General features: G+C 42.6%; 1 protein-coding gene and 1 long non-coding RNA gene across 3 annotated transcripts; one reads left to right on the top strand and one right to left on the bottom strand.

Moving 5' to 3' along the window:
* Positions 1 to 43,169: 43,169 nt before the first annotated feature.
* On the top strand, positions 43,170 to 117,626 carry LOC147350351 (chondroitin sulfate proteoglycan 4-like). Its single transcript, XM_086362585.1, has 10 exons — positions 43,170 to 43,398; positions 54,282 to 54,445; positions 54,773 to 58,342; positions 59,956 to 60,426; positions 65,144 to 65,320; positions 78,848 to 79,046; positions 82,638 to 82,769; positions 94,990 to 95,162; positions 111,026 to 111,209; positions 111,848 to 117,626. Exons 1-10 carry the CDS (start codon positions 43,320 to 43,322, stop codon positions 113,893 to 113,895), a joined length of 7,197 nt encoding a protein of 2,398 aa, XP_086218711.1. The 5' UTR covers positions 43,170 to 43,319; the 3' UTR covers positions 113,896 to 117,626.
* Positions 68,841 to 77,627, bottom strand: LOC147350352 (uncharacterized). Of its 2 annotated transcripts, XR_015149257.1 has the most exons (4): positions 77,448 to 77,627; positions 72,069 to 72,237; positions 71,583 to 71,631; positions 68,841 to 69,012 (listed from the first exon to the last, which is right to left on the bottom strand). It is a non-coding gene; the product is annotated as an uncharacterized LOC147350352 (long non-coding RNA). The 2 variants fall into 2 exon arrangements; XR_015149258.1 differs by lacking the exon at positions 72,069 to 72,237 and having other exon boundaries at positions 68,898 to 69,012; positions 77,448 to 77,576.
* Positions 117,627 to 144,179: the final 26,553 nt, after the last annotated feature.

Here is a 144,179-nt window from a genome sequence, read left to right as displayed (position 1 = left end):
GCATTAGGTCTATAAAATTATTTCTCTAATACAGACTATTAGGCTGTACATTAGAATCATCTGGACCACGTGAAAAATATTAAGGCCAAGGCTCCATCTCCAGTGATTTAGATTTAGGAAGTCTAAAGTGGAGGCAGTATGCTGGAATTTTTATACAAAGCTGCCAGATGATTCTACTGTTCATCTAAGGATTAGAACCCCATTGTTAAAGGACTACCTCCTTTGTATGTTCTCTTGCTGTTTGCACTCAGGAAACATTCTTTGGATCAATAAATATGAAAGGGTCCTTTCACTGTTGCCAGGGCAGGAAAAAGCACAGTCTGACCTCTTTGGTCTTTGATGCTGCATTTGATTTTTGTCTCCATCTGAACAAGGTTCATCCTCTGGGAGTGGATAGTGGACGCCTGGGAAGCACAGCCTCCTCTGTGTCTCAGTTTCTATTCAGATGCAGCCAAGAATGACTCCCTCAGCCACAGCTCCTTCCAACAAGATTTCTGGCACTTGTGATGAGGTGTGGAGCGATGTACAGTGTACAGCAGCGATGATGTCTCAGGATCAGGGAGTGATGCACAGAAAAGACCCCTCTCCCCACTGGGCCTGTGTAGTTCTTGAAAGAAAGAGGCAATTACTCCTTGTAAATCCCTGCTGGCCCTGCTTCTAGTGACTATATCATAGTAGAAAGTCTCATTGGTGCCAACTGTGCTCGAATCTGGGCTCAGCCACTCATTTTAATAGTAACAGCTCCCCCTCCCTGTCTACTAGGCACTAGGCTATTTCACATAATGATGATCACATGTAATCATCTCAACAACCTCGGGAAAAGACTGCCATCATGATCAATTTTACACTGATACATTTTAGATTTTACAGATGCTAAAGCTGAAGTCTAGAGAGGTTTGAGGAAATTAACCCATGGAAACACAACTTGAAAATGATGAAACCAGATGTTGGGTCTAAGCTTGTGTGATCCAAAGGCCAAGCTCTCACAAAATTGGAGGAGACAGTTAGGCGTGGCGCTTGAGTGATCCTGGACCAAGCCGCTGTCCCTTTGGAACCCAGTTTCCTCCTGTCAATGTGGGAGGCTTGTGAAATACTCAACATCATGCTCCAAGTTTTCTCCAGTTTGGACCTCCTGCAAATACATGCACCACATGTTCAACCTCTTCTCTGTGGCCAGATGCAGGGATAGGAGAAAATATTCACCTCCTCCCAGGCAACATTTACAGGAGCACAGTCTCAGGCATCCTTTCTGCTCAGAGAAAGGTTCCCGGAGTCCCTGTCTTTGTCTGGAAATGCAATTCCCAAGGAAGTTGGGAAGCTGGTTTGTTGGCTGCATCTTTGAAATATATCTGTATCTGATCACTTCTTATCACCCCCATTGCTCCCCCCACCCTCATCTCCTGTCTGGCTTGTTGTAATAGTCTTTTAACTGGTATCCTTGCTTCTCCTGAGCCCCACAGTCTTCTCAACATGGCAGACATAGATCAGATGACAGAATTACCCTGTTCAAAACCTTCTAAAGACTCTCCTTTTCTCACTGAAGAAAAGCCAAGGCTTTCAACATGGTCTATAAGATTCTATCATCTGCCCCTTGCCTTCACCCCATTATTCCTCTAATAGCAGGATAAATTCCCTACTTAAAATTTCAGCCTGTTCCCTCTCAGCAGTCCTATTCCTTTTTCCTTAGTTCTTATGACTTTCTAATAAGCAATGAAAGTGAAAGTTGCTCAGTCTTGTCTGACTCTTTTTGATCCCATGGACTATACAGTCCATGGAATTCTCCAGGCCAGAATACTGGAGTGGGTAGACTTTTCCTTCTCCAGGGGATCTTCCCAATCCAGGGATCGAACCCAGGTCTCCTGCATTGCAGGTGGGTTCTTTACCAGCTAAGCCACAAGGGAAGCCCAAGGGAATCCTAACAAGCAATATAGGCTATTTATGTTTATTGGTTGCTATCTATATCCTCCTGATAGAATGTAAGCTCCAAAATGGAAGGGCTTTTGTTTATTTTGTGCATGGATATATCACAAGAACTGAGAATAGTGCCTGACACCACATAGGGGATATTCAATAAGTATTTGCTAAAATCAATATTAATTGTTATATAGAAACACATCTGTACATATATAATTTAGAGTTTGTATTATAAGAAGTAGATTTAAATATTTATAAGTGTGTGTGTTAGTCGCTCAGTTGTGCCTGACTCTTTGAAACCCCATGGAATGTATAGCCCACCAGGCTCCTCTGTCCATGAGATTCTCCAGGCAAGAACAGTGGAGTGGGTTGCTATTTCCTGGGAGTGGTTGCCATTTCTTTCTCCAGGGGATCTTCCTGACCCAGGGATTGAACCCAGGTTTCCCACATGCCGGGCAGATTCTTTACCATCTGCGCCACCAGGGAATCCCAGGGAATCACCAGGGAATCCATATTATAGAAATATTTTTATAATATAGTATAAAGTATATTCGGAGAAGGCAATGGCACCCCACTCCAGTACTCTTGCCTGGAAAATCCCATGGATGGAGGAGCCTGGTAGGCTGCAGTCCATGGGGTCGATAAGGGTTGGACACGACTGAGCAACTTCACTTTCACTTTCACTTTCATGCATTGGAGAAGGAAATGGCAACTCACTCCAGTGTTCTTGCCTGGAGAATCTCAGGGACGGGGGAGCCTGGTGGGCTGCCATCTATGGGGTCACACAGAGTCGGACACGACTGAAGTGACTTAGCAGCAGCATAAAGTATATTTATTTATGCCTACCCCTACCTCTTGGGCTTCCCTGGTGGCTCAGTGGTAAAGAATTCACCTGCTACCTCAGGTGACATGGGTTCAATCTCTGGGTTGGGAAGATCTCCTGGAGAAGGAAATAGTAACTCACTCCAGTATTCTTGCCTTGAGAATCCCATTGACAGAAGAGCCTGGCAGGCTATAGTCTACTGGGTCACAAAAGAGTGCAACACGACTTAGCGGCTAAACAACAACCCCTACTTATACTGAATTAAAGAGGGAGAAGGAGAATAGCAGGAGGGGAGAAGAAAGTATGCAGAGGGAGAGAGTAAGAGAGTGAGCAAGAAGGGGAGATGGAGAGAAGGAACAACTCTCTTAAAGTTGTTACCTAAGGAACGTCACACTCTAACAGCACACGCCTTTCAAACCATAGCTTTCAACCCCTTAACTACTAACCCCAGTCTCCTGCCCTTGAATATTTTGGACTTTCATATCTCCATTTGGTTGTTTCAGATCCTCCAATATTGGACCCAACTGGTCTCTATGGCTCCCTGGATATGAATCTTATGAGTAGGAGGCATGATTTCAGATGCTGTAAAATGTGCATGCTGAGCTCTCACAGACAGTACTGAGTCTTCAGCGCTCTACCATCCTCTGAATTCTCTCAACCTCTGCCTGATCTCTTAACACAGTTACAGATTTCTACTGGGTCTTGTCATCATTTGGGCATATATCCTCTCTCCCTGGGAAGGAAGGAATTGAAGCAGCTGGCCTGTGATGCATTTTCTCTCTCTGTTACTGGCAGATGCTCCCAAGGGAAGGAAGGAAGGCAGGTGACCTGGTTGAATCTCCTTGTCAGCAAAGTAACTGGATCTTTGGGAAATAGACTAATGGTATTTCCTAGAAGGAGCATCTTTTCCCTATAGATTTCACTTAGCAGAATGTCTTTGTTTTGCCTAGGGAAACATATCTGGGATCTATAGGTTTATGAAGCATGATTCCCTGGAAAATGTCTTATCAGCTATACAATTTTCTTGGGTATACAAAGAAGATATATCATAATCCCATGCTCCCTGCTATGTAAGGCAACCCACAGCTCTTGCTTAGTAGATTTATTGGTGCTGGGCCTGAAAGCACATATCTTGAGAGCCCAGACCTCTCTCTATTTGGTCTCTGCTTTCTGAAATTTGTATTCTTGAATTATTAATAAAGCTTGATTTTGGGTAAGATCTCTGATTCATGTAAGTTTGATTGAAAATCTAATCCTTTGTACTAGCTCAATTTCCTATTAGACCATAGTGTCGTGGAAGGTCAGAACTATATCCAACTCATCTCTGTGGGCCTGGCATGGTGTTTTTTTTATATGCCAGCTGTTCGGTGTATAAATATAACATTTTGTATATGTTATATGTATATGTATATGTATATGTATAAATATAGCATTCTAAAGGATTGAAAAACTGATGTAAAATGTAGGAATATAAATTTACACAAAGGGAAATGAAACATTTGCTAACACTCTGATCATTAGTGTCTCTTTCTCCCTGCATTGGGTATAATACATTTTAAATGTAAATGCAATTTATTTCTTTATTAAATTCAAGAGTTCTTTACATTGATGTCATGAAAATTGTAAGATGGTTAGGGCATTTGAAAGTTTTTCCATTTAAGTTAAATTATAGGGATTGTAAGCATATTTTGAATGCTGCTTTACCATTCTGGTTCATAGGAGGTCATCAATCAATGGTTGTATTTAGTAGTGCCAATTTTGACTTTCCTCAGCCTTTACCACATTTGTAGTTCAAATTGATCCCCATGGAAAGAGGTAATTTATATCTTTAATGAACAATACAGCTTGTTTATGCATGGAACCTCAATTTGTTTCATTGTGGTTGTGGATCTAAGTATGGAAATTCTCATCTTCATATGGGGCAAAACCTCATAAGTAAGTATGGGTTTATGTGTTGTGTTTGGGGGTATTTATAGGTGCCATATACTTCAAAGTATCTCCTTTATGCTCTATAATTGTGTCCCAAATCACCAACTCAACTGTCACTCCTTTATAAAATTAAGAAATTATTCTTTTTTTTTTCCTCCAGAGAAGGCACCTGTAAGCACTCAAGTGTAATCTAAAGAGTGCAGCCTAAAATCACAATGACCTGTTGACAGAGTATGTAATTTCTCTTTTAGGTTTTCCCCCAAGGCAGAGCCTTAGAAAAGGACTCTGATGAAGGCAGTTTACGGGGTGTGATTCCAGGAAGGTAGAAGGAGATAGAGGAGCAAGTCAGACAGTGAAGGGGGAAAAGTCAATGAAAATCATGTTAGAGAATTACTGCTACTGGTAACCTGGGCTCCTTCTAGCTGAAGATTGTCTAAGAAACTGTGAGAAATGCACATCAGGATTAAGTGAAAACCAAGGACTTCCTCTGACATCCATCCTTCGGTTGTGAGGGTTGCCCCGGGGGGTGTTTGATCTCTGGACAACCCAGGACACCAAGTGCAAAGGCTGAGCAAACACAGGACAAGGTCCCAGGCAGAGAATAGCAGGGAGGGAGTCCCTGAAGTGGGCACGGCGGATGGGGCGACCACTGCCCGTGCAGATGCGAGACCCTGGGCATCACCAGTGTCTGCACTGGTTGGTTTATCTTGTGATCTAGAATCAAAGTATGAAAGGACAGAGCAGAGATCAAGTGAGTTGTTTGGGAGAGAGAGGATAGGATGAAGAAGAGCAAAGTGAAAAAGCATTGAGATGACAATTCCTTGAAGACAGGAAATCGAGGTGCATTTCAGTGTGGGGAGCTCTGGGTCTGAGAATCCTGGGAGAAGGAACTAAAGATCATGCTTCACAGCTGACTGGAACCTGCCTTGACTCTTTGGGTACTTCTGAACTTCATCAACTTTGTCAACAGAACAAGAGAATAGGGTTATGCAGAAGGTAAGAGTTTTATGAAATCTCTCTCCCAGCTCCACCACTACTGATTTCTCACTTAGAGGGATCATGCTTCATCATTAGCTTGCTTGGTTCCTTAGTGCTCTTTTCCATGGGCTCTTTGGTACACTTGTGTGGGGACAGGGTCAAGTGAGTGAAACCTGCCTTTCCACACCATGGCTGGGCAGGGGGCACAGCTCCAAAACTTGTTAACAATTCACATCCAACTTGTTTTTGTCATTTAGTGCTTAAACTTTCAGGGTGACTTGGATCTTATGTAGGTTTTTCCCCAAAAGGAGTGTAGTGTTTTATTTGTACTGATGCATCTGCACGTTCTTGAGCCTTGTGCTAACTTGCTATTGAATGTCTGTTTGAAACTTCTACCCAAATCCTGCACAAGATTTCTTACCTGAAATTCAGCTGTAGACTTAAAAGTGGTTTACTTGCCCTCCACTCTCCTTCCCTGAAACTTTTCCTACGTATTCTCTACTCTGTCTCTAGATTAGTCTTTTTCTAGCAGAACTCTTTGGAGAAGGAAATGGCAAGCCACTCCAGTATTCTTGCCTGGAGAATCCTGTGGACAGAGGAGCCTGGTGGGTTACAGTCCATGGGGTCACAAAGAGTCAGTCATGACTAACTGAGTGACTGAACAACAAACAACAAGCTGAATTCATATCACTCCACTTTTCTGCTCAGAAATATTCAGTGGTTTTCCAGTGTACATCAATTTAAGCACACATTTCCAAGCCTAGAAATCCACATTTTTCCCCCCGTAATAAGGCTCTAATCCAAGCTTATTTAAATGTTTCCCACTATGTCCCACTGTCACATAACACTAGAGACTATAACCCACCTCTCGGCTGTTCATTCCTAATCTGTAGACTTTGTTCAGTCAGCATACTACTTTTCTTGAATTATTAATTTGTTGTTCACTTTTAAATTGTCCTCATAATTTTGTCTTTTCCAGAATGTTATATAGTTGGAATTATATAGCAGGTAACCTTTTCAGATTGGCTTCCTTCACTTTGTAATAAAGCATTTACAGTTTCTTCAAGTCTATTCATGGCTGGATAACTCATTTCGTTTTAATGCTGAATAGTATTTTCTTGTCTGGGTTTAACACAGTTTATTTATCCATTCACCTATTGAAGGACATCATGGTTGTTTCCAAGTTTTTGCAATTACGAATGAAGTTGCTATAAGCATCTGTGCACAGGTTTTTCTGTGGGCATAATTTCCAATTCCTTTGGTTAAATACCAGGGAATTTGCTTGCTGGATAGTATTGTAAGAATTCAGTAGTCTTCTCTTATCTGTGGGGGAGGTGTTCCCAGACTCCCAGTGTATGCCTGAAACCTTGGATAATACAGAACCCTGTGAATACTGTTTTTCCTACACATGCATACCTAAGATAAAGTTTAATTTATAAATTAGGCACAGTAAGAGATTAATGACAACTAATAATAAGCTAGGACAATTATAACAATATACTATAATAAAAGTTTTGTGAATGTATCTTTCTTTCTCTCAAAATATCTTAAAACTTAATGCCTTTTCCATCCTACCTAAGCACTTATCAAGCACTGCAGCCATAACCTGTAGTTTGAGTTCAACAGCAAACCCAGCACGAATGTCTTTTTCCTTCACAGCTTCACTGATGGAAGATTCACTTTTACCATATAGCAACCTCAGTGCATAATATTTTCTCTTTTCTTAAGTTGAGCGTTTACACCTTTTCACTTAAAAATCACTTTACATTTTCACGTAAAAGGAAGCACTTTATGGCATCTCTTGAGCATATTATTCAAATTGCCAGCATCACTACCCCTGTTCTTTGGGGCCATTATTAAGTAAAATAATACAATCACAGTGATAGAGCAGCTGAGATAATTGAGAAGACTTATTTTTGTTTAGTTACTCATTTGTGTCCAACTCTTTTTTGACTCTATGGACTATAGCCCACCAGACTTCTCTGTCTATGGAATTTCTCAGGCAAGAGTGGGTTGCAATTTTCTTCTCCAAGTGATCTTCCTGACCAAAGGATTAAACCCACATCTCCTCCATTGGCAGGCAGATTCTTTACCCCTGAGACACCAGGAAAGCCCCAGCTGAGAAGGCTACTAAATGACTAATGTACAGGATATGCTCGGAGAATATGCTGGACAAAGGGATGATTCATGTTCTGGGTGGGACCGAGCTTTAATCACACTACTCAAAATGACCTGAAATTTTAAATATTAGGAATTGTTTATTTCTGGAACTTTCCATGTAATATTTTCAGACCATGGTTGAACATGTGTAACTGAAACAACAGAAAGAGAAACCCCAGATAGGGAGGACTACGGTAGTTTAGTTTTGTGAGAAACCTCTAAAGACAAAACTACTACGTCTTTCAAAGCGGCTGCATGTTTTTCCATTCCCACCAGCAATGTATTAATATTGAGAGTTGCTCATATTAATATTGGAGAAGGCAATGGCACCCCACTCCAGTACTCTTGCCTGGAAAATCCCATGGGCAGAGGAGCCTGGTAGGCTGCAGTCCATGGGGTCACGAAGAGTCGGACACGACTGAGCGACTTCACTTTCATTTTCACTTTCTACTTTCTTGCATTGGAGAAGGAAATGGCAACCCACTCCAGTATTCTTGCCTGGAGAATCCCAGGGATGGGGGAGCTTGGTGGGCTGCCATCTATGGGGCACAGAGTCGGACACGACTGAAGCGACTTAGCAGCAGCAGCATATTAATATTGCTCTACCTCCTGTTGCTCTCCCTTCTCACCAGCATTGGGTATTGTCAGTGTTCTGGATATGATCAGTCTAATGAATGTATGTGTTCATCGTGTCTGACTCTTTTTGATCCCGTGGACTGTAGCCTGCCAGGCTTCTCTGTCCATGAAATTATCCAGGCGAGAATACTGGGGTGGGTAACCATTCTCTTCGCCAGGGAATATTCCTGACCCAGGGATCAAACCCAGGTCTCTGGCATAGTAGGTAGATTCTTTACCAACTGAGCCACCAGGGAAGCCTAATAGTATATAGTGGTATCTCACTGTTTCACTTTGCATTACCCCATGACACAGGATGTGGAGTATCTTTTCATACACTTATTTGCCGTGTGGACATTTTCTTTGGTTAGGTATCAAGATTTTTGTCCCACTTTTTTAAGGTGTCCATATATTTTATTTAAAAGTACATAGAGTACTCATTTAAATTCACCTATACTCATTGTATAGGTGTATATGCATAATGAGTTAAATTCAAGAATGATCCCCACTACATTAATGATGGTTATCTTCAGGTGATCGTCAATTTCTCCTTGTACTATTATGTTTCAATTTTTCTAATAAAATTATATTCTTTTAACCAGTCATTTAAAATCTATTTTAATTATAAGGGAGAAAATTTCAGTGTTATTACTAGCTATTTCTATTTTCTCTTTTATTAAAGCTTCCCTCGTGGCTCAGATGGTAAAGAATCTGCTTGCAATGCAGAAGAAGCAGGAGAACTGGGTTCGATCCCTGGGTCAGGAAGATCCTGTGGAGAAGGGAATGGCAACCTACTCCAGTATTCGTGCCTGGAGAATCCCACGGACAGAGGAGCCTGGCAGGCTGCAGTCCATGGGCTTGCAAAGAGTCAGACACAACAGAGGGACTAAGACTTTCACTTTCACATGTCTTTTGCTGTTTTTCTAATAGTATGACAATCATTCTTATTGACATATTTCTCCTTTCAATAAAAAATATTTTTAGTATTAAGATCACTATAAACAAAATTGAAAGGCTACTATTGACCCATTTTTAAATCAGATTATTTGTTTTCTTATCGTTGAGTTTTTAGTTTTTTGTTTATTTTGGATAATAGTTCTTTATCAGATGTCTTTTGCAAATATTTTCTCCCAGTTTGTGTCTTGTGTTTAATTCTTTTGATGGTATTTTTCAGAAAGCAGTTAAATTTTAACAAAGTCCAGCTTGTCAGTTATTTCTTTCATGGACTGTGTCTTTTGCATTGTATCTAAAAAGCATCAATATACGCAAAGTCATTTAAGTTTTCTTCTACATTATTTCTAGGAGTTTTATAGTTCATCTTTTACATTTAGGTCTATGACCCATTTTGAGTTAATTTTTGTAAAGGATGTAAAGTCTGGGTCTAGAGCCATCTTTTCTGTTTGTGGATGTCCAGTTGTTCTAGCACCATTTACTGAAGTCTTTGGTCCACTGTATTGCCGTTGCTCCTTTGTCAAAGGTCAATTGACTATGTTTATGTCAGTTGATAGGTCTATTTCTGGATTCTCTACTTCATCCCATTGATCTGTTTGTCTGTTATTTTGCCAATATACCACTGTCTTGGTAACTTGATAGTAAGTCTTATAATTAGGTAGCCTCTCTCCTTCAATTTTGTTCTCATTTAGTAACATGTTGGCTATTCTGAGTCTTTTGCCTCTTTATCTAAACTTAGAATCAGCTTGTTGATATCTATAAAATAACTTGCTGGAATTTGGGGTAAAATCAACTTTCTCAGAAATCTAGAAATTAACTGAAAGCTTACAGAAACCTGTGGATCATTTAGTAGATAAAAATGACTGAATCTCAGTAAGAAAAGTGATGTTTGTGGCATTTAATGTGCCCTATTTTCATCCCATGCTCTCTAGTTTGGTGGTAGCCTTGAAAAATCACAGTCTGCATGCCTGGTACTAGAGACAGCAGAATGGAGCTTGAGCTCTTTCAAAACCTCATTCCCAAAGAACTGTTATGACTTGCTTTGCTTTATGGTTCCCTGGAAGACCCTAATCAGAAGACTTTTATTTGACTTGAGCTCACCAAAGGGTCGGAGAAGGCAATGGCACCCCACTCCAGTACTCTTGCCTGGAAAATCCCATGGACGGAGGAGCCTGGTAGGCTGCAGTCCATGGGGTCGCTAGAGTCGGACCCGACTGAGCGACTTCCCTTTCACTTTTCACTTTCATGCATTGGAGAAGGAAATGGCAACCCACTCCAGTGTTCTTGCCTGGAGAATCCCAGGGACGGGGGAGCCTGGTGGGCTGCCATCTATGGGTTTGCACAGAGTCGGACACCACTGAAGCGACTTAGCAGCAGCAGCACCCAAGGCTAAAACCCTTTCTCTGGGTCATTTGTTGAAAACGTTTAGAAACAAATACAGGTACTTCACAGGTGCCTCAGGTGATGGATAACAAGACAAACAATAGATTAAACACAAGCTTAAATGAATTACATGAACAGAATTCTTATTTGCGTTCTTCATTGAAGAATGAATTATCCGTAGGTGCTTTGAAAAGCTCTAACACATCCTGAAAAATCTAGACAGCCATGTGCATATGTGGGGCCATGTACACACTTATGAATGATGCTGGAAGATCCTGTGCCCTCACCTCTGTTTGACCTTGAGGCTCTGTATAAGTAAGGAGTAAAGGCTAAGGCGGAGTCACACGCTGCCTGGTTGAATGTGGAAGACAAACTTCAACCTGCACACAGAAGCCCTCGGCAAAGATTGGAGATTCATTTAAGACTTTAAGAAATTCTCCATTCAGTCATTAGTTGATTATGAAGCTGAGTAGAGACCTCAGTCAGACACGATTGAAGTGACTTAGCAGCAGCAGCAGCAGCAGCAGCAGAGACCTCAGTGGTAATCCTTGACAAAGAATACATATTTTATAGACTTAGTTCAGAAAAGTCACAAGACAAATTCAACAAGCAGCAACAACAAACCCTGGTGGAGGGGAGTAGGGATCTGATTTCCAGAGCTGCCACATTATATTATTGGAAATGTCCAGATTTCAACAAAATGTATGAGACATACAGAGAAACAAGAAAGTCTGACCTATACACAGGAAAAAAGCAATTAATCGAAACGCTGCTTCTGAGAGAGGGAGAAAAGCCTTGACTCTCTTGTTATGTACAATCCTTTGAATGGAAACCAATTGTCTTAGGAAGTAAAGGGGAGAGTCCCTACCCTAGACTGCAAGCCTCCTGGAGAGACAAATTTAGTTACCCTAGAAATGGGAGCTAACAGTTTTCAGTCTAACACTCTTTAGCTTCCAAAGTTTGCTTTTTAACCCAAATTTTAGTTTCCTTTGCTTGGAAAGCCCTAACTGTGTAGAAAAGGAAAAATATTTTCTCTACTGCCCTGGAGTCATCTGACTGGCTAAGATGACGGCCAGCCCAAGGAATGCCTACAAAGATGTAACAAATTGGATGATGCTACAGTTTGGTTTGTCCAGGATGGTCCCATTTCATACATGTTGTAGCTCAGTTAATGCTTATTGATGATTTTAGTGCCTTCTTTCATTTTAAAAAATCTCCCAGTGTAATAATTAGTTATGCCAACCCCCCACAAAACATTAATGGTGCCTGTTTAACTGTAGGAGCATGAAGGAAAGCAGGAGGCGAGGGGATGGGGCCTGGGTACCAACTAATTTGTCAACCGGAGTGAGTCACACATTCATAGATCTGAAGTTTCATTTTATATGGCAGTATTCAAACTTGATCCCATATTTCTAAAGCAATTGAATAAGTGACCTGGGAAGGGAAATCTAAGCTTCAAAAAATTATAGGAAGTCGATAAGATTCAGCTAAAGAGAATAACAACGGAAATTATACAAAATAGTGAAGAAATGAATCAGCGCTGAGTCACAGGTAATAAGAAAAAAAAAAAAATAGCCCTGGTCCATTTTGGAAATGTGAATCAGAAGAGGAAGAAAAGAAAAGGAAACAATCCAGAGGAGTTTGGCTTTCAGGGAAGCCCAGGAGTCAGTGAGTATTGATTCTTACCTGTATTTATCCTCAGGAAACACTTGGATATTAATGATGCATCCAAGGAGTATTATCCGAACTAAGCTCCAGTGTTGTTGAATCTAAGCCTTTTGCTGTTCAGTATGGGGTGGTGAGATGTTGAGGAGCTTACCCAGGGCTTTCTTATCCAGAGATTTCCTTCAAAGATCCATGAAAGGGCTTATTGGTGGCAACATCTCTGAGAGGCACTCATTAATCTCATTTGCCTCTTGGTTTCTCAAGCATTTTACCCAGATGTCTACTGCAGATTTATCACATTAAGTTGTTTCTATCAAGCATCTTCCTGATGCTCTTACAGGGCAGGGCTGAGTCTTATTCACCATGGTAATGAGTATCTCAAGATTTGGAGACTGTCATACTGAGTGAAGTAAGTCAGACAGAGAAAGAGAAATACCATATGACATCCATTATACACGGACTCTAAAAAGAAATGATACAGATGAATTTATTTACAAAACAGTAACAGACTCACAGACTTTGAGAACAAACTTATAATTACCAGGGGGCAAGGATGTGGGGAGGGGATAGTTTGGGAGTTTGGGATTGACATGTGTACACTGCTATATTTAAAACAGATAACCAACAAGGACCTACTGTATAGCACGGGGAATTCTGCTCAATGTTATGTGGCAGCCTGGATGAGAGGGGAGTTTCAGAGAGAAAGGGTACATGTATATGTATGGCTGAGCCACTCTGCTGTGTATCTGAAACTATCACAATATTGTTAATCTGCTCCTCAGGTCACTTGATGTTTTCTTTCAGCACAGTCCCCTGGACTCTGCTTCTAGGGATCCTATGATGAGTCTTTTTTTTTGTCCGGGCACTTAAATGTTTCTCATTCCCCTGAGCTCAGTCTCCTTTCTGAATTAGCACACATGAACTCATTCTCATTCTCTTTCTGTTGCATTCTCATTCTGCTCACCTCTCTCTCTCTCTCTCTCTTACACACTGTATCTTTCCAAGTTAAGACTTCAAGGGTTTGCTCTTTTCAAATCTTTGAAAAGATTACGGCTTTCTGAGATTTTATTTTCTCCGTCAGTCATCAAATACGCACTCTACCACTTATCCAAAATTATAAATCCATGAGTCACATACCTTATTTGAAGTCGTTTCACTATTTATAAAGTGAGGAAAACAACACCTGCCCCCTCAAAGAGTTATTGTGAGGAATAAATTGACTTATATTCATGAAAATAGTATTCAAATAATTATGTTATTACTCCTTTTGGTCAGGGAATCCAAAGTAGCCTGTGTCTGATAAAAACATGAATCGTGTTATTGAAAAGGTTAAAAAACAATTGCAACAAAACATATCAGCCAGGTGGAAGTTGGTCCCTGTGAAAGGCAGCTTTGGCTTCAGGCAACAATCATAGATTATTTAGTGAACATCTAAAGGCTGGGGCCATTGGACAATGTTTGGTGGGTGGTCAGAACAGCACTATACAGATGGTGGGAATGTAATGAATACATTCTGCCTCTGTGGATATTGATGATGGTGGTGGTCGTGATGATCACATCAAAGGTCATTGCATTTATGAAGGTTGGCGCGTAGAAGTGGTATTGATGTTTGCAAACATGTAGCCATTTTTCTAATGATGCTCTCTGGAGTTCTTCTCATGTCTAGATTCACTGATGAATGGGCAATTATTTTCCACTGATCTGGTTCTACTCTTTGGCTTTCCAATTTCCTGCCTCACTGCAGAGCTAATCAGAGGATACTTGCAGTGGAATTTTGCTGGTTGGCTGAGCACCGAGCCTGACAGCTGTGTCTGGAGGGTCACAGGCAATTAACTACACAGCTCTCTTTCAATGAACCAGTTTTTCAGGGATTCAATGATGGACTGACATCTTATGAAATAATCATGTGGGTTTGGCCAGGGAACAATGGGTTACCTTTCATGACTCAAGACACATGACCACCTTGACAATACAGTCAAATTTCCAGGGAAATAACCAGATGAGTTTTAGAAGAAAGCCAAGGGAAACAGGATAGTCACCACATCATCAAGCAATACTAATCCGCAGTCTTTTAGACATCTCTGGTGGCAATTAAAGTTCCTGGAGAAAGTACATTGGGCTTCTCATGATGCCAGGGTACAATTTAGTAAGTTACTAACATGTTTCAATAAATTAACTAAAGTTTGGGTGACAGTTACCATCTGGGCACTAGTTTTATTCCTGCCTTATTTTAAAGTAAATGTTGTTTCTCCTGGGGGTACAACAAGGCTATACTGGTAATAAAATAATCCTTGGTTCAGCCTCCACAAGCAAAATCAGTGGATCCTTAGTGGTGCCTATTGCCACAAACTGAAAAATAATCCTCTATTTTTTTTTTCACAGGCATCTGGGACCTGAAATGTGATCACCAGGGCTCTCTTCTTCTACTTCTGTCAATCTTACTGGGGCTCCAAATCTCTGGGAGGCAAGGCTGTTTGGTGTCTTGGCCAAAGACTGGTCCAGGAGTCAGTGGATGGGCATATGTCCCAGTTCAGCTGCATAGCTCTGGGTGAAACTCTGTGCCCAAGGTTGGTTCTCAAACCTCTTCTCCTTTCTTAACTTCTTGCCCTTGGCAATCTCATGGCTCCAACTAATAGTATGCACAGGTTCAATAACTCAGTGTTTGTTCAACCAATATTTACTACCTGCTCACTATGTACTAGGTACTGTTCTTAATGCTTGCTGAAACACACACACAGACACTTTCTGGTGGTAAGAGATAAACAATGAACAATTTAATAAACAATTAAAGAAAATATGTAAAATGAAGATGATAAGCACTGGGGAGAAAACTAAAGCAGGGAAAGGAGAACCAATGAAGGGTGGGGTTAACTGTCATTTGCAAGAGAGGCTGGAGGAAGTCTTAACGTGGAGATGGCATTGGAGCAAAGTCCTAAAGGAGGGAAGAGCGTGAACCATGAGGATCATTGGAGGGAAAGCACTCCAAGCAGAGGAAATGGCCAGGGGAAATTTCCTGGGGTAGGAGTAAGCCCGGTGGGACTTGTGGTCCAGCCATAAGGCTGATGTTGCTGGAGCTGAAGGACGAGGGAAGACAGCAGAGGAAGACGAGTTCTGAGAATTAAGAGTACCCGTCAGGTGGGGTCATGCAAGCCTTTGTGAAGACTTTGGCTTTTACTCGTTGCAGGGTTCTAGTTGAAGGTGATCCGAATTATGTTTCAGAAGGACCACCTTGCCTGTTGTAAGAATAGATGGGAGGGATGGGGTGTCGCAAAAACAAACAGCCAAACCAGTTGTTTTACTGCAAGTTTTATTTTTGTTTTAGGTTTGAAGGATTCGTTAACAAAATAAACTACTCAACATACACAGAATAAACAATTTCAATATTTAATAGAGGATTATTTAACTTAAGTATACAATCATTAAAAGAAAAGGAAAATAGAAACAATAGAAAACAGTAACAGCACAGATATCACAAAATTAGGTCGACCAACATCGAGATGAATAGCGCTGGGAAGTCCCTCATTAATAGCAATCTGCAGTCCCCACTGGGAAAAGGTCCTGAGCAGTGTGTCTACTCCATGGGTGAGTCTTCAGATTGCAGTTCTGGGGCTCCTGCTTATAATCCCATCATCAGTTTTCAGGCAAAAATGCAGCTTTGGTTTTACTTTAACCTTTTTACAGTGCTGTTTGTTTCACCTTGTGAGTCATAGGATTTCGTTAGACCCTGAGGGGTTGACCAGACTTCCAAGGGCTCAAGACTTCTAAGGGCCACTCACTTTGACTTGTGCTTGCAGGCAGGCATGGAGTCTGGGCAATGTTCAGGCAGGTCAGAAGCAGGCCAAAGGCCTGAACAAGAAGAACACTTGGTAAGACACATCTGTAAAAAATCAGGGTGGCTTGGACCAGGGTAACAGTGTCAGAGGAAAGAGTGATCAATTTGGGGATGATTTATAAGCCACGGCCAACAAGATGGGCAAGAACAATCCCAAATGGACATCTCTGATTGGCTTCTTTCTCAAGTACCAGTTCCCACAATTTTAAACTGTGTCTGGACAATGCCACCTGATGACTTTTTAGCACTCCAAATTTATCATGCCCCTAACACCAATCCCATTCTAACCACCTCTCTTCTTAATATTTCCCCCCCTGGACATAGGAACTTAGAATCATGTAAGTCTTCCTCACATTCACGCAGAGTGGTTGATAAATTCTCAAGACTCTTTCTGCCTTGCCTCTGAATCCACTGCTAGTCCCTACTGGGGCACTGAAGTTAGACTTCCCTAGTCTCCCTCTTGAAGATTCAACTCCACTGATACTGAATGTCTGTTATGGAGAAAGCCCTGCTGGAAATACAAGGAGGGGTTGAATGCAACCCAGTCGTCCAGGCGGCTTGCTAATAATGAGATGAGATGGTAGCAAGACAGGAAGCCTCTTGCTGGTCACACAGCAGCATCCCAAGACTTGGGTCTCCAGACTTCAATCACACCAGGGCTGGCGGTGGTGCTCACAGCTCCCATGAATGCTGAGTTGGCAGAGGTGGGCTTGAGCCATATCACATCCCTCTTACATCCCAGCTCTTGCTATGTCCTTGGCCTGCTGATGGAAAAATCAACAGTCATCATCCCAGAGAGTCTAGACTTGCTGTAGTGCAGAACCACGAATTCTGATTCACATGCTCAGAGCTTGAGCCTCAGTTCTACTACCCATTCATTCCAGGCCTTTGATGAGCTGATTAATTCTCTCTGAGCAAGATTCCTGGAGTTTAAAGGTAGTAAATATAAAGTGGCTTGCAGAGTCAGCATTTCATAAACAATAGTGCATACGGGGGAGCTTCCCAGGTGGTGCTAGTGGTAAAGAGCCCGCCTGCAAATGCAGGAGAAATAAGAGACTCAGGTTCAATCCCTGGGTAGGGAAGATCACCTGGAGAAGGGCATGGCAACCCACTCCAGTATTCTTGCCTGGAGAGTCCCATGGACAGAGGAGCCTAGCCGTCTACAGTCCATGGGGTCACAAAGAGTTGGACACGACTGAATGACTTAGCACATACTCTGCATATTGGATGTTGTATCTCCTCTTATGATAAAACTTTATAATATACTCAATTAGTTTTCCTAAAACACATCTAGGTTTGCTATGTTGCCTGTGCGGTAATTTATCTTAAAAGCCTCAAGGAATGTAATGTATACGTGTGTTTTTAAACTTTAATCCATATTTATTTTTAGATATTTGACATTCTCAGGCCTTTTCAGCAATAGAAACCACCTTCTCTTCCTTTAAAGACCAGAAAATAGAAAGAAACTTTTTCCCTACCTTCTTATTTCTTTTGAGATAACTCAGTAAATTAGAAAGTATTGTATCATGTGCCTGAAACGTTCCTGGGTTGGGCAATAGGAGTTACAAGTATATAATATCTGTCTTCTGTTTTCAAGGGTCTTATAGGAAATGGCAACCCACTCCAGTGTTCTTGCCTGGAGAATCCCAAGGTCGAGGGAGCCTGGTGGGCTGCTGTCTGTGGGGTCACACAGAGTCAGACACGACTGAAGCGACTTAGCAGCAGCAGCAGCAGCAGCATAGTCCAATGGGAGAGACTGGATTCATATATAAAACATTCAGAGCAATACAGTTGCAAGAGAAAATCTAAGCAATGAGATGATTATCTGAAAAAATAAAAGAAGGCTCTATTAAAACCATGGAGCTCTCACTGAATACCAAAGATTGAATAGATTGGGCTTGGTGAAAGACAGGGAGAGGAAAGTCCAGTTTATATTGATGATGTTCTGTCTAATGCTCTGTTACAGATTATTTGCCTAGTAAATGTCTCATTCTGAAAAATCCACATTTAACACTGTTATACTCGATTGAATTTAAAAATTCATTTTAGAGCCTTTACCCGTCCCTACCTACAGGAGCCCTTTGTAGCCCCAGCTTGGAAATTTCAGCTTTCCCTGTTATTTCTAGTATTCTCAGCTGAAAGTGGGACCTGCATTAGGCAGACAAACCCTGATAAGGAAACTGGGGTTACATGTAAGCTTTTCTTTTCTCTGGGAGTTTTCAAACACCCAAGTAAAGCAAAGTTTTTCCCCATGGAACCCAAATTGCTTAGGTCTCCAGTTTAAAGCCAGGAGGTTCCTATTATGCAATTTGTCCCCACTATTTCTCTCACTTCACACTGGAATGTTGATCTTAAGCAACTGTCTCTTCTACAAAAATACACAGGGCATCTTTTAACACAATATCTCTTTTTATTTCATTTGGCTGGGGAAAGGAAGCTTTGTAAAAGGGAGTTTAGAACTTAACTGAATTTGGGTTAATCTCTCTTTAAAATAAAAAGTAGATTACTGTTTCCCTTCCTTTTCCTAGAAGTGAGACCTAAATTTAGTTTTATTTCGCAGAACTTGTTGGACATGTGTCTGGGCTCTTTCAAGGTAACAGAAAGCTCTTTTCTTAAAACCCAATGGCGCCCTCAAGTGGCACAAGCTTTGCTTTTTAGAAAGTCAAGAAATTATTTTTTCAGTGACAAAGCTGCAGTTAGGTCTATCCTCTTTTAAGATGACTTCTAAGTTCGTCCTTATTAACCTTGGATTCCTGGAGAACTTGAGATGCTTCTTGCTACCTGCTGCCACAAGGAAAGAATGGAGATGCGTGCATTGATGCGACAGAGCATGCCCGACGAATGGTTTCTCAGAATATTCTCACGGGAAGGGTGCGTTCGCTTCCAGAATCAGTGGTTGTGCTGAGTTAACGCTTGAGCAAGGGAGGAGACTTGAGAAAATAGGTAAAGGATTTGAACCTAAGCCTACCTTGACCTTCTCTCTCACACACATGCAGTTTCAAGCAAGCACAATGATTTATACTTCACAAGGTAGTAAATAATGCTCCTGAATTCTTAGGTTTCCTCTCAAGTGTCAGTGATCAGGTTACTGGCAGGATAAAGAACTCTACTGGTCACTGCTTTTCAAGGCTGACTTAGAACAAAGAATCTTTGAGGCATTCTAAGGAGATGGATTCAGAGCTTCCCAGGGGCTGACAAATCATTCACCAGACCTACCACAGCCCCCAGTGGAACAGGAGTCACGTGGCTAACAGGAGAGGCAGGCCAGCCAAGGGCTGTGGCTGAGTGGGCCAGTGTCTGTGGAGTGGGTGTGTTACTAGTCACTTGGTCCAAAGAATTAGCTTCCTAAGAGCCAGGAAGCACTGCCCCTCCCCTCACTCAATTGGGATGAGTGGTTTGATCAACAGTCAGTGCAGACCTAGCTTGGCACATGCAGACATGATCTGGGGTGTGGGATGGCAAATTGCTTCACACAGTGTCAGTCAGGGGAATAACCTAGAATGATTCTCAGGCTTACACTTTCCCAATAATTTTGTCATTTGACCCAAGGTAAGGGTCAAAGTAATTATCTAACAGCTTAAAAACTATAGGAGTAAGAAAGAAAAGGGTTTCCTAATATCTCTTCATTGCTTGGAGAATGAAAGATCAATTTCAGCAAAATGTCTTTGAGATGTATGCACAAGTCAGGAGGTTCATCAGCTTCCGAGACATCAGGATTCTGTCGTTGTAGCTAACCTCATGAATATTCCCAGGAAAGCAATGAATAGACACCACTCTGCTAATCATGGGATTACAAGTCCACACAGACTTGGGAGATGAGAAGAAGTTGAAAGAGCCAAGATAGAGAAAATACAAATAGAGGTGTAATTAGTTGGTACAAAAAAGAAAGAGTTCCTTGGTTTTGTTGCTTGCTCTTCTGGGAAAGGAACTAACTTTTGCAACACCAAGCTGTTTCCATAAAGTTACAAGATTGGAAGATCAGCAGAGTTTCATCATGAAGGAAGAGGTCTCACGCTCCTTGCTTTCTCATAAGGCATGTGCCTGGGAGATGAGGACAGCCACGTAAAGGACAAGACAGGCCTTCTAGCTCTTTCAAAGAAAGCTGAGCACAGTGGGAAAAGGATTGAGACTTGGAGACACTCACTGGTATTTAGGATCATTATTCGTACTGGCCATTGGAGGGCGCCTGTGAGTCGTCACTGCCCAGAAGCCCAGACAAGAATTTTTAGACGCAGATCCAAATGTATTGCAGGGTTTCTCAGCCTCAGCCCTGGTGATACTTTTTTTTTTTTTTTTTTTTCCAATTTTTTGTCTCTTTTTTATTTTTTAAATTATGAAAGTATGATAAAACATTTATAGGAGACTTGGAAAATATAGGGCAAGTTTACATATAGAAGCCTTTGACTGTGTGGATCACAATAAACTGTGGAAAATTCTGAAAGAGATGGGAACACCAGAACACCTGATCTGCCTCTTGAGAAATTTGTATGCAGGTCAGGAAGCAACAGTTAGAACTGGACATGGAACAACAGACTGGTTCCAAATAGGAAAAGGAGTTCGTCAAGGCTGTATATTGTCACCCTGTTTATTTAACTTATATGCAGAGTACATCATGAGAAACGCTGGACTGGAAAAAACACAAGCTGGAATCAAGATTGCCAGGAGAAATATCAATAACCTCAGATATGCATATGACACCACCCTTATGGCAGAAAGTGAAGAGGAACTCAAAAGCCTCTTGATGAAAGTGAAAGAGGAGAGTGAAAAAGTAGGCTTAAGGCTTAAAGCTCAACATTCAGAAAACGAAGATCATGGCATCCGGTCCCACCACTTCATGGGAAATAGATGGGGAAACAGTGGAAACAGTGGCAGACTTTATTTTGGGGGGCTCCAAAATCACTATAGATGGTGACTGCAGCCATGAAATTAAAAGACGCTTACTCCTTGGAAGGAAAGTTATGACCAACCTAGATAGCATATTCAAAAGCAGAGACATTACTTTGCCAACAAAGGTCCATCTAGTCAAGGCTATGGTTTTTCCTGTGGTCATGTATGGATGTGAGAGTTGGACTGTGAAGAAGGCTGAGCGCCGAAGAATTGATGCTTTTGAACTGTGGTGTTGGAGAAGCCTCTTGAGAGTCCCTTGGACTGCAAGGAGATCCAACCAGTCCATTCTGAAGGAGATCAGCCCTGGGATTTCTTTGGAAGGAATGATGCTAAAGCTGAAACTCCAGGACTTTGGCCACCTCATGCGAAGAGTTGACTCATTGGAAAAGACTCTGATGCTGGGAGGGATTGGGGGCAGGAGGAGAAGGGGACGACAGAGGATGAGATGGCTGGATGGCATCACTGACTTGATGGACGTGAGTCTGGGTGAACTCCGGGAGCTGGTGATGGACAGGGAGGCCTGGCGTGCTGTGATTCATGGGGTCGCAAAGAGTTGGACACGACTGAGCGACTGATCTGATCTGATAGTCCTAGTAGCTCAGCTGGTAAAGAATCCGCCTGCAATGCAGGAGACCCCAGTTTGATTCCTGGTTTGGGAAGGTCTGCTAAAGAAGGGATCAGCTACCCACTCTAGTATTCTTGGGCTTCCCTTGTGGCTCAGTTGGTAAAGAATCAGCCTGCAGTGCGGGAACCCTGGGTTCAATCCCTGGGTTGGGAAGATCCCCTGGAGAAGGGAACAGTATTCTGGACTGGAGAATTCCATGGACTTCCATGGGGTCACAAAGAGTTGGACATGACTGGGAGACTCTCACTTCACTTCTTGGAAAATACAGGGCAGGCTTACATATAGTTCTACTACATATCACAATTGCAATTATTTTTCAAGTAGCTAAATTAAGATTTTTAGTTGGAGTTTCAATACCAAGCTCTCAAAAAAAATTAATAGAATGGGTATTGTAGTATAAGTAGAAGGATATAATAGACATGAAAAGCACTATGAACAAATTCAACATAATAAAGATTTATACAATTTTCATACAACAGTAAGAATAGAAATTCTACTCAAGGTCCCATAGACTATAAACTGAGAGACACTGGAACATATCCAGGGACATAAAACAAGGTGCAAAATTTTCATGACTCATTGGAAAAGACTCTGATGCTGGGAGGGATTGGGGGCAGGAGGAGAAGGGGACGACAGAGGATGAGATGGCTGGATGGCATCACCAACTTGATGGACGTGAGTTTGAGTGAACTCCGGGAGATGGTGATGGACAGGGAGGCCTGGTGTGCTGCGATTCATGGGGTTGCAAAGAGTCGGACGCGACTGAGCGACTGAACTGAACTGAAAGGTATTGAAATGATACAGAATCTTGCCTCTTAGTACTAGCATTGGTGCTCTTTTAACCAATCTTTGAGGCAAGGCAGCCACCCTCTGCATCATAGCATGTCGCAGCATATCTGGCCTCTGACCACTAAATGACAGTAGCCCTCACTGCCCCCTCCCCTGACCCAGTCATGACAAAAAATATCCCCAGACATTGCCAAATGTCTGGGGAGGGGAAAAATCGCCCTCCTATGGACAACCATTTGTGTCTTGAATGTTGGGTCTAGACATCAGTCAGACCATTGTTCCAAGGCTCAGATTCTCTTTCCCTAAACTCTTTCTTTAGCCTGGGCTCAATAAACAACTGCACAGACACCAAAGTTTCTCTGGCCAACATCTGCAGCAATTTCTCAGTTAAAGCCCAGATACAGGGCTCCCAGTCTGATATGATACAGATGTGCACCCTGCCTTCTTTATCTGCAGCTGTCTCTCTTCAAAACTCCTCCTCCAGTTCCACCAGAGAGAGCAGACTACTAGGGGGTGAGGCATTTTGTCCATTAATTTACATGAAGCTTCCCTTTTTCATCTGGTATACTTCTGGGCATCATCATGCTGAGGGATATGCACATTTAAAATGAGAGAACTGCCTGAAAGAGGATGTGGCTTAAGTCTAGTAAATGAGTCTCTAACAACAGAATTCTAGGAACTGCTGGATCTGTAGCATGGGGGCGTCAATAGTATTTATCTCATAAAGTTATAATGTGGACTAAATAGGTAAAGCACTTACAACAGTACCTGACAAAAAGTAAACAATCTAAAAAAATACTAGTTGTTCTTTGCTATTATTACTATTTTATTATCTGTCCAAAAGACAAGTTTGCAAAGGGGTAGACTAGCTTCCAGGCTGAACCATATTCCTTTAAAACTGTCTTTATCTGATAAACATTTCTCCAAAGAAGACATACAGATGGCCAACAGGCTTAAAAAATGCTCAACATTGTTAATTATTAGTGAAATGCAAATCAGAGCTATTGTACAAGGAAGTATCACCTCGTATCAGTCAGAATGGATATTATTAAAGGTCTACAAATAACAAATGCTGGAAAGGGTGTGGAGAAAAGGGACCCTCCTACAGTGTTGGTGATAATGTACATTGGTGCAGACATTATGAAGAACTGCATGGAGGTTCCTCATAAAACTAAAAACGAAGTTACCATATGATCTAGCAATCCCACTCCTAAGCACATATCTGGAAAAGATGTAAACTCTAATTTAAAAAAATGCATGGACCCTAGTGTTCATCAGTTCAGTTCAGTCGCTTAGTCTGACTCTTTGCAACCCATGGACTGCAGCACACCAGGCCTCCCTGTCCATCACCAACTCATGTCCATTGAGTCGGTGATGCCATCCAACCATCTTATCCTCTGTTGACCCCTTCTCCTCCTGCCCTCAATCTTTCCCAGCATCAGGGTCTTTTCAAATGAGTCAGCTCTTCACATCAGGTGGCCAAAGTATTGGAGTTTCAGCTTCAACATCAGTCCTTCCAATGAATATTCAGGACTGATTTCCTTTAGAATGGACTGGCTGGATCTCCTTGCAGTCCAAGGGACCCTCAAGAGTTTTCTCCAACACCACAGTTCAAAAGCATCAATTCTTCAGCGCTCAGTTTTCTTTATAGTCCAACTCTTACATCCATATATGACTCCTGGAAAAACCATAGCTTTGACTAGATGGACCTTTGTTGGCAAAGTAATGTCTCTGCTTTTCAATATGCTATCTAGGTTGGTCATAACTTTCCCTCCAAGGAGTAAGTGCCTTTTAATTTCATGGCTGCAGTCACCATCTGCAGTGATTTTGGAGCCCCCACAAAATAGTCTCTTACTCTTCTCATTGTTTCCCCATCTATTTGCCATGAAGTGATGGGACCAGAAGCCATGATCTTAGTTTTCTGAATGTTGAGTTTTAAGCCAACTTTTTCACTCTCCTCTTTCACTTCCATCAAGAGGCTCTTTAGTTCTTCTTCACTTTCTGGCATAAGGGTGGTGGCATCTGCATGTCTGAGGTTATTGATATTTCTCCCAGAAATCTTGATTCCAGCTGTGCTTCATCCAGCCTAGTGTTTCTCATGATGTACTCTGCATAGAAGTTAAATAAGCAGGGTGACAATATACAGCCTTGAGTACTCCTTTCCCCATTTGGAACCAGTTTGTTGTTCCATGTCCAGTTCTAACTGTTGCTTCTTGACATGCATACAGATTTCTCTGGAGGCATGTCAGGTGGTCTGGTATTCCCATCTCTTTCAGAATTTTCCACAGTTTGTTGTGATCCACACAGTCAAAGGTTTTGGCATAGTCAATAAAGCAGAAATATATGTTTTTATGGAACTCTCTTCCTTTTTCTATGATCTAATGGATATTGGCAATTTGATCTCTGGTTCCTCTGCATTTTCTAAATCCAGCTTGAACATCTGGAAGTTCACAGTTCATGTACTATTGAAGCCTGGGAGAATTTTGAACATTACTTTGCTAGAATGTGAGATGAGTGCAATTGTACGGTAGTTTGAGCATTCTTTGGCATTGCCTTTCTTTGGGATTGGATTGAAAACTGTCTTTTTCCACTTCTGTGGCCGCTGCTGAGTTTTCCAAATTTGCTGGCATATTAAGTGCAGCACTTTCATAGCATCATCTTTTAGGATTTGAAATAGCTCAACTGGAATTCCATCATCTCCACGAGCTTTGTTTGTAGGGATGCTTCTTAAGGCCCACTTGACTTCACACTCCAGGATGTCTGGCTCTGGGTGAGTGATCACGCCATCGTGATTATCAGGGTCATGAAGATCTTTTTTGTATAGTTCTGCGTCTTCTTTCCACCTCTTCTTAGCATCTTCTGCTTCTGTTAGGTCCATACCATTTCCATCCTTTATTGTGCCCATCTTTGCATGAAATGTTCCCTGGTATCTGTAATTTTCTTGAAGAGATCTTTAGTCTTTCCCATTCTGTTGTTTTCTCATTCTGTTATTTACAACAGCCAAGATGTGAAAGAAATCTAAATGTCCACTGACAGCTAAATGGATAAAGAAGATGTGATATATCTATACATCACCTTAATGTTACTTATCCATAAAAAAGAATGAAATGATGTCATCTGTAGCAACGTGGATGGACTTAGAGATTACCATGTTAAATTAAGTACATCAGACAAATATCATATTACATCACTTAAATGTGGAATATTAAAACATGATACAGATGAACTTATTTACAGCACAAAAAAACAGTTTCACAGCCATAGAAAACAAACTTATGAGAAACAGGGAAAGGGATAAGTTAGGGGTTCAGGATTAACAGATACACACTACTATATATAATGGCTTCCCAGGTGGCGCTAATGGTAAAGAACCTGCTGGCCAATGCAGAAGATATAGGAAATGCAGGTTTGATCTCTAGGTCAGGACGATCCCCCGGAATGCTGCTGCTGCTGCTAAGTCACTTCAGTCGTGTCTGACTCTATGCGATCCCCTGGAATAGGGCATGGCAAACGACTCCAGTGTTCTTGCCTGGAGAAGCCCAAGGACAGAGGAGCCTGGCAGGCTACAGTCCACGGGGTCACACAGGGTCAGACACAACTGAAGCGACTTAGCATGTACTACAATATATAAAATAGATAAACAAGGTCCTGTGTGTGCCAAGGGACTTCCTGGTGGCTCAGATGGTAAAGAATACGCCTGCAATGCAGGAGACCCAGGTTCAATCTCTGGGTTGGGAAGATCCCCTAAAGAAAGGAAACAGATAAACAAGGTCCTACTATATACCATAGAGAACTAAATTCATTATCTTGTAATAACCTATACTGGAAAAGAATCTGGAAAATTGTGTATATATACATACATATATATATATATGTATATGTATAACATAACTGCTTTGCTGTACTCCAGAAACACAACATTGTAAATTAACTATACTTTAATAAAGAAAAAAACACAAACTCTCCTTGTGTCTAACATCCGACTCTGTGGTGTCTAGAAACCTGAAACAGATCTGCCCATGAAGCAGAATTAATTTTCAAGGTGAAAATTAATCCACCTTGAAATTTCCCTTTGAAGTCACTTTGAATACTCCCCCCTGAGTTTAAACATCATTGAATAAATGAACGTATGAGCTATAGAGAAAACGGAAAAAGGTATTTGTGAAGCCCCTACACTATGCAGGATGCCGTGAAGCTATCTAGGCTATTAGACCTAACTGTCTAATTAATAAATATGAGGGCACTCAGTTCATCAGGACCAAGGAGGACTGATGAGAGGAGAGTATAAGGTGTGCAGGAGTGATGAGGAGGGAGTGTGAGCCCCACACAGTGGTCTGGTGGGGACTGCACTTGGCAACTGAGTCCGGGAGGAGGACCGAGAGCCTTTATTTTGGGCCAGGTGTTACAGCCTACCTGGAAGCTGGGGCTCCTCCATCACAGAGTCCTAGGCTCACCCAGGGCAAGTTTCACGTGGGCCATTTCCACGGCAACATCAGCAGATTCTGAAACCCTAAACTCACACAAAGACCAAATAGTTTTTCTGAACCTTCCAGTCATGCTCCCTGTATTCAGGTTCTTGATGGTTTCTTAGAAATGCTTCATGGAGAGTAAATGGTCTAAATCCCAACTTTTGCTGAGCCTGAAAAATAGGTGCCTTCAAGAAAGGGCACAGCTATTGCCCAGTTTTCTCAGTTTCTTCCAATGCAAACAGAGAAGGGCATTGAAGTGTGTGTGTGTGTGTGTGTGTGTGTGCGAGAGAGAGAGAGAGAAGTATTGATTGCTAGTTGATTTATATTGGAAGGAGGATGAGGGGTGTCCTTGAGCGAGAGCATTAGGGTTTACTTCTATTTTAGAGTCAATTTAATATTGTCTTTGGATTAATTTACTTTAGAATAATTTGTATAAAGGGTATGACTTTTATGTACAAGTTAACTCCAGGCTTCATCCCAGGAGTGATTAACCATCTTTGAAACTCACAGGATTATTAATTAGTTATAGCGAATCCTAAATAGCAATCTAAATCTCAAGTTGATCTCTTGGCTCTTAAAGTATTCATACTGAAGTAAGACTTAAGAGGGTATGTGAATTAGCATAAGGAATGTGAGATAATTTTAAGTAGTGGCATTCATGGTGTGAGAGGTTTGATTGGGAGGATTGTATAGGACTCGCTGTCCTTGAATGAATGATGTTTAAGAATCTGACAAGCCCAGGACTTTGATACCTGTTTTCCAGACCTAAACCCCTTTGTCCCTGCCTCTTCTGGCTATAAGGAGGACTTTGTCACTGGATTTGACCACAAAGATGGGCGTTCATGCACCTTGGATTGGGCCTTTTATGTGAGCATGATCATGTGGCCAGAGCAGAGCGTGGGGTTTCTGCCACATAGAAACTGGGGATTGAATTGTAACTCTCAGTGGAATTTATCCCTTTCATTGTTCTACTACCTGGTAGTGGCATTCTGGTGGAGGGAAAGTCTAACTGCACCCACTCAGAACCACTGGAGAGTCAGCTTCTGGTTGTTCTGTTATGCTGTGTTAGTCGCTTGTGTCTGACTCTGATCCTGTGATCCTGTGGACTGTAGCCCACCAGGCTCCTCTGTCCATGGAATTCTCCAGGCAAGAATACTGGAGTGGGGAGCCATTCCTTTCTCCATGGGATCTTCCTGACCCAGGTATCGAACCTGTGTCTCCTGCATTGCAAGCAGATTCTTTACCATCTGAGCTACCAAGGCAGCCCTGAGCTTCTGGTATCCATCCAAAAAGAACCAGAAGTTTGCTGAATGACCAAAGGGTCTTAGGGCCAATTTACAGCAGGGCAAGTAGCCCTCAATGGCAGCTCTGGGGACATGCAGTTGTCTAAGAAGTCTCATATGGGAATACAGGCTTCCTGAGGAGGGGGACCCTGGGCTCCTCCATATCTGTGCAGTGAGTGATGCAGTAAGCCTCCATCAGCAGGATCTCTTGAAGCCTAGGAGAGCCTCAGTGAGGGGCCACAGAGCAGTGGTCTCCCTGAACAGATGCTGTGGGTATGTTGGAGCTGTGTCTTAGGCTTCTGCTTCATTAGATGACACTTTCCGAGCAGCTGAAGATGCAGATGCCTTGTGATGCTCTAGCAAAATGCCTGACACAGAGCTGTGGGAATGGGGGCAGTAGCGCATAGGGCCTGAGGACTGTGGCTTTTAATCCAGACACTCTAACAAGTATTAGTAGAAGGGGAATAGAAAAAAAAATTCACTCCTCAGCCTATATGTTTTCGTGTCTGATTTCCCTCTAGATTCCTGTCCTTCTCTCCCATGACATAAAAATAGAAGCTGTCACCCAATTGCTGACTCAGAAGAGAGATGATGGGGTTACAGGACTAGAGGAAGAAGAGAAAAGCAGGTGTTTTTCATGAGGTCATGCAGAATGCCATCTTCCATGGTTTTAGGAACTCTTCCTGTAACTCTGTGGCCTACAGGGGACTTGTGCATGACTTGTGCTGATGGACTAATCCTGAATCTAATCTTGGCTAAAGGAAGTGCGTCACATGGTCCTGAGTCTCCAGAGCTGTCTCTGAGAGGAAATAGAGGAAAATCTCCACTGGCTCATGTCTGCTTTAATATTTTCTTCCTTCAATTTAAGGCCTTGCTTCCAGTGGCAGACTTTATTTTGGGGGGCTCCAAAATCACTGCAGATAGTGACTGCAGCCATGAAATTAAAAGATGCTTACTCCTTGGAAGGAAAGTTATGACCAACTTAGACAACATATTAAAAAGCAGAGACATTACTTTGCCAACAAAGGTCTGTCTAGTCAAGACTGATTTTTCCAGTGGTCAGGTATGGATGTGAGAGTTGGACTATAGTGAAAGCTGAACACTGAAGAATTGATGTTTTTGAACTGTGGTGTTGGAGAAGACTTTTGAGAGTCCCCTGGACTGCAAGGAGATCCAACCAGTCCTTCCTAAAGGAGATCAGTCCTGAGTGTTCATTGGAAGGACTGATGTTGAAGCTGAAACTCCAGTACTTTGGCCACCTGATGCAAAGAACTGACTCATTTGAAAAGACCTTGATGCTGGGTAAGGTTGAAGGTGGGAGGAAAAGGGGATGACAGAGGACGAGATCGTTGAATGGCATCACCGACTCAATGGACATGGGTTTGGGTGGACTCTGGGAGTTGGTGATGGACAGGGAGGTCTGGTGTGCTGCAGTCCATGAGGTCGCAAAGAGTTGAACACGACTGAGCAACTGAACTGAACTGAACTTCCAAATACTCTGGGAGATGAGTCCTTAAGTGATTATCACCGATCTGCACTTTTGTATGGGTAAATTTCATCTACTTTCTTCTGAGTAGGTTTTGTCTATGAGACATCATGAAGACAGCTAAGGAGTAGAAGGGTCGCATGGGAGTAAGGGCAGGATTGGCATTGGGGGTATTAGAGCGTACTGACTTCTAAATTTTCCTGGGTGTCTCTGAGTTCTGCTGTGAAATGACTCCTGGATGGCAAGTATTCTCCAATAAACTCTAAATTGAAAAAAAAAGTTCATATTCATTTTTTCACCCTATATTTACTATCAGCTATGTCTGGACCAGTCAACAAAGCACTGCTCCAGACTCTAGGGGTATAAGACAGAGACAATGGTGACATGGATTAGGGCAGCAGATAGGAAAAGGAGTACGTCAAGGCTGTATATTATCACCCTGCTTATTTAACTTATATGCAGAGTACATCATGAGAAACACTGGACTGGAAGAAACACAAGCTGTAATCAAGATTGCCGGGAGAAATATGAATAACCTCAGACATGCAGATGACACCACCCTTATGGCAGAAAGTGAAGAGGAACTAAAAAGCCTCTTGATGAAAGTGAAAGAGGAGAGTGAAAAAGTTGGCTTAAAGCTCAACACTCAGAAAACGAAGATCATGGCATCCGGTCCCATCACTTCATGGGAAATAGATGGGGAAACAGTGGAAACAGTGGCAGACTTTATTTTTTGGGGCTCCAAAATCACTGCAGATGGTGATTGCAGCCATGAAATTAAAAGACGCTTACTCCTTGGAAGGAAAGTTATGACCAACCTAGATAGCATATTCAAAAGCAGAGACATTACTTTGCCAACAGAGGTCCATCTAGTCAAGGCTATGGTTTTTCCTGTGGTCATGTATGGATGTGAGAGTTGGACTGTGAAGAAGGCTGAGCGCCGAAGAATTGATGCTTTTGAACTGTGGTGTTGGAGAAGCCTCTTGAGAGTCCCTTGGACTGCAAGGAGATCCAACCAGTCCATTCTGAAGGAGATCAGCCCTGGGATTTCTTTGGAGGGAATGATGCTGAAGCTGAAACTCTAGTACTTTGGCTACCTCATGTGAAGAGTTGACTCATTGGAAAAGACTCTGATGCTGGGAGGGATTGGGAGCAGGAGGAGAAGGGGACGACAGAGGATGAGATGGCTGGATGGCATCACTGACTCGATGGACGTGAGTCTGAGTGATCTCCAGGAGTTGGTGATGGACAGGGAGGCCTGGTGTGCTGGGATTCATGGGGTCGCGAAGAGTCGGACACGACTGAGCAACTGAACTGAACTGAGAGATGGAGAGAAGCAGGTTAATTTAGGTCATATTCAGAGGTAGAAATGAAGAACCCTGGATATGAAGGAAAGAGATGAATGAAGACTGATGCTTAAGGTTTGGATTTGAACCACTGAATATATGGTAGTGTTATTTACAGAGATGAGGGATAGGATTGCAGTGGTGGTAAAATAAAGAGTTCTAGTTTTGTCCTGTTAATTTTGAGATGTCTGTTAGACATTCAAGAGAAGATGGCAAGCAGGCTTGTCTTAGCTCGGGCTGCTATAATAGCATAAACTGGATGAGTGAAGTACCAAACATTTATTTCTCATGGTTACAAAAGCTGAGGAGTCTAAGAAGAAAGTGCTGGCAGATCCAATGTCTGGTGAGAGCTTTGCCTTGTGGTTTGCACTTAGCTGTCTTCTCATTGTATCCTCACATGGCAGAGAAGAGGAAAAGCCCTTATGTCTCATCTTGTAAGTGCACTAATTACATAAATGAGAGCTGTAGCTTCTTGGCCTAATCACCTCCTAGAGGTTCCACCTCCAAATACTATCACACTGGGGTTAGAATTTCAACATATGGATTTGGAAGGCAAGGGCAGACACATTTAACCCATAATAAGGTTTTTGGAATGAAAGTAAGGCTGAAATCCAGGGTGAAGTTCATAACCAGGGATGTGAATTTGTGAGTCATTTCCATGTAGTGGGCTTCCCTGGTAGCTCAGCTGGTAAAGAATCTGCTTGCAATGCAGGAGACCCCAGTTCGATTCTTAATACCATGGGATTGTAGCTAGAGAAGAAAGAAGAGGCAGGGTTGAACTCTAAGGTTTTGCAGCCTGTAGAGATGGCTTGGAGCTGGTAAAGGAGACTGTGGAGGTATGGTTACTGAAGTAGGAGGCTGACCAGCAGTCTGTGCTTTATGGAGGCCAAGAAAGGGGAGGGTTTCAAGGAGGGAGTACTTACCTTGAACACTTCTGAAAATCAGGTAAGATGAGAACGGAGACATGCCCCTGGATGAGGTGACCAGTGATCAGGATAGGACCAGGTGCAGGGGAGCAGAGATGAGGAAGCCAGATTGGGGTTGGCTAAAAGGAGTCTGGGAGGTGAGAAAGTGGAGGCAGTGAAAGGAGATAACTCCTCCCCCCAAAGTCTTTTCTGTGTTACAGGAGGAGAGGCATGTTGGGCTATAGGAACAGGATGGAATTTGAAGTCAGAAGACTTGAATCCTAGGGCTGAGACTCATCAGCTGGATGATCTTGAATAAATACCGTTCCACGTCTCAGTGTCAGTTTCTTCATTGGCAACGTGGGTTTGACAATACTGCCTGCTCCATGGAGTTTTGTTTTGCTCTTGGTCTTTAAAGATTAAATATTAATATTTAAAGGGCCTTTTGCCCTTGATCCCAAGAAACTGAGCATAGCTCACCTAGCCAACAGATTTACCTGAAGGGAGATAGAGGCCACTCATCTACTCATATTGTAAGAATCAAGATTGAGTCACTCTCATAGAATGTCTCTCCCATTTGATCATGAAGACTTATCAAAATCCATTAAAACAGACATTGCATTAAAACTCAAAGTAACCACTCATTCACTTTTTTTTTTTTTCATTTAGTCAACACACAGTAATTAAAAACCTATGATGGCCCAAACAGTGGGCTTACTGCAGGGGACCAAACCAAGTCTCTGCCACACAGGGTTCACATTATAGCGTGTGAAGGCAGACAAGAAATAAGTCCACATACATACTAGACAGTGATAAATGCTATGGGGAAAAAGCAGGGGAAGTGAGATTGAGGAGCTATTTTCCACAGGTGGCTATAGAAGGCCCCCCTAGTTGGAGGGCATTTAAGCAGAGACCTGCAGACAGAGAGGGATGGACCAGGAGGACACAGGAGCATCGCTGGCAGAGGACACAGGGAGTGTCAAGGTCCAGAGCACAGAATGTACCCGGGGTGTTGTCTGCTATGGGATTGACTTTTCCTTAGGAATCCACTCCAGACATCCTTGATGTTTTATTGTCCCTCTGAGTTTCAAATTTCATAAACTGCTCTTTAGAAAAAGAAAGCGAAGTCTGGTAAAGTGAAGGTTTTTAATGGTTGACTACACAATTGCCATTCCTTCCATATTTGGCCCTTTGGAGTTTGCCATTCAGGACGACAATATTTCCCCTTCCCTGGTAACCTCCAGATTTCCTCTTCCCATCCTATCACAAGTCCCTCCAGTCCCATTTGCGCATCACAAAATTCCCACACCCCTCCTGATGCATAAGGCAATTCTCAGGTGGCGGTGGGCAGGCCTTTGGTTATATCAGTACGTAAAAGAAAGTCTGAGCTTCCCTGGCAGCTCAGTGGTAAAAAAATCCGCCTTCCAATGCAGGAGATGCAGGTTCGATCCCTGGGTTGGGAATATCCCCTGGAGAAGGAAATAGCAGCCCACTCCAGTATTCTTGCCTGGGGAATCCCATGAACAGAGGAGGCTGGCAGGCTACAGTCCACGACATCACCAAAGAGTTGGATATAACTTAATGACTCAGCAACAACAATAAAAAAAAGTCTCTGATGCTAACATATGAAGGACGTGGGCTGTGGTGTTCATGCAAGTTCTAGGCACTTCCCTCCCCTCCTTCCTACAGTGCAGTCTTCATTGTAAACTCCGAGGCTGTTGTCTTATTTCCCAGAATGACTAAATGAGAGGGAAGTAGTAGAGGGTTGGAAGCGGGCACAAGTCAAAAGCACCCTGTAAGGCAGTTTCTCTTCTGGGAGATGCTTACAACTGCAAACTTTTCCGTCTTCTTACCTGTGTCTCACAGAAACAGCACAGATGGCTTTCGTTATCTCCATGCTGTCCAATTCCCAGAACTTTCGAATCTCTTGAATGCCCAGCCTTCCATTTCACCAACAGAGAAACATCCCAACCCTATACTAAAACATAGTATAGTCAATTCTACATTTTGCTTTGTGTCTGGATGCAGGGCTCTGTACCACAGGAGAAAATGACACAGTTGTGCAGATTGAAAAAAACACGAATCTCTGTCTATCTGTCTGTCTAAACTATTATTCCAACTTGGACACTGTCGAGAGTGAATGGATACTGTGAGAAATCACATCCGGACAACAGGTGTAAACCAGGACTCTCTTGAACACAGAGCGGGCAATGGTCAACCTACTTGTAAACAAGTTTGCACAACCAAAGAAAAGGGAAGGAGGAGCAGATCAAGAATGATTCCAAATATTGTGTGATGTCACTTCATGCGGAATCTAAAAATGCCACAGATGAATTTATTTACAAAACAGAAGTAGACTCATGGGCAAAGAAAACAAACTTATGATTCCCAAAGGGGATGCCAGGTGGAAGATAATTTTTTTTTTAAAGGATAATTCCAAACCTTCCAGACCTGTGTTGAACCCATCTATACTTAGTAGGCATCTTTTATCCCATTTCATAGAGAAAATCAAGGCTACCAAGCTCACTTCCCTGTGCTCTGACCCATATAAACTTGCCATATACCCAAGTTCACCGTCTCCTCCTCTCCTCTCGTTTAGGACAAACCTCCACTCACATGTGAACCCCATTCCTTCCAGGACCTACTGCCAGCTTCCCCTCTCTTTCCTGTAATCTTCAATCTCTTCTTCTGTTTTTCATCACCTAAAAGCAAACTCTAATCCTAAAAATCTCTTTCTTGATATTATGACCGCCTCATCCTGTAATCTAATTTCATTCCTACTCTTCTAATCAAACCCTTTGAAGTGCTATCTGCATGTGATGTCTCCTCTTCTTTGTGTCCCATCCATACAGGCTTGAACAATTTCTGTCTCCCTCTGAGCTAGTCTCATCAAGGTCAGTTTTATGGAGAATTCCCTAGTGGTCCAGTGGTTAGCACTTGACGCTTTCACTGCTGGAGCCCCAGGTTCAATCCCTGGTTGGGGAACTAAGATCCTGCAACATGTGCAGCATGGCCAAAAGAAAAAAACATTAGTTTTATCCCAGTGGTCAAAACCACTGGATGACCTTTATCCTTCACTGCTCTAGATGCCTTTAGCACTGTTGAGCCCTCCTGATGAACACTGACGACTCCCTCATTCTCCATGAAGCAAGATGTCCTGGTTCTCTTGGTGACTCTGTGAGACTGCTCACTTGCAGTCTCCTCCACAGTCAGCTGTCACTAGCCCATTACCTGGACTAACACCATATGAAGATACAGAACATCTGGCTGTTTCTACTTCCTGCGATGGCACCAGACACACGGGGTCAAGGGCAGGTGGACAGAGAAGGGGCTCAGAAAAGCTGGTGATGCTCTTTATTCCTGACTTGAAAACCCTCAGTGCTCTGGATCTGGAGGAGTCATGTGGCTGAGGGATCTTTTTAGCACTTAGTTTTTTTTCAAGTCTCACCCAACTGCGGGGTGAAGGTAGGAAGGAGTCGGCCACATGTGTAACTTGTGCAAGAGGGAGGCCAAACGCAGCACTCAATTGTTCTTGGGGAAGCAGAGTTCAACAATTTAAAATCAACTTTTGTTCTCAGATAGCCAAAAATAGTTTCCTGTGGCTTCTTTTATTTCTTTCACTAGGGTTACCAGAACTCAGCTTTGTGTTAGAAATGCAAGTTTAGCAGAAACATCTTCCCCTAATGAGGCCTGGTGCCTGTCGGTATTATGTCTGAGTCCCTGGGGCTGTTCAGTGGGTGATTTTCCAGTTGTTGCGAAGCCCATAGGCATCTTGCGGACATATTAAATGGCCATACCCCCCACCCTGGGACTCAGCATAGAGCTTCCATGTGGGGCTTGACTCTACACGGAGCCTTGTGGGGAGCAGCTTACCACTCAGAGCTGGCTGTATGAACCCCCTGTCTCTTGGTCGGTGGCCTGATGGAGCCTTGATTCTGAGTGAAGCTAAATTCTTTATAGTACCAGCATCTCCCACTCTTTTTATGAACTTGTTGCTGCTGTATTCTGTCCTCACCTGACATGGAACAATGGACTGGTTCAAAATTGAGAAAGGAGTTCATCAAGGTTGTACGTTGCCACTCTGCTTATATAATTTGTAAGAAAATCTGGCCATTGGAAGCAGAGGATTCACCAGTTGTGGGAAGGTTGCAAGAATTCCCATTATGGCTACAGACCAGAGTCATCTTTGTGTGGTCTGTGTTACTGAAAGGCCTCCAGAAAAGTTCATTTGTTCAAGGCATCATGGACTGCAAGAGCTGACAGGGGCCTCAGAGATCCACCAGCCCAGGGTGCTCAGTCTTTTTAAATTTTGAAAGAGCCTGACCTCCATCATTGTATCAAGTCCTGTTATTTCAAAATGTTTTACATTCCTTCAATGTTAAGCTCTTCATTGCTGACAGCAAAACATGAAATGAGAACCAAGCGAAACATGAAGGTCTTGTAAAGATAAATTCGTTATACCACCAGCATCCCCCACCCCTTTTACTAACTTGCTGCCACTGCCTTCAGTCCTCACCCTCTCCAGAGACAGATCTTGAGGCCTTCATGTCCTCTTTCTTCCTGGGCTCTTAGGCCATCTCCAGTGACCCATGCTTCAAAGTCAAGCTCCAGTGCCCAAAATGGTTCTTGGTCCCCTCATGTTCATCATATATGGCCTTTTGTTCTACCCAAGGCCCTTCTAATGGGATGCTGTTCCTTGCTGACAAACTAGTGTGGCAGAGTAAACTTCTTTTATTTATTTGGAGGAGGTCTTTCTTTTTCTTAACTGAGGTAGAATATCATGTAGGTTACAGGTGTACAAAAACAGTGATTCATAATTTTTAAAGGTTATCCTTCATTTATTGTTGTTGTTTAGTTGCTAAGTCATGTCTGACTCTTTGTGTCCCTATGGATTGTAGCCCGTCAGGTTCCTCTCTCCATGGGATTCTCCAGGCAAGAATACTAGCACAGGTTGCCAAATCCTTCTCCAGGGGATCTTCCCGACCCAGGGATCCAACCCAGGTCTCCTGCAGCTCCTGCATTATGGGCAGATTCTTTACCACCGAGCCACCAGGGAAGCCCCATACTTCATTTATAGTTATTATAAAATATCAGCTATATCCTGCCATATATCCTTGTAGCTTATCTATGTTATACATTGTAGTTTACACCTCTTAACCCCTTAGCCTTCTCTTGTCCTTTCTGCCTTCTGTCTCCCCACTGGTAACCATTAGTTTGTTCCCTGTATCTGTGTTTGTCTCTGTTTTGTTATACTCATTCATTTGCTTTATTGTTTGGAGTCCACATATATGATAGTGTATGGCATTTGTCTTTGTCTGAATTATTTTATTAAGCAAATGCCCTCCAGGTCCCTCCATGTTGTTGCAAATGGCAAAACATCATGGGTGTCCTTGTGCAGGCATCCAAAAACAGAGAGCTGCCACACCCCTTCTCTCAGTCATTCCTGTTTTGGCCACTACATAAGGTCTATGGCACTTCGACACAACACAACACCGCGTAACACAACCCAGGGCAACGCAGGAGAGAAAACTTCAATTCACTGAGAAATAGTTTTTCGTCCACAGCAAATTGAGAGGTCAAAACAGAAATCAAGTTGAGTTCTAAAAAAATGTAGAAAATTATCATTTATGTACATGTGAATTTGTGAAGTTAGAGTTGTATACTAACTCAGTAAAATGTGGATTTATCAAAAGAACTCAGAAGAATCTCATGGAAACAAAACTTAGGAAGTACATCTGGGTTTCATGGGACTAAGAAAGCCAATGGGCAGCAACTTACGGTCTGTCTTTCTGACTGTCCCTCATAATCAGCTTTTCTCTGGGACCCGGTGCCAATCCTCTCTCTGCAAAGACCTAGAAAGAGGCAAACAGCTTCCTCTCCTGACTCATGGTCCCTCCAAACCTTTGAGGACATGGCTGGAGCTCACTAAGGTGCCATCTCCACATGACTTACTGGTCTGAGATCACCACCAATCATTTCATTCTTAATGCTTCTAGGATGAAAGTTTTGAGAAGGAATCAGCTTTGACACTCTTTTCTCTGGGGTCCACACTCCTTAGACGAGAAACCCACCCTGCCCCAGTCATGGTGGGGTGGGGGTCAAAGGGAAGGTGGTCATGTAAATGAGACATGGCTGCTCAAGCCAGTCACATCATCAAAGATGTTTGGCTTGGACAGTTCCAGAGAAGCCCAGTTTCTAATGCACCCTTACTAAAATTACTGCTATACTTGTCTTATACTCCTCTCAATATTTTTATATTTTATTTCAGTTTTTGGCTTTGCCAAATGGGATCTTAGTTCCCTGAACAGGGATTGAACCCATGCCCCCTGCAATGGAAGTGCAGAGTCAACCACTGAACCACCAGGGAAGTCCCAACTCCTCTCTATTGTAACTTCCTTGGACACAGGGGCTCTAATTCATTTCTGTGAATGACATCTTTTCTGCGCCTTTCCCATTTGGAAGAGTTCAATGAATATTTGTTGAGTGAATGTCCATCTCTAAATTCATTTTCTGTTCTCCACATCTTCATTCCTCAGAGAACAGTGTTCAGGTTAACATCTGAACAGAATAATTCAGATGTTGCCGGGGCATAGCAGGTGAATGCCAGTCAAAATGACTAGATAGTTAGATCTGAGTGACTATAGGTGGGTTACATAGGTGGGTTTCCTGATCAGACACTATAAACATCCTTAGAGTCACGATGTTTATCATGGGGCTTTCCATAACAAGTGAGCATGATAATTTCTCATCATTCTAGAGCCAACTTCACCACTACAGAAATTGGCTGGAGACTTCATTCAATCTTTGAAGAACTTATGTGATAGATTAGAACTAATTTAAAGAAGAGGAGCAAGTGGTGATCTATAGGGAGATAATTCCTAGTCTCTTTTTGACACTTTGCATGATTTTTCTAAATTAAATGCTCGAAGTTTACTGGCAATCAATGGCACCCCACTCCAGTACTCTTGCCTGGAAAATCCCATGGACGGAGTAGCCTGGTAGGCTGCAGTCCATGGGGTCGCTAAGAGTCGGACAAGACTCAGCAACTTCACTTTCGCTTTTCACTTTCATGCATTGGAGGAGGAAATGGCAACCCACTCCAGTGTTCTTGCCTGGAGAATCCCAGGGACGGCGAGGCCTGGTGGGGTGCCGTTTATGGGGTCTCACAGAGTCGGACACGACTGAAGTGACTTAGCAGCAGTAGCAGCAGCAGCTTGAAGTAAAGAAATTCAAACATTTCGTGATTCTTTGTGCACTAATTAAAAGGGCTCTATTTAAATGGCAGAGCTATCCTGATGCCAAAGATGACAAATCAGAATCAAAATTTTGAACCTGGAGGGAATTTACAGATCATTTAACCAATCTTTGCATTTTATAGGAGAGAAAATGGAAGCCGTGAGACATCTAGAGGTAGAACTACCACTCCCACCAACCTGGCCCAAGGTCTGCAGCCCCAGGAAAATCAGCTTGACTATGGAGAAGTGGGGGATACTGGAGATTATGAACATGGATGACATACGGTGTCTTCAGTAGTTCAGATCAGTTTAGTTTAGTTGCTCAGTCGTGTCTGACTCTTCGTGACCCAATGGATTGCAGAACATCAGCTTCCCCGTGTCCTTCACCATTTCCCGGAATTTTCTCAAACTCATGTTCATCGAGTCAGTGGTGCCAACCAACCATCTCATCCTCTGTCATCCCCTTCTCCTCCTGCCTTCAATCTTTCCCAGCATCCAGGTCTTTTCCAATGAGTCAGTTCTTTGCATCAAGTGGCCAAAGTACTGGAGCTTCAGCTTCAGCATCACTCCTTCCAATGAACATTTAGGACTCATTTCCCTTAGGATTGACTGGTTTGAACTCCTTGAAGTCCAAGAGACTCTCAAGAGTCTTCTCCAACACCACAGTTCAAAAGCATCAAAGCTTCCCTGGTGGCTCAGATGGTAAAGAATTTGCCTACAATGCAGGAGACCTGGGTTCGATCCCTGGGTTGGGAAGATCTCCTAGAGAAGGGAATGGCTACCCACTCCAGTATTCTTGCCTGGAGATCCTGTGGACAGAGGAGCCTGCCAGACTACAGTCCATGTGGTCGCAGAGTCGAACATGACTGAGCGACTGACACTTTCACTTTCTTTCAGCTTTCTTTGTGGTCCAAATCTCACATCCATACATGACTACTGGGAAAACCATAGCTTTGACTAGATGGACCTTTGTCGGCAAAGTAATGTCTCTGCTTTTTAATACGTTGCATAGGTTGGTCATAGCTTTCCTTCCAAGGAGCAAGCGTCTTTTAATTTCATGGCTGCAGTCACCATCTGCAGTGGTTCTGGAGCCCAAGAAAATAAAGTCTGTCACTGTTTCCATTGTTTCCCCATCTATTTTCCATGAAGTGATGGGATTGGATACCATGAATTTAGTTTTTTGAATGTTGAGTTTTAAGCCAACTTTTTCACTCTCTTTCACTATCATCAAGAGGCTCTTTAGTTCCTCTTCGCTTTCTGCCATAAGGGTGGTGTCATCTGCATGTCTGAGGTTATTGATATTTCTCCCGGCAATCTTGATTCCAGCTTGTGCTTCATCCAGCCCAGCATTTCTCATACTCTGCATAGAAGTTAAGTAAGCAGGGTGACAATATATAGCCTGACATACTCCTTTCCCTATTTGGAACCAGTCCGTTGTTTCATATCTGGTTATAACTGCTGCTTCTTGATCTGCATACAGATTTCTCAGGAGGCAGGTGAGGTAGTCTGGTATTCCCATCTCTTGAATAATTTTCCACAGTTTGTTGTGATCCACACAGTCAAAGGCTTTGGCATAATCAACAAAGCAGAAGTAGATATTTTTCCAGAACTCTCTTTCTTTGTCTATGATCCAACAGATGTTGGCAATTTGATCTCTGGTTCCTCTGCCTTTTCTAAATCCAACTTGAACATCTGGAAGTTCTCAGTTCATGTGCTACTGAAGTCTCATTTGGAGAATTTTGAGCATTAATTTACTAGCGTGTGAGATGAGTCCAATTGTGTGGTAGCTGAACATTCTTTGACATTGCCTTTCTTTGAGATTGAAGTGAAAACTGACATTTTCCAGTTCTGTGGCCACTGCTGAGTTTTCCAAATTTGCTGGCATGTTGAGTGCAGCACTTTCACAGCATCATCTTTTTCAATTTGAAATAGCCCAACTGGAATTCCATTACCTCCACTAGCTTCATTCATAGTGATGCTTCCTAAAGCCCATTTGACTTTGCATTCCAGGATGTCTGGCTCTAGGTGAGTGATCACGCCATCATGGTTATCTAGGTCATTAAGATCTTTTTTGTATAGTTCTTCTGTGTAGTCTTGCCACTTTTCTTAATATCTTCTGCTTCTGTTAGGTCCATACTGTTTCCGTCCTTTATTGTTCCCATCTTTGCATGAAATGTTCCCTTGGTATCTCTAATTTTCTTGAAGAGATCTCTAGTCTTGCCCATTCTGTTGTTTTCCTCTATTTCTTTGCACTGATCACTGAGGAAGGCTTTCTTATCTCTCCTTGCTCTTCTTTGGAACTCTGCATTCAAATGGGTATATTTTTCCTTATCTCCTTTGCCTTTCACTTCTTTTCTCAGCTATTTGTAAAGCTTCCTCAGACAACCATTTTGCCTTTTTGCATTTTTTTTCTTGGGGATGGTCTTGATCACTGCCCCCTGTCCAAACCTCCATCCATAGTTCTTCAGGCACTCCATCATATCTAATCCCTTGAATCTGTCACTTCCACTGTATAATCATAAGGGATTTGATTTACCTGATTTTTTCCCCCATTTTCTTCAATTTAAGTCTGCATTTTGCAATAAGGAGTTCATGATCTGAGCCACAAGTCAGGTCCTGGTCTTGTTTTTGTCTTCAATAGTACATATGGCTAAGCCCATGGAAGGAAAATGAGACGGCCCTCCATCCTGAAGGAAAGAGAAAAGATGGCTCACTCTCAGGAGTGTGTGTCTAGCCACAGTTGTTCCAAACTGGTCAGAGAAGACCCTGGGCCTGGCTGGGGTCCTGGGTATAACAAGACTGCCCAGTGAGTTCTTACCACAAGCCAGACACCATGCTCAACACTCAGTCCTCAGGGGCTGGAATAACCACACAACCCACCTATGGGATCGGCATCATTACCAAAGACTCTGATGCTGGGAGGGATTGGGGGCAGGAGGAAAAGGGGACGACAGAGGATGAGGTGGCTGGATGGCATCACCGACTGGATGGACGTGAGTTTGAGTGAACTCCGGGAGATGGTGATGGATAGGGAGGCCTAGCGTGCTGCGATTCATGGGGTCGCAAAGAGTCGGACACGACTGAGCGACTGAGCTGAACTGAACAGGAGTGGAGACAGAAGTTGAGACAATTAAGACATTTGTTCAAAGTCACGGACCAAGGTCACCTAATAATATCTGAACCGTGATTTGCCCTCAGGTCTCTTAAGGAACCAAGCTTCTGTCCTTAACCAGGGATGGCATTTGAGTAGAGGCTCCCTGGGGACACTGGTGACAGTCTCGGGGTCCCTGGGCAATCTTGCTCTGCACTGCTTGTGCATTTACATTTCTGTGGTTACCTGAGCCTGCCAGGAGAAAGTCTGCATGCCTGGCTCAGCCTGGCCTTGCAACCCCAGGCACAGCTACACCTCCAGCTCTTCCTAGGACACAGTCAGCCTGGGGCGGGACCCTTCTCTGTGCTAACACTCACATTCCTCGTGGATAGCATTTCCATTTGTTTAGAATTCGAAAGTGAGAATGGTAAAGCTGGAAGGGCCTTAGAGATTTGGTCCAATCTCCATTTCCAGAAGGAAGTAACACGCTCAGTTTGTGTTTAATTCTTATTCATCTGCCGGTGTCTATGCACCAGGTCAGCACTGGGGATTCAGCAATAAGCTGGCGCTCACTCTGGCACCTTAAAGTCGTGTTCGGTAAGGTCCTACCTCCACCAGGAATGCTTCCCCCTCCATTCTCCATTTCTCATCAGCGCCCGCACGCACAGTCAACTCCAGCGCAGAACTCGCCGCGCAGGGCGGGCGACTCGTGCTCTCTCCGTACCGAGTCTGCCGGGGCGCTCTGGCCCCGCCGCGTGTCTGCACCGTGCACCCCGGCGCCAGGCGGAGCGTGATGGGGCGCAACAGCTGCGGGCTGCCTGCGGCTCTCCCCGCCCCGGCCCAGCCCCCGCGCTGGTTGGGGGCGGCGCCCCCCGGTCCCGCTCCGGGTCCCGGCCGGGGGCGGGGAGGGGCCGAAGCAGGTAGCTCAGACGCCACCGGGGTGTTGCAGCGGGATGGGGCGCCTCGGGGCCCGCCGCCTCGTCCTGCTCGCCGCCTTCCTGGGGCTCTGCGGGGCTCGCAGGGCGCTTGGAGGTAGGCGCCCCCAACTTCCCCACTTCCCCTCCCCGTCCCTTCCCCGGCCGGCCGCGCGCGGAGCCCGCTAGAGGCGGTGGGGAGCGGGGCGGAGGGTGCGGGCTGGAGCCCCCTGTGATCCGAGGGCCCCGGGAGACCCCGCGGCCCGGCCAGTCCCGCAGCGAGCGCGACTTGGACTCTCAGGCGGGGCCTTGGGAGCCGGGCAGCCCCGGGAGGAGACCGCTCGGCCCTGCGCAGTGGCTGCGTCGTCTCCGCAGAAAACTTCCGACTTCCCGCCCCGCGCGGCCCGGCCCCTCCGGTCCCGGCGAGTTCGCGAGCTCCGGGGGCGGGCCCTGCGCCTCGGGTCTGGGCTTTGGGGCCGGACTCTCGGCGGCACTCGGAGGAGTAGACGGAAGGCTTCCTGCTGTCCTGTCTTCTCAGGCTTTCCAGCCCTCCCCTACCCAGGCCCTTCCTTGACTGCTCGTGACCCTCAAGAGGCCTTGAACTGCTCGCCGAGTTTCTTTTGTGGGTGGCTGCCCTCTCGTTCCCTAAGTTCCCGCACACGTCCGCAGACATTTTCTGGACCCCGTTCGCTGGAGGTGCTTTACATTTCCTTGGCGGCTTTCAGAAGTCAAAGATGACTAGTAAAAGCACAGTGACTTTTGACATCATTGAGCTGGACACTGGGGCCTTCCACTGGGGCCTTCCCGCCCTCTCTAGCTCCTTGAAATTTAATTCAGTTTATAACAAAAGACATTCTTCGAGACTTGAGAACGCATTCTCAGTCAAAGGCCTTGCCAGTCTTTGTGGTCTTCGGATTAAGTTCGGAATGGTTCTTTACTTCACTTTAGGCGATTTCGCAAGGAGCTCTGGAGTGATGTACAGCACCCGGCCCTGTACTGGCGCACGCCTGGCTCTCACCCCTGTGCGGACCTGCTTCAAAGTTCCTCTGACACTGCGCAGTCAATTCTGCTGTTTGGGGCACTTGCGAGCTCCTTCCTCTTCATCTTCCTTCTTCCGGATTCTTTTTTCTGACTGCTTCCCGGCCTCTTCCTGCCTGGTGGTCAGGGAGCAACCGGAGGGTACAGGAGTCCAAGTGTGAGGCCACTGTGGCTATGGCTTTGGTGTATGGTTGAGAGGGAAGGTGCTGGCTGCAGGCCAGGGGGATCTGAGTGGGCAGTGAATGGTGTTGTGGGATAGGTGAGGTGGTGATGGTCACGGCCAGGGATCTGAGTGGTCCCTGTGGGGTGATGAGAAGCCTATGGCTTTGGAATTAGGTGGATTTGAGCTTTAATCTGGGTGTCATCACCTATTCTCAGAGTGACTTGGGGAAAATTACTTGTCTTGGTCTTGATGTTGCTTTTGTAAAACTGGGATGATAAATGCTTCTTCAGAATTCTTTACAAAGAATCCATTTGTAATGCAGGAGACACAGGGGTGGGGGCAGGGTTTTAATCCCTGGGTTGGAAAGATCACCTGGAGGAAGGCAGGGCAACTCACTCCAGTATTCTTGCCTGGAGAATCCCATGGACCTGTTGCAGGAAGGGGGACTCCTTCCAGGGCCGGAAAGTGGGCTCTTGTCTAACACTCGGAAATGAATTGTCTGAGGAGACACATGTGCTGACAAAGCAAGAGATTTTATTGGGAAAGGACATCCGGGTGGAGAGCAGTAGGGCAAAGGAACCCAGGAGAACTGCTCTGCCAGTCAGCAAGACTGTTCTGTGGCTCGCAGTCTCGGGTTTTATGGTGATGGAATTAATTTTCAGGTTGTCTTTAGCCAATCATCTGACTCAGAGTCCTTCCTGGTGGTGCATGCCTTGTTCAGCCAAGATGGATGCCAGAGAGGAGGATTCTGGGAGGTGATCGGACATGTGGTGTCTCCTTTTGACCTTTCCTGAACTCTCCCCATTGGTGGTGGCTTATTAGTTCTGTGTTCCTTACCAGGACCTCCTGTCCTAAAACAACTCATGCGAACAGTTACTATGGTGCCTGGCCAGGGTGGGCGGTTTCAGTGTGCTTCCCCTAACAGACTGAGGAGCTTGGTGGGCTACGGCCCATAGGGTCAGAAAGAGTTGGACATGACTGAAGTGACTGATCATGCACGCAGGCAAGACCTCCACACAGGCAAGACATGGCAGCCTGGAAACTACTGGATAAATGCTCATTTCCCTTCTGTCCTAGTAATGACTCTCCTGTCTCTTCATCTGTGCCATTAGCTTGGGCATGAGAAAGACCCAATAGGTTAGATATCCATTGAGAGGTACAGAATATGGATAGAGGAGATAGAATGAAGCCCTGGAGAAGGAAATGGGAACCCACCCCAGTTTTCTTGCCCGGAAAATTCCATGGACAGAGGAGCCTGGCAGGCTACAGTCCACGGGGTCACAAACAGCTGGACACGACTGAGTGACTGAGCATACATTGAGTGAAGAATTCCATAGCATATAATTTAACATATATACTGTTCTTCACCCTCTACTGTAATTGTGTGACGAATATCGGATACTGAGGTCTCACCAAAAGCTGCTTTCAGGCACTTTGAAGAATATATTCTTGCTTAGCCAGATGTGTAATGTGAGTTTATCTTTCTTCCTTGGGTGATTCAGGCTGTTGTTTTGAAGAATCTAATTGAAGATGCCAACTGAAAAACACACAACATGAGAGTTGCAAGTTAAGTTTTATATTTGGGGCAAAATGAGGAGACAGCAGGGAGACGGCATTTCAGATAGCTCTGAGAAACTGCTCCAAAGAGGTAGTGGGGAAGGTCAGTATATACGTGATTTTGGTGAAGGTGGAGTGCATGTATTCAAGCACCTATTTTCTACAGAAGATTTTTGCTAGTCACAAGGAGCAGTCGTCACCAAGAAGCATTTTAGTGCTTTTCTAGATGTGAGGAGACTCAAGAAATGGGCTTATAAAATCGTCTCCTGAAAATATCTAACTATCTGAGGACCTTTTTCTCAGAGCACAGAATGCCTCAATTCTACTCTCTACCCTGAACTCCTTGCAGAGGGTGTTTTGTTGAAAATCAGCAGCTGCAGTAGCAACTGATTTAGTCCTTGTAGAGGTAGATGGCAAGTGTCAATTTATGGCTGACAAAGGCTTAGATAAATGCTGCTCTCAGTGTTTATATGACACAGGGTGTTATGTCCTCATGGAGTCTCATCACAGTAGGAAGTCACCTTTGTCTGGTAAGCAGATTGGGGATACTACAGATACTCCTGCTGAGGTAGTCACATCTTAATTCATTCAACATGGATTATATTATTTTACATAGTGAGAGGGATTTTGCAGATGTTATCAAATTAGGGATTTTGAGGGTGGAGAGATTATCCTGAATTATCTCAACGGGCCCTAAAGGTGATCATAGGGGTGCCATAAGAGGAGGGCAGGAGGGTCAAAATCAAAGAAGGCGATGGTGTGATGGAAGCAGAGGTCAGAGTGGTATGATATCTGGTTGGGGCCACAAGCCAAGACATGTGATGGTCTCTAGAAGTTGGAAAAGGCAATGAGACAGAGTCTCCCCCAGAGCTTCCAGAAAGAATGCAGGCATTCAAACACTTTGAATTAGCTCAGTGAACTCCAGAACTCTTTAAGACAATCAATGTGTGTCATTTTAAGCCATTAAATTAGTGGCAGTTTGTTAGCAGTTCAGTTGTGTCTGACTCTTTGTGACCCCATGGACTAAACAGTCCATGGAATTCTCCAGGCCAGAATACTGGAGTGGGTAGCCTTTTCCTTCTCCAGGGGATCTTCCCAACCCAGGGATCAAACCCAGGTCTCCCGAATTGCAGGCAGAGTCTTTACCAGCTGAGCCACCAGGGAAGCCCTAACAGCAGCAATAGGAAGTTTACAGAGGGAGTGTCTGAACTAGTAAGAGATCATATAAAGGGCTATTTAATTCTGTTTGTTTTTAAACTTTTTATAGTAGAGTATGCATGAGTGCTAAGTTATTTCAGTCATGTCCAGCTCTGTGACCCCATGGACTAGCCCTCCAGGCTCCTCTGTTCATGGGATTCTCCAGGCAAGAATACTGGAGTGAGTTGCCATGCCCTCCTCCAGGAGATCTTCCCACCCAGGGATCAAACCCATGTCTCTTATGTCTCCTGCATTGGCAGGCAGGTTCTTACCACTAGCCTCACCTGGGAAGCCCTTTATGTTAGAGTATAGCTGATTAACAGTGTTGTGATAGTTTCAGATGGACAGTAAAAGAACTCAGCCATATATATGTATGTATCCATTCTCCCCCAAACTCCCCTCCCATACAGCCTGCCATATATCATTGAGCAGAGTTCCGAGGGCCATTTGATTCTGATTGTCAGGAGAAGGCACGTGCCATCAGAGAGCAAGGGAGCTGGGAGCTTTAGAGAAGGTTCTGTCCATGAGCAGAGCGAGCCTGGCTCCAGCACTCACTGTAGAGCCTGTGGCTGGGCCTAGAGAGCTCCTAGACAGCGGGGGAGCAGACACAGAAATGTCTTCAGTGTCACTCAGGATAGGACATAAGCTCTGCGGTCACTAAGGAGGGAGCTGTCAGCTCAGCCCGAGGTGGCTGGGGCCCAGGATGACCACTACCTCAGTTCTAGGGGTTTCTGTAGGAATCTACAACATCTACAGGATTAGCTCCCCCTGCAGTTGTGGGGGACACAATCTATGACCATTTTTAGCAGGCCTAGAGAACGCCCCATTGAGAGGGGGTATGGGCAGGGCAAGTGCTGGTTTTCTCTTGCAACCTGAACAGTGGGCATGGGGACCGATGTTTGGGGAATGAATGAAAGTTGAGAGGCTGGTGCGACATGTTCTGCAATAGCCAGGATTCCAGGACTGTGGATTGCTCCAGCTCTTCCTGGAAACCTAAGATTTCCATCCTCACAGTGGCCTTGGGCCTACTACTTGCTTCTCCGCCACCCTCCCAACTGTGTCAGCAACACATTTGTTATACAGATATGGAGCCAGGGACCTGTCCCACCCTCCCAGCCTAGTGAACACCCGGTCAGCTGCCCTGCCTGCAGCCGTGGAGCAAATATCTATTCACTCATTGATTTTCTTTCTTAACTTAAATGTTAGTGGACCTGACCCTTGTGGGAGAGACTGTTGGAACTTTCCCTATTGGGATTTGCTTTCAGTGAATAAAGGAGGTTGGGCCTTCTAGGGCATGTTAGATATTTGTGCTAATTTTTTTCACATTTGTAAGCTTTCTTCTTTCTTAGAGTGCTGTGGATTAAGTTGTGCGCATGTGAGCTAAATTGCTTCAGTCGTATTAGACTCTGTGTGACTCTATGGACTGTAGTCTGCCAGACTCCTCTGTCCATGGGATTCTTCAGGCAAGAATACTGAAGTGGGTTGCCATGCCCTCCTCTAGGGGATCTTCCTGACTGATCGAATCAGCATCTCTTGCATCTCCTGCATTGGCAGGCGGGTTCTTTATCACTAGCGCCACCTGGGGAGCTAGTGCATAAAGTTAGTGATCTCTTGAATAAATACTCGACATCAGTTTGATAAAGTATGGGCCGTCAATACCATGGTGAAACACTGTCAAGGCTCTTACGGATGCATTTGTGGGGTAAAATGTGGCTTTCCTTTCCAAGTGAAGTTATTCCACTCGAATGATACAGCATGAATAAGAGCTGTTTTATAACTTCAGCCCTTCTCTTAGGACTTCATCTTAGGAATCTGTATAATGCAAATATTCTAGCAGAGAAGTTTGCTTTGGTGGTTTTTTTATTTTAATTTAAAAAATAAGTTTTTACACTTATGCCGTATCATCCATAGAACATTTTAGAAGAAACACAGTACATAAAAAGTTATGATATAAAGTTACCAAAAATACTGTATTATGAAAAGACAATTCTAATTTCAGTGAAAGCAAACAGTTCTGAAATCTTTCTTTAAAATACTTTCCTGGTTAATTTCCGTCCTATTCTTGTTTTGCCCTTGCATAGTCACCAGACTGATCTTTCTAAAACACAGAACTGATATGTCTTTTTCCAACTGAAAACCATAATGCTTCCTTACTATCTGCAGAATAAGGTTCAACCTTCTTATTATGGCTTGTAAGTCACCCACCCCTGTAAGTCAGGATCCAGGTGATCAGTCAGTTATTTGCTCCCTAAACGTTTATTGAGAATTTCCCGTCATATATACACAACAAAACAAAGGAAAACTAAAGCTCCTGTCTCAGGTTCCCTCACTTAATAACTGGCTACTCAACCAGAAATCTGGATTGCCCCCCTTGGCCTCTCCCTTTTCCTCTCCTGACAGTCCTACTTTTTAAATATCTCTTTAACTTGCCTACCTCTCCCCTCTGTTTGCTTCCCCCAACCCTACCGGCCCCTTGAGTCCATTCTCTGCATTTCAGCCAGAGTCCTCTTCTAAATTGCAGCTGGTTATGTCGTGTCCCTATGTAACTCCTTTATGGCCCTCTTCGGATAGTCTAAACTCTTCAGCTTGGCTTCTAAGCCATCATTTACAGAGTGCCTAATGTGCCCTGCGCTGCTGTGTACACGGTGGAGCTGTGATCAAGATCAACAAAGTCTCCTGGCCTCAGAGTCTTACCTTCTGTTTGGAGTGGTGTGGTGTTGGGACCGAATAATAACCCAGAAAACAAATAGAGAAGATAATCAGAGATTCAAGTAGGAGTCTTGAAGGGAGTAGTCAGGTACTGGGACTGGGTGTCTCCTTTTATAAGCATGCATGTGTGTGTGCGTGTATGTGTGTGTGTGTGTGGGGGGGGGGCTGTGCACATGGACTTTGAACTGAAAGTTCAGGGAAGGCCTCAAATGGATGCAGTGGTATTTGCCCCCTAACCCCTTGTGCCTCTGCAGCTTCTATCCTGGCTGCCCACTCCTTATACTGGCTCAGCCACACTGGGCTTCTGGTTCCTTGCAGTCTCCTCTCTTCTCTCTCTCCCCACTTTTCATCTTTCCTCTTCCTTTCCTCCACCCCTCACCAGCTCTTCCTAGAAGCCAGTGCCTTGCCTGAAACACCTTTCCTCCATCTACCCTCCTTGACAAGCCCCAGTGCTTCTGTTGTGGTCTGAATTTCCTGCTTAATAATCAGGCAACTGTAAATTGCTTGATATACAGTCTTTCTCAATCGCCATTGAATTCCCAGGACCAAACGGTCTGTGTGGACAGAATATGCACATGGGATGGGATATTTACATCTGCCAGGGAGAGACCTTAATGGATTGCTCCTTCCCTCATATCCCACTGGGCTCAAGCCAAGCTTCTGTTCTAGTACTTTCTACTATCACTTGGATACCCTCTTTTTTCTAAACAGTTTTCTCCTGTGATAGATTGGGAGTTCCTTTGTCTTATTAATTCTCCAACCAACCCCTCATAGTACCTGGCGCACAGGAAACGCCAAAAAACTTGAACGTAAAACCAAAATCAAACAAAAATCCAGGAAGATATAGTTTGAAAGAAGGAATGGAAACCAATTCTAAAGTAGGTAAAATGAATCATATAGTCACCTACCTGGGAGAAATTACAGAAACCTTCCACACAAAGTATTTTACCTCACAGCGAAACTTTACTTTCTATTCAAAACATTTCACCATTTATTTAAGGACACAAAATCAGGAAGATGCTCTGACTTGTTGGTTCAACTTGATTCGCTACCCTCCTGTAAAATACCCACACACACCTTTCCCTTCACTGCAGGTAGAGATTGCCTTTACTTTTCTCACAAGTAAAACCAGTTTTACTTGTGCTTTACTTGCTTTTTATTCTGATTTTGAGGCACTTACTAGGGACCACAAAAGTTAGGGTTGACTTGGAAGTATGTGGCTTCAGGCTGTCAGGCCAGAAGTTTGAAACCTGCTTCCTTGTTTTTCCCTTGAGGCAATGGAAATTTCTAGCCACCAGCTGAGACTGGGATTGATTCAGTGCCAGAGGTGAAACATGGGAAAATATAGGGATGTTGTTTATTACGGTTACTTAGTCATTCTCAGCAGTAGATTTTATGATTTAGAAAACATTTCCTGGTTTTGAAAACTTAACAATACACCCTCTAAGTCTGTCGAAAATTGGAGTGGGGGGTTTCAGTAACGGGAGAGCCAGAAGGATAAGCTTGTGGATTTGTAATTGCTTCTTTCAACTTTATGACTATGTCCCTATATTCTAGTTTTATTGAATTTAATTATTAATGGCTGTTTTTAATGAGGAAAAAAGATGCTTCCGCATATCTGAGAAAGTCTGAAAGAGATTCTGTTCATCTCTGTATCAACTTTGTACCTTGGTGAAAAAAAACAAACAAAAAATGCTGGCTTGGTGGTTGGTTGTGCTTAGGTTTTGTCTTAGCTCTGCTTCAAATTAACTTTGACTTTACCTAAGTCCATAAGCTTCTTTAGGCCTGACTTGACTCAACTATAAAATGAAGGTTTATTGTTTAAGTTCAGTTTGGTTCAATAAATGATTGCCTGATACCTACCTAGCTTGGATTGGATTCCCTAGAGAGAGAGGCTTAGGAGAGGATTCTTGTGGGAATGAAGAATTGAGTGGGTGCTACCAGGAGAGAACTTTAAGGAAGTGATGGAAGCAGAGAGGGCAGGAAAAGAAACCAAGCAAAGATGTGGTCTCATCTCAGCTCTGGAATATGAAGAGCAAAACACCTCTTTCAGTCAGTCACTGGCTAGAGGTTGCCCTCCAGGACAGAGGGTATGATTTTACTTAAATTTCTGGATAACAGAGTTCATCAGCTGGGGGATGGATGTACCAACCTGTTAAAAGAGATCTAAATGGGGTACCAAAATTCTGTTATACCACCTGGGTGCCAGGTACTGTGCTAGGTATTGGAGAGAAGAAGGCAAAAGAGATGTAGTCCCTCATCATAGGAAACTCATGGACTGGTGCAGGAGATAGATGAATATCTATCCAGGCAAACGCTAGGATAAACAAATGCACAGTGTTGTAGGAGCAAAGAGGAGAAGCAGGCTGGGTTACCTAGGAAGCCCACCTGGCCAGGCTGTTTGCTGCTACCTATCAGTCTTTATTCCAACCTCAAGCCGTTCTGGCTCCATATAAACCAAATGATTAGATGTACTGCCCATAGTTTTACCTTGGGGAGAATTTTCCCACACTGGTGGTTTCATGGCCACACCTAAGAGCAGCTGTAGTGCAGTGGGGATCCATTTCCGGTCTGCATGCCCATGATGATGCTGACTCAGCCATGAACCAGGCTTTGGTGTTTGGTCCTTCCATCAGCTGGCAGTAAGGGGTTTCTCCCTTCTTGGGCAACCAGACTCACAAGCTGAGGAAAAGGTGCTGATGCAAGAAAGGTGATGACATGAAGTTCCAGGCCACCATGTCGTGCAGCTTGCTCAGGACTTCTGGTCCTGTCCATGCTCAGTTCTGGATGTACCACTTCCGTCCCTTGAATCTCTGCTTCCACCATCCATCCGTCATGGCATTTCTGTCATGTGCGTCTCAGGCTGGGTCATCGCACTTTCTGTGCTTCTAGGATCTACCTTAGCTGTGAGTCCACATCATTTACAGCCGTCTGTGCCAGCAGGTTACATCCTGCATCCCTGGGGATGTGCCCCCAAAACTCTTATAAACTCTGCCTATTTAACTTTATATTCCTGCCCCCTTGATTAGGTATCCTTGGTCCCATGTGTGTTTCCTGGCTGCTGGCACTACCTTCTGGATAGGTCCTGCAGCTCCTGTAGGGTCTAGTCATGTCTCCATACTAGAGTTATGTTGTGACTTAGGCTTTGTTTTGGGTCTAGTGGTCAGGATGAGAGATGGGGGTGTGTCTTCAGGGGTTACATGTTATTTGTGGGGAGAGGTCTCTGCATCCTCTTTCAGCAAAGGGAGGATCACTTTAATTGGGGAATGGGTCTTTTCTTCAGGATCAGAGTGTTGAGAGGGATCTAGGGACACAGAGTATTTCAGCATCAATCCAGATGTCCGCATCCCATAAGTCAAGTTTCCATTCTTTCCCAAACAAAGCCTTGGACTTGTCAGAGGCAGCCTGATATGATTGGAACTTGAACTTTGTTTGAAGCTGACAATGGCATTTTCTGGGTGAGAGTCTCAACTTCCCCTGCCCACCTGCTGTAGGAGATGAGAAAGACTTTATATGCTACAAGGGAAGCCCTTTGGCCTTCACACCTGCCTTGTAATTGTCAGCTAATCTCTCCTAGTTTTTCCTTATTTTTTCCAAAGCTTCATTCAAACTTATCAATAGACATCCAACTCCATTGTTCTCATTGCTACTGCTAAGTCTGCTAAGTCTCTTCACTCGTGTCTGACTCTGTGTGACCCCATAGAAGGCAGCCCACCAGGCTCCCCCGTCCCTGGGATTCTCCAGGCAAGAACACTGGAGTGGGTTGCCATTTCCTTCTCCAATGCATGAAAGAGCAAAGTGAAAGTGAAGTTGCTCAGTCGTGTCCGACTTGTAGCGACCCCATGGACTGCAGCCTACCAGGCTCCTCCGTCCATGGGATTTTCCAGGCAAGAGTACTGGAGTGGGGTGCCATCGCCTTCTCCGTCTCATTGCTACTGCTTGCCCTATATTTCTCATAGGTTGATATTTCAGAGCTGGCTAGTGTGTTCCCTTTCACTATAACACCAGTTCACCATCAGTGACTTGGGATTAACCCCTTTAGAAGGGAAAGAAGCAGAATTGGGTAGATAGAGAAGCAGATTTGCAATTCAGTTTCAGTAGAAGGCTCTGCCCTCTTGAGAGTTCTGAAGAGGGACTGATCTATCAGAAGTGTCCTGAGTTGGAATAAGAGAACACAGCGTTTATACCCTCACGATAGATCTGTGGGCTACCCCAGGAAGCAGGTGTGGCCTTGGGTACGGCAGCTGTCTTCAGCAGGGTCTCTCCTGCAGGGAGATGGCTATATAAGTGTAACAGTCATTGTGTAATAAGTTTACTGACTTCTTTTTTTCCTACAGCATCTTTTTATGGTGAAAGCTATGTGGGGCTCAATATCATAGAAGTTTCCTCTGAGCTATCTCTTCAATTAAAATTTCAAACCAGCAAACCACAGGGATTACTTTTTCTTGCAGCTGGGGAAAATGACTACTGTATAATAGAAATTCTATCAGGAAACTTACAGGTAAGATTTTTATTAATCTTTAAAAATGTACAATAATTCAATTACTGGAGGGAAGAACAGTGAGAGAAAGAGAACAAAACACTTGATTATTGTTATTTCACTAGAATAAAATCAGATGCCACATGTAAGGGTTGAGATCTTCTCCAATTTTACAAGCATGTCGTAAATATTCCAACTCAAAATATTTTAATTTCAGTATGTAGTCCGTAAGTGTGGGAAGGGCTTTCCATGTCTAGGTTTCTCTTTCTTTATCTTTGTGAATGGCCATATTTTCTGAATAAAACACTATGAGATGAGATTGCTTAATTATGATTGTTTGTCTTTCAGGTGAGAGTGAATTTGGGGACAGGTGAACTAGTGCGTCTTTCTGAGCAAAGACTTCGTGTGGATGACTTGGCTTGGCATTTAGTGGAACTGTACTGTGTTAAGGATCATGTCTCTCTGGTTATTGACAAACATTATGAGATGACTGGCCGGATCACTGGTGGGATGCACAATTTGCACTTTCAGCATGGAATCTACATAGCGGGCCATGGTGGACTTGAAGTCTCATATCTCGATGGACAGCTCCCCAATTTCCGTGGCTGTATGGAGGATGTGGTGTTTAACCAGAGGGAGATCCTTTCCTCTCTTAGATCTTACCCTGGTTTTAAGAAAGTTTATGAGGTGTCACTAGGATGCAGTGATGAATTTTTTGCAGGGGAGGATGAAGCCATCAATTTCTTTAGCTCCAGATCCTATGTCACCTTCCCAGAGTGGAAGGTCCAACGGGATGGGCTGTTGGAATTTGCTTTGCAGACTGGAACTCAACAAGCCTTGCTTTTATTTCAGTCAGGTAGGGAAGGAGATTTTGTCGCTTTGGAAATAGTTGAAGGTTTTTTGAAGGCTCATGTAGGAAGGGATAGGAGTGATACTCAGCTCTCTTCTTTTAGCTTGGTTAGTGACAACCAGTGGCACAATATTCAACTCAGATTCACTGAAAGATACCTGGGCCTGATGGTGGATGAACAAAGAGTAAGGACAAACCTGCCTTTGCAGAGCAAACTGTTTGTATCTGCAGGCCCCCTCTTCGTGGGAGGTCTTGATAGACACAAGGGAGAAGAAGTTAAGAGGTTAGGACTTGCCTCTGTGCCTGGGAAATCTGCTGGAGGAATCTCTTTTAAAGGGTGCTTGAGAGGCTTGGAAGCCAACTCAGAAAAGAGAGCATTAAAGGATGCCTTTGTTTCCAAAGATATATCTGCTGGGTGTAAAATGAAGGGCAGTGATAATGAAAACCCTTCTGCAACAACCATGGAGAAACTGCTGCTGGCAGAAGTTCCCCTTTCCACTGCTGACTCTGAGGCGGGCAAGCCTAGTCTTCAAGATGTGCGTAGCTATTTCTTGGTCCTGAATAACTTGGAGGTCCAAGAAGGTGGGCAAGCCTTACTGGAACAAAGGCATATGAAGGTGGATATGGAGCTGAAGGATTTGGGTATCCATCAGTCTCAGATACTCTTTAAAATAAAGGAGATGCCTGTTTATGGGTTCCTTCGATTAGATGTTTCCCCCGAGCAAGGACCGGAGAAAGTTTTCACTCTGTTGGATTTGGAGCAAGGGAACATTTGGTATGTCCATGACGGTTCAGAAGAACCTAGGGATTATTTCACATTTTCAGTCTCTTCCAACAGCAAGAGGGAAGTGCCACTGTATCTGCAAGGACATGTTTCTTATGTGTTTAACATTGTTGTCATTCCAGTAAATGATCCCCCAAACCTTAAGCTCCCTGAAGGAAACTTGCTTCTCGTGTTTGAGAATTCTAAGAAACGACTGACTCCAAATATCATACATGTTTCAGACCCAGACACAGATTCCTTGAGTCTTAGTGTCTCAGTGCTTGGCAACTTCAATTCAGATGCTGGGTTTTTAGAAAACATCAATGATCCCGGGAGAGCCATTAATGGTTTCTCATATGGGGATTTAAGAGATGGCAACATTTTCTGCGTGCACAGGGGCCATCCAAACTCCCGGATCCTTCTGAGAGCAAATGATGGAGAGCTGGTTAGCAGTACGGTGGTGTTGCGGGTCATGGCTATTCCTTGGGACTTGGCAGTGGCCAATCGGACCGGTGTGGTCGTACAGCAGGGTGGTTCGGTTCTGATTACTCAGAGCAACTTGTCGGTGGAGGTTAATGGTGAACGCCCTGAGGTGGACACCCGTTATGTTATCACTTATCTGCCTCGCTTTGGCCAAATTCAGCAGCAAGGGCCAGGTGGCGAGTGGAAACAAATCAGTACCTTTTCTCAGCGTTCTGTTGATCGGAGTCAGATCCGGTACTGTACTACATTCAAAGATTTGCAACTAGAAAATGTTATGGATCACTTTAAATTTAAAGTTGACATAGAAGGAAAAAGCAGCGAAGAGCTGGTGTTTCCTATTACGATACAGTGGCTAAAGTTTACCCTTCTGAAAAATGTTGCCCTTGAGATCAGTAAAATAAAGAGGCACGTATTGAATTCTGATCACTTACAGGCCGTGACAGAGGGAGTGGAAGTAGCTGAGCGGGAACTGCATTTTAAGTTACTGATCCCACCTAAGAAAGGAAAATTGCTACTTGGCACAGAAGTTCTACAGACAAACTCAGTCTTCAGCCAACAAAATATTACAGATGGTAAGATAAGTTATGAACCACAGGAGAGGCCCAGGGAACATTCACAAGATAGTTTCAGGTTCTTGATGGTTGCAAAACACACAGAATCAAAAGGTTATACTTTCAGAATCAACTTTAAAGCAGAGAGGAGGCACATTATTGTAACAAACAGAGGATTGCTTGTAAAAGAAGGAGAAGGGAAATTAATCACAGAGTCAGAATTATTTGCTCAAACCTTGGACAATCGGACTTTCCAATATACAGTCACCAAGAGTCCGCAACACGGGAAGCTGAAACTGATTCGCTCTTCAGATTCTCCTGGAAATCAGGACAACATTACTGCCTTCGTGGATCAAGACATCCTGGGTGAGCGGCTGATATATGAGCACGATGACTCTGAGACCCAGAGTGATGAATTCTTCCTTGTGGCCTCCACCGCAGGACCAGTCCAAGAGGGAGCGTTCAGGGATCTTGACATGGAGCATCTGTCTATGGAAATCAAAGTCACCGTTTCTGTGGAGTTAAAGAATGATGAGAAACCAGTGCGCATGGTGGATAAGGTCTTTCAGGTTGTGCGGAACGGCCAGCGCTTGTTGACCCTCTCAGATATCTGCTACCATGACCCTGACTCAGATTTTGACGATGGGCAGTTGCTCTACATCCGGCGGGGCATCCCAAACGGGGACTTGGTGCAAGCCAGTGACCCAACTCAGAAACTCTACCAGTTCAGGCAAGAGGACCTGCGGGAAGGACGCGTGCTCTTCAGGCACCGGGGTGCAGACTCAGCCCGCTTTGTGTTGTTCGTGACGGATGGTGTCCACTACACATCATCCCTGCTTGAGGTCAGCGTGTCAGACCCCTACATCCGTGTAGTCAACAACACGGGGCTGCTCGTACAGAGAGGCAAAGACAGCAGCCTGACGACAGCCAACCTCAGTGTCACCACAAACCAAGATGTCAGAACAGACCACGAGGTCGAATTCCGTATTGTGCAGCTCCCAAAGCACGGCAGGGTGCTGGTCAGCAGCTCAGCGCCTGGCTCATTTTCCATGCATGACTTGAAGCAAGGGCGTGTGATTTACAGGCATGACGGTAGTGGCAGCTTCGATATGTTCAACCTAACGGTGCGAGTTAAAGATACACATTTATATGTGGGAGTCTACGTGCAGGTGGACTCAGAAAGCCACCAACATCACACGCGAATTCTGCACAGCAAGACTCTTGTGGTTGAAGAAGGAAAACCGGTAAAACTGAGCAGAGGAAGGCTTCAGGTAGGTGGTGGTCCTAGCTCCTAGCATTCTCCCCCTCTGGAACCACAGGGACAAATGATCTCTTTGTTTGCTTCTGAGAGCTATTTTTATGATGATTTCTCTCCTGGTATTTGGAATGACTTTTTAAAAATGCAGATGCCATTGAGAAGAAAAGCCAGACGGTTCCATGATTTTGATACTGCTAATTGTTCTATTGGAAATGGAATATAACGAATCCTAAAATCCCTTCATTTTAAAGCTGTGTGCACATGATCACATGAGTATGCATATATGTTTATAATGTAGAATAACCTGAGGAGGAGGGAATGTATATATTATAGTCAATGAAGAGGTCATTACTTTTTTCATTTTTCATGGCAACACTGCCAATATTTGATTTGATCTGAGTTACATTTGTAATGTGGTGAAGCAGGGCATAAAAGTGTAATTTAACTGACATAAAAAGGATTCCTAAAACAGATGAGGATACTATATTACACAGTTTATTTCTTTAGCTCTGAATGTGGCCTTATGTAGTTTCTTGAAATTGATGGATAAGTTGGCCCAGACCCGGGGAATGCCAAGGGTAAGACTTCACACCAGAAGCCGCCTGGTTTCCTGAGACTCTGACTTGAGAGCCTCTAGCAGCACAGCCCTGCTGATCAGAGTTAGGGGAGAATGAGTAATCTGTGCAGGGTATGTAAACTGATTTATGACAATTGGCCACAAAGGCAAGCTACTCTGAATCTACCCTCAGGACTGCAAATGAGTTTTCCTGCTTGCTAAATACAGCCAATAACATCAAGTAGAAATGAATTTGGACTTTTCTGGTGGGTGAGTGGTAAAGAATCTGCCTGAAGTATAGGAGACCTGGGTTCGATCCCTGGGTCGGGAAGATCCCCTGAAGGAGGGCATGGCAACCCACTCCAATATTTTTGCCTGGAGAATCCCGTGGACAGAGGAGCCTGATGGTTACAGTCCATGGGGTTGCTAAGAGTCGGACACGACTGAGCGACTGAACAGTGGCAGCAGCAGAAATGAATTCAAATCAGAGCAATTTACTGAATAATGAGTTTTGACCAAGAGAATATGGAGCCCACCACCTTTTTTCTCAATTATTTTTCAGGATCTTAGAGAATTTAAGTTTCACCACAAGGGGGTGTACATAGTTCATGGACTATAAATCTGTCAGAAAGTTTTGAGATGAATTTTGCTGAATCAGTAAATTAAATGTATATTTAAAATGCTGAGCTAGTTTAAAAATAGACTTTCCTTTAAAGTCTTGCAATTTTAGTGCTTTAACTGCTACTTCTTCTACTACCTTGTCTAGATACCATTTTATTTCTTTCAGCTCTATTTTCTGAGTCCTAGGTTTCTTGCCACTGTGGACAATGTCTTGATAATACATTAGTAACTGTTCAAATGTTGCTTTGTCTTTGTGATCAGGACTGAAATTCGAAATATTAGCATGGTTACCAGAACAGACCCAGGCTTAAACTGTGTCTTAACCTGGATTATAACTTGAGCCATTTGTGAACATTAATAGAAAAAAATTTGGTTCATCAAGGGTCTTGACTCTTCCATAGATTAATGTTTTTCTTTTTGTGTTTCTGTGTTGTTAATGTGCACTCAAGGCTGTGCACGAACACCCTGTTCCTTCAGAGGCAGTGTTCATTGTTAGAACTCCGCCAGTGCATGGATACCTTCGAAGGTCTTTACCGGAGGAGGGTAGCGTGGGTACAGAGGAGAAGTTCCCTTTGATGTTTACGCAGCAGGATGTTGATGATGGTTACATCCATTATGTACAGACAATGCCTGACCAACAACAGGACCGTTTTATACTGGATGTTATGAGTGGCTTCCAAGCTGTGAGCAGACTTGAAATCCTGGTGGATATTGTCCCTAAACGTATTCCTCTGGCAGTACAAAATTTCACAGTCCAGGAAGGTGGCTCCAAGGCACTTCCAGAAGACTATTTCAGAATTCCAAGCAAGCATTTTGAGGGACTTGACTGTGAATTTGTTCTACTCAAACCACCGAAACATGGTTATGTTGAAAATTCTCATTTTCCAAGAGTAAAGCTGATGAAATTTACCAGGAAACAGGTAATAACTCTCAGTTAATATATTTGGATTTGGATATGTTGGATAAGAAAAAAATTGGCTATTTATCACTTGGATTCACAGACTTTGGGAAGTGATGGGGCCTTAGAAGATATCTGGTCCAACCTCCCAGCAGATGGGGAAGCCCTTCCATGATACCTCCATAGAGAGGTCATCTAGTCATTGCTTAAATATCCTCAGTGAGTTATTAGAGTGTTATTACTGTGATAGTTTGCTTCCTTACCATGAATAAAAGAATGATTTCCATATTTAAAAAAAAAATTTCAAAGTATCTTTCAGATCCCCATTATTTCCTTTATAAGCTCCTAGGAACACACTGTCTTCAGGATGGAAACCATGAGCAGTTATCTAGCATCTTTGGATATCTTTGTCCAGTTAGCTAAGAATGCATATTGCTGCTTCATTTTGCTTCTAAGGATTTCACCTCATCAAGTGACTTGAATCCATTTACTAAAAACTTACTCTGTTCAAGTTACTGTGTAAGGTTTCCATGATAAGTAGACATATTTTTTTGCCTTCAAGAATTGCTGTGGGGGAGTTAGGCACATGAACTTTAATATAAGCTGTACTCTTCTTGTCTTTCATGTAGCACTTTAACAATGATACTGTGGGTGTGCAGAATGGTCACATTTGACTCTAATTGAAGGCTTCTCAGAGGGAATAAAGTTTAAGCTAGACTTTTAGGATAGAGAGAAGGAGCTGGGAGATAATAGAGATGGAGAGAGAAAGCAAAGAAATGCGAGCAAAAGGGGACTATATGGCAATGACGTGAAGGCATTGAAGTGAATGGTGTTCTAGGGGCCAAGGAATAGTTCACGAGGCTCCCAGATGGACAGAGTGTGCTGGAGGGTGCTTAGGGGCCAACTTTGGAGAGCCCTGAGGCACACGTCAAGAGGGTTAGACTCAATCAGGTGGTATTCAGAGCCATGGGGAGAAGTGGAGAGTGCTGAGGGTGGAAAAGTTCGGTGCCTCTCAACTGGGGACCCAGGGGAGGTGATTCTTCACTGACTCCGTGCAACCATGTCTTAATCATAGCTTCCCTCCCAAAGGCTGGACAAACCACCTAAGATAACCACCTGCTCTCATGTGAATGGAATTTTAATTCTCTTCACCCCATGTACTCCGGGTGAGAGACTGAGCACTAAATTTTGGTTCTGTCTTAACCAGTTCCTTACCGTCCGTGCCTTGTATTATGAGAAGTGTATATTTAAGCGTGGTTGGTTGACGTATGCATCACGTGTGTGTTCCCTACAGCATCCATGTTGCTGCGTAGCCTTGGTCACAGTCAAGATTATATGTTCCTGATCTTCAGGTGACCCTGTTGACTTAAAAAATAGTCACAATCTAAAAGTTGAGAGTTGTGTTTTATTTGGTGGAAGTTTTTGGGACTTCAAGCCCAGGAGACAGCATCTCAAGTGACCCTGAGAGAACTGCTCCAAGGAGGTGGGGGTAGGAATCAGGTTATATAGACGTTTGCGACAAAGAGCAGGTAGTCTGAACATCAAAAGGTTATTGTTAATGAAGTAAAACCAGATTAACCAAGCTAAAGAATTTAGCACTTTTCTATTTATGGGATGTTGAAAGAGCCTGGGCTCACTCGAATCATTCCTTTCACATACACCTCAGCTATCTGGAGCCAGTATCCTGCTTTCATATCCTGAGCTGCTCAGAGCTCACTGTGGGGAGTGGCTACAGCCTAATGGCTGCCAGGTTGTGGGTATTCTTCTCCTTCCTGAGTGCCCGTAAGGCTCAGGAATTCACATTTGGAGAGCCAGAACATCACTGTGACATCCTTTGTTTACTGATGTGACAGGAAATCCTCCATTTCTCAAGACCTTTACATTTTCCCTTCTTTTATGCCTTCTGAGGTCTCCAGGGTTTGCGACATGGTCATTTTAACTTATGGTGACACCTAACAACTCGTGGCTATCACCTTCAGTGACAGAGAAGGAGTGGTCTTGGCCATTTCTGCCCTTCATTCATTCAGTGAATAATTTTTGAGTGTCCATTATGTGTCAGGTATGCTGGTTATAAGCACTGAGTGTAAAGCAGTGAATTAACCCAGCAACAAGCCCTGCCCTTGTGGATCTTTTTTCCTGGTGGGGAAAGAAAGAGGCAGAGAGAGAGAATAAATAAAATAAATAAGTGACTTTATATAAATAAAATAATTGAATGAAATTAGTGCTATGGAGAAAACTAGAACAGGAAAGAGAGATAGGAAGTGCTGGGAACATCAGTGGTGTTTGTGTGTCTGTGTGTGCTGATGCTCAGCTTCAAATACAGTGGTTGGGGGCCTGAGGCAGCCTTGAGCAGACACCTGGAGGACGTGATGGATAGTGAGCTTGGTGGATATGGAGGAAGAGCATTCAGGCAGAGGGAAGAGCAAGTGAACAGCTCTGTGAGGGGAGCAGGAGGAGCTCAGTGTGTGGAGCTTCACACAAGGGTGGGGGGCCGTAGGTGAGATTTAGGGAGGTCCAGTATGGGAGGGCTTTTGACTTTATCTTTGACCCCTAGTGAGGTTCAGAACAATGGGGGAGGGAGAATGTGAACCGTTGTTATTTTTCTGTGTGCTCAGTCATGTCCGACTCTTTGTGACCCCATGGACTGTAGCTCGCCAGGCTCCTCTGTCCACAGAACTTTCCAGGCAAGAATACTAGAGTGGGTTACCATTTCCTACTCCAGAGGATCTTCCCAACCCAGGGGTCAAAACAGGGGTCGCGTCTCTTACATCTCCTGCAATGGCAGGTGGATTATTTATCACTGAGCTACCTGGAAAGCCTGCTGTGAAGGGCGGAACTTAATATTACCTGAACATGACTGGTGACAGGGGACCAAATGCTTTTTGATCTTTTAACATTTTCTACGAGTTTATTAAGTACCTGAAAGTCAGCAGATATTTTTCTAGCATTAGAACTAGGAATAGATACATTCCCACCAAACCCTCCTTGCCTTTAGATTAATACCTACTAACTGGCATTTTGGGCTTCCCAGCTGGCTCAGCTGGTAAAGAACCCACCTGCCAATGCAGGAAATGTAAGAGCTGCGAGTTTGATCTCTGGATTGGGAAGATCCCCTGGAGGAGAGCATGACAACCCACTGCAGTATTCTTGCCTGGAGAATCCCCATGGACAGAGGAACCTTCAGGTTACAGTCCAAGGGGTTGCAAAGAGGTGGACACGACTGAGGTGACAGCACGTGCACGTGCACACTGGCATTTTACGTGGTAATTTGAGAGAGTACCACTCCATTGAGGAAATGATGTATTTCTGCAGGAAGGATACAGAGAAGGTGATGTCTATTTAAATGCTATCTTCCTAAAGCATGTTAGGTTAGAATTTCTCCTGCCTTCTGATCAGTGCCATCTTCCACATTTTTTTTTTAATAGCTTAAAACAGTATGTTCCAGGAATATGTGGTCAGGCCTATGGTCTGGAATTCTCTTCCCATGGAACTCCAAAGAAACTTTCATGCACCTGTGTTCAAGTGACTACAACTTTCCCTTGAGACGGTTCGTGAACTTTTCAACTCTTGTCAGAGACACCTCTGAGAGATCAAAAGTCTTTGCTCAAAGGAAGTGCGCCATAGAACTGGACAAAGTTGAACTGTTAAGAATGTTGGCTGTATTTTATCAAAATAAACACAACCCCAGAGACTTTTTGGAAGTTCAACTACTCCTGTTGGGCTTTGGAAGTTCTCTGCTGTTGTATTTTGGGGTCACAGGTTCACTGAAGCCAAGTTCCCGTCTAGCTTTAAAATTCTCCTGGTGTCTGGTTTTGATCCATACTTCCATCAGAGTCTTAAAGACATGAAAGGCATTCTGAGTAAATCTGTGGCTATCACAAATCCAAGAGGAATAACTGATTCATTGGACAACCATTTCAGAATGAAAATTAGAAAGATGAAATCAACCAGGGATAAAAGTAAACATTTGCATTTTGGTTATTACAGTGAGAGAAATCTGGCTTGATAAAATAATTTATTTACAATGTATTTCATTATACTTTGTCCTCAGGAGCTTTTTAGTAGCTGTTAAGAGATGCACCAAAAAATGATTGTATTCTGCAGGAGGAGGAGGTAGCAGGTGTAACCTCACATACAAAGAGCAGTTAAGAGAATAATGCATACTTAGCTCAGAAAAGAGCAGTTTGGGGAAACTTAAAGAGTCTGAGCAGGCATGATGCACGCAATAGTTGCACTGGTCCACGTGTCCCCAAAGAGCAGAAATCCAACCAGTGGGTGCAAACTAAGAGCCCAAGCCCAATAATCTGAATTGTCCAACATTCTGAATTCTCTACAACTTCAAAAATTAGTCTGTCTAAATACACAAGCAGAGTCTGAATTTTAATGGGTGATCTGTTGGAAGAAAGGGAAGACTGTGTCACCTACAACACATTTTAGGGTTTGAAATAGCCTTTGAACTCAGGCCTTGTGAGAACCAGTCCAGCATTTTCTTTATTACCCCATGTTGCTCAATCACTCTGTTCATCCTTAAACTTACTTTTGGGATGCTGCAGTGCTTCATCAAAATTATGCCATGCATCAGAATTTGCTCTCTGATTGTCAGAATCACATTTTATGGGATGAACACATGCTTCTGTGTTTTAAAGAGATATAAAATATCAGGATTTCTCTTAGAGCATTTTTGTCATAGTTTTAAATTACATATCCAGTAGTGTGGTGAATTTTTTTGTTGGTTACAGGTAGAAAATGAATTGATTTCCTATGTGCATGATGGTAGTGAAGCACTTCTTGACAGTTTCATCATCTTTGCAAATAGCTCAGAGCTTGGAAAACAGAGTTTGCCCCAAACTCTTTTTGTGACTGTTGAATCAGTAAATGATGAGGCTCCAGTAATAACAGCCAATAAAATCCTCCAGGTAAGTGCTCCATGCTTTTGGATTTATCATAATAATACAGGGCTACCTGCTTGATTTTCTTTTGTATTATTTCTGATGTTAATAAGATATATGACTATGTATGTATAGTTGACATATTCCAGCTGGTTTTAAATAAAGGTTAGTCATACCAGGACATTATGTTGATTTTGGCTTGTGCTGTTCTAAACCAGTCATCTAAAATGTTATTTTCTAAGTGACAAAGGATCTAGTCCACCAAGCTACAACTTGGTGCAACATACCCATAATATCTAGCTGGTAGTTGACACAAAGAGAAAAAGGATCTTTGGAGAGTGGTGTCCTGGCAGGTGACAGAGAGGGACAGGAAGAAAGCAAAGAGAACAACAAAGAAATAAGGAACAAGAAGCCTTTGACCTTGATTTATAAGATACTCCAGCACCAGCTGGATGATTATGCCGGCATACCCAGGAACCCACCAGGGGCTAATCGAAATAGAAAATTTTGCATTGTTAAAAATCGCTGGAGTTTTTGTTTTTATTTGCTCACAATAATTGGATCTGGGAATAGGCTTTTTAGTGCTTTTTTTTTTTTTTTTTTTTTTAGTGCTTTTAATTCTATTACAGCTTGTTCGTTATGCAGCCTCTACATTTTAAGTGAAAAATTGATGATGGCGTTTTTAGACCTTTGGAACCCATTCCTTTATCTTCTAGTTAACTTCCCAGTCATTGCCCAGGTACCTGGGGATAATGTGTTCCAACCGGTCAACCATGTGGGCCTCCCCCTCTGTTTTCAGCTTCCTTTCTCCCTCTCTCCAGACTTATTTTAGTACCTGTTGACCCACTCTCAGCAAAATGATTTGAGAAGTAGGCTGTGGGCTAGTGTGATGAACTGTAGGAGTCAATCGTTATTAAACACAGTTGTAAAAGTTTGCATTTATTACTGAGTAGAGTACTGTTCATCTTCCATGCTGGTGTCATTTTCACAGCCCTACAAAGGAACTGCTGTGATTAATACCCTTGTTATAGATGGGAGTGCTGAGGCTCTGAGCAGTCTCAAGGGAAGGTGTGGACTTGAAGCCGAGCATGCCCAAGCCTGACTGTCTCACCACTGTGCTCTGCCACTTCCCCTCTTACCCATGACTGACTCAAGCTCTCCCAGTGTGTCTTTGTGATCAAGGGCTGTCTTATTAGTGAAGAAAAATCTCCAGAGCTTTTCTTCCCCTTGTTCCTACTAAAGTGGACTTACAGGAATAAGTCTGAAGCAGGCGTATTGACACCTCCGTGTGCTCAGGAGCCTCGGCAGAGGATCTGAACACTTTGCTGAGTGATGCTGAACTGCGGGGTGAGAAAGATCCAGGGGAGGGACCGAGGCTCTAGAAAGAGAAGAGCTAGAGTTGCCTGGGAGAGAGGAGGACCAAGGAATTAGGTAGTGAACTCTCAGGCTTCCTTATGGGAAGGAACTGAAACCCCGCTGTGGGCTTGGCATTCAGTTCTGAGGTACCATCAATTGTAAGAGGCACTATCAACTTAATAATAGCTTTAGTATATTTAAATGTACTTGTCAATTTAAGATGTTCAGAACATTAAATTGTGAAGAGAAAAAAGTATACCCTAGACTTTGTCTTCTCTTAAAATTAGGAAAATATAGTCTGCTGGGAACCTTGCTTGCTCAAGTGGTTTGCCCAAACCTCTTGCCCCATCCCTGATTCCAGTGTTTTTCTCAAAAAAATAATAATAATAGCTGGGAGCAGGGGCCATTGCCTTTATTCCTGCCTGTCCCCCTTGATAGCCTGGATCCAGGCCAGGAAAGATGCAACTTCCCAGTTTTGAGTTGTGTAGTCATTTGACACTGGCTCTTTCTGAACTTATTTTTTATTTATCTAGTAAGAAACTCATTTCTGCCATGAAAGTTCTGGATTAAAGTTAGGAGACCAGAGTTGAAAGCTTGTAAACTGCCCAATTTAAGCAACATTTCCCCGGGCCTCAGCTGAGCTTTCAAAGAATTGATGCTTTCAAAGTGTGGTGCTGGAGAAGACTCTTGAAAGTCCCTTGGACAGCAAGGAGATCAAACCAGTCAATCCTAAAGGAAATCAACCCTGAATATTCATTGGAAGGACTGATGCTGAAATTCCAATACTTTGGCCACCTGATGTGAAGAGCCAACACATTGGAAAAGACCCTGATTCTGGGAAAGATAGAAGGCAAAAGGAGAAGGGGTCAGCAGAGAATGAGATGGTTAGATAGCATCACCAACTCAGTGGACATGAATTTAAGCAAACTCTGGGAATAGAGAAGGACAGAGGAGCCTGGTGTGCTATAGTCCATGGTGTTGCAGAGAGTTGGACACAACTTAGCGACTGAACCATCTCTGGGCTTCACCTTCCTCAATAGCAAAACCATAAGCATGTTTCAGGGTGGGGTGTGTGAGTGTTTATGCATGTGTATGTTTTCCTTGATCATCTCACAGTCCCGCCCAGCTCTAACATCTTGTGGTTTTTATGACTGTAAACATTGTTTGACACTCTCCGGGTGAAGCTACACTTGGATGGATGAAGGGGCTATTGAGCTTCCATTTTCTGTTGGATGGAATCATTCCAGGCTAGACTGGGGGAACCTTTTCTCTGGGAAACATATGAATAGTTTTGGTTTTAAAGTCAGTGTGTCTAAAATCTGGAGGTGACTAGGTATGACTGTAAGACATATTAACTAGTCATGTACACATGTAGAAATCATTTTGGTAGGATTTGCTTGATTATTTTAAAATGGAAGAAATGTCAAGAATTTGTTTCTGCAGTTGTAAATGGTGGTCATGGTGCTCTATCAATGAACATCTTTCCATATCAAGGTATTTAGGCTTATTTGCCAAAAAATGATTTTTTTTGTTGTTGTTTAAATTGTGATGATTGTGAATTAGAGGCTTTCTAGATTTCACTGATTACCAGTCATCTGGTATTAATAGTGCCAGGACTCCTTAAGCATGGGTGTATTGCCTGCTCTGGAAGCCTAGCTGGACCCTGGTCACCCAACCTTCTAGACATGTTCCTCTCATAGATGCTTCCCTGACGACCCAGCCGAAGGAGCAGTGTGCTGTCCTCTGTCCCTTGACCCTGCTGTATTCTCCTTTGTAGTAAACAAATATTGTTTGTCTCCTCCCATAAACGTAAGCTCCATTGGGAAGGGAATTTGCTGTCCCTTTCCTGTGGTGGCCTCAGTGTCTGGCACAGTCCCTGACAAGTAATAAGGGCAATAAATTTTGACTATCTAAGTGCTCCATGGAGCTTCTGTTGATTGGAGAAGACCTTGACAGTATGTGATAAACAGAGTGATGAACTGTGGTATGTTTTCACAGAGCACTTAAGGGGACAGGGCGCCGTGGGGTCAGAGAATGATGAGCTTGCAGAGAGCATGGTGAGGGAAGGTCTTACCAAGGAAGGGACATTTGAGCGGAGCCCTCTGTGTCAGGGGTTCCCAAGCCCTCTACAGGTTTGTTGGTTAGCGGTTAGCAAGGACTCATAGAACTCAGCATAGAGTCAGATCATGGCTAAGATTTATTTCAGTGAGATATATGAAGCAAAATCTGCTCAGGGAAAAGGCACATGGGGTGAAGTCCAGAGGAAAGGAGGTCAGGCTGTAAGAGTCCTCTCCCAGTGAAGTCACACAGGATGCACTCAGTTCTTCTAGCAGCAAATTGTGATGATGTGCAGGAAGTGCTGTCTGCCAGGGAAGATCATTAGATCCTGAGTACCCAAGATGTTTACTGGGGGCTGGAGCTCAATAAAAGCAGGCGCCCTCTACCTAGTATGTACCAAGTCCCAGATTCCCAGGAGGAAAGCAGGGGTCCAGCGCAAATTACATTGTTTGTGCTGTTTAGATACACACTCTTATTATTTTAGGAAAAGGTTTGTATCGGTACAGGAAACTGTTTAATAACGGAGTTCCCAGATGCCAGCCAAGTACCGATTTGCACACAGGACTTCCTAAGGAAAGGCAGTCTTAAGCCTACTTTTTCTGAATAAAAGCCAGAGTGAGTGGGCTCAGGTGGGGGAGAGAGAAACCATATGAATGTTAGGAGCACAAGCAAAGGATTCAGCTAGAGCAAAAGTTGTGAGTCTGTAGCAGGTCTGGAGTGTTTGAGAACATGAGAAGCTCAGAGTGACCGGAGCAGATGGAGGGAGGAGAGTGGTCAGCCATTAGGTTCCATGGTAAGAGCTGACTGCTGGGCATAAGGACCCCCTGTACTAGACCATTTAATTCCACTAGGCTTCAGAGGAGATGGGGAAGTGGGCCAGCATTTATTGAGCCCCTGCCAGGCTCCATTATAGACGTATCACATGTGACTTCTCATTCATTGTGCTCACAGTCCTTGATGTACAATGAGGATTGCAGTAGATCTGGGCGCAGAAAGGTTAAGTTACTTGACCAGGGTCATACAGTTAGTAAGAGAGTGAGTTTTAAGCCCAGATGGTCTGAGCAGAGTCTACTCTGCTATCCATGATGTGAATGATCTGGTACAGTGTTTTAAAACTCCAGGTTTCAGACTGTTCAAAGTCTGTGAAATTAATTGAATGGAACAGGACCAACATTTTAAAAACAAATTAAATAGAATCAAATAGAACAGGTAGCATCAGAATGCACTGTGTGTAGCAAGGGCAGGATTGTTATATGAAACTTTTGCTTCATTTTAAACACACACGCATACAAATACACATATATGTTCTAGGTTGTTGTGTAAAAAGTATCCCTCTCTTTGGGTGTTAAAGAACATTGTATGCCACTGATCTAGCAAATCTAAATGTTTTGATATAGGCAAATCACTTTTTAAAATTACTCTTCCTGTTCCTAGGAACACCTGACCTTTGACAGGTTGAGTCAAGTCTTAGAAGTTCATTTGTAGAAACTTCTGTCTAGCAGGGACCTGGAAGTGGATACTGGAGGGATGTAACAGAGTTAATTCAGCCTGTAACAACCCCCCACCCCACCCCACGGCCAGATACCCCTTCATCAGGGGTATGACATGCAAGAAGTCTCTGTGTTCAGGGGAGGGGGCATAGAATGTCACTGTAAGCTTTGAAGTCTCCCTGTGAACACTGTCATCATAGGCCTGCCTGCTGGTTCAGCCCTGCCTGCCCATTTGCTGCCCATCTGCCTGTACCGTCCAGCAAGAAAGGAGACAGGAATGGTCAGACTAGGTACATTGTCTGCAAACATGGCTGATTCACTTTAGGTACTGCTCTATAGCCCAGAGTCATGGTGAGGAGGGCATATACAGAAAAGGAAGAACATCATAAATTATAAAATTTTAAATATTAGGGAAAAAAGGGATGTAGACCAGAGTATATAATGACAACCTTCCTTTTCTGTTATATATAGTATAATGTGAATGAAATTAGTTTAAAGATTTTAGAAGAAGGAAATCTTGAGCCCTAAAATTTTATGATATAATTATAATGTCTGCTATCAATCTCAGTATAATTTAGACCTGATGAAAAAGAGCCAAGAGGCAGCTAATTTTGAGAGCCTGTGTTGGCAGTTTATGACATCTAAGATATCCTTTATTTTTGCCCCTAATATTTTTTTTTATTGAAGTATGATCTCTCTAGCATATCCATGACAATGTGTAATAGCAATGACAAATGAACACAGAAAACTTCCTGGAAAAACTGTGTGTGTTGAACATATTGCAAAGTGTTCTCCAAAATTGACAACTTTTAATAAAATTAAAGAGGTGCCACATGTTAGGCTTGTTCACTTTCTGAAAATTAATATATAAAGTGTATGCATTTCATCAAAATAGTAAAGCTCTGGGAGTACTTTTTCCAACAAAATAATAATTTCCCCAGAGCTATGGTTACTAGTTACTTCTATTTCAAATTTCAAATGTAGGGAATTATTTCAGGCAGTGATTTTTCTTTTCCTAGATTTCAGAGCATGGGAAGCAGTAATAATAACTATAATTTACATAATCATAAGAAAGGTAGTACTAAAGAATGTTCTAACCATTAAACAATTGCACTCATCTCCTGTGCTAGTAAGGTCATGCTTAAAATCTTGCATGCTAGGCTTCAGCATTATGCAAACCAAGAACTTCCAGATGTCCAAACTGGGTTTAGAAAAGATAGAGGAACCAGAGATCAAATTGCCAACATTTGCTGGATCATAGAGAAAGCAAGAATATTCCAGAAAAACATCTACCTCTGTTTAATCAACTACACTAAAGCCTATGACTGTGTGGATCATAAACTGTGGAAAGCTCTTAGAGAGATGGGAATACCAGACCATCTTACCTGTCTTCTGAGAAACTTGAATGCAGGTCGAGAAGCAGCAGTTGGGACCCTGAATGGAGCAACCGATTGGTTCAAGATTGAGAAAGGAGTACAACAAGGGCTGTCTGCTGTCACCCTGTTTGTTTAGCCTATACGCTGAGCACATCATGAGAAACGCTGGGCTGGATGAGTTACAAGCTGGAATCAAGATAGGCGGGAGAAACATCAACAACACCAGATACACGGATGATACCACTCTAATGGCAGAAAGCGAAGAACTAAAGAGCCTCTTGATGAGGGTGAAGGAGAGTGAAAGAGTTGGCTGAAAACTAAATACTTAAAAAAAACTAAGATCTTGGCATCTGGCCCCATTCATGGCAAACAGAAGGGGAAAAGGTGGAAGTAGTGACAGATTTCCTTTTCTTGGGCTCTAAAATCACTGCGGATGTTGACTGCAGCCATGAAATCAGAAGACTATTGCTTCTTGGCAGGAAAGCTATGACACACCTAGACAGTGGGTTGAAAAGCAGAGACATTGCCGATAAATATCCATACAGTCAAGGCTATGGTCTTCCCAGTAGTCATGTATGGTTGTGAGAGCTGGACCGTAAAGAAGGCAGAGCGCCAAAGAATTGATGCCTTCAAACTGTGGTGCTGGAGAAGACTCCTGAAAGTCCTGTGGACAGCAAGGAGATCAAACCAGTCAATCTTAAGGGAAATCAACCCTGAATATTTGTTGGAAGGACTGATGCTGAAGCTGAAGCTCCAGTATTTTGGTCATCTGGTGTGAACAGCTGACTCATTGGAAAATTCCCTGATGCTGGGAAGGATTGACGGCAGAAGGAGAAGAGGCTGTCAGAGGATGAGATGGCTGGATGGCATCACCAATGCAATGGACGTGAACTTGGGCAAACTTTGGGAGATGGTGAGGGACAGGGAGGCCTGGTGTGCTGCAGTCCATGGGGTCGCAAAGAGTCGGACACGACTGAGCGACTGAGCAACAACAGTCCCTGATGCTTACATTGCCCTTATTCTGCTTCTAACGTTGTTCTAAGCATATTGTATTTATTTACTCATCGAATCTTCAACAACTCTATGGGATATGGTTTTTATTTTAAGGATGAGGAATCTGGGGCACAGAGAGACTGAGACATTTGCACATGATCAGAAATGGAAGAGCCCCTGGTAGACAGTAGTGACAGAGGTGAGGATGTAAGTTTTCACTTGTAACCGTGACGCTCTACTGTCTTCCTTCATGGTTATAGTTAAGAAGCCCAAGGACCTGAGAAAGTAGATAAAGTGAGTTTTACTGTTATTTCCATTTTCAAAAAGAGAAAGCTTCAGAAATGAAGTGAGTTGCCCAAAATAATCAAGTTAGACAGTGGCAGAATCTGGGACAAAAACAGTCCTAAATGTGAATTAATAAGGCCTCTGTATTATGAAGCGTTCTTCAGAGAAAGAGAACCAATAGGGTGAGTGTGCGTGTGTATTTATTTGTTGGTTTATTATAAGGAATTGACTTACGTGATCATGGAGGCTTCCAAGTCCCAAGATCTATGGGCAAGGGGGCAGGCTGCAGATGCAGGAGAGCCAATAGTGTGAAGTGAAGTGAAAGTCGCTGGGCCAGAATATGGGAGTGGGTAGCCTTTCCCTTCTCCAAGGGATCTTCCCAACCCAGGGATCAAACCCAGGTCTCCCACATTGCAGGTGGATTCTTTACCAGCTGAGCCACAAGGGAAGCCCAAGAATACTGGAATGGGTAGCCTATCCCTCCTCCAGCAGGTCTTGCTGACCCAGAAATCAAACTGGGGTCTCCTGCATTGCAGGCGGATTTTTTTACCAACTGAGCTATAAGGGAAGCCCCATGTAAAGGCTTTCCTGGTTCAAAGGCAGTCAGGCAGGAAAGAATACTCTTTACTTAGGGAAGTATCAGCCAGTTTGTCCCACTCAGGCCTTCAGCTGATTGGTGAGGCCCTCTCACCTGAGATGGGGCTTCCCTGGTGGCTCACACAGTAAAGAATCTGCATGCAATGCAGGAGATCTTGGTTCAATCCCTAGGTTGGGAAGATCTCCTGAAGAAGGGAATGGCTACCCACTCCAGTATTCTTGCCTGGAGAATTCCATGGACAGAGGAGCCTGGCAGGCTACAGTCCATGGGGTGACACAGAGTCAGAGGCGACTGAGTGATTAACACACACACACACCCCCCTGAGAGAGGGGAATCTGTGTTATTCAGCTCATTTAAATGTTTACCTCCTCCAAAAACATCCTCATAAAAACACGCGGAGTAGTATTTGACCAAATATCTGAGTACCCTGTGGCCCAGTCAAGTTGACATATAAAATTAACCATCGGAGTCTTCAGATTCTCTTGCTGTCTTTGACTTTATTTATTTATTTATTTTTTTTATTGATTGGCTTTCTCCAAACTCCCGAAAACGCCGCAGGGACCGGACTGAGCGCGGGAGGCGGGGAGGGCGACCGGAGGAGGCGCGCCGCCTGTCTTTGACTTTAAAACAGCATTTTCTCAAGACCTTCAGACCATCCCACATGACCCTCTCATCTCACTCTCCTTACATCTCACTCTCCTTACTTATCATCGGAGCTTAGAGGAGGTGGCACGGAGAGTCATCTACAGTCTGTGTGGGAGAAGATAGCGGGCGGACAGGGTAGAACTGCTGAGGGCATCTCAGACTCTGGATGGGCGTTCAGAGGCAGGAATCTGAGCATTCACCACTCAGTCCCAGCATTCCAAGCACACTCCTTTCTCTTGAAATACTTTAAACAACATTGCTTTGAAGCGCATGACCAATCAGTGGTGGTACAGGAGGTAATTTCAGCATGACAAACTGGAGCTGGAATTTGATTAGACTGCGTGGGGTGAATCCTTTGCATTTTCCTCTGACGTATGTTCTCCTGAGTACTTTTGTGCTCAGGCATGACCAGTGATTTTCATGCATGCTTGATAAAATGTATTGGTGTCCACAAGGGGGCTTCGTTTTTCTATTTTTCACTTTTTGCTTTCAATGATACTGTACATTTTGTTTTGTTGTTGTTGTTGATACCAAAAATAGAACTATTTGCTTGTTTCTGATAAGCACTTGCCATCACTGTAAAGATCTCTGAGAGCTATGGACAGTGGAGCAATGAAGGCAGCAAAGTCCAAAACGGTGACTTGGAGGCCTGAAGGCCTGGAAGGATCAAAGAGTGGGATAGTCCATTCACAAATATTTCACATCCCTCTTGAAACTCAAAACAAAGGCCTGGGTTTTTAAGTATTTGGATCATAATTTGGATATATTAGATCATTTTTCTAAATCTAACATCCTGTTTAAAAGTGAATTAAAAAAATACATCATTCCAGGTTCAAATGTTAATTTTTTCAGATATTTATTCCTTAAGCCATTGTTTATTGGGCTTTGGATCACACTGCAATCTGAATCAAGTTTGGAGACTTTGTTTTCTTGTCCCCGCCCATTTGAAGTTTCTGTTACCGAAGACTAGGCATTAAATCAGGTCTCATCAAAAGCAATGGGACTTTTAACTGAAGCAAATTTTGTTTGAGTGGAAATGGAGAACTGAGGTTACTAGCTCTTGTTTTGAGTGGCAGATTTTACATTGGTTTTGGAAGATGATATATTCTAGAGGCAAGAGGGGCAAAACAGTGTTTCACAGAATAGTAACTACAGTGGAAAACATGCTTCATCCAGCTTTTGTGTGCACCACTGGAAAAAATGAGTATCTACGAGTCACAGGAAGAGAAATGGCAGTATATTTCCAGATCAAGTTCCTGAAGAAATGAAGATAAGATTCATATATGGATTTAAAAATGTAAAAAGTGCAAGACTAGGATGATTGGGCTTAGAATTTTGTTAGGCAGTCCAGCTTGTATATTTTATAGAAACTGTAGCCTTTTCATGGATTAACTGAAAACCAAAACTTACAATTTGACATTAGGTTGATTAGTATTTCTGGTAGCTGTTAAAATTGATGTTCTTAGAGTTTGGGGCTGAAAAATCCTCTGTGGGCATATTCCAAATGCCAAGACATAGGAGCATCCATTGGCAACACAAACATTAAACAGACAAACTACGATCCCAAATTCTGGAGGAATGCTGTGGGATGAAACAGAATGTGCGGTGCATATTGTAGAATAGCCAATTCAGGTTATCAAAGGGGAAAGAGTGGGGCGGGGTAAATTAGAGTATGGGATTAACAGATACAAACTACTATACATATAATAGATAACGAGGATTTACTGCATAGCACACAGAACTATGTTCAATATCTTATAATAAGCTATAGTGGAAAATAATCTGAAAAAATACATACATATATATAACTGAATCACATTGCTGTATACCAGGAAGTAACACATTATTGTAAATCTCCTAGACTCCAATATTCTTTTTAAATTTGTGTGTGTGTGTGTGGGTGGGGGATTTTCCTTGTGACCTACAGGCTTAGTAGTTGTCGCATGCAGACTTAGTTGACCTGTGGCATACGGGATCAGTTCTCCAACCAGGGATCAAACCCTGTGTTGGAAGGTGATTAACCACTGGAACACCAGTTAAGTCCCTATACTCCAATTTTTTTTTTAAGTTAAAAAATAAAAAAGAATAGTGTCAAGAGTGATATTATACTCCAGGTGACTTTTAAGTAATATTTAAAAATCACATCCATTCTCAGAGCCAAATCTGATGAAGAAAGATGAGTAACATAAAGCTATTATTTATTGGATGGTTACTCTGTGCCAGGTAAAACTTGTTCTGAATACTTTACATGCTTTATATCACTCATTATACATAATAATTCTATTATTCCTACTTCACTAATGAGGAAATTGAGGCACAGAGAAATTGAGAAATGTGCCCAAAGTTTCATAGCTAAAGTGGCATATCATTTCTGGTAGAAAAATGTAGAAATCCTGTGTAGTTTCTGATCTCCCTTTCTCAAATTCTGTTTAGTCATAGTTAATTTCACAAACTGCATTTTCTACTGAGGAGAACAGCCTGTTAGACCAGAGCAATTACCTCCTAAATAGTTTAGGATTGAATTTTTAAAGAGTTGGTAACAAGTGTAGAAGAGGATAAGGTTCTTGTCAGAGAGCAGAGAATGACACATAAGCTTAGAAATATGCACAGTATTTTTGCGGGAGGACTTTATAAATACAGAGAGAAATGTGAAAATCTATTTAGTGTTAAAGCCACCGCCTTTAGTGTTGGTGAAATGTCACATGACCATAGGATTAGAGAAACCCCAAGCAGCACGATTCCATGAGATGTAATGTGATGTCTCAGCAAGCACTTTAAACTCAGTGGCCCCAGTGGTAAAGGACCCACCCGCCAGTGCAGGAGACAGAAGAGACACGGGTTCAATCCCTGGGTCGGGAAGATCCCCTGGAGGAGGAAATAGCAACCCATTCCAGTGTTCTTGCCTGGAGAGTCCCATGGACAGAGGAGCCTGGCAGGCCACAGTCCATGGGGTCGCAAAGAGTCGGACACGACTGAAGTGACTTTTGGGGCTTTGGGGATTTCAAAACTGAACACCTTCTCTTGCTGCCCAGATCTGCGCCTGCTGCAGCTACCCTCATTTCGGTTGATGGTGATTTGGTCCTTCTAGTTGCTGAGACCCAAACCAGGTCCTTTTCACCGTCTTCCTTCTTCTGCACCTTACTACACCTAGCTTGTTAGAAACTGTCGACAGCACCCAGAATTTCCCCGCTTCTTCCCTCCTTTCCAGTGCCCCCCATTCTCTTCTCTCTGCAGGATTATAGCACGCGTCTCCTAACTGTTGTCCTGCTTCTATCCTTGGCCTCCCACACTCTGTCCTTGACACAAGGCCACAGGGGTCTGTTACCACTAAGCTGGCCCAGGTTATGACTTACCGAAAGCCCCATGGTAATTCCTGGTTGCACTCAAGTGAAGCCCAGGTGGCCTTCAAGAGCCTGCAGGATTGACCTTGGTGGCCGTGTCGATGTGCCGCCTCCTACTCTTCAGCTTGCTAGTTCTGGCCCCGCCGCGCTGGCCTCTGCTGCTCCGCAGCCGGCCGAGGCTTGCCCGCAAGCAGGGCTGAGCTCTCTTCCTGGTTGTACTTCCCCACGTGTCCCCATGGATCCTCCCTCACCTCCTTCCAGTTCTCCTCAGATAAGCCTCCTATCTAACCTCTGAGCATCTCATGTTGCTTCATTTAAAATTTGTTTACAGTGCCTGTGACTCTCTAACAGACTGTGTCATTTATTTCTTCATTATTCCTAGCATTTCTTCCCTGTATCCCTTTATCCTCTGCTGTTGGAATGTATCCTCCATGAGGACCGGACTCTTTTGTATACTGATGTATTGCAAGCACCAGAACATTGCCTGGGATATAGCAGATGTTCAAAAAAGGATGATGTGTTGAATAATGTAAACAGATTTTAAATACAAATGGAAAAATAGAGACTGTTACTCAGAAACAACTGCAATAAGCACTCACCTGGGCTTCCCAGATGGCTCAAGTGGGAAAGAACCTGCCTGCCAATGCAGGAGATGCAGGCAGGAGACTTGGGTTTGATCCCTGGGTTGGGAAGATCCCCTGGAGAAGGAAATGGCAACCCACTCCAGTATTCTTGCCTGGAAAATCCTATGAACAGGGGAGCCTGGCAGGCTACAGTCCATGGGGTCCTGTAGACTTGGACACAACCAAGCAACGGCACACGCACACAAGCAGAGTAAACATTGCAAGGCCATGGGGACTAGGTATTTGTTTCCCGGCAAGATGGATAGGATAAAGGAGAATTTTTAAAAAATGTATTGTTTGTGTTCTGCCCTCAAATATTTAAAAGCGAATGAAATCATTTGCTTCTTAAAGTAATGAACAGAAATCTTTAAGTCAATCCTATGGGGTAGTTTCTGTGATTATTTGAGATTCCATATGGAATGCTTAGCATATACCAGCCACACAGACAGTACTTAGTAACCATCAACTTTTATTGCTTTTGTACTTTACATAAATGCATATGCAGTTTCAATAATTAGTTTTGAATAAATAACAATGAATCCTGTTTTTTTAATTGAAATCTCATAAATTAAATAAACACTACAACATGCTCTGCATTTCATCTGGCATTTAATTATATGTCTGTTTTGAATTAAGACTCATCATGGTTTAAAAACGTGAGTGAGTTGCTCTAGTTTTTTTTTCTTTTAAGTCTTTGTGCAAGGGGCCGGTGTCTCATAGCTATTCAGTTTACTGGTGTTATGTGATTGGAATTTGTGCTCACAAGATGTGTGATTCTTTCTTTTTAAGGTGTGGGTGAATTCTGTCACTGAGATTACCCGTGATGAACTCTGTGCAGTGGATGGGGACTCCTCCCCACAGGACCTGGCCTACTTGGTCTCTCCACCCAGCAATGGACATTTGGCTCTCAAGTCCATTCCTGGCCGTAGCATTCAGAACTTCACCCAGGCTCAGATCAACGAGGGCCAGCTAGTGTTTGTACACAATGGTAGGTAACTGAGAAAAGCAATGTGAAACTAAAGTGCGTTTCAGTCAAAGGTTAACATGTAGTCACACCTAATAGCTGCTGACGGAAAACCACAAGCCATCTAAAAACCTTGCAGACTGTATAGTTTTTTTAAAAAGTGACACATTTTAGTAAGGCCAGTACATTTAAGCTTACATTTGAGTAAGGCCAATAATAGCAAACATCAGAGGGTACCTATAACTCATACTTGGCTTACTCACATTCTCATGTGAGGTGAAATATGTACATTTCAGATTCTTTTCCGTTATGGGTTATTGCAGTATGGGTTATTGAATATAGTTCCCTATGCCATATAGTAAGTCCTTATTGTTTATCCATTATATATAAAATAGATAAATGTAAGCTTCTCAGAGATCTTTTTCCTGACCGCCCGCTGAAATCACATCTCTTGCATTTATCGCTATCCCTTATTCTGGCTACCTTACGTTCTAGTATAGACTGATTCGTTCATTTGTGTGCTGTCTGTCTTCCCCACTAGAGTATAAGGGCTAGAAGAACAGGATCTTTCTTTTGTTTGCTCTTACATTCTCAGCACCTAAGAACAGTGACTGGAACGTAGTAGGTGCTTAATAAAAATTTGTTGTAAGAATGAAATCCTATTGATACCTATTATGTGCCGGGTAATGTTCCAAATGCTGGAATACATTGGTGAACACAACAAATGCATTTATTAAATTAATGAATATAAGGATGAATGAATGGATATAACTGTAAATCTAAGAGACCCTGATATTAAAAGGCTTTGTTTTCTTCCCTCTGGTCATCAGTAAATCAATAAGCCACATCACCACTGTACATCTGCAGGAGGGGTGATCTAGCTGGCCTCTGTTTCCTGGCTGCCCTTGACAGTGGTCAAAGAGGGCAAGCTGCCCATTCTCAGCCACAGGAGGAAGTGGGGGGAGGAGGAGTGTGAGCCTGGGGTGCATGATGGTAAAGCTAAAAGCTGTATCTTTCCAGCCACTTTTAATTACCTTCTTTGAAAATAAAGAAAACAAAGATAAAAATCTGCTAAACTCAAAGGTAGTAATTTCCTGATTATCTCTGCAGTTAAGTACAAAGAATTCCCAGATAACCTGAAAAGCATTTACTATGTGACTGCTCTTATCTAGTGGTTCCAAACCTGTAGCCTGGGGACCTGTTGGGGGTTAGTTTTATTGCAATAAAATCGTAAATCTACCCACATGTGTAAAAGCGTTGTTTCTAGACTGAATGATCTTTTCCATATGTGTTTTATTTTTTAATTGTATGCAGTTGTTCTCATTAATATAATAAAATTCATTTAAAGGGGCATTGAATTGATAGGATGTTTCTGCCAATTATGTGTGGTTTTGGTTACTAGATACTAAAAATCCAGGTATTATTAGGCAAGGGCCTAGAAGTTTTTTATCTCTATGAAAGGATTGTCATATGTTCAAAATAGTGAGACCTGCTTTAGAGACTTGCACAGAGAAAGTTTAGAATTTCTAAGACTAAGCAGTGTGCAGTGGGAAGGAGTTACTGATTGTCTGGCATGTGCTAGGCACTGCAGGAGATACAATGACAGGACCCATTTCATTTAATCAGCAAAAGTTTTCTGAGTGATTGGGAGTAAACGATCTCGTTATAGAGATGAAGAAACTGAGGCCCAGAAAGATATAACTGGTCCGACTCCAAAGCTGGGCTTTCTCTAGTAGCTGCCACCCATAGAAGGGCAGAGTAGTTTGAAGAGCTGAAGTTACTCTTTGCAGTGAAGGATTGAAATATAAATTAGCTCTTTGGATTGATTTGTTTGTCAACTACCAGGTCAATATTTGCTTTTGGCAAATAGAGAAAATAATTTCTCCTAAAAAAGCAGAAAGGAGAGTTAAAGTCAAGCTCTTTGGAGAGTCAATCCATCACATTTTCTAAATGGACCTGGAGGCAGTAATAGCCTTCAAAGTGGCAGGAGCCCAGCTGCAGATGAGCCACTTGCTGAAACCAGCTGGTTCTCCCTGCTACATCTGTCCCTCAGCAGCCCCAAACAAAGGCTTAGGTTTAGTTAGTCTCTCTTAGCATTTATATCTGCAAAGTGCTCCGCCATTAATCTAATTCATTATTCCACATAACAACCTAAGTAGGTCGATACAGCCAAGAAGTGGGGGGATAAATGATTTGAGGTTGCCCTTCTGAAAGTACTGTTAGGTCAGGAGAATCTAAGGTTATACAATAAAATCCACAGGTCACTTTCATGTTTCCCTCCCTCTGTCTGTTTGGTCATAATTTGTATGCTAGTCAGTGTACCTAGTACACTATTCTAGTATTCGTTTTGCTATAATTCCTTTGGATTCCATTTACATTTTGTTACCGAATTCATGAAATGTTCAAACTGCCTAATAGCAGAAAACATTTTCTCCATAGTTTCACATTTAATTAAATACAGCTTTCAAAGTGCTATTTCTAGTAAAAAGGAGCAAACAAACAAAAATAATATTTGGCTGTGCGCCTCTGTTCTAAATTAAGCAGACCCAGAATTCTTTTCCTCTGTTTTTTTTTAAATATGGTGACTCCAGTGTATTGGAAAAAATGTTTAAAGGCTGTAACCTTTTATTTTGAGGAGTCAGAATTCTCTGGGTTTGCTTAAATAACAGAGACTTAAGAGAAGGTTAAGTCATCAACCGGCCTTTTATTAAATCATGTTATTAAGGGAGTACTTGTAGGTAATTGCAGATCCTGATCATGCCTCCTTTGTTCCTTGCCACATGTCCCTGAGGGCAACGAGGAGGGCATTTCTACCCATTACATGATGCAGAGACCTGTGGGCTGCACATTTACTCCTGGATGAACTATTTCAAAAGGCAAGGGGACTGTGATTGTCATGCTCTCTGCGTGATGATCTTGCCTGGTGTTTTGGGAATCAGACCGGTAAAGTACTCGGGGGAACAGGATCAATAGGGGGCCCGGCCCAACTTCTATTTCACACATAAGTTAATTTATAACTTTGTTGATGTCACTGATCTCTTAACAGAAGTATGAGAGTAGAATTGTCTTCTTGCAGGAATTTAACAAAACTGGGGCTGAGTCTTTCTCCATTTTTTCTCTTTCCCCTCTTAGCAGGAAACAGAGATAGATGAATAATGGGAAAGTATTTGGGGGGAGGGGCTGTGTTATTTAATTCCCTCTAGTTTTGATTTTCATTATCATCAAGTGTTATCAATAGTTCAGAAACTGCTAAGGGATGCATGTGTGTGTGGCATCCTTGTATTACTTTTACTGGTATAAATTGACTCCAAGATAATAAAATACAGGTAATCAACATGTCTGAAATTTCTTTTTTTAATTTCTTGGAGGTGACATCTTTGCTTTCTTTTATTACTTTCAGGAGAGGATGAGGTGGGAATATGCATTTTAGACCTTTATTGGTATTCTTTTCATTTTGTGTTTTGGCAGTATTTGATTTGATCTTGGTGACCGTAGTAACTAACTCTCAAATTGATAGGAGTAGCTTTGGAGGGAGATTAGGTGGGAGAGAAGGTGAAAGTGGGTGGCTTTTGCAAAATGACCAGACTGACCAGAGTGTAATTTCTTCTTTTGAAGGAGCAATGTCAGGAGGCTTTAATTTTCAGGTTACTGATGGTTTGAACTTTGCACCACGACAAATTTTTAGCATCACAGCTCGAGCTCTGATCATTAGCTTGGAAGTAAACAGAGGACTGAGCATCTTCCCAGGTAAGATTTTAACTTCATTGAGTGTTTGGGTTTAAGTGTTTTTCAATTAATAAATTGAAATATCATTTAATATAATATCTTTATAAATATAGAAAGTTCTACCTGCATGGTATAAAGTATTATCTTTTACTATAGAATGACTTTAACAACAGTTACAAAGTCCCAAAAAGGATTGTCTCTTTGCAGGAATTTAACAGAAGTAAGGCTGGGTATCCCCCACCCCGTCCCTCCTCTTTCCTGTTCCTCAGAAGAGGGCATGCTGGTGAAGGGCAATGGGGGAAGCAGTTTTTATGGTCCATGTACACTTTTTTCCTGTACTAGCCTTAAGTTCAGTTCAGTTCAGTCGCTCGGTCGTGTCCAACTCTTTGTGACCCCATGAATCGCAGCACGCCAGGCCTCCCTGTCCATCACCAACTCCCGGAGTTCACTGAGACTCACGTCCATTGAGTCAGTGATGCCATCCAGCCATCTCATTCTCTGTCGTCCCCTTCTCCTCCTGCCCCCAATCCCTCCCAGCATCAGGGTCTTTTCCAATGAGTCAACTCTTCGCATGAGGTGGCCAAAGTCCTGGAGTTTCAGCTTTAGCATCAGTCCTTCCAAAGAAATCCCAGGGCTGATCTCCTTCAGAATGGACTGGTTGGATCTCCTTGCAGTCCAAGGGACTCTCAAGAGGCTTCTCCAACACCACAGTTCAAACGCATCAATTCTTCAGTGCTCAGCCTTCTTCGCAGTCCAACTCTCACATCCATACATGACCACTGGAAAAACCATAGCCTTGACTAGATGGACCTTTGTTGGCAAAGTAATGTCTCTGCTTTTGAATATGCTATCTAGGTTGGTCATAACTTTCCTTCCAAGGAGTAAGCGTCTTTTAAATTTATGGCTGCAATCACCATCTGTAGTGATTTTGGAGCCTAAAAAAATACAGTCTGCCACTGTTTCCACTGTTTCCCCATCTATTTGCCATGAAGTGATGGGACCAGATGCCATGATCTTCGTTTTCTGAATGTTGAGTTTTAAGCCAACTTTTTCACTCTCCTCTTTCACTTTCATCAAGAGGCTTTTTAGTTCCTTTTCACTTTCTGCCATAAGGGTGGTGTCATCTGCATATCTGAGGTTATTGATATTTCTCCCAGCAATCTTGATTCCAGCTTGTGCTTCTTCCAGCCCAGCGTTTCTCATGATGTACTCTGCATAGAAGTTAAATAAGCAGGGTGACAATATACAGCCTTGACGTACTCCTTTTCCTGTTTGGAACCAGTCTGTTGTTCCATGTCCAGTTCTAACTGTTGCTTCCTGATCTGCATACAAATTTCTCAAGAGGCAGGTCAGGTGGTCTGGTATTCCCATCTCTTTCAGAATTTTCCACAGTTTATTGTGATCCACACAGTCAAAGGCATAGTCAATAAAGCAGAAATAGATGTTTTTCTGGAACTCTCTTGCTTTTTCCATGATCCAGCGGATGTTGGCAATTTGGTCTCTGTTCCTCTGCCTTTTCTAAAACCAGCTTGAACATCTGGAAGTTCATGGTTCACATATAGGATCCTTAAAGAAGCAGGAGAGCTTCTGTAATGAGTATCTAGATCTTGGGGTTTTCTTTTTTTTTTTTTTTTTAATATAAAAACCTTGTGTATCAGGGGACCAGCGGTTCTTACTTTGAGGCCCTGCAGCCTTTGAACTGGTTTTTGCCAAAAATTTCAGCTTGGCTGAGATGGAAAGATGTAAGTGAGCATCTCTGACTCAAAACCCTCACTGCAAGGATAGAACAAGGTTTTACCCAATGGCGAGGGTAATGAAAGAGGAGGAAAAAAATTTAAAGCTTGTTATTTCCCTCCAAAAGCGCTGAGGTAGATGGCACAGGAAATAATAACATTTTACATTACAATTTTAAAAAACCCTGTGTATTATAACTTGTTTAACTGATATACATTATCAGTAATGCTGCAGTCCATTGGATTGCAAAGAGTCAGACGTGAATTGGCGACTGAACAACAGCAGCAGTGTTATCAGTAAAATATAAACATTGATCATTTCAATAATATGGTCACTCCATGGTTACTCTAGCCAGTTGTTCTCAACCATTGTGAAGCTTTAAAAAATACCAGTGTCTCAGCCTCACCAATTGAATGGGAATCTTTGGACTAGGTCCTGGCCACCATTTTGTTTTAAGTTTCAGGTGGTCCTGAAGTACAACCAGGACTGCGATCATGGGGCTAGTGGTGTTCTAGTCTTTTAATCGTTATATCTGTGTGAGATAGGTGATGTATTCACAGCAAGTTGGCAGAATTTGTGGCTTAAAGAGATGATATACCTTGATTGTGCAACCAGGAAATAGATAAAGCTTGCTGCTGCTGGTAAGTCGCTTCAGTCCTGTCCACCTCTGTGCGACCCCATAGACGGCAGCCCACCAGGCTCCCCCAACCCTGGGATTCTCCAGGCAAGAACACTGGAGTGGGTTGCCATTTCCTTCTCCAATGTATGAAAGTGAGAAGTGAAAGTGAAGCCACTCAGTCGTGTCCAGCTCTTCTCGACCCCATGGACTGCAGCCTACCAGGCTCCTCCGTCCATGGGATTTTTCAGGCAAGAGTACTGGAGTGGGTTGCCATTGCCTTCTCCAAGATAAAGCTTACATACCTCTAAATAAACCTAGAGAAAAATCACTGTTCATAACTTTCAAAAAAAAAATTTTTTTTTGAAATTTTTAGGTGCCTTAAGCATTTGAGCTCACAAAAAGAATCTTTATCAAAATCTAACTGAAGATATGTTAACCTGGATTCTTCTCTTCTAAAACCTTTTTATATTCCGTAATTTTTCTCTGAAAAGTGCAATGCTTCTATCCTTTTTCAAGGCAATTAGAGTGTCATTTGGTGTTTTAAAAAATAAGCAAACTGCTACACCCTAATATTTTGGAAAAAAAATACAGCCATCTATTAAAAAGAGGGTCTAAACTTAGAGTAAATCTGGTTGCTGCAAAAGATTAAATACCTTTCATCTATTCTCGCTAAACCCTGGTTTGTGACTGAAGACAGTTTTATTGGATTCAAGGGGAGTTATAGCCACTGTAGCTTAGAAAGTTTCAAGTTTCTGGCACCTGTTTTACTGAATATTAATTTAGCAAAAAAAAACATGTTAAAATATCTCTTGTCACCCTTGTGGAACTCTGCAAAACATAGAGTAACCGTGGACACAGCCCTGAGTAACCATCCCCTTTCCCTTTCCGACATGCACTGCATCTGCCCTACTCTGGCCTCCCTGCATCCTGTATCTAAGAACCCTCCGCCAGAACTTTACATTATCCTCAGATGCCAAAGTGAGTTGTTTCCTTTTCCAGCTCCCCCTAGCCTGTTAGGTCTGTTATTCTTGGTTCTCTGTCATTCTCTATCCCCAGACCATGACTTATATCCAACTCCAGCCCCTGGTCAGTAGGAAGGAAGATGAATTTTCGTGTACGTTTCCATCAGTTGATTCTTAACATTTGATCTGATCTTGGGTGGGTGTGGAATGAGAATGAGGGAGTCATAGATTTTAGAGATGGGGTGGACATTATGGGTCCCTTGGTCCAGTTGTTCTTGGCATTCTTCCTACCCTAATGTCCCCAAGTAGCAGTGGCCCCTCTGTTCTGCATCAGAATTCCTGGATGTGGGCTGTGGTTCTGAAGACCACACGGCCTCATCCTCTCTCCAGAGGCATAGTTGAGTCTTGCTCAGCCTGGCTCTGCTGCAGCCTCCTGAGGATATTGGTCCCTGATGCTGTGTAAAGCTGCAGGGGTGATGATGACAGATGCCTGATGCTGAGAGCAGGCCTTGAGTGACCTCTGCCTCCTCCATCTATTAGCCAGCCCTTTGGCGGGGGAAGGAGTTGGGGGACTCTCTGTGTCCCACCTCTGGTGTGGCTCCAGGTGTCAGCTGTCAGCTACTGTAGCTCTTGTCAGACTCAAGTTGACCTATATGTTCTGAAATATTGGAGACAGTTTATTCCTTTTTATAGAGCTATGGACTTCATAGAACTGTAATAGGAGAAAATCTATTTCTATTATAGGACAGTATCAATAGATACTATTGATACCTGTGTTTTTATAGTGTTTTGTATCTTTTTAATCTACTGAACTGGGTTGTTATAAAGATTTAAACAAAATAATGTGTTTAAAAGCAAATTTTGATCATCTTTATTTGGCACAAAAGTAACTGAGATGTGGGCAGGTTCAAAGTCAGGTAACTGATAGGAATCGTAAGCCTCGAGACGAAGCGCTGACACGACCCCCAAACCTTGTGCTCGGATCACAGTATCTGTTCTTTCTGTGTGTGCCTGTGTTCCAGGACTGCCTCTATATTAGAATATCAGCTCCCTGAGAATAAGACCATCATGGTGGCTGCTTCGTTTGTCCCCTTCTTAATGTTATTGATGGATTGATACACACAACCAGGAAAAGGTGCAGAGCAATTTAATAAGCAGCAGTGCTTATGTGGAAATGTTGTATGTTTTACTCTCTTGGAATATTAAAATATTATAGCCCAGCATTAGTCAATTTTTTTTTTTCAATCACTCCCACTGAGCTCATACCAGTTGGCTTTTCATCATCACCCCAGCAGACTTGGGCCATGCTGTTCTGCCTCCTTTGTATACTGCCTTAAAAAGCGGCCCTGGCTTGAGACTTGTGAGAATTTGTAGGGTAAGCCAAAATAGTTATAAAAATACTTACTGAGTGAATGTTTGAAGGTTAGTTATAATTTGTGTTGTTGTTACTGTTTAGTTGTTAAGTCGTATCCGACTATTTTGTGACCCCATGGACTGTAGCCTGCCAGGCTCCTCTGTCCATGAGATTCTCCAGGCAAGAATACTGGAGTGGGTTGCCATTTCCTTCTCCAAGGATCTTCCTGACCCAGGGATCAAACTGGCATCTCCTGCATTGCAGGCAGATTTTTTACCACTGAGTCACCTGGGAAGCCCAGTTATAATTTGTATGCCCTGCCAAATTTGAAAAGTCAATCTTTAACTCAATTATTTTAAAATAGGAAGAGCTGTAGTTCTAAACAGACTTTTTGGTTGTCAACTAAGAAAGTAAACTTAATGTATATTTTCTTTATTATTTTGTATATAAGTATCAGTTCAGTTCAGTTGCTCAGTCATGTCCGACTCTCTGTGACCCCATGAATCTCAGCACGCCAAATACACATACATATATAGGTGTGTGTATACTTATACATGTATTCTATTTCTTTCAGAAAAAATTGTTCCCCAGAAAGGAATTTTGTAACCAGTTTTTCACCTTGAATGCCACCATTGAATGTGTTTATATTTAGTTTTAGCATGTTGGAACATACTGTGGCCTTAGGTTCTAGTCTTTCTGCGTATCTAAGTTAAACCTGGCTCTTTTACAAAGAGTGTAGAGGGGGGTGTTGACCTTGAGAGTTTTGTCAGACTGGTTTGGAATATAAGCTTGCACAGACCTAGAGTTAAGTAACTGAGCAGTGAAGGATATTCATAGCAAACTGTATGACCTCAGTCCCCTTGGGGTTTGGTTATGCTATGGAGGGAATCATGTCTCACCAATGGGCCATCTGTCCTGCATGATGGGAATTGAGGGAGAGAAGAAAGCAGAAGGAAGTCACAGCATGTTGCTAAAGGGTTTGGAGCAGAGATTTATAAAATCTTTTAGTCAGATGGTCTTGAAACACTGAATTGAATATTGTAAGACTTAGTGGGAGATAACCAAGAGCTTTAAGAAAAGACTGTCAGTCCTCAAGGCAAAAATTAAAGACTTAACTCGTTGGGGAAATAAGAGATTTACACTCAGGAGTATAGTAATCATGCAAAATATATTATCCTAAGTGTCCAGTGAGGGTGCAGCCTGGTGAACTCCTTGAGTTTGGGGGAGGAAAATTTCCCATAGGCAACAATGGGGAGGGAGGTCTTGTTGGCCAGATGGGTCTTAAGCTGCCTCTTCAGAGTGAGCAGCATTGTGATGGTGGGAACAGAGAGGGGAGAGGTTACCAGTGAGGACAGCATGATGCAGAGGCAAAGCCCAGGGAGGAGGCAGGCTGTGTCTGGAAGGTGGAGAGCTGCATCTATCAGATTTCCTGAATCATTCATCACATTTCCTAACTCAGGGGTCATTTTAACTGAGCTCAAAGTATTGGATTGGCCAAAAAGTTCATTTCGGTTGTAGCATCTTACAGAAAAACCGAAATGAACATTTTTGCCAACTCAATAGTATGATATAGGCAATATGGTGAGTGCCAACTTTCTAATAATACTGACTTCAGAGTCAGTGAGATCTACATTTAACCATTAGGCAAGGTGCTTAACCTTATCATCCCTTCTTAGCGATGAGGAAAAAAATACATACATCTTAGGAGTTATATGACATCTACATGAAAAGGCAGGACTGGGTCCGTGCTGTTTCCTGGTATATCTCCGTTCCTTATTAGAGGGCTTGTTGCATACACAGCATTTGATAATGTCCGTTGAAGGAATGCACAAGACCTCCTAGCCCAAGGGGCCATGAAACTCTTGCTGTTATGGTGGTGGTTGTTTTTCATGAAGCAAACATCATAGGATATGAGTATGTTTGAGAACTGCTATACTTAAAAGAAGGGCAAAAAGAAATCTTTACTCCAAGACTTAGAGTCTTCAACATGCCAACTTGCTTTTGAAATCGCCATGAGGTACATGTAGAGTGGGAGCTTGCCAAACAGATATGGTTACAGTGCCCTTTTATTACCACACTCCTGGTAGGGCAGTTCTTCTATAGAATATAAATTTAGGTGGGACTTTAGTGAAATCTTGCCCAAATTAAGTGCTTGAAGCTAACTGATGAAAATATCAATGCTTGGATGAAAGAAGGTGGGATTGGGGGAAAGTGATGTTTGGCTCTTGGTGAATTGGGCTGCGTGGTCAGAGATGCTCATCAGGCATTTGCAGCAGGGAGCCAGCTAGTCTTGCTGACTGAGCATGCTCTGGGTGACTGCTGACTAGGAACTGGACACCCTCCTGGGTTAGGAAGCTGGACGAGGGAATGAGGGATTAATATACTCTGGCTGGGCAAGAAGTACTCTTGACCTGGGACATCTCTGGTGGGCCCTCTACCCAAAAAGACTTTTTGAAATTGACCTGTCTGGTGATCCAGAGGCTAAGACTCTGCCCTTCCAGTGCAGGAGGCTCAGGTTCAGTCCCTGGTCAGGGAACTAGATCCCACATGCTTCAACTAAAGATAAATAAAACGTTTTTTTTTTTTTTTTAAAGAGCCCTCCCACCAACTCCCCCTTCACCTGCCAAAGATAATCCTTGAGGTGAAGGAATAAATGAAAAGATAAGAGTCTGATTTCATTAAGGAAATAATTAAGAAAGCACAGTGTTAAAAGTTCCAAAGAAAAATTGAAGATGAGAAGAAGTTGGATGTTGGGGTGCCAGAGACTGCACACAAAAGAGATATAATCCACCTGACAAGAGGGGGGACCCTTGCTTGACAGGTAATAGAGAATGGGCCTCAGTTATGACTTCATGTAACATTGACTGAATGTACAGAATAATTCTTCTTGGCCTCCCCAGGATGACCTCATTGCCTGGGTCCCCAGTTCCAGAAGCTAAAAGGTAGCAGTGACTTTCAGCAGCAAGAACTATAGCAATACAGGAGGCAATTAAAGCATACTTGTGTGTGTGTGTACCAAGGCAGTCCTGACTTTGGGGCAGAACTGTGTTCCTGAGGCTTATATTTCCAGGAACTTCTGCCTCCTCTCAGGGGCCCCAGGGCCTAGTGCCTATCCCCAGAAAACTCAGATATTTTATTTTACTTTATTATGTTTATCTTGTCTTGTTTTATTGTATCTTATTTTAGTCTTTTGTTTGGTAGCTTTATAAAGGTATAATTGACAAAAATTGTAAGATATCTGAAATATATAATGTGATGATTTGGTGTATGTGTACACTGTGAAAGGATCCTTCCCAAATCAAGCTAATGAATACATTCATCTCTTCCTATGTTTACTTTTTTCTTTTCACTTTTACTCCCTTAGCAAGTATCGATTGTACAATGAAGTGTTATTTACTATAATCACCATGCTGTACAGTAGATCTTCAGACCTTATTTATCTTATAACTGAAAGTTTGTACCCTTTTACCAAACTCTCCCCCATTTCCTTCACCCCCAGCCCCTGGCAACCACTTTCCAATCTCTGTTTCTGAGTTTGACTTAAAAAAAATTCCACATATAAGTGATACCATTCAGTATTTGTCTTTGTCTGGCTTGTTTCACATTAGCCTAATGCCCTCTGGCTTCATCCATAATGACAGGATTTCCTTCTTTTTTAAGGCTAAATACTATTCCAGAGTGTGTGTGTGTGTGTGTGTGTGTGTGTGTGTGTGTGTGTGTTCACTGTGTAGCTCAGTTGGTAAAGAATCCTCCTGCAACGTAAGAGACCCAGGTTTGATTCCTGGGTCAGGAAGATCCCCTGGAGAAGGGATAGGCTACCCACTCCAGTGTTCTTGGGCTTCCTTGGTGACTCAGATAGGTCCTCCTATTTAAGTCCACGAACATATGGACACCTTATCTTTGACAAAGGAGGCAAGAATATACAATGGATTAAAAACAATCTCTTTAACAAGTGGTGCTGGGAAGACTGGTCAACCATTTGTAAAAGAATGAAACTAGAACACTTTCTAACACCATACACAAAAATAAACTCAAAATGGATTAAAGATCTCAACGTAAGACCAGAAACCATAAAACTCCTAGAGGAGAACATAGGCAAAACACTCTCCGACATACATCACAGCAGGATCCTCTATGACCCACCTCCCAGAATATTGGAAATAAAAGCAAAAATAAACAAATGGGACCTAATTAAACTTAAAAGCTTCTGCACAACAAAGGAAACTATTAGCAAGGTGAAAAGGCAGCCTTCAGAATGGGAGAAAATAATAGCAAATGAAGCAACTGACAAACAACTAATCTCAAAAATATACAAGCAACTCCTACAGCTCAACTCCAGAAAAATAAATGACCCAATCAAAAAATGGGCCAAAGAACTAAATAGACATTTCTCCAAAGAAGACATACAGATGGCTAACAAACACATGAAAAGATGCTCAACATCACTCATTATCAGAGAAATGCAAATCAAAACCACTATGAGGTACCATTTCACGCCAGTCAGAATGGCTGTGATCCAAAAGTCTACAAGCAATAAATGCTGGAGAGGGTGTGGAGAAAAGGGAACCCTCTTACACTGTTGGTGGGAATGCAAACTAGTACAGCCACCATGGAGAACAGTGTGGAGATTCCTTAAAAAACTGGAAATAGAACTGCCTTATGATCCAGCAATCCCACTGCTGGGCATACACACTGAGGAAACCAGAAGGGAAAGAGACACGTGTACCCCAATGTTCATCACAGCACTGTTTATAATAGCCAGGACATGGAAGCAACCTAGATGCCCATCAGCAGATGAATGGATAAGAAAGCTGTGGTACATATACACAATGGAGTATTACTCAGCCATTAAAAAGAAAACATTTGAATCAGTTCTAATGAGGTGGATGAAACTGGAGCCTATTATACAGAGTGAAGTAAGCCAGAAAGAAAAACACCAATACAGTATACTAATGTATATATATGGAATTTAGAAAGATGGTAACAATAACCCTGTGTACGAGACAGCAAAAGAGACACTGATGTATAGATCAGTCTTATGGACTCTGTGGGAGAGGGAGAGGGTGGGGAGATTTGGGAGAATGGCATTGAAACATGTATAATATCATGTATGAAACGAGTCGCCAGTCCAGGTTCGATGCACGATACTGGATGCTTGGGGCTGGTGCACTGGGACGACCCAGAGGGAGGGTATGGGGAGGGAGGAGGGAGGAGGGTTCAGGATGGGGAACACAGGTATACCTGTGGCGGATTCATTTCCATATTTGGCAAAACTAATACAATATTGTAAAGTTTAAAAATAAAATAAATAAATAAATAAAATGAGTTAAAGATTGACTTTTCAAATTAGGCAGGGCATACAAATTATAACTGGGCTTCCCTGGTGACTCAGATAATAAAGAATCCACTTGCAATATGGGAGACCTGAGTTGAATCCTTGGGTTGGGAAGATCCCTTGGAGGAAAGCGTGGCAACCTACTCCAGCATTCTTGCCTGGAGAATCCCCATGGACAGAGGAGCCTGGTAGGCTACAGTCCATAAGGTCGCAGAGTCAGACATGACTGAGCAACTAAGCACAGCACAGTGTATGTGTATGTGTGTGTGTGTATATATGTGTGTGTGTGTGTATATATATATGTATGTATGTGTATATATATCACATTTTACAACATTTTTTTGATCTATTCATCCACTGATTGACATTTAAGTTGTCTCTATACCTTGACTATTTTGAATAATGCTGCAACAAACATGGGAGTACAGATTTTCCTTTGAGATAATGAATTTGTTTCCTTTGAATGCATACCCAGAGGTGGGGTTTCTGGATCATATGGTAGTTCTACTTTTAATTTCTTAAGGAAACTCTGTACTGTTTTCCATGGTGACTGCATCAATTTACATTCCCATCAGCCGTGCACAAGGGTTCTGTTCTCTTTTCTCCACATCCCTCACTAGCATTTGTGACTTCATGTCTTTTTGTTAATGGGCATCCTGACAGGTATGAGGTGATATCTTATTGTGGTTTTGACTTGCATTTCCCTGATGGTTAGCATTGATGAACACCTTTCCTTGTACCTGTTGCCTATTTGTAAGTCTTCTTGGGAAAAATGTCTATTTAAGTCATTTGCCCATTTTAAAATTGGGTTATTTGGGGATTTTTCTACTAAGTTGTATAGATCCTTGTATATTTTGGATATTAACCCTTTATCAGAGATGTGGTTTGCAAGTATTTTCTCCCATTCCACAGGTTGCCTTTTCATCTTGTTGATGGTTTTCTTTGCTGAGTGGAGGAAATTTTGTTTATTTTTTGTTTTGTTGTCTGCTATTTTAAAGGGAACCTTAGTTAATTAAAGCCTTAGAACATTCCTTGCATGTTTGAAAATCTTACTGAAAGCTGGCTTTCCCCATGTATTAGCTATAGTCAAGGTCTTGCCTTTAAGCACCTAACATGGTTTAAATACTGCAGTTGGTGGCCCTCACTCTCCAGGGCTATAATGGCTGAGTAATGAAAGCACAGTGGATGTCACTTAGGAGGCTTAGTTAAACAATTTATCGAGTGCCTACTCCAAGAGCTAGTGCAAGGCCCCTGTGCAAGACCTGATGCTAAGGCCCTTTAGCGAGGGCTAAAACAGAAGAGAGAAGGTGAAATTCTGGGCCAGGTGGACTGCATGAATCTCTCTCAGATCTGCCATCCTATCAGGTTGGGATTACTCCCTAATCCCGTGCAAAGTGAAGGGATATGTACTTCAGCCCTGTATTCCTCAAGCTGTGGTCCTTCTGCTCTGTAAAGTGATTAGAATGGAAAGTGAAAGGAGGTGTTTAGAAAATTTTATAGCAATTTGACATTGTTGCAATGTTTTATTGTGTTTTATAAAATTATTGGCCCACAGTGGATTTAGGGGGAAACACTGATCCTTCAGTACGGAGCATGTGAGAAGCACTGCTCTAACCTGCATGTCCCCCAGTCTCTCTGGCCATTGATTATCAATGAGGTCACATTGGCACACTGACCTCTCACACTGGTTCTTCTTCCCATGATATCCACACAGGCTCTTCCCTCCCCATGTTATCCATGCAGCGTGCATGTCTGGGGGTCCTTTGGGACCTCTCACATTTGTTCCAGAGCCAGCCTCTCCCTCAGGTGTCCACAGATGGACACTCCATGGAGCACCTACAGCCGCCATCAGGCCAGGATGGGCCTGTCCTCCCGGGGAGGGGGCTGTCTCCTGTTCTGTCCATGCACAACGTCGACTCCCCCTTCCTGTGCCCAGAGCTGAGCTGGGTGCCACTCACCTGGCCATGGCTTCTTTCTCTTGAGATCAGTTAGACACACAGGACTGTGGGGGCTGAGGGGGTCTTTTCGTGGGATTTTCCTTTCATCTCCAGCCCTAGTAGCAAAGCACATCCACAAACAGATGCCTCATGGATCACTAGCTCCTCATAGCCCGATTTCAAGTTAAAGTTAGCTAGTCTCCTGTACATAACTACGCGTTTTCCAGTTCCCAGGGGTCTTTAAAAGTCATTAACCATAGCCTTCATATGCTCTACATGCATGTTTTAATCTTCACTTAGGTTCCGTGAAGCCCCTTTCATCTCGTGACCTGCGAGCTGTGACCAACGATGTGGACAGTGCAGGAAACAGAACTATAACCTTTACCGTCATACGTTCCCCTAGACTCGGGAGGCTGCTACGTGTCAATTCTGACAACAGCACGGAGGACGTTTCCGTGTTTACGCAGAATCTGGTGAGTCCTGATGTACTTATGGGCAGCTGGACTGGGCTCGGTGTCTGTGCAAAGCGGGCCCCTCGCTGCTGGTCCTCATCCTGTTAAAGTCAAGCAGAGGTGCCCCTTTGCCCAGGCAGGTACTCATTCCAGCTGTGCTGGTCTTAAAACTGGACACTGTGGTGAACACAGGATAAAACACAACTGGCGGAAAACACCAAGCAAATTCAAACCTCGTGTCTAATAAATAAGAGGGAATCCTTTTATCACTAAAGATGAATTTAAAGGGAACCCAAAGCAGAGTTACAAGAATAAATCCTGCAGGATATGTCTGTGTACATTTATGCTTAATATATGAACTGATATACGTAATTTCATATATTACAGTTGTATGTATGCATGTAAATATGTATGTGTATAAAATGTGTGTGTGTATTTAATCTGCACCCAGAGCCATCTGTTTCCAACTTCTTACCACCAGCATCTATGTAGGTGCCTTTTTATTTAAATGTATAAGCCTTCAAGTCATTTGATTTTTTTTTTTTTTTTACTTTTGCAACCTAGGAATCTGACTGCTTATGTGTGATTTCATTTTCTAAAAATCTTTGTTTCCAAATTGTCTTCTTGAATATAACTGTTGCACGTCATTCAACTTTCTTTTTCCATTCTTAAACAATGGGAACAGGGATATGGTAGCTGATCTGGCTGTAGCTTTACATGACTAAGGAATAAAAAAGTCTTGTCAAGTTTAGAGGAAATAGCCAGAGTGAACCACAAATCTGCCTTTAACTGTTGAGCCATTTTTCTCCAGTGTGATGTAGCAGAATTGAATTTAGCTTTTGCTTTGCAATTGCTTTTGTCTGGGATGCATTGAAGGGAACAGATCATAAGGTTAGCAGAAGTTCTGAAAGGGACATTGAAAAGAGGAGGTATAAATTCTCTAGTTCACAGTTGTACTCTGGAGGAAGGAAAAAAGAAATTAAGGATGAAAACTACATTGTGAGGGGGAACTTTTAATGCGCCCAAAGGCATCAAAACTTGCCTAGTTTTTTTTTGCTAGTATTTTGAATACTAGCAAGAATGATGACAGTCCTATTAAGATGCCTTGACTCTAGCCCTAGTTCTTTAAAAAATTATTTTTTGATGGTGATCATTTCAAGCTTTAATTTCCACTGCTTTCATTGCAAATATATAATAATTTAGATTGGAGTGCGTGCATGCTCAGTCATGTCCAACTTTTTTGCAACCGCATGGACTGTAACCCACCCGGCTCCTCTGTCCATGGAATTTTCCAGGCAAGAATACTGGAGTGGGTTGCCATTCCCTTTTCCTGGGGATCTTCCCAGGGATCAAACCCAGATCTCCTGCATTGAGGAGATTCTTTACCGTCTGAGCCACCAGGGAAGCCCAGAAGGCCAACTAGTAGGGCAGAAAAAGTCTTGATTGATTGGTATCATCAGTGGCAGCTGTTTGTATCATCAGTGACAGGTATTTGTCTGTGGGTGGTGTGTTACCGTGGGGCTCAGGGCTGGAAAGCACCTGCACAGTGGTGTCGGGATGAGGGGTGTTAGACCCAGCTGGTGGTCCTCGTGGAGGCAGGGCCAGGCTGCAGTGTGGACGCACAGCCTGGGCAACGTCACAAGTCAGGTGTGGTCAGAGAGAAAGGTGTGTTCTCCTTGAATGGACCAGCAGAACATCCCTCTTCTCCACACAGCCCTTTCCTCTCCAGAGCATGCACCCAACATGCCAGTGTGGCCTTTGCCCAGTGCTTTGAATCAGAGGACAATGGGGAGACCCTTCTGTTGTGTACCAGGCATCAGGCCTTTATGCAGGTAACTCCCGGTTGGGATGATTCCTATTTCCCCAAAACAGCATCTAAGATACTTTTAGAGTCTGTGGGAATTCAGCACAGCAGCCCATACTCCCTGTCTTCAGTATAAGAGTGTGGACAGAGCATATCATGTAGGAATCGGGTGCCTTCTTGCTGCTCCTTGAGCCACTACTGACCACTTATGACTGAGGACACAGCCTTGGCCTCTGAAGTGGGAAGACCTGGATTAACTCTGTGAGTTATAATGTATCTTTTAATCCTTAGTTTCCTCATCTGTAAAATGGGGGGAAATAGTAGTAATGACAGTTGAAACCATTTTGAACATTCCCTATGTCCCAGGATGCCATTAGAATGGCAACTTTCTCAGCTTTCTGCTGAGTTGTGTTATTGTTCAGTTGCTCAGTCTTGTCTGACTCTGCAACCCCTCTTTGCGGCTGCAGCACACCAGGCCTCCCTAACCTTTACTATCTCCCAGAGTGTGCTTAAATTCATGTCCATTGAGTCAATGATGCTATCTAACCATCTCATTCTCTGTCGCTCCCTTCTCCTTTTGCCTTCAATCTTTCCCAGCATCAGAGTCTTTTCCAATGAGTCAGCTCTTTGCATCAGGTGCCCAAACAAAGAATTGGAGCTTCAGCTTCAGCAACAATCCTTCCAATGAATATTCAGGGTTGATTTCCTTTAGGATTGACTGGTTTGGTCTCCTTGCTGTCCAAGGGACTCTCAAGAGTCTTCTCCAGCACCACAATTTGAAAGCATCAATTCTTTGGCACTCAGCTTTCTTTATGGTCGAACTCTCACATCTGTATGTGCCTACTGGAAAAACCATAGCTTTGACTAGATGGACCTTTGTCTGCAAAGTGAAGTCTCTGCTTTTTAATATGCTATCTTGGTTTGTCATAGCTATTCTTCAGAGGAACAAGCGTCTTTTAATTTCGAGACTGCAGTCGCTGTCCGCAGTGATTTTGGAGCTCAAGAAAATAAAATCTGTCAATGCTTCCCCTTTTCCCCCTTCTATTTGCCATGAAGTAATGGGACTGTCTGCCTTGACTTAGGTCTTTTGAATGTTGAGTTTCAAGCCAGCTTTTTCACTTTCCTCTTTCACCCTCATCAAGAAGCTCTTTAGTTCCTCTTCACTTTCTGCCATAAGAGTGGTATCACCTGCATATCTGAGGTTGTTGATATTTCTCCTGGAAATCTTGATTCCAGCTTATGATTTATCCAGCCTGGCATTTTGTATGATGTACTCTGCATAGAAGTTAAATAATCAGGGTGATAACATAAAGCCTTGACATACTCCTTTTCCAATTTTGAACCAATCCGTTGTTTCATATCCAGTTCTAATTGTTGCTTCTTGACCCACATACAGGTTTCTCAGGAGGCAGGTAAGGTGGTCTGGTACTCTCATCTCTTTTAGAGTTTTCCACAGTCTGTTGTGATCCTCACAGTTAAAGGCTTTAGCATAGTCAATGAAGAAGTAGATGTTTTTCTGGAATTCCCTTGCTTTCTCCATGATCCCACAAGTGTTGGCAATTTGATCTGTGGTTCTTGTGCCTTTTCTAAACCCAGCTTGTATATCTGGATATTCTTGGTTCACATACTGCTGAAGCCTAGCTTGAAGGATTTTGAGCATTACTTCCTAGCATGTGAAATGAGCACAACTGTGTGGTAGTTTGAACATTCTTTGGCATTGTCCTTCTTTGGGATTGGAATGAAAGCTGAACTTTTCTAGTCCTGTGGCCACTGCTGAGTTTTCCAAATTTGCTGACATATTGAGTGCAGCAGTTTCACAGATTTCTTTTATATTACTAATTATATTGCTTTGCAGGCTGGGATCCTAAAGCACAGGGAAGTTAAGCCACTTGCCCGCAGCTACGCAGTTCACAAGTGTCAGAGTCAGGATTGGAACTCAGGGTCTCGATTATAGGTCATGCTCCTATCTGCTAGTCCATACTTTCCTCTTAGAGTTTATAATGAATTAACACAAGAAAGTAAATACAAAATGTTTAGCACACTGCCCCACATGTAGCAGATGCTAAATAAATAGTAGCTAAGGCTGTTGTGATTCTCCTTTTGTCCTTGAAAATGTGAGAAGTTCTTTCCTCTGGTAGCCAAAGGACTACTTTCATGGGGCAGGCCATTTTCTGGGACACTGGAGTTGGCTGCTACATCTCCCCTAATGGGCTGTGGTGATCCCATGAATGGAAATGAGGCCGTGAGAGGAAAGTGGCGTTTGCTTCATCCTGTCGCCCACTCACTGATTCCCTTTGTGGAAGAGTCCCTGGTGTTCTGGAACACATTTCCCTGAGCGATGACGAGAAGAGGAGGCTGGGGACCATGTCAGGGGCTTCCTGTCTGGATCCAGCAGCACTGCATCCTTGGGCAGAGCACAGGCTGGAGGCAGACTGAGGCCTGAGGCTGGGGCAGCGCCAAGGATCCCACCCCAGAGGGTCAGGGCAAGGAGGACCCGGTGGAAGGTCTCACCAGAGAAGCTGGGAGCGGCTGAACAAACCTGGTGTTTTTTGCAGGATGTGTTTGGCTAAGTTTGTAAGCTTCTGTGAATAAATTTCATCAAAATACCCTGACTCCCCTTCCGCTTCTTTAGTCACAAAGAGCATCAGTACTTATGGAGGAGAGGAGAATGTGCAAAGGAAACTCTGCAAGAATATAAACCCAAATGCTAACTCTGGCTCTTTCAGTGTGTGTGGGTTTTTTGAGTTTTTATGTAACACATGCTTATTGTAAAAATAAAATTAGGAAACATTAGAGCAGAACATTAATATTGAGATATGTATGGTGGAGTCCCTTTGCTGTCCCCCTGAAGCTATCACAACATTGTTAACCAGTTATACTCCAATATAAAATAAAAAGCTAAAAAAATATAAAAATAAAAAAGGTCCTGACATCAAAACAAAGAAAATTAGTACTGAAAAAGAGTAGAGCATCATCAAAAAATCCACTGCAATTGGTGTTTAGGTGAAGGCGTTCCAATTCTGTTTAGCTTGTGTGTTCAAAAATGCACATTTTGATTTGTGACTTGGGAAGAGAAGGAAACTTACTGTTTACCTCCCTGACTTTCTTCTTTTCAGATCCTGTCTTCTTCTTCACATGCAAATAGATTATGAATCCCTTCATAAAATCAATAGTTTTATGGGCTCTGTCATACAGGACCTTGGTCAAATTCTCAGCCATTTTATGATGGTTCAGTTTCCTCCCCAGCAGCTCCAGAAAAAGTAAAAAAGAGGGTGGGATAGGTTTTGGAGGTAGCGACTATGGTTAAAACCTTTTCCCTGAAATTATTGAACAAGGACCTTAACTGAACACTTATTGTGTGCTTTGATTAGTCCTCTTCAATCTGGTTGGTGAGAAGAGATGTTACAGAGGAAACAATTTTCATTATAAAAGGAGCTCAGAGCTGTTCAGCCATGTTCATGTAATATAATGGCTTCAGTTGCCTTTTGACTTTTTAGATTAGTTTTTTCTAATTTCAAGAGTTAGTTCTAGCCCATAACCTGCCAAGGGTCCAATGGGGAGAGGGCTTCAGACAGGTGGTGGCTGAGTCTTTTTTCACACCTTTACCTTAAAGGATAAATTCTTTCCAGCTCTCTACCACTCAGCTAGGGGAGGCAGAAACACTGTATCATTTGCATGTAAAACCTATACCCTGTCTGGCTTTTGATAGATAAACAAAAATGACCATTTAAATTAATGGCTCTGGATGGTTACAGCTAATGAAAGAAATCAAGACATTTCTTGCTTAATATCACCCTTTGGAAGAGTAATTGTGGGGAAAACATTTGTTAGTTAATAGCTCAAAATACTTTCTTATCCTGGAATAAATTAATGATTTTCAAACCATACCATATCAACCTACCAAGATAAACAGTAACATTCTTGTTTTTCACCTGCGTAATTTTACAACTGCCCAAGAGCGAATAGCTAAACCACAAAAATTTGTGCTGAAAATCTTACATCCTGAAGAATTAAACATACAAATACACAGAGAAGGTGAATCATCAAATTTTAAAATGAAATAAAACCTTTCTACAAACGTAGAGAAATTATTGTTCATTTCAAAGAATGTACAAAGTAAGAATTGAATTCTCTAAAGAATTCTCTGACTAGTAGAGCACAAGGCTAATTGAGTGATTTTCATTCCAGTGCTTGTTTAGATAATTTGAAATCATTAAAAAGCAAAGTGTTCTGGTTTTGAGGTTTATGACGCCTGGCCTTTTTTCTTTTCCATAAAGCCCAGTAATTGCGTTTCAGCCATTATGCTGTTATGGGTAGATCATCCATCTTCATCTCTGCCTGCTGCTTCAGCACAGATACAGGATTCCAGGTCCACATTTAGAAAATGATACAATCGATTCTGGGTTATGAGTTTTGTCTAATAACCCCTTCTAGACTCTGAAATCAGCGTGTACATTTTAAGACATTGTGAACGCATTTCCCATAGGAGAGAAGCTAATTTATTATAACTTAATGGAGACTGTAATGGGATGGTTAAACTTTGGCTCTTTTATTTTCTGTGCAGGGAAGGATAAGCTTCTTTGTGTTAGTGATCACTCTTGCCCCACCCTGACCCCTGCTTTCTTGGGGTCTCTTCAGTGACAAGCTTAATGGCAACTAGACTCAGTAGACATTTTGAACATTTTCCAGTTTCTTGTTTTAGCAATTTTGATTTGGCCCTTGCAGTTCACTGAATTATGTGCTAGCATATTTTTGCATGCATGGAAATTATTGTATTGCATTGTCATTTAGCCACCTATTCATTGTTCAAACTTGAAGCTGGCTTTGAATAACCAAAAAAGCAGAGAGAACTAATTCCCATTTCAGTGAGCATGGTTGAGCTTTTCTCCTTTTATTAACTTCCTAAAGCTGCTGTAATAAATGACCTCAGACTTGGTGGCTTAAAACAGCAGAAATTTACTGTCTCATAGTTCTGGAGGCCAGAAGTTGGAACTCCATTTCACTGGACTGAAGTCAAGGCAGTGGCAGGGCTATGCTCTCTCTGGAGGCACTAGGGGAGAACTTCTTCCACTCCTGTCTTCCTGCTCCTGGTGGCTGCCAGCCTTTCCTGGTATGTGGCCGCATCTCTCTAATTTCTGTCTTCGTGGTCACATTGCCTTCTCCTCTTCTGTCTGTATCTTTTAGCCCTCTGCATCCCTCTTATTCATGTGATTGCAGTTCGAGCCCACCTGAATAATCCAGGATACCCTTCCCGTCTTAGGAAGATTGACTTAGTCACATCTGCAAAGTCTTTGCCATAGAAGGTAACACTCACAGGTTCAAGAGATTTGGCCCTGATATTTTTGGTGGGTGTTTTTAGCCTAGTATGTTCATATAGAATAAAAGCGAGGTGTCCCATACGATCTCACTTGGTAGTTTTATTAAAGGACTCCATGCTTGTAATGGTATAAGGCCCATGAAAATCTACGTCTGTGCGTGTGTGCTGAGTCACTTCAGCCGTGTCTGGCTCTGCAGCCCCATGGACCGTAGCCCACCAGGCTCCTCTGTCCATGGGATTTCCCAGGCTGGAGTGGGTTGCCATGCCCTTCTCCAGAGGATCTTCCCAACCCAGGGATCAAACCCAAGTCTCTTACATCTCCTGCATTGGTAGGTGGGTTCTTTACCACAAGTGCCATCTGGGAAGCCCAAATCTGTGTCTGAAAGTGTTAGTCGCTCAGTTGTGTCCAACTATTTGCGACTCCATGGACTGTAGCCCATCAGGCTCCTCTGTCCAAAGAATTCTCCAGGCAAGAATACTGGAGTGGGTAGCCATTCCCTTCTCCAGAAAAAAAGAGTCTGCTTTTTTTTAAAAGAAGCAAGTCTGCTTCCATATAAATGTGGATTTGGACCTCTCTGTCAGGTAGGGCTGTAGATGGATATATTGCTAGGCTCCCATGAAGAGCTTTTTGTTGTAATATTTTTTATGTAGAGTATAGAGGAGCATGGATAATTGTTTGGGCCTGGTTTTCAGTTGCCCGTTTCTAGCTGGAGATTTCCAGATATCACCATTTAGGAACTTAAGTTTCCTAAAATGCCTCTTCTATCCATTTCCAGTAAGGAGAGTCATGCCTGGGACTTACACATGCCTGATACCTGGGCACCCTCTAAGCTGGTTCATCCTGAGCTGCCCCAGACTTCTGACCTCTTCTGGGAACCTTTGAACAGCTATGCCCAACTAGCTGTTCACTGCAGGCATGTTGGTCCCAGTCCTGGTGGAAACAAGAAAGGGCTCACAAAAAGGAGTCATTTCTCTGAGATCATCCTTCAGGAGCACAGGAGCTTGTTGTTTTCCCAGTCTTAGCCTTTAGGACTTTTTATTAACCTACATGGAACCTTGGAGATTTAATCTTTTTGAACTGTTTGGATTCCTGTAGTGTCCTTTCCTTACAAATATCTGCCCAAGATAGAGATTTTTTGGTGAGATTACTGACTGTGTCCTAGACAGGCCAGACCAAAATGGCACTTGTCTGCCCTAATCATACCTACCAATTCACTTTCAACATTCCTGAATTCCTTAGGGTTAGAGAGCCTAACTTGTGAATTTCTGGCTTACTATAGTGCCACTGAGCTTTCTGGGCTTCCCGAGTGGTACTAGTGGTAAAGAACCCACCTGACAATGCAGGAGAGGAAAGAGATGGGGTTTGATCCCTGAATCAGAAAATCCCCTGGAGGGGGAAATGGCAACCCCCACTCCAGTATTCTTGCCTGGAGACTCCTGTGTACAGAGGAGCCTGCCGGGCTTCAGTCCGTGGGATCTCAGAGTCAGACATGACCGAAGTGACTTAGCACACACTGAGCTTTCCACACATAGGTACAATGAACTCTGGAGTCACACAAGACTGAATTAAAAACTGAGTTCTTATACCTGTTGGCTAGTGAATTATTTAAATTTTCTGAGCCTCAGTTGTTTTTTTAATCTGTCAAATGAATATAACAATCCCTCCTAAAATAAAAATAAAATGAGTTACATATGAGCCAAACAGAATGCCTGGCATATATTTAGGGCACAATTAAAGTTAGGTACTGTCAATGTGTTTTTATTAAATAAATGGGTAAGATGTCTTGGATTGCCTTATTTCTACTGCTTCATGATATAAATGTACACTTTATAATTAAAATTTGTAAAACACTTTGTAAGTAGTGTATCTGTTTGTTAAACAAATATTTACTGAATCACCAAGTGTAGAATGGTGCATGCTTGCATGCCAAGTCTCTTCAGTTGTGTCCGACTCTTAGCAACTCCACGGACTGTAGCCCACCAAGATCCTCTGTCCATGGGATTCTCCAGGCAAGAATACTGGAGTGGCTTGCCATTTCCTCCTCCAGGGGATCTTCCCGACTCAAGGGCTGAACCCATGTCTCCTATGTTTTCTGCATCAGCAGGTTCAATCTTTACCACTACCACCACCTGGGAAGCCCATAGAATGGTGAGCTAATGTTTATTTACAAAGCAACGGAAAGTGAGCTTCCAAAATATGTGCCAGAATTCCAGCCTACAATTTCCTTTGTTTTATGAGAAAATATTTATTTATTTAGGCATATTTTAGAACTTTCTGATTGCTTAATATTCTCATGCCATGATTCACTATAAAAAATGAATATAGCCTTCCATCTGTAAGGAATTGTTTAGTTAGGGCTTAGATCCTTTCTTGAAAGCCCTAGAAATGCCCAAAGCCCGCCATTTTGAACATTGATATGGCAAAAGACCAATTAGGTCAAATGCATATCTGCAAGTCAGATATGATTCTGTATTTTAATGCATAAATGGATGCTCAGTGAGATTAAATGACTTGCATAAAAGACACAGAGCTGGCAGTTGGTAATATTTATATTTGACTTTGGGTCTGATCAATCTGGCTTCCCCGGTGGCTCAGTGTAAAGAATCTTCCTGCCAATGCAGGAGACACAGGAGATCCCTGGGTCAGGAAGATCCCCTGGAGAAGGGAATGGCAACCCACTCCAATATTCTTACCTGGGAAATCCCATGGACAGAGGAGCCTGATGGGCTATACTCCATGGGGTTGCAGAGTCAGACACAACTGAGTAACTAAGTACCTCACAGCGGCTGATCAATCCAGGGTTCATATTTTACTACATTCCTGTGGTTCCATTTTTATATTAGTGAACATCCTTTTCCTTCTTGGAGGAAGAGAGTTAATGGTTCAAGTAGTTGGGGGCAAAAAGTTGCCAGTAATATGGCTCTAAAGAAAGAGCTCTTATCTATAAGCCTGGACATCTGGGTTCTGGCCCCCGCTCTGCTCCCAGCTAGCCCTGTCACTGCGGGGAGGGAGAGGAGTTATTGAAATTCCAACTTCTTTGAGCATCTCAGGAGCCTCTCAGCTGCAAACTTTAACTCATCACACAAAAACCAATAGAATCCCTAGCCTTCTTACAGCCAAATCTGTCTCTTTGGTCTCTGATAAATGTTTTTCTTTGTGGTTCTGTAGGAATCAAGGCTATGAGATCCAGAATGTTTAGATTTCAGAGATCCAAAGGGTATTATCTTAGTGTCCCTTCTAGTAAAAGCACTACTCTGAGAAGGTCTAGGATTTGGAGCCACATATCCACCCATTCGGAGAGGAATACAACCTCAGTAAAGTCCTAGAGAAATGGACCAGTTTGGAGGTGGGGTGCATGCTGGGATAGTCTACAACCTTTTGTTGATTTCAGAGTGCCAAGGCACATGCCCCATTCTACATAAACGGTGTCAACAGAGAAAAGGCACTGTTGATCCCTTCTTGAAGCTGATATAGTAAAACACCCCAGGATTTACTTTTTTAAATTGTTATATTAGCTTTTTATTTTGAAATAATTTCAGACTCAGAAAAAAATCACAATAGAATACAGAATTCTCTTATACTGTTCATCCACATTCACCAAATGTTAGCATTTAACTGCCTTTTAACTGCCTTTATCATTCTCCCTATACACACACACACACACACACACTTTTGATATTTTGAGAGTTTTGAGAACCAGTTACAGACATGATGCCCCCCTTACCACTATATTTAGTAACATATTTGTATTTATTTACCTCTATATTTAGTACATTTATTTTTAGCTCTGTATAGTTCCTAAAAACAAGAGGCCGTTCTCTTATATAACCACAGTTTAATTTTCAACAACATGAAATGAACAGTAATGCTGTTTTATAATCTATAGACCTTACTCAGATTTGACAAGTTGTTTCAGTGAATGTGCTCTATGGCAGAGGGGAAAACCCACAGCACAAAACGTAGCAAATAGGTGTCAGGAGCCTTTAGTCGCCTTTAATCTGGATCCATTCCACAGTCATGTTGACTTTTGTGACCTTGCTGTTTTCTGTGGCCAACAGGCCAGTTATTTGTAGGAAGTCCCTCAGTTTGGTTTTATCTGATGTTTCCTCTTGTCTGGGGCAAGAGCGCCACAAGAGAAGCCGGGTTCTTCCCAGAGTGTCCTGCCCGGCGCCCGCTTTGCCCTGTCCCTGATGATATTTTCTTTCATCACTTGGTCAGGTGCTGTTTTTCAGGTTTCTCAACTGTGAAGGGAAAATTAGTAAGTGTCTATGAGGAGATGCTTTGGAACCATCTAAATATCCTGTTTCTCATCATAATTTAGCTCACTAGTTTCAGCAGTCATTTTAGGATTCTTACCTGAAGCGTTTATTACTAGTTGGTTGCCAGATGGTGAGTTTTCTTTTCTCTTTTAAAACAATGGTGCCTGTAATTTAGTTTTGTCTGTGTTGGGGCTTCATTGCTGTGTGGGCTTTCTCTAGTTGCGGCAGGCGGGGCTGCTCTCTAGTTGTGGAGCACGGGCTTCTCACTGCGGTGGCTTCCCTTGCTGCAGCGCATGGGCTCTAAGGTGCGCAGGCTTCAGTAGCTGGGACGCTTGGGCTTCGTAGTTGGGCTCAAGGGCTCTAGAGCACAGGCTCAGTAGTTGTGGCACACGGGCTTAGTTGTTCCGTAGCATGTGGAATGTTCCGGGATCAGGGATGGAACCTGTGTCTCCTGCATTGGCAGGCGGATTCTTTACTACTGAGCCACCAGGGAAACCCTGACTTTTCTGATTTTCTATTTTTCTTTCTGTATTGAAATTATACACCATTCAGTTTCTAATGACATACCAGAAAGATTGTAAAAGAGAAAATATCTGGGCTAATCTAAATCCATAGGAAACAAAAACACCCCTTTCCCCTCCCCTTAATCCCAGAGCCCAGGTACTTTGCTAAGTGGCTTATCTGTCTATATTTAACACAGTGGAAATATGCAGAGCTGTTGGAAGTTGTTCCTAAGGCTGCTTTCTATTTGAGATAACAAGTAATTCCTAATCTTCTCTGAGAACCTTCTCTCCTCAGGTTGACCCTGCACTTTTTCTCATAAGGTCTTGATCTTATTCTTCCTTTCCTGGCCCTCTCTCAGCATGCACACACACACAGGCACTCTCACAAATACACCAGCTCACACACACACACCCCTTAGAACCTGACTTTTAAAGCTGGTGAAGCCAAAGTTGTTTTCTAAACATCACCTCAACCCTCTTATCCTCTTTCAAGGCATGACTGGCAAGTTGACATTCCACAGGTGCCCTCACTTCCTTTGACTTCTAGCTCAGCCCTTTCAGTTACCTGTTCTCGGGTCTTGGAAGCTCACACACTCAAGATGAATCTAATTCCATTCTCTCTCTCTCTCCAGTGTAAAATGTCACTTTGTTATCTACAATTTCTTACTCTTAAAATGCCTTTCAAAAACAGAACTCAGAACAGACCTCTCCTACATTAGGCACCTGAAATACAGAACTATGTTTAAGACTCTTTGCCAGTTACTTCTTTCAGAAGATTTCTGACCTTCATGTCTATTCTTCCCATCTATGAAAACCATTCTTTCCTTGGGAAAATCATTTTCCTTACAATAGACATCAAAAGATCTTAGATTATTCTAACAATTTGTTATATGTTTTTTAGGGAAGCTGACTTTCACTCATACCAAAGAAACAGTGGCCATGAATGACCCATATCCACAAAAACCTTCCTCCTGGTTAATAGTCTGTTAATTTTCATATTAAGAAACTGGATCTTGTTTGCCTTATAATATTATACTTCTCAAGCAGAATGGAAACATTTCAGAAACCATCCTCTGGTCTAAAATCCATGGCACAGTCACCTGCTTCTAGGAGGAGGAATATATTGATAACTAACCTTTTGTCATAAATCTTAAACTAGGAATAGAAATGGTAGATCTACTAAATAAAACTGACTTATTCCCCAGGAACTAATAGGGTATTCAGTTACTAGTTAGTAGCAGAAATTACTATCTTTGGAGAAAGTCCAATTTCTCATGAGTCACCTTGTTTTTTTAATTAGGAAATGTTGAGAGATGATATTTTCTTCTCCCTACTTAAAATCCCCAAGTGACAGCACTTACTTGCTTTATCCTTGAATAGGATGAGAAACAAAAAAATCCTCATCAGCAGTTTTGGCCACTCTGGGAACACAGATCTTTTATTCCATGAAATTCACTAGCCAAAAGCCTTTCTGGTTCTAGATACACCCACTGTCATGAGCAGAGAGTCAAAGCAATGCATTACCACACCTCTGTTAATTAATACATTACAGTCATTCTTACACATCTGTAGGATTTTAGTTCCAGGACCATCCCTCCCTATATCCCCCACCACTGCTGCTAAGTCACTTCAGTCGTATCCGACTCTGTGTGACCCCATAAATGGCAGCCTACCAGGCTCCCCCGTCCCTGGGATTCTCCAGGCAAGAACACTGGAGTGGGTTGCCATTTCCTTCTCCAATGCAGGAAAGTGAAAAGTCAAAGTGAAGTCGCTCAGTTGTATGCAACTCTTAGCGACCCCATGGACTGCAGCCTACCAGGCTCCTCCACCCATGGGATTTTCCAGGCAAGAGTACTGGAGTGGGGTGCCATTGCCTTCTCCGATCCCCCACCACTGCAGATACTAAAATCTAAGAATGCTCAAGTGCCATATATAAAATGGAATTGTATTTGCATATAACCTGCACATATTCTTCTATATACTTTAAATCATTTCTAGATTACTTACAATACTTAATACAATATAAATGCCTTATAAATCATGGCCAGTATGTAACACATAACAATTTTGATTTTTGGAACTCTATGGAATTTTTTTTCCAAATGTTTTTGATCCATGGTTGGTTGAATCTTTGGGTGTGGAACCCACGGATATGGAAGACCATATTTCCAAATACTGACTGTTGAAGATTTCTCTGTAAATTATATGATAGTTTATCCTCAGAACTTTTGACATGGACAGTCAAGTACTTTGGCAGAACCTACCTGTAAGTTCAGATATTGTAATAGATAGCAGGTCAGAAAAAGATGTGACCTCTAGGAATTCAGGGTTGCATATTTTATCTCTAGCCTTCCCTTCTTGGTTATAGTCACTGTTGTTGGAGGAAGGGCTGCTCGCATGGTATTTTCATGGTAAACCCATGAAAATAATGAGTTTAGGCAGTTGTATCAACAAGATACTGGGTTGGGACCATCTCCATCAATTGATATAAAAAGGACCTTGATAGTGTTATGTGACAGCCTGGATGGGAGGGGAGTTTGGAAGAGAATGGATACGTGTATATGTATGATTGAGTTTGCTGTCCACCGGAAACTATCACAACATTGATAATTGGCTATACTCCAATATAAAATAAAAAGCTTTTCAAAAAAAGGACAGTGATAGGTCACAGACATTAAGGACTTTGGTTAAATCTTGAAAACTATCTCAAGCAAGATGGGAAAACTTAAAAATCAGTAGGAGTTATACTTGCAAGAGAATGATATACACCATATATTAAAATTCATGAATTAATGATGATTCTCAAGCAAATAAAACAAAACCAGTGGTCAGTGTTTGGAGATTGGAGCCAAGGGACTCATTCTTCTGAAAATGATATTACAAGGAAAAGAATAAAACACTTATCCTGTTTGTCCTGCCTGTACTGTATATCAGTGCAGCCAACTAGCTGATAAGAGAAAGTTTTTTATAGAAGAATTCCAAATAAGAATGAAGAAGGAATGATGAATAATATCAGTGTTTTGTCACTGTGAAAATAATGTGCTTAGTTTCTCAGTTGTGTCTGACTCTTTTTGACCCCATGGATTGTGTAGCCTGCCAGGCTCCTCTGTCCATGGGATTCCCCATACAAGAATACTGGAGTGGGTAGCCATTCCCTTCGCCTGAGGTTCTTCCTGACCTAGGGATCGAACCTGAGTCTCCTGCATTGCGGGTGGATTCTTTACAGTCTGAGCCACTGGGGAAACCCATGAAAATAATGAGTTTAGGCAGGTGCATCAATGAGCACGTAAAACTGTTAGTTGATAGACTTATGGGGAGCTTAAAGATAGTTGGATCAGTCTGGCAACACTTGAAGCCACCTATCAATCTTAACATATCCAAAAGAGAAGAAGCCCGACATTATTTTGCTTTGTGATGCAATGCAAGAGGAAATATACATGTAAAACATTCTTACTGCAAAATTGAACCTGATTCTTATTAAAGCTCTAGATATAACTGCAAATACGTAAGAACTATAGGTACCAGAGGACCATATTAAATGATGCCATATGGGTGGTAACTGAATATTTGAAAAAAAAAATCTTTTACTAATACTTACTAGAGCATTTACAGATGAAATTACTTGATGTCTGTGTTATGCTTCAAAATAATCTGTTGGGCAGAAAAGTAGGAATACATATGAAGCAAGATTGGTTGGGAGTTGGTAGTTATGATGCTGACATGGAAGTAAAGGTTCATTATAAACTTGCTATAATATAGATACCGCAGGCATCAGTCATCTCAAAATCAATGTGCTTTTCTTTCTCTTTTGGTAATAGAATCACCTAGGTTTGACAAATATGTTACCACACTTTTAACGTTCCTAAATTTGCATGGAAATGTGTAATACTCTGAGGATGAATAAACCATGAAAAAACATATATCTCTTCCAATTGGGATATATGTTTATTCTCATATGATCCCTGAAATCAGGGGCTGATTTTTCTTAATATCTGGCCAGGTGAGTGAACAGCTGATATCATACCAGCATATGGACTGGGAAAACATGGGCTGGACCGCGGAAGACTCTTTCACGTTCACAGTGTCCTCCCCGCCAGCAGCTCTAGGCCCTGAGGAGTTTCATATAACTATTTCGTATGAAATTAACGAACCTGGCCGGCAGAGTCGTCTGCTTGCAAATACAGGTAATTCCACCTTATCCTACTGATAAAGTCAATACCTTATCTCCACTTATTAGAACAGGGACATTTGGGGAATAAATCTTTCCCTTTTTAATCATCAATGCCATGATATCAATCTTTGAAATAAAACTTTTATGTCTATGAAATGTGTTATTTCTTTATGTATGCTTTTTCTCTGGGCCTCTGCTTTTTCCTCTCCTGAGCCTTAATAGTTTCAGTGGGGAAAGAATGGAAAATTAGCTTTCAAGAATTCCTATTTGTACTTCCAAACGGGGACCTCACCATGCCCACGACTGAAAACTGTTGATGGAAAATGAACATAACAAAAAGGGTAAATTCTTGAAAAGAAAGAGATACTGAAAGCTATACCTGTTTCTATGGTAAGAGAAAGTCCAGTAGTGGGAAAGTTAGGAGATGGACTTGTTATAAATGAATCTCAAGGTTTAAAACTCTCTTACTTGAAATACTGACTTCATAGAGTGGGCGTGTGTATTTAAAATTAATTTTTTTAGTATGCCTTGGGTAGCAATGCTAATTCAGATACTAAGGTGTTTTGGATCATCCACTGGGACAGGCAAATGTGAGATCATTTGAAAGTTCTAATGAAATGCCACTTTGTTCTTTACATGTGTTTTTAACAGGAGCTGTTGTCAAGGAGGGAGACAAAGTTCTCATTGACCAATCTAAGTTAGATGCGTCCAATCTCTTACTTAAATTGCCCAAATCTCAGCGTTCTTTATACGAAATTTGGTTCCAAGTTACATCTCTTCCTCACCATGGAACTCTTATGGTTGGAGAGAGAAATATTACCAAGAGAAAACCCAATTTCTCTCAATATATAATTAATACATTTGGAGTCACATACCTTCACGATGACTCTGAATCACTGGCTGATAACTTTACCTTTGCTGTTTGGCCCAATGAAAAGAGCAAGTCCACCATGAAGCCAGAGGCCGACTTTCATGAAGAGATGTTTAACATCACCATCACTCCTATAAATGACCAAGCACCGGAATTAAAGACAAAAGGGCTTCGACTGCAAGTTCTGCAGGGCAATAGGTTGGTTTTAGGACCTGAAAACCTGAAAGTGGAAGATCTAGACAGTCCTCCAGAAGAGGTCAGGTATGTGGTCATCCGTGATCCTAATAATGGCTTTTTGGCAATGGCGCACCATCCGCATGTACCCGTTCACCACTTCACACAAGCCGACATTGATAACTCTCAGGTGTGGTTCGTACACGATGGAAGCCCATCCTCTGGGGCGTTTTACTTCAGTGTCAGCGATGGCCAGCACCGCCCACTCTATAAGCTCTTCCACCTGGATGTCATCCCCGTCTCCATCACCCTTGTGAACCTCACTGACCTTCTTTTTCCACAAGGCCAGACAAGTGTCACCGTCACTGGCGCTCACCTGTCAGCAGTGACCAATGGGAGGAGCCCCCACGTCACTTACAAGGTTATGCGGCCCCTCCAGCATGGTCATCTGCTCATTGAAGATCAGGAGGTCGTCAGTTTTGGACAGGAAGATCTGAATTTAGGAAAGCTGTCTTACCACATGACAAACCTCACTGCCTCAGAGGACCAGCTACAGTTCTCACTGTTTACCTCAGAAAGCAACCTGACAGGACAAACACTGGGCATCAGAGTGCAGCCGTTACTGCGGGTGTCGTCAGGCCTGACAGTTGCCAACAGAGTGGCCCATCAGCTGACAAGAAAGGACCTTGATGCTACTGAGCTTGCTAACAGGACTAACAGTGATCCCACATTTGAAGTGACAGAACCCCCTGTCCACAGCAGACTTGTACGAAGAGCAGGCTGGGACACTGCCTTGGAAGATGCTACTCTGTTCACTCAGAGGGATATTGACCAAGGACTGCTGATTCTTGAGCCGCATGCCAATCTAACGGGCCCCAACAGCCTCAGTGACTCTTTCACGTTTCTGCTCAGGGCAGACCACGTCCAACCAGCGACAGGGTGTCTCCCCTTCACCATAGTGCCACCTGACCCCTTTTTTTCGCAGACTTTTACCCCCAATGTTTCCTTCTTAGTCACTGATAACCTTGTGACTATCGGTGTTTCTCAGGAAAAGCCTGTGGTTTCCTCAGAACCCACAACACAGACAGGAACTCTGGGGAAGCTGACCCAGACCAGATGGCCGGAAGCAGCTCCCTGGGGACGACACAGTGGTGAAGAGCCCACTCTGGATGTCATGGCTTCTCCCACCAGAGTCATTTGGTCACCAGATGCCACCAGAGCCAGCCCTGGGGCCCCTACCCAGACCAGGGAGAGCAGTCACCCTCTGATGGTCATCATGCCACTGTCAGTGGTGCTCTTCCTGCTAATAGTAACCGTGGTGGCCTCGTGTGTCTGGCTGCTGGGCCGGAAGGCAGACAAGGCAACACCTCTTATTAAGCCCCAGATCAACCTAGAACCCACAACCGCAGGTCCTAGGCCAGAGAGGAGCCCAACGGTTCCCACCGTCACAGTGACACCTCTCCCAAGAAGCTCCGGCAGTGCTCCAGTCAGTCTTTTCAGGGCCCCACCATGTGAACGCATGGAGAAGTCTCCAGCTTCCGAGCCAGCAGAAAGATGTGCTCCATGGGAGACATGGATGAATTTGGATCCTGACATGGTCAAGCTCTGCAGACAAACCAACCCAGCACTAAAGCACAAGCAGTACTGGGTGTAGACTCAGGGCGCTCATTCCTCACTGACCGCCTGCTGTGTGCCAGGTCCTGGGATACCAAGGCAGAGAAATGCTGGTTGGATCAACCGAGAAAAGCCTGGCTCTGCCACCCCTTGGTGCTCAGTTTCAGCTCCATGGTTAGATGCTGGCAGGTGCTCACTGTAACTTTTGTGCAACACTCACCTTAGGGGGTGTCCACAAGTTTTGTGTGCCTTCTTCTAGACCCAGTGCTCTGAGTGTGCTTAAGATTTTGTCACTGTTTACATGACAGAACGTGCTGACCTGACTGCAGATTAACACAGGAGCTATAGTTAGTGGAGGAAGGCTTTGAATGTTTTTCCTTGAAGATTCACTCTCTGAGTGAGTCAGTGAGGAAGTGAAGGAACTGTGTCAGCAAGTAGAAGAGGGAATTGATCGTATCTGTGAGTTTGTTTCTGGTGTTTTTCTGTAATGACTTTTCCTCCTTGGAGTCTCCAGCTTTGATTTCCTAATGCAGGAAATGCCTTGGTGCTCTAGATAGTGGGACAGTCTGGCCCCTTTTGAAGGTATTCATTGAACACATTATGTTTAATCAAGAGGCCTTGTCTATTCTGATTTGTAACATCAAACCTGTTGTACAAACATTATTTGAAGCCCTAAGGAATAGGTTTAATGCTTTTGTGATGCCTCAGTTTGGCTTAACTTTACAATGAATTGAAATAATGGCAAATTTGTATTTGACTTGCCTAGTCGAGCCTACAATTGGCCAACCCAGCTTCAGTTTCCACAGCTATAAAATGGATACATCAATACTTCTATTAGTTAGAAATGCTTTGGGTAGCAAATCATCAGACATCTGCTATGAGTGGGATTTAGGTTGGGGACTGGCGAACTTGTTCTGTGCAGGGCCATATTGTAAAAATATTTTGGTTTTGTGGATCACATATGGGTGTTTATTTTTATTTTTTAACAACCTTTTAAAACTGTAAGAACAATTCTTAGTTCCTGGATGTGACCCACAGACTGTAGTGTGCCGATTGTTGGTTTAGCTAAGCAATAAAAATTTTGAATTATTTCAACTAACAGGCAGCCTAAGGTGGATATTCCAAGGCCAGTTCAGCAGTTCAAAGACATCATCGAGGACTGAAGCTCTTTTGTTCTTTCTACTTTACCTTCCTCAAGCTATTGGCATTTCAGCCTTTTATTTAGTTCCTTGTGGCTGTGAGATAGCTGCTGAAGCTCCAAGTAATATAGCCCCACTCAAAGGCAAAAATCCTAGTGGGTGAAAAGGAGAGATGGCCGAAAGACTTTTTCTAGAGAGGATCTTATTTATTGTTATTTGCTGATATTTTTTAAAATCTTGAGGCCTTCCCAAGCATTTCCCCCACTTTTATCTCTTATTGTCTAGAACCGAGCTACATGTTTCCCATCCCTTGACCAACCACTGGCAAAGGGAAAGGGGATTTGCATGATTGGCGTCTCTTCCGGAGCTGGGACAGGATTCTGCCAGCTCAGAGATCAGTGAATCCAGGAGTTCTCTGGTAGTCTAGTGGTAAGGATTCAGTGCATTCACTGCAATGGCCCTAGTTCAGTCCCTGGTTGGGGTAACTGAGATTCCACAAGCCATTCAGCAGGGCCGAAAAAATTTTAAGAAAAGATCAATGAATCAGCCCACCATGTAATTACAGAGGGCTGGGAAATGGCCATAAGACAGGCAATGAATAAAATCTACTAAAAAAGTTTTCAAGTATTGAAATATTGAAATACTTGGGAAATGAAGATTTTGAGTTTTCAAATTGGTATCTAATATCTCCTTTTCATATTTTAATGATTTTCTTAAAGCCAGTGTTTCTAGGGTGGGGGGGAGGAATTTCTTCCTAAGAGACATTTGGCAATATCAGGAAACATTTTTGGATTTTACAGCTGGTGCTGATGGCATCCAGCGAGCATAGGCCAAGGATGCTGCTAAATATCCAACGTTGTACAAGAATTTTCTGGCCTCAAAAGTCAGTAATGCCAAGTTGAGAACCCTGGTTAAAGTCATAAATGTGGAGTTCTCCTTTATATCCAGTGAAGGATTAATAGATCCATTACCAAGTCTAGGCAAAAACTGTATTCTAAAAATGGAATGGAAGGGTAAAAATTCCATAGTGTGTTTGAAATTGTGATAGGCTAAAGGCAAACATGAACATTTTTAAAGAGAATATTAAAAACCAAACAAAACTTGACCAGACTCATTTCTTTATAATCTTTTGTCTAAGGAAAAAAGCTTCCTTGTACTAACAGGTGGAACACATCAGGAGAAAAAGAGAGAAAAGGGGGGAGGGGGGAGGATATTTACAAAGGTAAAGATGAGGTCAGAGTGTCCCCAAAAGTCTGATGCCCCTAAAGTGTTCCGTATAGAAAAGGCTTTTTCCTTACCTTCTCCCTTTTCTGCTCTTCTAGGTTGCTTTTCTCTCCCAACCCAATTTTAACTGTTCTTGTGGAAGCAGATTTCACAAACTACAGAATAAATGGAAGTATAGCATATGTAGGGGCTTCCCTTGTAGCTCACTTGGTGAAGAATCTGCCTGCAATGCAGGAGACCTGGGTTCGATTCCTGGGTTGGGAAGATTCCCTGGAGAAGGAAATGGCAACCCACTCCAGTATTCTTGCCTGGAGAATCCCATGGACGGAGGAGCCTGGCTGGCTATGGTCCATGGGGTCTCAAGAGTTGGACACAACTTAGCAACTAAACCACCACCACCATAACATATGTAGGCCTAGAGACAACTACCCTGTCTTAGATCCTTAGATGTATGCCACAGACAGCTTTTGCCACCATCCCTGGCCATGGACAACTGCTGCTGAACTAGGCTTCTCTTTGTTGTTGTTGTTCAGACACTAAGTCATGTCCACCTCTTTGTGACCCCATGTACTGCAGCACACCAGGCTCCTCTTTCCTCCACTGTCTCCCAGAGTTTGTTCATATTCATGTCCACTGAGTCAGAGATGCTATCTAATCATTTCATCCTCTACTAGATTTCTCTGCTCTTCTCCCAAAAGTGATTCTCTCCTGCAGTTTCTGGATTCCTGAATTTTATATAGACCTCCCAAGTGTTTTTTGTACTTGATCCCTTTAGAAAAAAGGAGGAATGAGAGTCATAATCCAAGGTTGGTTTGATCACTGTACAACATAGGATTGTTCTTAGGTCTGTTCTAAGTAGTCAGACACTCAGCAGAAGCAGAATGGCAATGTGTGCTTGAGTTTGTACATAGAAAGAGAAGGCCAAGGAGCATCTTTGCATACAGTAAGTGAGCCTTTGCTCTCCTTTGACTGGGAAGGAGAATACCTGTTCTTTGTGGAAGAGCTGGACATACTTGGCTCTATGACTATGTTGGCCTCTTCCTTGCTTCAGCCATAAAGTCTCTGGAGCTAGGACTACCAGCCAAACCAAACAAAAAAGCCTGATTTCCCTCCTCTTTTTCCTGTTAACTCTGCAACTCCAAACAAACTTGGTGTCCATTTTGGAATAAGACACACACAGCTGCTTTAAAATGATAATTCATATTGTTTGTGAGTGTGCCTGCTAGAATAAGAACATCCGTGTGAGATCCAGATGTCAAGACTCAGTCATAAATCAAGTAATTCAAATAGAGCTTGGAAAGATTTCTTCCAGAGGATCTGGAGTATTCTACCGATTTGCATATGGGTTCAATTAAAAGGAAACAATGCCTATCATTTGGTGCTGGCTCAAATAAAACATGAAATGAAACATTTTGGCAAAGCCTTGTTTAGTATTAAATCAGTCCGAAAAGGTTTCTCCCATATGCAGTACTATAACTGCATAGTCTCAATTCTGTCATGATGAATTCAATGCTTCTTAACAAGGGACTGGGCTTCCCTGGTGGCTCAGATGGTAAATAATCCGCCTGCAATGCAGGAGACCTAAGTTTGATCCCTGGGTTGGGAGATCCCCTGGAGAAAGGAATGGCTACCCACTCCAGTGTTCTGGCCTGGATAATTCCATGGGCAAAGGAGCCTGGCAGGCTACAGTCCTTGGGATTGCAAAGAGTCGGAAGCGACTGAGCAACTTTCACTTTCATTTTAACAAGTGGTGATTTAATAAGTGGATACTAAGGGTTAGTATCAGAAGAGTGGCTAATTTTGCTTAAGAGAAGGTATATTTTCTCTGAGGTGGACTGGGAGTGGAGGGTCTAATATTTTTCCTTATCTGGAGGCTTTGGCAGATTCTAACCTTTCAGAAAAGTGAAAGTGTTAGTCACTCAATCGCGTCCAACTTTTTGCAACCCCATTGTCTGTAGCCCACCAGGCTCCTCTGTCCATGGAATCTTCCAGGCAAAAATACTGAAATGGGTTCCATTTCTTCTTCCAGGGAGTCTTCCTGACCCAGGGATTGAACCCACATCTCCTGCATAGTAGGCAGATTCGTTACCATCTGAGTCACCAGGGAAGCCAGTCGTGCTCAAACAGCATCAAGAGATGCTGTTCAAACACTTGGGAGTACTTCCTTAGAGTCATGCATTAATTAAGTGGAGATGACACTGTTTGTTTAGATTTCTGAAGCTGAAGTAGACACATTTGGAGGGTGGATGGTAGGTAATGGGAGGAAATGGACCACATCAGATGACATGCCCTGAATTTGGGAATGGGGCATGCACTACACACCTCCTGCATCTTTCAGAGTCATTGTAATTAATAATGAGGTTTGCTTTTGAGAGGGTAACAAGCAGGAAGGCCAGGGGTCTCCAAGCAGAGGAAATAGGCTGCAAGTGTCAGACTTTTTTTTTTTTTTATCTCTCTCTTACGCAGCAGGAGGAAACAAACAAGTGTTAGATTTTTTCCCCTTCTCTATACAAATTTAAAAAGAGGTTTCTCTTAAAATTCTGTGTTGCCATGACGACACCTGGCTCCACCTGAACTTAACTTTTCTCAAGCCTTGAGGAGCTAACCAAAGCATTTTTCTTATGGAAAAGTTTGTCTTAAGCTATGTTAATGTACTATGCATTTACCCTAGACTTGGGCTTCAAATCAGTTCTGCCTAAAACTCAGAACTGGCTTGACAAACCAATATGTTTAACTCATGCATTGTTCTAATCTATGTTAATGAAACTATATATTTGCTTGGAAATCTGCCTTTCTTCAAGATTCATGTCAATCGTTTTATGGCCAGGATGACTCACCTGGTGCCAATGTTATCTCAAAATGCATGTTGTGGGTGAAGGGCCTGGTGCCATTCTCTGAGTTTTGAGACATTTCCTTTCTCTAATTTGCAGACTGCTAGTAGCTATATAACATCCGGCTAAAAACTAGCGGGGGCGGAGGACACTCTTTCTGCCCTCTTCTGATGTCTATGTCAGAAGCTTTCTTTATCTCTTTAATACTTTAATAAAACTTTATTACACAAAAGCTCTGAGCCATCAAGCCTTGTCACTGGCCCTGTGTTGAATTGTTCTCCTCTGGAGGCCAAGAATCCCGGTGTCTTTGTGGTTCAGCAACAACCTTTCATTTTGGAGACTTGTGGGAATAAAAGTGGGCATGGAGCCCACTGTGTGGCATGTTGGATGACAGGGACTTTGCCAGGCTGCTCAAGAACACCACTGGATATTTCATTGGGACCTGGAAGAGGCTGCCTTCTCAGAGTGATCTGCAAACATTTATTAGGCACCTACTGTATGTGAGATGCTAAATGCTAGATACTGCTTCTAGATATTGAAGATGAAAAGATTTTGTCCTAAAAGGAAATTTTTGGTCTGTTTCCTCTATTGGCTCTGCCAGAATCACACAAGGAATGCTAGGAGAAAAAAGGGTACAGAAAAGAAGGGCAAAGAGAAACAAGAGGTGAGGACAGGACCTCTTTCATTTGAAGCCCTCTTAGGCAATTCATGGGGTCGCAAAGACTCGGACATGACTGAGCAGCTGAACTGAACTGAACTAGGTAAGTGCTGCACACCCAGTGGGGCAGCAAGAATTATGGAGCTTGCTGGCACCAACCTCCACACTTCTCAGTGTGGTTGGCATCAGCCTCCAACCTTGCATCACTGCCCCTCAGGGTGCCCCACTCATGTTCTCACAGGACTAGTGACATAGCAAGGGGGTTTAACAATAGACTTTGGATTTGTTTTGGATCCTGGCCCTCTGCTCCCAAGCAGTGTGGCTTTGAGTAACTTATTCAGTCTCTCTGAACTTCAGTTTCCTCAGCCAAAAAATGGGGATGATATTAGCACCTATTTCTCTGGGTTTTGTTAGAATTTAATGATATAATCACCTGATGTTAATATCCTCATCATCATATGTGAGCAGTATCTTCAATGCATCAGGCACTATACTAAGTGCTACTGAATCTTCTTGCCTAGGGTTTTAATGCATATTTAAAGAATTAACACATTAAGCCACTTGAGTAAACCAGAGGCTCATATTCTACCCAAAGCAGTGCAGTACTGGCAGTGGAATTCCAGGTGGGTGATCTAGGATAGATGAGGGGTTTTTAAGAGCTTCCAAATGCTCATACTCTACCTGACAGTTCAGTTCAGTTCAGTGGTTCAGTCATGTCCAACTCTTTGCGACTCCATGGACTGCAGCACGCCAGGCCTCCCTGTCCATCACTAACTCCTGGAGTTTACTCAAACTCATGTCCATTGAGTCGGTGATGTCATCCAACCATCTCATCCTCTGTCATCCCCTTCTCCTCTCAACCTTCAAACTTTCCCAGCATCAGGGTCTTTTCAAATGAGTCAGTTCTTTGCATCAGGTGGCCAAAGTATTGGACTTTCAGTTTCAGCATCAGTCCTTCCAATGAATATTCAGGATTGATTTCCTTTAGGATGGACTGGGTGGATCTCCTTGCAGTCCAAGGGACTGACAGACAGGGCTTTTTCCTTCATCCTTACACAGAGCCTTGGCAAGAAAAATGGATGAAGGAAAAGCACATCAAGAACACTCACAAGGGGCAGACTTGAGTTTGGAGGTATTGATGTTTCTCTCTCTTGTAAGGGATGGTGGGTTGCTGATAAAATACCCTGCACTGTTCTCTGTCTATCCAAGTAGCATCAAATCCTTACATCAACCAACCTCTTGATTTTGAACACCTATCTTCTCTTCTTCCTCCCAACCCAGTATTTCCAGGTATTCATGAGCCAGTAATTTTCTTAAGTCCAAAACTGCAAAGGACTGACACTCAAAAAAACTAATATCCTTTTATAGCCAAAAAAAAAAAAAAAGTGCTGTTTACTATCACCATAATTTCATTTCTCAAGTAAGGAAGAAATCTTATATTAAAGAATCTTATGGAAAAAAAATAAACAGCTTCATGAAAAATTCTCTCCTTTGTCCAGATTTGACCTGGGCCTGGAAACATCTTAGCACACACCAGGGTCAGGAACCCCCTTGCAGAGGCCTTTCTTATGGGTGTGTGGTCAGAGCTGAGGGAGAGGCAGGGACAGGGGAATTCAGTTCCTTGATGTCGGTGTTTATTATGGGGATGTCAGGAGTACCTGGTTGTGTGTGTGTGTGTGTGTGTGTGTGTGTGTGTGTGTGTGTGTGTGTGTCTCTCTCTGTGTGTGTGTGTATTGCCAGGATGGGAGTTGGGGTGAGGGTAGTTTGCTACTTTAGAGTCCAGACAAGGCTAGCTTCCTGGCCATGGGCAGCCAGTGCAGTCACACAAGGTCCACTCTCAGAAGAACCCTGGGTTTGGCTTAATGCTCTGCTGTCACCATCTGGAAATTCTAATAATTTTTGAATAAAGACTCCACATTTTCATGTTTCACTGGACCTTAAAAATTCTGTAGCTGATTCTGAGACGTCACAGAACTTAGTTGATGGTTGCATCAGACATCTCGTAAGCACTGTTCTCAACTTGTTTACAGCTAAAAATGAGTGTATGGTGTGCCTGGTACCTTCTACCCTCGGTCTCCACAGCATGCCTGTGGGAACTTAGGCTTGCACAACCCAGAAGGAGGGAGAGTTACTTCTCCACAGAATGGCCCTTGGCCATTGGCCAAGTGGAGCTGACAAAAAAGCACTTCCTCCATTCATCTCAGGGGTAAACAGCTATAAAATGCATTGTGAGGCTTCTCAGAATGTCCTGAAGGTTTTACACTGGCATGGATACTTCTGGTCCTGTTTATTAGCCCTGTCCGTCTCACAGAGGACCCTTTGCTTTGGAGGAATCCTAGGCTAAGATGATAGTTCACATTGTCCTTGTATTGTGTGCCCCAGGACCGTGGACTCTCAGGGTCTTGGCTCTTGCACAACCCTTAGGCACACAGTTATGCTCTGGGTTACTTGCCTCCAGGATCTGTTTCCCAAAGGACCCGGGTCTGCTGGGACACTGCTGTGTGCCTGCAAGCGGGAGCCAGGAGGCCTTGTGCTGTTGGGAGACTTGGCTGTTTTGGCCTCATGCTGAGAAGCTAGGCTTTCCCCAAACCACCTTCTAGTTGAAAATCCCCTCACTCTAGACTACAGTTTCTCTGCTGGTTGTATTAGATCTCAGAAACAATAAATTATCCACCACAACTTGTAGCAAGACCAAGATTTAGTGCATTTTTTAATATTTGAAAAAAACTCCTCTGCATTTCATTTCAGCATTGCAGGTCTTCACATAGCACAGACTACACTGGCACTTTTTAAAAAATTACAGCTTTATTGAGATATTATTTACATACCATACAATTCACTCAAATTATACAATTCAGTAGTTCCTAGTATATTCACAGAGCTATGCAGCCATTAGTACAATCAACTTTAGAATATTTTCATCACTTGAAAAAGAAACCCTGTGCCCATTAGCAATCACTTTTCACTTATCCCCAAATCCCCCAGCCCTAATATATTTTCTGTCTATATAGATTTGCCTGTTCTAGACATTTCATTTAAATAGAATCATACAGTATTTGAGCCTTTGAGATTGGCATCTTTCACTTAGCATAATATTTTCAAGGTGCATCATGTTGTAGCATGTATCAGTTCCTTTCTATGGCTGTCTATGTTTCAGTGTATGAATGTGTGTGTGTGGTAGTTGCTCAGTCGTGTCTGACTCTACTGACTGTAGCCTGCCAGGCTTCTCTGTTCATGGGATTCTCCAGCAAGAATACTGGAGTGGTTTGCTGTTTCCCTTCTCCAGAGGATCTTCCCCACCCAGGGATCAAACCCTGGTCTGTATTGCAGGCAGATTCTTCACCATTTGAGCTATTTATCCATGCATCAGTTAATGGACATTTGGGTTGTTCCCACCTCTTTTTTGGCTATTGTAAAAAATAATGCTTTGAATATTTATGAATCTGTTTGTGTTGATATGTTTTCATTTCTCTTGAAATGAAAGTAGAATTGCTAGGTAACATGGTAATTCTATGTTTAATCTTCTGAGAAACTGCTATACTTTTCCAAAGTGGCTACTACATTTTACATTCCTGCTAGCAATGTGTGAGAGTTCAAATTTTTCTACATCCTCACCAATACTTATTATTTCCCTTTATGATTTTAGCCATCACCCTGGGTGCGAAGTGGTTATCTCATTGTCGTTTTGATTTGCATTTCCCTAATGACTAATGATACTGAACATCTTTTCATTTACTCATTGGCCATTTGTCTGTCTTCTTTAGAGAAATATCTACTCAGATCCTTTGTTAATGGCATTTTATTTTTATTCTTGTGTTGTAAGAGATATTTATATATTATGGTAGTAATCCTTATCAGACATGTGATATACAAAATTTTTCTCCCTTTCTGTGGACTGTCTTTTCACTTTTTTGGTGGTGTCCTATGAAACACAAAATGTTTTAATTTTGATGATATCTAAAAAATTTATTATTTCTTCTGTTGCTTGTACTTATGGTGCAGAATCTAAGTAAACATTTCCTAGTTCAAAGTCATGAGGATTTATGCTTGTGCTTTCTTGTAAGAGTTTTATAGTTTTAGGTCTTAAAATTAGATCTTTGACTCATTTTGAGTTCCTTTTTACACATAGTATATATGGTGTGAAGTGTAGGTCCAACTTCATTCTACACTGAATGTGTACTTATCTTAGCACCACGTGTTGAAGAGACTATTAGCTCCCCATTTAATTGTCTATACTCCATTTTCAAAAGTGAGTTGATTGTAAGAGATTATTTCTGTCTTTTCAATACTATTCTATTGATTTTTATATCTACCATTATGCCAGTTCCACCCTGTCTTGATTACTATAGCTTTATAGTAAGTTTTGAAATTAGGAAGTGAGGTCTCAAACTTTATTCTTTTTCAAGACTGGTTTGCCTATTTTGAGCTCCTTAATTTTCATATGAACTTTAAAATCAGTTTTTTAATTTCTTCAAAGAAGGCAGCAAAGATTTTGATACATGTCTCATTGAATCTGTAGATAAATTTGACAGTACCAGGTAAGTAGAAACTTTTCTTCTCCCCTGACCTATTCACTCTGAGTGTACTTCAGCTCTGCAGGGATTGAAACCATAAAAGCCAGAGGAAGCACAGATAAGAGAGCAGACAGACCCTTTACTTCCTTGACTTCAGACCCACAGCATCAGAGGGGGAGAAGCCACAATTTAAAGGCAAATTTAAAATTTCAACTATTATGTAAGACTAGACACATTTGGAAGCAAATCTGAAATTATGATTTATGACTTGAAGTGACCCTAGAATTGTGTGTATTACTCAAGAGTGACCAGAGAATTCTTAAGGACTTTCCATGCTCTGGCATAAAAATCAGCAGACATGGCCTCACAGAGCTGATTGAAGGGGACAGTGAAAGACAAAAATGAAATTGTTTTCTGCTGACACTCTGTGTACTGCTTGTTCAATACAGTGTTTGCCTGAGAAGCATGCATTTTTATTTGTTAGAATCACGCCTTGACCACAGGGCTGAGTGCCAGAAGCTGCTGAGTTTTATTTCAAATTCAGTTTCACTCTAATAATGCCCTATCTATATACTATTTCTTCCCAGGGGCCTTGTCTGACCACTCCATTTTTATGGACTCAGTCACCACAGTGGACCTATGTCCTTCTTTCTGGCCACTGGGCATTGGAACCTCCTTCCTATGTCTGGGAAACCTCTGATGTTAGGAAGTAGAACCCCACTGAGGGATAGAAGCCAAAATGTCAGGTGCTGAAGTCCCACCCTGTGGTGGTTGTGCAAGTGTAGCCCAGCAATGGGAGGAGTTGGGTTGCCTGGACTTCATTGTGGTGACAGATGGTGGTAGCGGAAGCCACATCTGTTTCTAGAGGCGGCAGTGAGCGAGGAAAGGGCCTGGTGTTATAGTGTGGGTGGTAGAGCCTGCAGAGCCTGTGCCCTGAGGGGGCCGTGGAGTCTGTTGGCCAGTTCTGCTATGTGGGCTTGGCAGCAGATCCTGGCTCTGTAGCTATGCCTGGTTCTCTGGTGCTCCTGGACATCCACTGAGCTTCTCAGTCATCTTTTTTCTTTTCTATTTTTTTGGAAGTAATTATAGATTTACAAAAAGCTCCAGACATAGTAGAGAGTGTCCTCAGGTACTCTCACCCAGCTTCTCCTAAGGTTAATATCTTTATATAACTACGATACTTCTGTCAAAACTAAGGAACTACCATTGGTATAACACTATTATCCAAATGACAGACTTTATTTCACCAGCTTTCCCACTAAGATTCCTTTTTTCTTACAGGATCCAGTTCAGGAGACCACTTTCCTTTTGGTTGTCATGTCTCCTGGGTCTCCTTTCGTCTGTGACAATTTCTTAATAGTCTTTCCTTGTTTTCTAAGAGAACCTGTCAGTTGTTTTGTAAAATGTTTCTCAAGTTGAATTTATCTGATGTTTTCTCGCTATTTGATTGGAATTATGGATTTGGGGGAAGAACTGCATGGAGGTGAAGTGTCTCTTCCCTTCAAGTGTTGAATATCAGGGCGTACTTGATATCCACATGACTTACCACTGGTATATTAACTTTGATCAGCTAGTTAAAGTGCTGATAGATTTCTCCACTGTGAAGCTACTATTTTTCCTTTTTCATACTTTTTTTTAGAAGGGAGTCCCTAAGTCCAGCTCACACTTAGAGATAGGGAAGTTGAGTTCCATCTGCTAGAGAAGGCTCGTGTTCATATATTATTTGCAATTCTTCTGTAAGAAAGGTTTGTCCTTTCTCCTCTATGTATGTATGTATATATGCCTATAGACATTTATCTATCTATCCAATTCTCATTCTAGCACAAGAAAAGGGCATTTGTTAGTAAAAATTCAGAGAGAAAGTTTAGAACCCAATGGCAGGAAAAATAACCAGCATCATAAGGTCTAGAGAAATATAAACTGAGACAAGAGACCACATGGAGGAAACAAGAGAGATGATCTCTATGAACCTGCTCTATTTCCTTGGCAGTGGACTGGTGCCTGCTACAAGGGTCTTAGTTTTCATTTCCTCATGGCTTCAACTAGCCAGAGCCTCCATATAGCCTGAGCCTCTCCTGTATCCCCAGACTACATGACTGTTGCATCAGGTCATAATGTCATCTGACTACAATCCAGGGCCACCTGGCTCAAATTCTCAAGAGAAAGGAGCTTTCTCAGTCTAACTTATACAGTCATTCTTCCTAAGTCAGGTATCCACTAGAATTCAGTTAGCTGTGACTAGCAGTGGGGTAGAATTACTTGCAAAGAGTCAGACACGACTGAGCGACTGAACTGAACTGAACTGAGAATTACTTGGCAAAAAAAAAATGCCAGTATGATGAGCTGGCATTGCAAAATACTCCTACTGCACTTTCTTTGGCTCTTATTGGAGTAAGCATTCTACTACTAAAATAACATATTAAAAAGCAGAGACATTACTTTGCCAACAAAGGTCCGTATAGACAAAGTTATGGTTTTTCCAATAGTCATGTATGGATGTGAGAGTTGGATCATAAAGAAGGCTGAGCACTGAAGAATTGATGCTTTCAAATTGTAGTGCTGAAGAAGACGTTTGAGAGCCTCTTGGACAGCAAGGAGATCAAACCAATCAATCCTAACAGAATTCAACCCTGAATATTCATTGGAAGGACTGATGCTGAAGCTGAAGCTCCAATACTTTGGCCACATGATGTGAAGAGCTGAAGGTCTTTTCAATGGAAAAGACCCTGATGCTGGGAAAGACTGAAGACAAAAGAAGGAGGGGGTGATAGAGGAAGAGATGGTTGGATGGCATCATCAACTCAATGGACATGAGTTTTGAGCAAACTCCAGGAGATAGTAAAGGACAGGGAAGCCTGGCGTGCTGCAGTCCGTGGTGTAGCAAAGAGTCAGGCACGACTTAGTGACTGAACAACCACAACTAAAATAACATCCAGAGTTGCATTCATTTCAAAGTCTACATATGGGCTCTTCTGCTTACCAAACAGTGCTCTTCAATGATAATATTTATTCTCGAATATTTTGGAATATCCACCTAAAATTTTCTTAAACAGATAACATTTAGCTGCTCTGGAAGCCTTGGTGGGGGCTTTCATGTCACCTTCTCAGCCTCTCCATCCTCTCCCCAGTAGCTGCCAAGATCCCCTTCAGAATATGGTTTAAGGGATGTAGACCAGATAAATGACTTACTTCTCTGGGACTCAGTTTTCATGTTGAAGAATGAAAAGTCACCGCTTTCATATATCATTCTCCTCTATGAAACTATACTGAGGGGGCCTGGGAAATTCAGAGTTCCTGCCTTGAAAAACATCATAACGATGAATTTGGTAATAAAACCTTCAAGGTCCCAGAAGGCACACCCAAACTGGGTCACTGAGAAGCAGTTAACAACGGACTCTACAGAGATGTGGACAGGGTTCTGAAAAAAGAAGTATGGCTCCGTACGCCCAGGACCTGCCACCACAGGTAGCCATCGCAACCCCTCAGGCCGGAAGGACAAAGGAAGGAGTGGTTCCTAGAGTTGGAGAGAGAGGTTCCCTGGCTGTGAGAAGCAGCCAACCTCAGAGAATGGAAGGGAGAAAGCTGGGGGGTGGTGGAGGGGGCGGTGCGGACACACACTTATCCCTGCCTCCTCCCTTCTGACCTCCTGCCAGTTGACTGCCATCCACTGAACCCAATGGGAAACCAGAGGGCCAGGTTGCCTTTGATTTAGTCCATAGACAGCAACCTTCCCAGACAGACAGCAGGGTGGAGAGGGTGGGGAAATGACTCTACAGAAACACAAGGAAGGTACAAGACAGATGGCATGTAGCCCAACCAGGCCTAGAACCCCAGTACCAGACTTGTATCATCAAGCTCTTAAAACACTCTGATTTCTCATTTTCTCCTGTTACCCTAGGTTGGCTGCTCCAAGGTTTGTTTCATGTTACAGATGAAGGAGCAGCTTAGCTTTGCAAACTGTGAGGGCCCCACTTTGGCCTGCATTTTACACAGTCCAGTCATGAAAGACCTTGGCCTTCATGCCTGCTTTTCTTGCATTTCCTCCAGCTCCAGAGGCCAGAAAACTATCTTATGGCCCCTCCATCCTGTTCTCTGATGGACTTGCTTCTAGATGAAGTGCTTTGCTGAGAAACCCTTCCTTAGGAGAACACCGGAAAGCCCCCAATAATTGTGTGTGTGTGTGTGTGTGTGTGTGTGTGTGTGTGTGCAATGGAAAAAGAAGCCTCAAATTGCTTTCTGAGTAAGTGAGGTCTGCATTCTTCCTGGAAAGAGTTTTCTTCTCTGAGGCTGCTATTGCCACGGTCAATTGAGAACTAGGAAGCTGCTTGCAGAAACCTTCGCCTGTGCTTTGGAATGTAATTGAAAACAACTGTTCTGTTTCTACTGAAATGTGTAGGGAGTTGGAACCAACACTGGCAGCTAGTCCAGGAGTGGGTGGGGGAAGAATGGTTTGGAGGAGGGGAAGGGAAAATAGTGGTTGGGTTGGGGTAGGGAAAAAAAAAATTTTTTTATTGGTGAAAAGAAGGGAAAATAATTGGAGGTTTCCATGTAGAACAAATTTCCGTCTGACCCGCCCTGATGGCAAAGTAGGCTATGGATGAGAGAAGCTGGTTGAACTTTTTAGACTAACAGTCTCAGAGGCAGGCAGTAAGAAAGCGAATCCAGCACAGAAACCTTCCTTTCTTTATTTCCATCCACATTTTAGAAAAAGAGAAGTGGAGGCTAGTTCACACTGCCATGGGGATATTAATAGTTTATAGAAGATAAGGAGAGACCCTCCCAGCCTTAGAAGGAAAATTCCCATTACCTTTCCAGGTATCTGTCTGACTTCAACGAGGAAGGTTGAACACTCATCCCATCATGCCCTTTGCCTTTTGTTTCCTGCAGACTCCATATTCTCTGGCCTTAGCTTTTTTTTCCCCACAAGTCAGAATTTTATTCCTAAACAAATGGCCCATACCAAATGCAGATGAGGGCGGAATCTTTGCCGGCTAGGTCCCCACATGGACAGTTCCTCCCTGAGCAGTGCCTCCTCCAGCCCTGAAAGAGTGGAGGCTGGGATTCCTTCAGGAGATCTGACACATTGTTCCATTGCTTGAAGAATCCAGAGAATCTGGGGGCTAAGCTCAAAAGGCAGAGCTCTTACATGCCTTCCTTAGGAGAGAGAGAGCATTTTCTCTGTGGCACTGAGTGAGGTGAGAGTTGTTCACATTCAGAAGCATTAAAAAGGACCTTTGAGGTGAAGTTACTTCCTTGAGCTTTTATGTTTGTAAGCCTAGGAATGAATGAGAACTGATCTGAAGTCTTTCATGCTAACCATTTTGGCTGAGAGCCTGGGCCTCTGAGGAATCAACAATGGGCTGGGTCACAGATGGATTTTTGTGGGGACGTCTCCCCTTTTTCTCATCTCCCATAAGATTCCACAGTTCCAATTAATCCCCAAATGTTACCATTCTTGTTATTGTGCAGTTTTATGAGAGGCATGTGATAACTAACATTTGCAACAGTGCTGGGCACATAGCAAGTACTTCATGAATGTCTTACATGTCTTAACTTGTTTAATTATCATACTCTATGAAGTTTGTGCTTCCCAGGAGGCTCAGTGGTAAAGAATCTGCCTGCCAATGCAGGAGACTCAGGAGACATGGGTTCGATCCCCAGATCAGGAAGGTCCCCTGGAGAAGGAATTGGCAACCCACTCTAGTATTCTTGCCTGGAAAATCCCATGGACAGAGGAGCCTGGCAGGCTACAGTCCATAGAGTCACAAAGAGTCAGACATGACCGAGCACTAGCACGATGAACTACATATTCCAATAGTATCTCATTTTTCTCCTTTGTAAAGTATAAAGAGACTAATTTGCTCAAGGTCATGTAACTAATGAGTACTTATAAGGATGTTGAGATGTACTGCTCAGCTCCCTCTTCAGAGGTGAAGGACTCGCACCTCCAGCTGCTGAGAGTGTGGCTGCAGACAGCCCTTAGCTGTCAGCCCTTTTTGGGAAAGGCCTTTGCTGAAGAGAACCATCAAGCCTGGGGCCATACTTGCTTCTTCGGGCAGCCTGTATCCAGTGATTGATTAACAGAGGAAGACAAAGGTAATCCCCACCCCCAGTTCATCTCAGGATAATGCTGAAGGTCCATCTCAGTTTCAGAAGCCTGAAAGGTTGACTCAGGCCTTCACTGAGATTACACTGCAGCTTAACTTCTCCCTTAACCCAGTCCTACTTATTTCCTTTTCCTTCCATAGTGGTTGATTCCAGGAACACTCCCTAATAACTCTCCAGCATTCTAAAACCCTTGACTCAGAGTCTGCTTCCTGGAGAACCCACACCATGACAGTATGAGAGCCACAATTTGAACTTGGGCCATCTAGCTCCATTGGCCATGTTCTTAGCTAATGCATTCCCCCATCCCTGCACATGTTTTAATGATATGAATAGAGATCTGTTGCCCACCTTGTTAGAAATAAGGGCCTCTACTGTTTTTCAATGAGCTTCTAAAAGTTTGAGTTCAATGACTCTTGGGCCCTTGAGAACTGAGCCTTGTAAATGACAGCAAGCGGGGCAGGCCCTGGAAGAAGGTTAGAAGCCACCACAGCTTTCTCCCTCAGGGCTTTCTCTGTGTGGAATCTTTGGTGAAAAGCTCAGTGATCATCCATGTACCATCCTCACAAGCTTTGTGGAATTGTGTCTTTGGATGTAGGCATAGCTCTGGACATGCAACCCCACTTCATCTTCTATAGATGAGGATGCTGAAGTGTAGAAGAGCAGAGGGTTCCCTCCGCTAGCCAGTGGCAGAAATGGCTCTGGAACACTGAGCCTGGAATGTCACTCAAGGGCTCTTTCTACCGCTCTGCTCTTCCACTTTGAGATTTCGTAAAGCATTTCCAACATGATGAATGTGGCAGAGACAGTTGATGCACAGTGCGTATTCCCTGTGTCCCTCTAACACTTTCCAGCTTCCTCTGTAGTTAGGTTGGAATCACGAGACCATTTGGCTTGAACTGTGAGTAGAAGTGGAGGAGGAGCCTCATCCAAGCTAGTGAGTTCAGGTCAGTGTCCCTTTTCCATTCTTCATGTGCTCACAAAGGAGAACTCAGAGATCAGCTGGAACATATGGCAAAGCTGCAAGGCAGAGGACGGCCTTCCAACTTACATGAGACTTCATCTGAGCATGAAATAAGCCACAGCTCTCTGAAGCCACTGAGATTTCAAAAGTTTGCCTTTGAGATGCAAGTATCCACTACCAACTCAACAGGCTTCTATTTCTGGACCAGCTTGCTGGAACAAGACATAAGGAGCAAGATTTGGAAACAGCAGGCCTCCATGTGGGAGAAGTCAATAGGAATGCGATACTCATCACTTGGACACCTCTTTCTTAACTCAGAGGCAGAGGCTTGAGAGAAGGCAGGAATTTCAAAGTTGAGGAAAGAAGACCAGTTGCTACTTGAGTGTACCTTCCTACTCTAGGAAATCAAGTTTCCAAGGATATAGCGAAGGCTGTTAGGTAGCTCTGGTGTGTTCTTTCTTGATTCTCTTTCTACAACCAGGGTGGGGTTGTGGCCACATTGCCTTTTCAAGCCTGAGCCCAGCTGCATCCCCTCTCACAAGTGACCTCGGAACTAGTAGGAGGAACTGAGCCAATGAGACTTCCCTATGAAACCTCTTCTTCAGACCCCAGTTCATGCCCCACCTGCAGTGGGCCTCTCAGGACCCAGCTCTGAACTGAGAATTCACATCCCTTTCCCTTGGTGGGCACAACTGTGATTCCAAACAAACCCCTCTCTGCCAGGCAGTTGGTTCTGCAGCAATAACTGGGTGGCCATTGGCTCTAGGACCTCAAATTGAAACATGGATTGCTGGCCCCAGTGTTGAATTCTGGCCAGCTGGCCTTGGTGGTTTTGGGTGTCCTGCCACTGAGCCCGTACACCCACGGTGGTGAAGTTCACTGATGGAGAGCTGCGTTGCCTGTGCCTTTCTCCCTCCAGAGATGGCATTTTATTTCAGAGTGACTCCCCCATAGATGATCACAGTCACACATTCCAGTGTCAGCAGGTGCAAGACCAGACTTTCATATCCTCACCTCATGTAGCTTTTGATAAGATTTACTATTTAAAGTCACAGTTAGTGGTTTCATTGCATGCAGACTCTTCTCAGAGAACAGGATGTGATACAGCTGGACGGTGATTGTGTGGTTGTTGATCATACAGATTAAGTGAGAAATCCCTGTAACTGGGTTGACCTCTTCCATTTTCATTAATAATGACAGTCTTCACTAGGTTCTGGTAGATATAATAATTAGCAAATAAAGAATTAGAAGATCCAGCAAATGCCCAACATTTTATGCATAAAACCAAGGAGTTATTGTCACAAATACTTTATTTTCCTGACGTTTATCTTTTTGAAAAATCTGTTTCAACTGTAAAGATTAAAGTAATACAACAGAAAGAAATGGTCATTTTCTAGTCCTAAATCTCTAACAGGTAAGTGAACAATTTGACATATATTCTTCCATGTTTTTATGCTAACATATCCACAGGGCATGGCAATCCATTCCAATATTCTTGCCTAGAGAAACCCATGGACTGAGGAGCCTGGCGGGCTGCAGTTCATAGGATCACAGAGAATCAGATACAGGACTGAAATGACTTAGCATGCATGCATGCACACAAATCCACATATTTAAGAAAATGTAAATGGGATCATGCATGCACACATGCTAAGTTGCTTCAGTTGTGTCTGATTCTTTGCAACCCTATGCACTGTAGCCCACCTGCAGGGCTCCTCTGTCCATGGAATTCTGGCAAGAATACTGGAGTGGGTTGCCATGCCCCCCTCTAGGGGATCTTCCTGACCCAGGGATCAAACCTTTGATCTTATGTCTCCTGCATTGGCAGGAGGGTTCTTTACAACTAGTGCCATCTGGGAAGCCCAAATGGGATCATACTATACATATATATTGCTCTGTAACTTTAATTTTTATTTCATTTTAAGGTATTGGGACATTTTTCCATGTCAGTGGGATCTACCTCATTAAAAAAAAAATTGCAGTGTATAAATATGTGGGTGGACAATGACATACTTAACTCTCCATTGATAGGACTCAGTTCAGTTCAGTCGCTCAGTCGTGTCCGACTCTTTGTGACCCCATGAATCGCAGCACGCCAGGCCTCCCTGTCCATCACCAACTCCTGGAGTTCACTGAGACTCACGTCCATCGAGTCAGTGATGCCATCCAGCCATCTCATCTTCTGTCCTCCCTTTTCATCCTGCCCTCATTCGCTCCCAGCATCAGAGTCTTTTCCAATGAGTCAACTCTTCACATGAGGTGGCCAAAGTACTGGAGTTTCAGCTTTAGCATCATTCCTTCCAAAGAAATCCCAGGACTGATCTCCTACAGAATGGACTGATTGGATCTCCCTGCAGTCCAAGGGACTCCCAAGAGGCTTCTCCAAAACCACAGTTCAAAAGCATCAATTCTTTGGCACTCAGCCTTCTTCACAGTCCAACTCTCACATCCATACATGACCACAGGAAAAACCATAGCCTTGACTAGATGAACCTTTGTTGGCAAAGTAATGTCTGCTTTTGAATATGCTATCTAGGTTGGTCATAACTTTCCTTCCAAGGAGTAAGCGTCTTTTAATTTCATGGCTGCAGTCACCATCTGCAGTGATTTTGGAGCCCCAAAAAATACAGTCTGCCACTGTTTCCACTGTTTCCCCATCTATTTCCCATGAAGTGATGGGACCAGATGCAATGATCTTCGTTTTCTGAATGTTGAGCTTTAAGCCAACTTTTTCACTCTCCTCTTTCACTTTCATCAAGAGGCTTTTGAGTTCCTCTTCACTTTCTGCCATACGGGGGGTGTCATCTGCATATCTGAGGTTATTGATATTTCTCCCGGCAATCTTGATTCCAGCTTGTGTTTCTTCCAGTCCAGAGTTTCTCATGATGTACTCTGCATAGAAGTTAAATAAGCAGGGTGACAATATGCAGCGTTGACGTACTCCTTTTCCTATTTGGAACCAATCTGTTGTTCCATGTCGGGTTCTAACTGTTGCTTCCTGACCTGCATACAAATTTCTCAAGAGGCAGATCAGGTGGTCTGGTATTCCCATCTCTTTCAGAATTTTCCACAGTTTATTGTGATCCACACAGTCAAAGGCTATGGCATAGTCAAGAAAGCAGAAATAGATGTTTTTTCTGGAACTCTCTTGCTTTTTCCATGATCCAGCGGATGTTGGCAATTTGATCTCTGGTTCCTCTGCCTTTTCTAAAACCAGCTTGAACATCAGGAAGTTCACGGTTCAGATATTGCTAAAGCCTGGCTTGGAGAATTTTGAGCATTACTTTACTAGCGTGTGAGATGAGTGCAATTGTGCGGTAGTTTGAGCATTCTTTGGCATTGCCTTTCTTTGGGATGGGGATGAAAACTGACCTTTTCCAGTCCTGTGGCCACTGCTGTTTTCCAAATTTGCTGGCATATTGAGTGCAGCACTTTCACAGCATCATCTTTTAGGATTTGAAACAGCTCAACTGGAATTCCATCACCTCCACTAGCTTTGTTCGTAGTGATGCTTTCTAAGGCCCACTTGATTCCAGGATGTCTGACTCTAGGTCAGTGATCACACCATCGTGATTATCTGGGTCGTGAAGATCTTTTTTGTACAGTTCTTCTGTGTATTCTTGCCATCGCTTCTTAATATCTTCTGCTTCTGTTAGGTTCGTACCATTTCTGTCGTTTATCGAGCCCATCTTTGCATGCAATGTTCCCTTGGTATCTCTCATTTTCTTGAAGAGATCTCTAGTCTTTCCCATTCTGTTGTTTTCCTCTATTTCTTTGCATTGATCGCTGAAGAAGGCTTTCTTATCTCTCCTTGCTATTCTTTGGAACTCTGCATTCAGATGTTTATATCTTTCCTTTGCTCCTTTGCTTTTTGCTTCTCTTCTTTTCACAGCTATTTGTAAAGCCTCCCCAGACAGCCATTTTGCTTTTTTGCATTTGTTTTCCATGGGGATGATCTTGATTCCTGTCTCCTGTACAATGTCACGAACCTCATTCCATAGTTCATCAGGCACTCTATCTATCAGATCTAGGCCCTTAAATCTATTTCTCACTTCCACTGTATAATCATAAGGGATTTGATTTAGGTCATACCTGAATGGTCTAGTGGTTTTCCCTACTTTCTTCCATTTCAGTCTGAATTTGGCAATAAGGAGTTCATGATCTGAGCTACAGTCAGCTCCTGGTCTTGTTTTTGCTGACTGTATAGAGCTTCTCCACCTTTGGCTGCAAAGAATATAATCAATCTGATTTTGGTGTTGACCATCTGGTAATGTCCATGTGTAGAGTCTTCTCATGTGTTGTTGGAAGAGGGTGTTTGTTATGATCAGTACATTTACTTATAGCCATTCATCTTTTATTATGACCAATACTACAATAAGCATCTTTATACAGTATATCTTTGTACATCTGTCCTATAATTTCTTTAGGATAAACCACTAGAATTAGAAATATTAGCTCAAAGGCATGTACAAGAAATCTTTCAAATTGTTAATAGATTATTTTCTAGAAATGTTGCAACAGTAAAACTACTAGAAAGTAGAATGAGAGTACCCATTTTTGCCATACCTTTGGACGCTGAATATTACCACTCCAATTGCTCTGAAAGGTTTAAATAAATCTTCAATCTTGCTTTAAAAAATTTGCATTTCTCTGTTTATTATTGAATTTAAGCAGTTTCTTTTCAGATAGTGGTAATCATTTGTATTTTATCTAACTGAGTGCTTAATTTTTGCCCATTTTTCTTTTGCTTATGTTTTATAACTGATAGATAAAAGTTCTATATATTTTATAGATCTTAAACCTTTGTGATACACATTGAAAATATTTTATAATACATTTTATTAGTTTCTCATATTGAAAGACTTGATTTAAAATTTTATGTACTTCTGTAAAAGCAAAAGTCACAAAATTAATTTTCTGCTTTAATGTTTCTGGCTTTGTGACATGCTTACAAAAGCCCTTTCTACCTCAAAAGTATAAAAGTTTTCTACATTTCCTTCAAGTACTTCTAAATGTAAAAACAAAAGAACTTATGAATATTCTCTCATCATATAAAAAATATTTCTCCAAAATGGAGTTAACATATTTCTTTACCCAGTATATAACCATCATTTCAATGCTACATAATGAAATGTGAAACATTAAAATACTCCAGTTATTTTAAAATTCATCTGTAGGTTTTAAACATAAAAACAAATTATATGTGTGTGGATTTTAACTTAGACCCTATATTCTGTTTCATTGGTCTCTTTTTCCATACTTAATTCAAACCCAGAGTGTTTTCATTGCTGTGGCTTTAAAGTATGTCTTGATATTTAGAAGGACAGATTTCCACTCATTAATTTTTTTGTGTATTTATTCTTTCAAATGAAAGTTAGAATCAATGTAACTGATTTTAACTTTTTGATTCTTTCAAACTGCTATTAGAACTTTATTAGAATTGTGTAAATTTATAAATTAATTTAAAAGGAATTGAAATTTATATGAGATTGAATCTTCCTAAACAGAAATGCAATATTCAGTTCAGTTCAGTTCAGTCACTCAGTCGTGTCCAACTCTTTGCAACCCCATGAACCGCAGCACGCCAGGCCTCCCTGTCCATCACCAACTCCTGGAGTCCACCCAAACCCATGTCCATTACAATATAGAAATCCATTTATTTAAATCCTTCCTGTTTTTCAGTAAAGTTTTTTCTTATGGACATCTTAGGAAAATATAAATATTTAGTAATTCCTAAATTATTTCTGCTATATTAATAATTGTTTGATATTTAAATATTATCTTGCTATATGATTGTCTTACTAAACTCTCTGTTATTAGTTCTAGTTGTTTTTGAGGTATAATTGTATTACAAACAATGACCACTTGTCTCTTCTTTCCCTATATTTCAACTTGTCTTATTGAATTTGTTAGAACCTTCACAAAAATGTATAATATAAATGATCATATTTACCTTATTTCTGATGGAATGTACAACACTAAAAGTAGTTCCTGTTAAGTATGTGTTATCTGTTGACAAAATGTTGTCAAATAAGGAAACTTCCTTCTATATCTGGTTTTAAAAAAATTCGTTATATTTATGTATATGCAACTGCTCAGTCAGTAAAGAGTCTGCCTGCAATACAGGAGATCTGGGTTGATTCCTGGGTCAGAAAGATCCCCTGGAGAAGGAAATGGCAACCATGCCAGTATTCTTGTCTGGAGAATCCCATGGACAGAGGAGCAGTCTGTGGGATCACAAGAGTCGGACACGACTTAGCAACTAAATACCAATTAAGTACACAGCCCACACATGTATATTTTACCAAGAATAGATGTTTAATTTCACTGACTGTCTTTTGACATTTATCCAGATAATTATATAGTTTTTTCATTCAATATAAAATACAATGAATTCTATTAATTGATTTTCCAAAATTCCTGGGATGAGTTCATTGATTAAGATGTATTTTTAAAATATATTACTGTATTCCATTTCTCATATAATATTTAGAATATTTGCCTGTACATTTTTAAGTGAGACTTAATCTATACTTTTCTTTATCGTGTGCCATTTTTGTCAGATTTTGAATATGTGTTATTCTGCCTTCATAGATGGCTTTGCAAATGACTTTTTCCTTTTAAAATGAATTTTAAAGATTACTCTGGGTCACATCCCAGAAACAAAGTGAGAATACTTTTTATTGAGCATGTAGCCCCTCTATATTAACAAATTAGTGCTTCCCAGGCGGCACTAGTGGTAAAGAACCCGCCTGCCAATGCAGGAGACGTAAGAGACTCGGTTCAGTCTTTGGGTCAGGAAGATCCCCTGGAGGAGGGCATGGCAACCCATTCCAGTATTCTTGCTTGGAGAATCCCATGGACAGTGGAGCCTGGCAAGCTGCAGTCCATAGGGTGGCAAAGAGTCAGACACGACTGAAGTGACTTAGCACGCATGCATATAACATATTACCCCCCAACTTTAGTGGCTTAAGACAACAAACATTTATTTCCTCACAACTGTTATGAGTCAGGAATTCAGGAGTGGCTTAGCTAGATGGTTCTGGATCATGATCCCTCATGACATTATAATTAAGATGCTGACTTGACTGGAGCTGGAGAGTAAGACTGTTAGCTGGAGCCTCAGTTCCTTGCCATGAGCTTCTCCACAGAAGCCACTTGAGTATCCTCATGACATAGCAGTTGGCTTTTCCCGAGGTAAGTGATCTAAGAGAGACAGAAGCAATATCTTTTATGACCTAGCTTGATAAATTATATACTATCACTTCTGACATATTCTACTGGTCACATAGACAAATCCTGATAATTACACAAGGATGTAATTACAAAAAGACAGGACTCATTGGGAAACTATTTGGAGTCCAGATACCATATTCCATCTCTTGTCTATATGTTTTGGTCATCCTTTTTGATACCCAGTGGTGTTAAAATTGTACCACTGTGGATACTAATTGTAACTAAAACTTTGTAAGTAAGATCAGATCTCATCTTTAGTAACAGGGGTAAATATGATACCACTCTAATGGCAGAAAGCAAAGAGGAACTAAAGAGCCTCTTGATGAAGGTGAAAGAGGAGAGTGAAAAAGCTAGCTTAAAGCTCAACATTAAAAAAACTAGGATCATAACATCCAGTCCCGTACCTTCAAGGCAAATGGGGGAAAAGTGGAAGCAGTGACAGATTGTCTCTTTTTGGGCTCCAAAATCACTGCAGATACGACTGTAGCCGTGAAATTAGAAGACACTTGCTCCTCAGAAGAAAAGCTATGACAGACCTAGGTAGCATATTAAAAAGCAGAGACAGTACTTTGCCAACAAATGTCTGTATAGTGAAAGCTATGGTCGTTCCAGTAGTCATGTACAGATGTGAGAATAGGACCATAAAGAAGGCTGAGCACCAAAGAATTGATGTCAAACCATGGTGCTGGAGAAGACCCTTGAGAGTCTCTTGGACAGCAAGGAAATCAAACCAGTCAATCCTAAAGGAAATCAACCCTGAATATTCACTGGAAGGACTGATGATGAAGCTGAAGCTGAAGCTCCAATAGTTTGGCCACCTGATGTGAAGAGTTGACTCATTGTAACAGACCTTGATGCTGGGAAATATTGAAGGCAAAAGGAGAAGAAGGTGGCAGAGGATGAGATGGTTGGATAACATCACCGATTTAACGGACATGAAGTTGGGCAAAATCTGGGAGATAGTGAGGGACAGGAAGGCCTGGTGTACTGCAGTCCATGGGGTTGCAAAGAGTCAACACAACTTCAATTCAGTTCAGTTCAGTCACTAAGTCGTGTCTGACTCTTTGAGACCCCATGAACCACAGCACACCAGGCCTCCCTGTCTATCACCAACTCCCGGAGTCCACCCAAACCCATGTCCATTGAGTCAGTGATGCCATCCAACCATCTCATCCTCTGTTGTCCCCTTCTCCTCCCACCCTCAATCTTTCCCAGCATTAGGGTCTTTTCAAATGAGTCAGCTCTTTGCATCAGGTGGCCAAAGTATTGGAGTTTCAGCTTCAACATCAGTCCTTCCAATGAACACCCAGGACTGATCTCCTTTAGAATGGACTGGTTGGATCTCCTTGCAGTCCAAGAGACTCTCAAGAGTCTTCTCCAACACCACAGTTCAAAAGCATCAATTCTTCAGTGCTCAGCTTTCTTTATAGTCCAACTCTCACATCCATACACGACTACTAGAAAAACCATAGCCTTGACTAGACGGACCTTTGTGGACAAAGTAATGTCTCTGCTTTTGAATATGCTATCTAGGTTGGTCATAACTTTCCTGCCAAGGAGTAAGTGTCTTTTAATTTCATGGCTGCAGTCACCATCTGCAGTGATTTTGGAGCCCAGAAAAATAAAGTCAGCCACTGTTTCCACTGTTTCCCCTGTTTCCCCATCTATTTCCCATGAAGTGATGGGACCAGATGCCATGATCTTCATTTTCTGAATGTTGAGCTTTAAGCCAACTTTTTCACTCTCCTCTTTCACTTTCATCAAGAGGCTGTTTAGTTCTTCCTCACTTTCTGCCATAAGGGTGGTGTCATCTGCATATCTGAGGTTATTGATATTTCTCCCAGCAATCTTGATTCCAGCTTGTGCTTCCTCCAGCCCAGCGTTTCTCATGATATACTCTGCATAGAAGTTAAATAAGCAGGGTGACAATATAGAGGACGTACTCCTTTTCCTATTTGGAACCAGTCTGTTGTTCCATGTTAAGTTCTAACTGTTGCTTCCTGACCTGCATACAGGTTTTTCAAGAGCCAGGTCAGCTGGTCTGGTATTCCCATCTCTTTCAGAATTTTCCACAGTTTATTGTGATCCACACAGTCAAAGGCTTTGGCAGAAACAGATGTTTTTCTGGAACTCTCTTGCGTTTTCAATGATCCAGCAGATGTTGGCAATTTGGTCTCTGGTTCCTCTGCCTTTTCTAAAATCAGCTTGAACATCTGGAAGTTTATGGTTCATGTATTGCTGAAGCCTTGCTTGGAGAATTTTGAGCATTACTTTACTAGCGTGTGAGATGAGTGCAATTGTGCAGTAGTTTGAGCATTCTTTGGCATTGTCTTTCTTTGGGATTGGAATGAAAATTGACCTTTTCCAGTCCTGTGTCCACTGCTGAGTTTTCCAAATTTGCTGGCATATTGAGTGCAGCACTTTCACAGCATCATCTTTTAGGATTTGAAATAGCTCAACTGGAATTCCATCACCTCCACTAGCTTTGTTCTTAGCTTACTGAATAACAGCAACAATATGCATGTGTTCAACCCTGGTGATGAGAGACAAATTTCTACTTGACAAATATGGATTGCTGGTTGTGAATATGACAATTCTAGTACTTTTTAATGACCCTCATCTTCTGTCCAGAAGTTACTTGAAAATATTGTTTGGAAAGGGTGATGTGTCTGTTAAGAATTTCCCCCAGATTCTTCTCTACTACCACATTTTGCTTTAAAAAGAATAAAGAGTTAAATATAAAACTGGGTGGGACAGCTAAGGTTAGATATATATATAAAACTTGTCCATTTTGGAAAAATTGCCTTGTGTACATCCTCATTCAGAACACAGAAAGAAAAGAAGCATTTACTCTAATGGCATGACTTCTGAGGCCAAGTCATAAAAGGCATTGTTACTTCTCTGTCTTGGATCACTGGAGAAGGCAACTGCTATATCACTAGTCTGTGTGTGTGTGTGTGTGTGTGTGTGTGTGTGTGTGTGGTTGGGAGGAAATTTCTTCAGGGTGAGGGGAAAGTGTCATGCTATTTTAGTTGAACTTGGCATTTAGTCCCATCTTCTTTCCTCTCTCCACTAAAAATATCACAGAATTAGAAAAACATTGTTTATTTTATTTTTTCAATAGTAAAAGATGCTTATCAGTTTTCACAATCAATAGTCAGACAAAAAATAAAAGATAATTGCACTTGCAAGCCATATGGAAACATGATCAACTTAACAATATAAAATAATTACATGCAATTTTGGGGGTTAAGTAGAGTGATGCATTAAGTGGAAGTGCATACATGCACATGTTCTCATCTGCCCAGCCAGTTGATGCTTTTTGGTTGGTGCTTTTAATCCTTTTATAGTTAAGGTAATTATTGATATGTATGATCCTATTACCATTTTCTTAATTGTTGTGGGTGTATTTTGTGTAGGTCTTTTCCTTCTCTTGTGTTTTCTGCCTAGGGAAGTTCCTTTAGATTTGTTGTAAAGCTGGTTTGGTGGTGCTGAATTCTCTTTTGCTTGTCTAGAAAGCTTTTACGATTTCTCCATCAAATCTGAAGAAGGGTCTTGGTGGGTAGAGCATTCTTGGTTGTGGGTTCTTCCCTTTCATCACTTTAAATATATCATGCCATTCTCTTCTGGCTTGTAGAGTTTCTGTTGAAAAATCAACTGAAAACCTTATGGGAGTTCTCTTGTGATTTGTCATTTTTTCTCTTGTTGATTTTAATATTTTATCTTTGTCTTTAATCTTCATCATTTTGATTAGTATGTGTCTTGGTGTGTTCCTCCTTGGGTTTATCCTATCTGGGACTTTCTGTGCTTCCTGGAGTTGGTTGACTATTTCCTTTCCCATGTTAGAGAAGTTTTCAGCTATTATTTCTTCAAATATATTCTTGGGTCCCTTCTCTCTCTCTTCTTTGGGGCCCTCTGTAATGTGAATGCTGGTGCATTCAATGTTGTCCCAGATGTCTCTTAGGCTGTCTTCATTTTTTTCATTTTACCCCCCTACATTCTGTTTTGCAGCAGTGATTTCCACCATTCTGTCCTCCAGGTCACTTTTTTGTCCTTCTGCATCAATTATTCTGCTTTTGATTCCTTCTAGTGTATTGTTCATCTCTGTTTGTTTCTTCTTTAGTTCCTCTAGGTCTTTGGTAAACATTTATTGCATATTTTCAATCTTTGCCTCCATTCTTTTTCTGAGATCTTGGATTATCTTTGCTATCATTATTCTAAATTTTTTTTCTAGAATGTTGCCTATCTCCATCCACTTCATTTTGGTTGTTTTTCCAGAGTTTTATCTTGTCCCTTCATCTGGGACAAAACCCTCTGCTTTTTCATCCTGATAAACTTTCTGTGATGTGGTTTTGGTTTTAGCCACTGCAGGATTGTGGTTCTCCTTCTTCCCATTTTCCATAGATAGATAGATAGAGATATAGCTATATTCCACTTACAAATAACCTCTCTAAGTCTGTGTCTATATAGATCCCTGTATTAGCTTGTTTGCCTGAACTGACATAAAAGGTAGTTTTTAAATTAAGTTTTTATTCATTTATTTTTAATGGTACAGAGAAACTTTATCTTCTTCAAATTCTTTGGTCAAATACCTTATTCCTCCAACCATCCTATTCAGTTATTAGTCCAATAATGCAGGAATTTTTCCCACTTTGTCTACATTCTGAGAAGCATCTCTGAATTATTCTTGCATTGTGGAATGTATCCTATTTTATCTTTTTTTATCTCATCTGGAAGCTACTTTTTTTCTCTCATTTCGCTACTTTACCAATTTTGTTTTTACATCTACGTTTTCAACCTTTTTTAAAACACTATATTTGAACATTAAATCAGGAATGGAAGAAAGGTGGAAATTTGTGAAAGGGAGGCTTCAAAGAAGATCTACTGGGTAAGAAGAACTGAGATACAAGTGAAGTTTTCCTATTTTACTAAAATGTCTCCAGTCATGACAAAGGTCCTTTTCAGCTCAATTACTTTTATTCTATAATCTATGTCTGCCTTTGATGCAAAACCATTTTTTCTTGTAAAAGCTTATAAGTAGAGCAGATTAAGAAATATATGTCACTTTAATTGACAAACAATATAGAGTTTAGATTCTCACATACTGTTCTTACCCCAACTCCACACTGCCTTTCACTGTGACGCCTGGAGTTGGAAGAGGGAACTATTCCCCACAACTCCCAACAATCTGCAGAACATAGTTTAAAAATCATTGGACTAAATAGGCTCTGAGCCCTTGCTCTGAAGTTCTGTGTGTCCATAATTCTCCTTACCTTTCTTCTCCCCCTATTTAAATCATACTCAAAGCCCAGTCTACATCTCTGACCTCACCTAAATATATTTGTATCACCCTCTGTGTTCTTGCCCATTTTGTTCCTGCTTTGTCAACTTCCCTCCCCGCCTTTTTTGGTCGTGAAGAAGTGTAGAATTTTAAGGCAATAAACTGTATTCTAGTTTGACTGGAGCATGGGACTTCTGAAGGAAAACAGTAAGAAAACTGGGTACGGATCATAGAAATAGTAACTGTCTGAGGTATTGTAGGTGTCTAGCCACTTAGGTCTAGAATAAGAGAATTACACAATATCAACCGACTTATATGACCTCACAGTTCCTTTCCCGTCTAGCATTCCTGACTTCTATGATCAGAGTTGTT

Source organism: Bos grunniens, chromosome 20, assembly GCF_055505025.1.
Source record: "Bos grunniens cultivar Pamir isolate PY7600 chromosome 20, Bosgru_T2T1.0, whole genome shotgun sequence".
Classification (NCBI taxonomy): Eukaryota; Metazoa; Chordata; class Mammalia; order Artiodactyla; family Bovidae; genus Bos; species Bos grunniens.
Note: the sequence above shows the minus strand (reverse complement) of the source record. Positions and strands in the feature narration are given on the sequence as shown.

Excerpts from the sequence above, each read along its gene's own strand:
- LOC147350351 (XM_086362585.1), top strand. The coding sequence starts at position 43,320 with ATGGGGCGCCTCGGGGCCCGCCGCCTCGTCCTGCTCGCCGCCTTCCTG. Across the intron at positions 43,399-54,281 it reads GGCTCGCAGGGCGCTTGGAG|CATCTTTTTATGGTGAAAGC; the intron begins GTAGGCGCCCCC and ends TTTTTCCTACAG. Across the intron at positions 60,427-65,143 it reads TGAAATTTACCAGGAAACAG|GTAGAAAATGAATTGATTTC; the intron begins GTAATAACTCTC and ends TGTTGGTTACAG.